Raw genomic sequence first — 131,104 nt, 5'->3', positions numbered from 1 at the left:
CTGCTGAGCTGGGCCCAGAAGCCTATTCTGCTGTGTCCTAATTTTGTTCTTTTCAGAAAATAAACCCATTAGCCCCGTTGGGTGTGATTCTCGCTCTGCCATTCTCTAGCTGTGTGACCTTGGGCAAGTTACTTAACTTGACTGCCTCAGTTTCTCATCTGTGAAAGATGGTCTGTGAGGCATATATAAAATTATATATATGATGATACATGCACATATATAAATTATCCAAATGAAAAGCCCTTAAGACAGTACTTGGCACAGAATGCAATAAATATTGGCCCTTGCTGTTTGATGCAGAGAGCTGTGTAAATGCATTTGCCTAGAAGTATCACATTGGGGAATACAGAAAGCCTAGTAGGATGGAAAGCTGAAATCTCTCTCCCTTCTCCATGGGAATTGAACTGAGACACTCACCAAATGATGATGCTATTGTCGGACACCCTGGGTGTCTAGTTAATGCCACTCTTAATAGTTTCTTCAGATCTGTGCATGTCCTGCACTGGTCTCATCTCATGTTAAGTATGGTTCCTAGCAAATTACAGACTCTCCCAGACCAGGAGGGAGGAGCTGGCGTCTCCCTTAGACACTCAGGCTGTCATCAATTCCTCTCTCTCTCTCTCCTTCCCCATTACCAGAGGCTGTGGCTACTGCTCAGAGAAGTCTCCCAGCTCTGTCCTCTGGCTTAAGGCAAGCCCTGTCCTCCTTGCCTTGCCCTCTCTAAGCATTCTCCTTCCTTGCCAGCTACTTAAAAATGATGAAATTCCAGAAGCCCCTTCTGTTCCAGTCACAGCCTAGCTCTAAAGCGTCTGATGGATCCCTGAACGGGATAATCAAATCCAAATCCTTTCCCTTGGCATTGAAGTTTCTCCATGGTCTTAACCCAGCTCACCCTTCTTGGCTCCACAACCCACTCAGAGCCCTTATTTGTACTGTCAGAACAGCGCAGTGCTGTTCCCCAGCTCAGGACTTGGGAGAACAAGCCTGGAATTTGTTCAGAAGCAGAGAGACGCTGCAGTTCTATTATGATGACGGGGACATAACATTTAAAGAAACATGAACATCTCAGTACCTGGCTTTGAGCTGTTCTCAGAATGGAAACCATATGAAAAAAATATGTTAGGAAACACATTAGAGAGGAGTTTGAGATTTTCTGGGCAGGGCCTTAAAAGACGATGGGAAATCACCTGGCGTGACACACAGGATGACTTTTTACATCCTGAGGAAGGAGTGTGGAGAAGAGAAGAGGGCAGAGAGCTGATAAGATCAAGAGTGGCTTGAATGATGGGGGCTGTCAGCACCTCTGTCTCCTCACCTCCTCCTCACTCACCCATCTTTAGTCTGCTAAACTCTCAAACTTTGGAGGGGGGGTGGTGGTTGTGAGTGAGTATACATGCATGCATGTGTGCAAGGGTGTGTGTGTGTGTGTGTGTGTGTGTAGGGTAGATCTGGAAGAAGGGGTTGAGCATATTATACAGGGACCCTTACTTAGCCTCTGGAAAGCATAAAAATTTTCGGGAGAGCTCTAGAATGCTACAGGCTGTCCAGTTTGGGGGATTTGAACCTATTTTACCTGCTTTAATGATCATTTAGTTTCATTTATAATTGTTATTTTTGTCATTACCAAAAAAATACCCTCTAAAAACGTCCTGGGAGAAACACAGAAGAAAAAACAGAATTTTGCTGCAAAAAAGAGATCCTTTAGAAATGCTTGCTTGTCAGAAATATATTTTTCTTTTCTGGTTAGCTGACAAGTGGTTTGTGGAAGAGGGCCCTAGAAAACATGAGGCTCTGAACAAAAAAACGAAAATGGCCAGTAACCATCCTTCAGAAGTTCAGCCTCACCGCTCATCAAAGAAATGGAAGTTTAACCAGCAGCAAGGCATATTGTTTGCCAGCAAGGGCCAGGAGAGGCTGAATCTCTGCAGAAACCTCTGTTGCTGTGCAGTGGAGAGAGAAAGTGCCATGAGGCCAGGTGACGGGTGTCCCAAACTTGGGTCCACGTCCCACTCGCAGCATTCACAAGAAGCACATCCCGCTGCACACCCAGAGCCAGGGGGCAGAGCTCAGAAAATCCCCCTGTTAACCTGAGAGGGACCACCGTAACCCCCCAAAAGGCCAAAATTTATCATATTAAGAGTTTTGTGTACTTCATTAAAATATACATTATACATAGTAAAATTCACAGTCGACTGATCAGTGACTTTACACGTGTATACCGTGTGACCACCACCCAGATGGAGAGAGAAAATTTTCATCGCCCTAGAAGGTTTCCTCATTACAGTAGTCACGCTTTACCCATGGTTTCACTTTCCACCATTTCAGTTAACCTATGGTCAATTATTTAATGTCCAAAAATTCCAAAAATAACTCAAAAATTTTAAAGTGCATGCCATTTTGAGTAGCATAATGAATTCTCACACCATCCTGTGTATCCCACCAGCTAGTCACTTAGTAACCATGTCTGTTATCAGATCAATTGCCATAGTGTCGCAATGCTTGTGTATAGGTAACCCCTATTTTACTTAATGGCCTCAAAGCCCAAGAGTTCAGTTCAGTCACTCAGTCATGTCTGACTCTGCGACCCCATGAACCGCAGCAAACCAGGCCTCCCTGTCCATCACCAACTCCCAGAGTTTACCCAAACTCATGTCCATCGAGTCGGTGATGCCACCCAACCATCTCATCCTCTGTCGTCCCCTTCTCCTGCCCTCAATCTTACCCAGCATCAGGGTCTTTTCCAATGAGTCAGCTCTTTGGAACAGGTGGCCAAAGTATAGTGATGCTGACAATTAAGATAACACCAAAGAGAAGCCATAAAGTGCCTCCTGAAAGGGAAAAGGTAAAGGTCTCAATCAGGAAAGAAAAAAAAATTGTATGCTGAGGTTGCTAAGATCTAAGGTAAGAATGAATCTTCTGTCAGTGAAATTGTGAAGAAGGAAAAAGAAATTTGAGCTAGATTTGCCATCACCCCTCACACTGCAAGAGTTATGGCTGAGATTTCCCTGGTGGTCCAGTGGTTAAGGCTCTGAGCTCCCACTGCAAGGGGCACAGCTTTGATCCCTCATCTGGGAACTAAGATCCCACATGCATTGCAGCATGGTCAATAAAATAAAATAATGTATTAATAATAATAATATCCTTTTAAAATAATTATAAAAAAAGAAAAAAAAAGACTTAATGGCCACAGTACATGACAAGTCTTGGTGCAGGTGGAAAAGGCATGAAATTTGTACAATAAGGAATTTTGAGAGAGAGAGGACGTTCACAAAAATTTTACTATAGTGTATTGTAGCCATTTCCTTCTCCAGGGGATCTTCCTGACCCAGGGATCAAACCCAGGTCTCGTGCACGGCAGGTGGATTCTTTACCGTCTGAACCACTGAGGAAGCCTTAAACATGTTTCCATCCAGTTTCAAACTGGGGACATTTTGCTTGTGAGACAAACGATAACTACTACACTATGGAAATGCTCACCTTAATTGTATTTTATTATTACTTTTATCAATCTCTTCATGTGCCTAGTTTATAAATTAAAGTATCACAGTTATATATGCATGGGAAAAAATAGTATATGTGTGGCTCAGTATTGTCTATGGTCTCAGGCATCCACTGGGGATCTTAGAACGAACATACCTGCAGGTAAGAGGCAACCACTGGATCCTGAGCTGTCACCGCAGATTGAGTCGGCTTACTGTTGAACTCCACATCCATGGGGCCATATAGTATGTATATTTTTTGGTCTGGTTACTTTTGCTCATTGTATATTTCTTTGAGATTTATCCATGGCTATATATGTATCAGTAGTTCATCTGCATTGATGAGAAGTATTCTGTTGTTCGGATAGAACACAGTTTGTTTATCCATTATTCTGATGATGGACTTTTGCACTGTTTCCTGTTGTAGTCTGTCATGAATACAGCTGCTGTACAAATCTTTGTTTAAACATATGTCTTCATTTCAGGACCTCGCAGGTGGCGCTAGTGTTAAAAGAAGCCAACTGCCACTGCAGGAGACACAGACTCAGGTTCAATCCCTGGGTCGCGAAGATTCCCTGGAGGAGGGAATGGCCACAAAACACTGTAGTAAAATTTATGTGAATGTCGTCTCTCTTAAAATCCCTTACTGTACAAATTGCATGCCTTTTTCACTTTCACTAAGCGCTCCAGTATTCTTGCCTGGAGAATCCTTGTGGACAGAGGAGCGTGGCAGGCTACCATCCATAGCGTCACCAAGAGTCAGACATGACTGAAGTGACTTAGCGCGCACACACGCATGCACATGACTTCATTTCTGATCAGCAAATACCCAGGAGTGGGCTTACTCGATCATAGCATAGGTGTATGTTTAATTGCTAAACAGTTTTTCCTAGTTACTCCTTTGTGGGGCTTCTCTGTTGTCTCAGCAGTAAAGAATTCTGCCAATGCAGGAGACAAGGGTTCAGTTCCTGGGTTGGGAAGATTCCCTTGGAGAAGAAAATGGCAATCCACTCCAATATTCTTGCCTGGGAAATCCTTTGGACAAAGGAGCCTGGTGGGCTATACAGTCCATGGGGTTGCAAAGAGTTGTACACGACTGAGTGAGTAAACAACAGCAACCCCCGTTATATATGCCCACCAGCAAAGTGTATGAGTTCCAGTTGCCTGTGTCTTTGGCAGCACTAAGTTTTGTCAATGTTTTTAACTTTAATCCTTTTTGGTGAATGTGTAGTCATACATCACGGTTTTAATCTTCATTTCCCTGAGAACCAAAAATGCTGAGCAACTTTTTACGTACTTATTGTTTCAAAATTTACTGGGGTGGATCAAGGACCCAGAAAATAATGGAGTGAGATCCCCTGAGGGCAAAACACCTCCAAATTGAGGAGTGGATTTTCTTTTCTATCCCTTTTGTTTCTATGCAGTGATCCCAGGAGCCAAGGGAGGACTGGAGGCAATTCTTGGCAGCCGTGGTAGGGGTGACAGTGGCCAGCCTGCCTGGCTGTGAAGTAGTCAGCAAATCTATTGCTCCCTGCTTCTTTGCTCCCTGGAGCATCTTGAAAAACCTCCTTCTCAAGGCTGGGGCCCTCCATCCTGTCAGTTCTGTAAGTCCGTCTATAGCCTTCCTGTTGAGTGGGGCAACATTACTGATTCCTGGCTAATGGAAAGTGAAGGGAAGGTACAGACACAACTTCAGGCCCACAAAATCCTCCTGTGTAATCCCCTACTCTCTTTCTCTGTCTGCAGGCTGCTTATTGACCGCTGACCTCCTCGGAAGCCACGTGTGGAATGGTGGAGCTACCTTAGGCCTGGACATCTATACTGCTGTATGAAGCAGAGTTCCCCTCCCCGCCGCCCCCCGCCCCTGCCCCCGACACACATACCCATACCTCTCAGGAACAGCCATTTGAGGCTTTATATGTACAATAAGTAAATCTATGCTATGTAAGACGACTGAAATTTGGGGATTTTCCTAATACAGCAGCTAACTATATCCTAACTGATAGAGACCACCAGAGCCAATTTCTGTTGCCTGCCATCAAAAACTCTGACTGATAAAACGTATCTGGCCAGGAACTTCAGAGAGCCCATTGGATTAGCAAAAGTCATGACCCTAGGCTCTAGAGTCTCCCCTGAGCTACGCTGCCCCCACCCCAGCAGTTCCTTTGGCTGTCCCTCATATGTCAAGATCCTTCCCTGCCCCGCAGGACCCTTCCTCAGAGTTCTGTTTGTCAACAGCCACTCAGAGCAGGGCCCAGAGCTGAACACATTGTGAAAGGCTGGACCTCCTGGCACCTGTGGTTAGCACATCTACGAGGCACTGGGAAGTCCACAAACGCAGGCCCCAGGACACTGGCCTGTGCCCCTCCCTCTGCTCTGATCCCTGTCCAAGCCCCAGCCTCCGAAGGCCTCATGGGCAGGTCCCTGGGTAGAAGGACCCCAGGACACAGTCTCTGCACCACCCATAAAGGAGGGCTCATGGCTCCCTGTCCATTTTACATATGCTTTGTTTAGTTTGGATCAGCAAAGTGTCTGAATGGTCAGATAGACATCTTCTTTGGCCTGGTCCCAGCAGGACACCTAGCTAACCCAGGGACTTCATGGGGTACAGGAAAAGCAGATACGCCTACTAAGGGCTGGGTACTTTTTTTTTTGGCTGTACTATAGGGCATATGGAATTTTAGTTCCCCAACCAGGGATTGAACTCGTGTCCCATGCAGTGGAAGCGTGGTCCTAACCACCGGACCACCAGGGAAGTCCCTGGGCACTTTTTACTTAACCTTTGTACCTGCCCAGAAGAGAGGGGACACTCACTTCATTTCACCAGTGAGGAAACTGAGACTCAGAGAGTTTCAGTAGCTTGTCCAAGCTCACACACAACTAAGACAGGAACACTGCCAGAACTCTAACCCAGACTAAATGATCCCAGAGCCCACCATGTTCTTTCCAGGCCACCTCACCCCTGCTTCTGTGGCCAAGGTCAGATAGCTGGGCCGTAAGTAACAGAGCCAAATCTTCACATGACGACTGTAACAAGGGAGCAGAAAAACAGCTCCAGCTCTGACCAAATCTTAGACTCTTTTCTTTCTTTTTTTTAATAAGGAGTCAGGTTAACCATAGTTCAAGCATTTTGCTGAGTTTCTGGAAAAATTATATAATTCACATACATTTCTAATTTTGAAATAAGGAGCTGAGACCTGAAAGGAGGCCATAGCCTGCAGGCTCACACACCATCTTCGTTCAGGAAGGCGAAGTCTAGAACCTGAGCCTTGTAATTCCCAGCCACCAAAATACCCTAATTACTATAGTATGCTCATGAATAATCTAAAAAACAAACTTCTCATTGCAATATAATACATCCCTGCTGCTGCTATTTATTGCTCAGTCGTGTCTGACTCTTTGCAAACCCATGGACTGTAGCCTACCAGGCTCCTCTGTCCATGGGATTTCCCAGGCAAGAATACTGGAGTGGGTTGCCATTTCCTTCTCCAGAAGATCTTCCCAACCCAGGGATTGAACTCCCATCTCCTGCTTGGCAAGCAGATTCTTTACCACTGTGAGCACCTGGGAAACCCCATAATATACCAATAGAAAATACAAAAGTCCCAGGTGTGCAGTCCAGTGAATTATCACAAAGTGAGCACTTGTTTTTTTACCCCTGTCTAGAATTGGAACATTGCCAGCTCTCCAGAAGCACCCTGTGGTGCCTCTCAATCACAATGCACTCCCACTCCCCCAACCCCCAGGGGAACGAACCACTATTTAGACTTCTGAAACAGATCCGTTTTGCCTCTTTGTAAGCCCTGTATCAACAGAGCCAGGTAATAGGTATTCTTCTGTGCCTTGCTTCTTTTGCTCAATTTTAAGTTGGTGAGAATTATCAGTGTTGCTGGTTTAACAGGAGTTTATTCATTCTCACTGCCATCCAGTGTGTGGTCCATTCTACCATAGTAGCCATCTGCTCTACTATTGATGGACATTTGGGGCACCAGAGGTCATTGCCGTACTGCCATGAGCATTCTGGTGTATAAGTTTTGGTGCATGTATGTTCATACTTGTGTTAGGTACACCCCTAGGAGTGAAATTGCTAGTGGGCTGGGGGTGGCTTGCTCCTCTTGCCTTCCCCCTGCACATCGCCCCCACCCCGCTGCCGCCCCCCCCCCGCCACACACACACAATAGAGACTCCTACTTGTTGCTTTGAGAAATCCCCTGTGGGCCTTGCCCACACACGTCCCCCGTTGCCCATGAGACCCTCAGGCTGCACTGTGGAGACTTGGGCACAAATCTGCTGCGATGCAGCCGTACCTTTTCTATCTCTCACACCTTTGTTCCTAGAATTCTCACACCCCCAACCCCCTGGCTGGGTATGGCACATCTGCTGAGAAGTGCTCTCCTCAGAGCTCTTCAGATAACTCCTTTTAAACAAAGGCCCTGCAATTGCCAGTCGGGAACCAGTTCAGCCTGCCAGTTAGTGATAACTGCAGCTCATCTTACACCAGCCTCTACCCTGATATGGAGCAACTGTAGCTCCTCCCAGGGCAGGGACTGCAGAGTTCCTCTTGCCATTATCTCCCTGCGGCTCATCATGGTATGTGGGAGGTGCTCATAAACTTTTGTGGAATTGGATCCAGCTTTCTAAAATGACAGTGGGGTGATGCTGCTGAAAGTCCTGTGACCTGTGCTGTGCTTGGCCTCACTCTGTGTCTGTCTGCTACAGCTGCTGTAACAAATTGCCACAGATTGAGTGGCTTCAAACAACAGGTATTTATTCTCTTCCAGTTATGGAGGTCAGAAACCTCCGGTTTTGCTGAACTAAATCGAGATATTGGCAGGACTGCATCCTCCTAGAGGCTCTAGGGGAAGGATCCATTTCTTCATCTTTTCCAGTTTCTAGAAACCGCCTGCATTGGCTCATGACCCACTCCTCCATCTTCAAAGGCAGCAGCACAGCGTCTTCAAATCTCTCTCCGTCTTCTTCCATCATCACATCCCCTCCTCTCATTCTGGCCTTCCTGTCTCCCTCTTATAAGGACCCTTGTGATTAGAGTGGGCTTTCCTGCATAATCCAGGATAAACTTCCTGTCACAAAACCCTTCACTTACTCACATCTGCAAAGTGCCTTTAACATGTAACATATTTTCAGATTTGGGGTATTAGGACATGGACATCTTCAACAGCCATGATACTGCCAGCCACAAGCCCCAAACCCTTAGCCTGCCAGTCAGGGCCGCAGACCTATGCACTTGCATTTCCTTCTGGTCAGGCCACACCCACACCCTCTTCTCCTGGCCCACACGCCCCTCCTTGGTCACTCTCCACACGTGACACTTTTCTACCCCCCACACTTGTGTTCCTAGAATTCTCACACCCCAAAGCCCAGTGCCTCTCATCCAGTCTCTCCTTCAAGCCCCCACTGAAAATTCAGCTTCCCAGTAAGCCATTCCTGATCCCCCAGATGAGAGTGGCCTCCTCTCCTGGGTCACACACGGGCGATGGCTCTGACAGGTGGCATTGCTCAGGTTCAAAGCCTGGCTCTCTCATTTGCTGCCTGTGTGACCTCAGGCAAGTTAACGTCTGTGTGTTTTAGTGTTTCTTCATCTATAACATCTATAATTTAGAAAAAAATTTAATGAATAATAGTGGTGCTTTTATTAGATTGTATAAGGGTTAAATGAGACAATGTACATAAGATGCTTCAGCACAGAGCCTGGTATGTAGTAAAAACTTGATTTAAAAAATAGTCCTGGGGACTTCCCTGGCTGTCCAGTGGTTAAGACTCTGCACTTGCACTGCAGGGGATGTGGGTTCATTCCCTGGTTGGGGAATGAAGATCCCGCATACTGCACAGTGCAGCCAAAATATAATAAAAATTAATTTTAAAAAAAACTTGCATTATTTAAAAGGAAAAAAGGAAGTCCTATTTCCATTGTTACTGGTGTGCAAGGCTGTAACTCATAAGTAGACCAGTGTTACTCATCCCTGTGACCCCAAGGGGCCCCCTGGCACAGTCACAAATGCTGGCTGATCTGCATGAGAGGGATGGAGGGATGGATGCGTGGCCGCATTTATTTGCCATTATCCAGCTGAGTGTGTGATCAGAGCCTTGGAGCCAGCAGGAGAAAGAAGTAGGCTTCTATGGCCCCAGGCTGAGCAGAAGTGGCAGTTTAGCTGTGAGTGGCAGACGGGTGTCTCTATGAAATGTATCAAAGAAAGCTGGAGAATGTAGGGGTATCTGGAAAGCTTCCCAGAGAAGGTGAGTGTGGGAAGCTTGGAGTGAAGCGAGGCAAGGGGCCAGCTGGCTTCTCTTCCTGGGCCCTCTCCGTCTGTCTGCCGTTTTATATCACCTTCTCTGGCCTCCCAGGCCCTGCAGTGCGAATGTTCTTTCAAACAGTGGCAAAGCCCAAGAGAAGTCGGTTTATAGGTGCTGAGAGGGTCCCTGGGGTTGAGATAGCTTTTTTGTGACTAGGGGTCCACAGAAGGCTGATCAAGGCTGTTTCCGCTCAGCCAGGGTTGGGGGCTGTTTGCTCCAGGCCTACTTGGTGGCAGGGGGGAGAGCCAAGGTTTGTCAGGGCTCTGACTCAGAAAGACCCCCATAAAGAAAAGAGCTCTGAAAATTCTACCAGGGCAAGAGTGGTCTATTGGGGTGACCAGATTCCTATTTGGGAAAAGAAAAAAAAAATCATTTTCTAGACACTTGGGCAACATTACAGAAAAGAGGCCCCATTCACTCACCTGAGACTGGGCCCTGCACTGTGAGTGCCTCTGGGCTTCCAGAGAACAAGCAGGGAAGACCCCGTTCCTGGGTCACCGCACCTGCTCACCATGCTGTGGCCGCAGAGGCCTCCTCTGGGATCCCACCACAGCCCGGCTGGCCCTCAGCACTGGAGACCAAGGCCTGGATTGAAGGCCACACTGCCTGGGTTCTGATCCCACGTCCGTGAGAGCTAGCTGTGGGGCCTCGACATGTTCCACCCCTCAGAGGTTACCCCTCCACCCCTGGAGGACGGGTAATAATGCCTCCGGGCAGGGCTGTCATGAGGCATGCGTAACCCTTGGATGAGGATGCTTGGCATGGCTCTGGGTACACACAGCACCTTGTTTCAGAAGGCTGGAGCTCCCAGCATCATTAGAGAGCCATCACTCACACCTGACTGTGAACTTCTCTGGGCACAGCTCGGGCCCTCTGGACATCAAGGAGCAGGTCCTGGGAGAGAAAAGGGTCACCCTAACCCTGACAGGAGAGGGGACTTCCCTGGCTCAGTCAAAGACTCTTCATCCTCCACAAAGGGCTCTTCACCCCCCACAGCCTGGCCTTGGAGGTTTGTCGTTAAGCAGGACACTGGGTCTGAGCCGGGAGCAGATTCTCCACGCTCGGGTGTTCAGCCCTCCTGGGGAGCAGCGCCGACTGTCCCAGCCTGCCTGGGCCTGACTCCTGGCTGCCCAGGCCGCTCGCCAGGATGCTGAGGCCTTGGCCGCTTGTCTGTTGTTCCCACTCCTGGCCATCCCCTGGGGAGGTCACAGACACAGCCAGCCCAGGCAGACGCTGGCGATGTCCCAAGCTCAGAGGAGACCCCACTGCCAGCTCCCTGATGTTGGGGTGTGTCCCAGAAGAGGGTCTTCCCAGGCCAGCATTCGGGCTCAGAGAGGAGGACCTGTGTGCCCCTCCCCCAAGGGCACCCCTCTGTCCCTGTCCAGCGCCACAGCCCCTCTCCCTTATGTCAGCCAGGTTATTTCTCCTCTCTGGACCTCAATTTCCTCATCTGCAAAATGGAGGCAGAAGGCTGGAAGACGTCGACCCCTGGCCTTTCAGGTCTGAAGTTACGGACCTCACCTGAGTGCTCACTGGGTTTCTGGGTTGAACTTTTGGAGCACCCTTGGCTCCTGCCCAGGGGAGGAGCCTCAGAAACAGCTGTGTATAAGTTATAGTCACTGTCAGGTGAGGAAACGGACGTTCTGAGACGCGACGGCCGTGTCCAGGGTCGCACAGGCTGAAATCAAGTCATGCTAGCTCTCAGCCCCTTGCCCATCGCGGCCCACTCTCCCACCCTCAGGGGCACCAGCCCAGGCAGCAACGAGCACCCTCAGCCCTGAGGTTGTAACTGATGAGAGACCCTGAAGAAAGCTGTCCAAACCTCTGTTTTTCTTATGATGGCCTGCCTCCATCCCAAGTTACAGAGTTTCCCCGGGCTTTAGGGTAACAAAAAAATAAACATTCGTTCTTACTGAAAGCTTCCACTCTGTTGTAGGTGCTTTCTGTGTACTAACTCAGTATGACCCTAAGAGTTAGGAATTATTGTGACTCCATTTTACAGATAAGAACACTGAACCATGGGCTTCCCAGGTGGCACTAGTGGTAAAGAATCTGCCTGCCAATGCTAGGAAACGTAAAATACCTGGATTTGATCCCTGGATAGGGAAGGTCCCCTGGAGGAGGGCGTGGCAACCCACTCCTGTATTCTTGCCTGAAGAATTCCATGGACAGAGAAGCCTGGAGGCTTATGCAGGCTTGGAGGGTCACAAAGAGTCGGACACAACTGAAGTTACTTGGTGTGCATTCACACTGAAGCACAGAGAGGTTAAGTAATGTGCCTGAGTCACACAGCTTGTAAGCATCCCCATGTTCCCTAGAGAACAGAGCCTAAGGCAAAGCTTATGCTCTACGGCTTTGCTGGGAGTGCATCGTAGGGCACAAAAGTAAGGAGAGGGGAAAGAAGGAAGGAAGAAAAGGGAGGAAAGCAAATACAAGATAGTAAGGGCATTTCTGAGCTGGACACCATCCCACAGGAGAACACAGCTCTTTGCTACATTGTGGAGGACATCTGGACAGGCCCTGTGCTCTGCTCCTGGGAACACTTCGTTGAGGGGAGGAAGGGAAGGGACTCACTGCAAACTTTCTCCTGTGTGTCCACAAGAAGGAGCCCATGCAGAGTGAGGAGTGTGGTGCCCAGGAAGGAGAAAGGACGGGAGAGGTGAGGGCCAGCCATCCACGTGACAGACCGGATCCGGGTCCCAGCCGGCACCTGCACCCTCCCGTGTTCAATTGTTAGCCTTGTCTTGGATTGTATGGGTCATTTTGCTGTCCTTTTTGCTTCAGCTGGTTTCATTTAGGGTTTCTGGCCCCTGGCAACCAAGAGTCCCCATTTTACAGATGAGCAGACTGAGACTCTGAGTGGTAAGGTGACTCGGCCTGGGTCACATAGCTAATCCAGAAGCCAGTGTGCTCAAACTCGGCCTGTCCCATCCAGACCCTGAGCGTGAGGGTCACGCGGCCCACCATCCAGGCCTCTCTAGGTGAGGGAAGATCAGGGTAAGGGGAGAAAGTGTGTCCTCTGCAGACGTGGGGCAGGCGTCTAGGTCTGCTCCCTTCCTTCCTTTCTGCCCTAACTTCTTCCAACAAAGGACTTGGTCCTAGGTGGCCCCGTCACCCTTTACAGTCTTCCCCCACTAGTTATCTGTAGAGTCGTCTGTGCTCCCATCTTCCTCTGCCCCTGCTCTCAGCAAACTTCTACCCTGGTGGCCTGAGTCTCTGAGAAGCTGAGTCCCTGGAGAGGAGACTGAACCTCAGAAATCCCTGTCTTCTATCTGCAGCTGGAGAAAACTCAGCTCTGATTCCAGGACCGAACTCTGCACCGCACCCACCACCGCCACCGCCCCCCCCCCACCCCTATTCATCACAGACAGGGACCCCCACAAGAGGACACGGCTGCAGCCCGGGGCCACAGCGCTCTTCGGTGTGCAGGGGTCTCACAGCTGAGGCCTTGGGGCCCGATGTCCAGGGCACACTGCGGCGGCTGACACAGGTATCCCGTGGGGGATGGAGGAAGACAGTTTCTGTGGGTGGGGGTGGGGGTGGGGGTGGGGGTGGCAAGATCCATGTATCTTGAGAAAAGAGGTGGGAGGCACTGTGGCCAGCAGGGGTCAGCAGAGGCCCAAAGTGCTCCTGCCCTTCCAAGCCCTGGGGCCAGGATGCAGCATTTCAAAAAAAAAAAAATTACATATGTAATACATATGCTGCTGCTGCTGCTGCTAAGTAGCTTCAGTCATTTCCGACTCTGTGCGACCCCATAGACGGCAGCCCACCAGGCTCCCCCGTCCCTGGGATTCTCCAGGCAAGAACACTGGAGTGGGTTGCCATTTCCTTCTCCAGTGCATGAAAATGAAAAGTGAAAGGGAAGTTGCTCAGTTGTGTCCGACTCTTAGCGACCCCATGTACTACAGCGTACCAGGCTCCTCCATCCATGGGATTTTCCAGGCAAGAGTACTGGAGTGGGGTGCCATTGCCTTCTCCGATGTGACACATATACATGGTAACAAAAAAGTAGCCCAGAGGAACTGATACAGAAAATATACACCATGCTCCCCCTGCCCAAGCCCAGAGGCACCTGGCAGGTTGGGTGTGGGAGGTGTCTTACCAGGCTCCTCCCGTGAGATTTCCCAGGCAAGAGTACTGGAGTGAGGTGCCATTTCCTTCTCCAGAGGATCATCCCCACCCGATCAAACCCGATTCTCCCACATTGTAGGCAGACACTTTACCATCTGAGCCACCAGGGAATTCATTCATTTATTTTTATTGAAGTATGTTGATTAAGGCAGTGGCACCCCACTCCAGTACTCCTGCCTGGAAAATCCTGTGGATGGAGGAGCCTGGTAGGCTGCAGTCCATGGGGTCGCTGAGGGTCGGGCAGGACTTGAGCGACTTCACTTTCACTTTTCACTTTCATGCACTGGAGAAGGAAATGGCAACCCACTCCAGTGTTCTTGCCTGGAGAATCCCAGGGACGGGGGAGCCTGGTGGGCTGCTGTCTAAGGGGTCGCACAGAGTCAGACACGACTGAAGCGACTTAGCAGCAGCAGCAGATACTGTATGATATCTCTCATATGTGGAATCTAAAAAATAATACAAATGAATGTATACACAAAATGGTAACAGACTCACAAACAAATTTATGTTTGCCAAAGGAGATTGGGAGTGAGGAGAAACAAGTTAGAGGCATGGGATTAGCAGAGACAAACCATTTGGGGTTTTTTAAAACTGTTTTTATTCTTTTTTTTTAGCTGTTTCTTTAAATTTTTTTTAAGCTTTTTAAAAAGTTGAATTGTAGTTGATTTACAATGTTGTGTTAGTTCTTTGAGGTATACAGCATAATGATTCAGTTATATATAATTCTTTTTCAGATTCTTTTCCATTATATGTTATTACAAGTTATTAAATATAGCTATAAATACAAAATAGAGACAGCAGCCCACCAGGCTCTGCCGTCCCTGGGATTCTCCAGGCAAGAACACTGGAGTGGGTTGCCATTTCCTTCTCCAATGCATGAAAGTGAAAAGTGAAAATGAAGTCGCTCAGTCGTGTCCGACTCTTCTCGACCTCATGGACCGCAGCCTACCAGGCTCCTCCGTCCATGGGATTTTCCGGGCAAGAGTACTGGAGTGGGGTGCCATCGCCTTCTCTGAAATAACCCTGTACTATACAGTAAATCCTTGTTGCTTACCTATAAAGATTTCTAGGTTTAGGGCTTCCTGGTGGTTCGGATGGTAAAGAATCAGCTTGCAATGCAGAAGACCTGAGTTTGATCCCTGGGTTGGAAAGATCCCCTGGAGAAGGGAATGGGAACTCACTTCAGTATTCTTGCCTGGAGAATTACATGGACAGAGGAGCCTGGCAGACTACAGTCCATGGTGTCGCAAAAAGTTGAACATGACAGTGACACTCACTCACTCATTTCTATGTTTATCTATAACCTATCTCTTGCGAGGGCTCTACTGGTTTCAAGCATGTGCTTATCTCTCTAGACTGTGATTTGTTACCGCAAAGGACACCTGTGAACAATGATTGCACTCATATACTTAGCTCCCCTCCGCACTTCCTTCCAGTGCTTGATCACTTCAATTTTTGGTTCTACTATTCATTTCTGTAGCTCTAAACAGCATCTTATCTATCTCTTGTTCCATCCACTTGGCACAGTATCTCAAAACCCTCAGTGTAAGATGAAAGTCTGAGAGAACCCTACTCCCATCTATCCTGTGACTTCTGTCAACTGGCCCTTAACTCTGACTTTGTTCAGATGAATAACATTTACATTCTTTAATGAAAACAAAATTCAAATTTCCAAGCTTTTCTATAGCAGTTTCCAAAAGTATCCTATGATCAAATATTATATATGTACATATAATATTATATATATCCTATATATCAAATAGTATAAATAATCGAAACTGTGCTCCCTGCATTGTGAGCACGGTGGTACATGGACAAATACTTTACAAAATGGTTTTGTATTTATTTTAATATGCATTATGTATGCATGTATATAATGAGTCCTTCAGTATGTGTTTTCACAAATCTAATTGCTTAGGATGAAGCTAGAGTCGATTCCTAAATGTTAAAACTGAGTTAAGGCGAAGAAAAATATTAAATGATGGTAAACACCCAAGGCATGCAGATGTAGGAAAAATCATGAAAGGGCTAAGAGATTGATTGGAAAACTGGTTTTGATTCTCAAATTCAAAAACTATTAATAGCAAGCACAGCAATTGCTTTGCTATGACAGTACTTCTCCTCCTCTGCTGAGCCCAGCAGCAAAGTGCAATGATGTTTCCATCTGTAACCAGGTGTTCCAGAGCCTAGGTTTCTCAAGAAGCAGCGTGCCAGCACTGAGAACACTGTATGCTCAGGCCATTCAAGATGGCTGTTCTCTTGCTTTCTGTACATCCCCTGCTAGACTCGTTCCTGCTTCATTCACGTGACTATCCAATCCTCTAATTATAGGCCTTACTTAGTCCCTGGTAACTAATGAGCCCAGCTGATGTCTGTTCCCCCTATAAATGGTAGCCTCTTCTCCCCAGTGTAACAAAGATGGCTGCCACTTCCTGCTTGCCAGGTGCTGCCCACAGAGTGAAGTTGTCCCAGGACTCTTTGAGACATATAGGATCCCTTGCCTAATAGACCATTGATGTCTCTGCCACAATCTTCAGGCTTTCTTCAGTCTCAAGGCTGGGCAACTACCCGTCTTGCAGACCTGCAGGACGCAGCCCAACCCACGTATCAACTCTGTCTTCTTCCACTTAATTGTTTCCAAGTGTTTCACGTTTGTTGTTGCACCACCATTCATTTCTGCAAGTTGTTTCTCTTGGTGTCCCTAATCACCCTTCTTTTTTTTTTTTGTCTCAATCAAACAGCACATCTTCAGGTTTAATCATTGTCTCAGTCATCCCACTGGTTACATGGAGGGGCCCTTTTACCTGGAGAAGAACTGTTAATCACCCAAGAACTGTTGATTATGTTGTAATGGTTAGAGTCCATATCTATACTCACAGGTCAGAAGTCATTCAGTTGATCTGCCACCCCCACACCCCCCGCCACAAGCCTCCTCCAGCTTGTGGAAGCCTGTGCCCCAGCTGGCCTGTGTGGGCATGTGTGCTTCAGGATGGAACACTTGCAGAGGTGGGGCAGACACAGTGGGTCCAGGCACCTACCTCAAGGTCTCGGAGGGCCTCCTAGGGAGGCAGGGGTTAGATGCAGCCCTCCATGGGGATAAGGACACCAATAGCGGAGGCATCAGGGAACTTTCAATTTTCTTATATATACAACATCTTATTTTTTATTTTCTTTTGTTTTCTTGTTTTTTTTTTTTTTGCTGTTGTGTTTTGCTTTGATGTTTCCTTTTTTCTAATATATTTTTATTTTTCTACTTTTATTTTATCTTTTATTCTGTTATTCTGCTCTTTTCTGCATGTTGTCTGTTTTTGTTTTTTGTTGTTATCTGTCCATTTGATATTTTTGTGTTGTTTAATCTTGCTTTTATTTATTTTACTTTTTATTTTTGTTCTTGTCATTTTCATGTCTTTTTTTTTTTTTTTTGTCTTTTGTCCTCTTAGCTTTTCTTTCAGTTTTTTAACTTTTGTTTTCTGTTTAGGTTAGTTACTGGTTTTGATTTGGGAGCTCATGTTTCTTTGGGTTACTTGTTTTTGCTTTCCTTTTTTTTGCTTGTTGGTTTGTTTTTTGGTTGCTTGGATTTGCTTTTGCTATTTGTCTAGGATTGTATCTGTCTGTTTGCTTTCTTTTTTGTTTGTGTGTCTGTTTTTATTTTTTGTTCTGTTTTATTTTTATCATTTGTTTTGGGCTTTGTTTGTTTGGGGAGGTTTTGTTTTTGTTTGTTTTTTGCCACACTGCAAAAACCCATGACTTGGAGGGTCTTGGTTCCCAGGGCAGGGGTCAGGCCCGAGCCCCCATGATAGTGCCAAGTCCAAGCCACTGGACCACCAGAGAACTTCAGACCCCAAGGAATAGTAATCAGTGTGAGCTCTCCTGAAGGTCCTCATCTCAGCACCAAGACCAGGTTCCACCCAGCTGCCTCCAAGATCCAGTGCTGGACGCCTCAGACCTAGCAATCAGCAAGACAGGAAAACAGCCCCATCCATCGACAAAAAATGAAACAACAGAAAAATATGTCACAGATGAAGAAGTAAAGTAAAAACTTACTAGGCCAAGTAAACAAAGAGGAAATAAGCAACCTACCTGAAAAAGAATTCAGAGAAATAAAAGTAAAGATGATCCAAAATCTTAGAAATAGAATGAAGAGTATGGGCTGAGAAAATAGTGTTTCATAGGGACCTAGAAGAAGTAAAGAACAAACAAATAGTGATGAACAACACCATAACTAAAATAAAAAATATATACTAGAAGGAATTAACAGCAGAAAAACTGAGACAGAGTGGGTAAGTGCGCTGGAAGATCGAATGGTAGAAATAACTGCTGTGGAACAGCATAAAGGAAAAAAAATGAAAAAAAAAAAAAAATGAAGACAGTCTCAGAAACCTCTGAGACAACATTAAATGTACCAACATTCAAATGATAGGGGTCCTAGAAGAAGAAAGAGAAAGAATCTGAGAAAATATTTGAAGAGATTATAATTGAAAACTTCCCAAACATGGGAAAGGAAATAGCCACCCAAGTTGATGAAGTGCAGAGTCTCATATAAAATAAACCCAAGAAGAAACATACCAGGCACATATTAAGTAAATTAATAAAAATTAAATATAAAGAAAAAATATTAAAAGCAGCAAGGGAAAGCAACAAATAACATATAATGGAATCCCATAAGGTTATGAGCTGACTTTTCAGCAGAAACTCTGTAGTCCAGAAGGGAGTGGCAGGATATATTTAAAGTGATAAAAGGGAAAATCCTAAAACCAAAATTACTCTACCCAGCAAGGATCTCATTCCAATTCAGTGGAAAAATCAAAAGCTTTATAGACAAGCAAAATTGAACAGAATTCAGCACCACCAATCCAGCTTTACAATAAATAATAAAGGAATTTCTCTAGGCAGGAAACACAAGAGAAGAAAAAAGACCTACAAAAACAAACCCAAAACAATCAGGAAAATGGTAACAGGGACATCAGTTCAGTTCAGTCGTTCAGTCGTGTCTGACTCTTTGCAACCCATGGACTGCAGCACACCAGGCCTCCCTGTCCATCACCACATCCCAGAGTTTACCCAAACTCATATCCATTGAGCTGGTGATGACATCCAACCATCTCATCCTCTGTCATCCCCTTCTCCTCCTGCCTTCAATCTTTCCCAGCATCAGGGTCTTTTCAAATGAGTCAGTTCTTTGCATCAGGTGGCCAAAATATTGGAGTTTCAGCTTCAACATCAGTCCTTCCAATGAACACTCAGGACTGATCTCCCTTACGATGGACTGGTTGGATCTCCTTGAAGTCCAAGTGACTCTCGAGAGTCTTCTCCAACACCACAGTTCAAAAGCATCAATTCTTTGGCACTCAGCTGTCTTTATAGTTCAACTCTCACATCCATACATGACCACTGGAAAAATCATACCCCTGACCAGACGGACCTTTGTTGGCAAAGTAATGTCTCTGCTTTTTAATATACTGTCTAGGTTGGTCATAACTTTGCTTCCAAGGAGTAAGCGTCTTTTAATTTCATGGCTGCAATCACCATTTGCAGTGATTTTGGAGCCCCCCAAAATAAAGTCTGCCATTGTTTCCACTGTTTCCCCATCTGTTTACCATGAAGTGATGGGACTGGATGCCATGATCTTAGTTTTCTGAATGTTGAGGTTTAAGCCAACTTTTTCACTCTCCTCTTTCACTTTCATCAAGAGGCTCTTCAGTTCTTCACTTTCTGCCATAAGGGTGGTGTCGTCTGCATATCTGAGGTTATTGATATTTCTCCTGGCAGTCTTGATTCCAGCTTGTGCTTCATCCAGCCCAGGGTTTCTCATGATGTACTCTGCATATAAGTTAAATAAGCAGGGTGACAATATACAGCCCTGACGTACTCCTTTTCCTATTTGGAACCAGTCTGTTGTTCCATGTCCAGTTCTAACTGTTCCTTCCTGACCTACATACAAATTTCTCAAAAGGCAGATCAGGTGGTCTGGTATTCCCATCTCTTTCAGAATTTTCCACAGTTTATTGTGATCCACACAGTCAAAGGCTTTGGCATAGTCAATAAAGCAGAAATAGATGTTTTCTGGAACTCTCTTGCTTTTTCAATGATCCAGTGGATGTTGGTAATTTGATCTCTGGTTCCTCTGACTTTTCTAAAACCAGCTGGAGCATCTGGTAGTTCACGGTTCACGTAGAAGCCTGGCTTGGAGAATTTGGAGCATTTTGAGCATTACTTTACTAGCGTGTGAGATGAGTGCAATTGTGTGGTAGTTTGAGCATTCTTTGGCATTGTCTTTCTTAGGGATTGGAATGAAAACTGACCTTTTCCAGTCCTGTGGCCACTGCTGAGTTTTCCAAATTTGCTGGCATATTGAGTGAGGCACTTTCACAGCATCATCTTTTAGGATTTGAAATAGCTCAACTGGAAGTCCATCACCTCCACTAGCTTTGTTCATAGTGATGCTTCCTAAGGCCCGCTTGACTTCACATTCCAGGATTTTTCACATCCTGCGTGGCACTGGAGTGGAGAGCAGCAGCTGTGCAGTACTGGAGTGGCCGAGAGGAGATACTCCACATCCAAGGGCAAAGGAGAAGCCCCAGCAAGACAGTAGGAGGGGCGAATTTGTGTTTAGACACAAACCCCATTCCTGCCCGAGACACTAAGAGGGCTCAAACAAACCTTGTGCACACCAGGATCCAGGGACCCCACAGAGACTGAGACAGAACAGTGTCTGAGCATCTTCTATTGAGGTACGGCTCAGCAGTGGACTGCCACAGGGACAGGGGCTCTGGGTGCAGCAGACCTGGGTATGGCATACGTTCTCTTGGAGGAGGTCACCATTAACCCCACCGTAGAGCTGCCAGAACTTACACAGGACTGGGGAATAGACTCTGGGAGGGCACAAACAAACCTTGTGCGCACCAGGACCCAGGAAAAAGGAGCAGTGACCCCACAAGAGACTGACCCAGACTTGCCCATGAGTGTCCAGGAGTCTCTGGTGGAGGCGTGGATTGGTGGTGGCCTGCAGCAGGGTTGGGGGCACTGAGTGTAGCAGTACATGCATGGGATGTTTTGAAGGAGGTCACCATTATCTTCATTACCTCCACCATAGTTTCACCCCAGGTAAATAGCAGGAAGGGAACACAGCTCCACCCATCAACAGAAAATTGGATTAAAGATTTACTGAGCATGGCCCCACCCATCAGAACAAGACCCAGTTTCCCCCTTAGTCAGTCTCTCCCATCAGGAAGCTTCCATAAGCCTCTTATCACTCTCCATCAGAGGGCAGACAGACCGAAAACCACAATCACAGAAAACTAACCAATCTAATCACATAAAACTGTAAGCCATGCTGTGTCACCCAAGACGGGCGGGTCAAGGTGGAGAGGTCTGACAAAACATGGTCCCCTGGAGAAGGGAATGGCAAACCACTTCAGTATTCTTGCCTTGAGAACCCCATGAACAGTATGAAAAGGCAAAAAGTTAGGACACTGAAAGATGAACTCCCCAGGTCGGTAGGTGCCCAATATGCTACTGGAGATCAGTGGAGAAATAACTCCAGAAAGAGTGAAGAGGTGGAGCCGAAAAAACAACACCCAGTTGTGGATGTGACTGGTGATGGAAACAAGGTCCGATACTGTAAAGAGCAATATTGTAGAGGAACCTGGAATGTTAGGTCCATGAATCAGGGCAAATTGGAAGTGGTCAAACAGGAGATGACAAGAGTGAACATCAACATTTTAGGAAACAGCGAAGTAAAATGGACTGGGATGGGTAAATTTAACTCAGATAACCATTATATCTACTACAGTGGTCAAGAATCCCTTAGAAGAAATGGAGTAGCCATCATAGTCAACAAGAGTCCAAAATGCAGTACTTGGATGCAATCTCAAAAATGACAGAATGATCTCTGTTCATTTCCAAGGCAAACCATTCAATATCATGATAATCCAAGTCTATGCCCTGACCAGTAATGCTGAAGAAGCTGAAGTTGAATGGTTCTATGAAGACCTACAAGACCTTTTAGAACTAACACCCCAAAAAGATGACCTTTTCACTATAGGGGACTGGAATGCAAAAGTCAGAAGTCAAGAAACACCTGGGGTAACAGGCAAATTTGGCCTTGGAGTACAAAATGAAGCAGGGCAAAGGCTAATATAGTTTTGCCAAGAAAACGCACTGGTCATAGCAACACCCTCTTCCAACAACACAAGAGAAGACTCTACACATGGACATCACCAGATGGTCAACACTGAAATCAGACTGATTATATTCTTTGCAGCCAAAGATGGAGAAGCTCTATAGAGTCAGCAAAAACAAGACCAGGAGCTGACTGTGGCTCAAATCATGAACTCCTTATTGCCAAATTCAGACTAAAATTGAAGAAAGTGGGGAAAACCACTAGACCATTCAGGTATGGCCTAAATCAAATCCCTTATGATTATACAGTGGAAGTGAGAAATAGATTTAAGGGACTAGATCTGATAGACAGTGCCTGATGAACTATGGACAGAAGTTCATGACATTGTACAGGAGGCAGTGATCAAGACCATCCCCAAGAAAAAGAAATGCAAAAACGCTAAATGGCTGTCTGAGGAGGCCTTACAAATAGCTGTGAATAGAAGAGAAGCGAAAAGCAAAGGAGAAAAGGAAAGATATACCCATTTGAATGCAGAGTTCCAAAGAATAGTAAGGAGAGATAAGAAAGCCTTCCTCAGTGATCAGTGCAAAGAAATAGAGGAAAACAACAGAATGGGAAAGAGTAGAGATCTCTTCAAGAAAACTAGAGATACCAAGGGAATGTTTCATGCAAAGATGGGCTCAATAAAGGACAGAAATGGTATGGACCTAACAGAAGCAGAAGATATTAAGAAGAGGTGGCAAGAATACACAGAAGAACTGTACAAAAAAGATTTTCACGACCCAGATAATCACGATGCTGTGATTACTGACCTAGAGCCAACAGGGTCATACGTATCAATAACTACCTTGAATGTAAATGGATTAAATGCTCCAACCAAAGGACACAGATTGGCTGAATGGATACAAAATAAGACCATATATAAGTTGTCTATAAGAGATCCACTTCAGACCTAGGGACACATATAGACTGAAAGTGAGGAGATGGAAAAAGATATTCCATGCAAATGGAGATCAAAAGGAAGCTGGAGTAGCAATGCTCATATCAGACAGCATAGACTTTAAAATGAAGACTGTCAGAAGAGACAAGGAAGGATACTACATAATGATCAAGGAATCATTCCAAGAAGAAGATATAACAATTGTAAATATTTGTTCACCCAACATAGAAGCATCTCAACCCATAAGGAAAATGTTAATGACCATTAAAGGGGAAATTGACAGTAACACAATAATGGCGAGGAAGTTTAAAACCCCACTCATATCCATAGGCAGATCATCCAGTCAGAAAAGTAATAAGGAAACACGAGCTTTAAATGGCACATTAGACCAGGTATACTTAATGGATATGTATAGGAAATTCCATCTGAAAGCAGCAGAACACACTTTCTTCTCAAGTGCACATAGAATATTCTCCAGGATAGATCACATCTTGGGTCACAAATCAAGCCTCAGTAGATTTAAGAAAACTGAAATCGTATCAAGCATCTTTTTTGACCACAATGCTATGGGGTTAGAAATCAATTATAGGAAGAAAACTGTAAAAAAAAAACAAAAAAACACACAAATGCCTAGAAACTAAACAATAAGGTAGTAAATAATCAAGAGATCACTAAAGAAATTGAAGAGGAAATAATACATCCAAACCAATGACAATGAAAGCACGGTGACCCCAGACTTATGGGGTGCAGCACAAGCAGTTCTAAGAAGTAATTTTACATCAATACAGTTCTACCTCAGGAAAAAAACAGGAAAAATCTCAAATAAACAACCTAACCTTACACCTAAATAAGAGCAAACAAAACTCAAAGTTAGTAGAAGGAAAGAAATCACAAAAAGCAGAGCAGAAGTAAATGAAAGAGGAACAAAGAAAACAACAGCAAAGATTAATAAAACTAGAAGCTGGTTCTTTGAGAAGATGAACAAAATTGATAAAATTTTAGCTAGACTAATCAAGAAAAAAAGGAGAGGATGCAATCAATAAAATTAGAAATAAAAAAGGAGAAATTACAACTGACACTGCAGAAATACAAAAGATCTTAAGAGATTACTACAGGCAACTATATGCCAAGAAAATAGGCAACCTGGAATAAATGGACAAATTCTTAGAGAAGTACAACCTTCCAAGACTGAACGAGGGATAAATAGATAATATGAACAGACCAAACACAAGTAATGTAGTTGAAACATTCTCCAGGATATGTGATTAAAAAGTCTTCCAACAAACAGAAGTCCAGGACCAGATGGCTTCACAGATGAATTCTATCAAACATTTAGAGAAGAACTAACATCCATCCTTCTCAAACTCTTGCAAAAATTATGAAGGAAGGAACATTTCCAAGCTCATTCTACAAGGCCACTATCACCCTAATACCAAAACCAGACAAAGATATCACAAAAAGAGAAAATTATAGACCAATATTACTGATGAACATAGACACAAAATACTAACAAACAGAATCCAACAACATATGAAAATGATCATATACCGTGATCAAGTGGGATTTATCCCAGAGATACAAGGATTCTTTAATATGTGCAAATCAATGTGGTACACCATATTAACAAATTGGAGAATAAAAACTATCTCAATAGATGCAGAAAAAGCTTTTGACAAAATTCTGCACTGATTTATGATTTAAAAAAAAAGACAAAACTCTAGAAAGTGGGCATAGAGAGAACCCACCTCAGGATAATAAAGTCATATATGACGAGCATCATTCTCAATGGTAAAAAATTGAAAGCATTTCTTCTAAGTAACAAAAGAAGAAAGTCCACTGTCACTACTATTATTCAACAGAGTTTCGGCATTCCTGGCCATGGCAATCAGAGAAGAAAGGGGAATAAAAGGAATCCAAATTGGAAAAGAAGTAGAACTGTCACTGTTTGCAGATGACATGATCCTGTATATAGAAAAATCCTAAAAATGCCACCAGAAAGCTACCGATAGTCACAGAATACAAAATTAATACAAATAAATCTCTTGCATTCTTATACACCAACAACAAAAGATCAGAAAGAGAAATTAAGAAGACAATCCCATTTATCATTTAACAAAAAGAATAAATACCCAGGAGTAAATTTACCTAAGAAGGCAAAAGACCTGTACTCAGAAAACCATAAGATGCAGATGAAAGAAATCAAAGACTACACAGATGGAGAGATATACCGTGTTCTTGGATTAGAAGCATCAATATTGTGAAAATAACTATACTTCCCAAAGCAATCTACAGATTTAATGCAATTGCTATCAAATCACCAACAGCACTCTTCATAGAATTAGGATAAAGGATTTTACGGTATGTGTGGAAACCCAAAAGACCCTGAACAGTCAAAGCAATTTTGAGAAAGAAAAACAGAACTGGAGGAATTCGGCTCCCAAACTTCAAACTATACTATAAAGCTTCAGTAATCAAGACAGTATGTTACTGGCACAAAAACAGACATATAGATCAATGGAACAGAGTAGAAAGCCCAAAGATAAACCCATGCATCTACTGTCACCTAATCTATGATAAAGAGGCAGGAATATACAATGGAGAAAAGACAGTCTTCAGTGAATGGTCCTGGGAAAACTGGAGAATTAAAGGTAAAAGAATAAAATTAGAGGGACTTCCTTGGTGGTCCAGTGGTTAAGACTCTGCCCAGAGCAGGGGGCCTGGGTTAGATTCCCTGGTCAGGAAACTAGACCCTGCGTGCTGCAACCAAGACCCAGATGAGCAAAAAAAAGAAGAAGAATGAAATTAGAACACTCCCTAACACCAACACCATACACAAAATAAGCTCAAAATGGATTAAAGAACTAAATAGGCTAAACACTATAAAACTCTCGAAAAGTGAAAGTGAAAGTCATTCAGTCGTGTCTGACTATTTGTGACCCCATGGACTACACATTCCATGGAATTCTCCAGGCCAGAATACTGGAGTGGGTAGCTGTTCCCTTCTGCAGGGGATCTTTCCAACCCAGGTATTGAACCCAGGTCTCCACCAGGGAAGCCCTTAAAGGAAAACATAGGTAGAAGGCTCTTTGACATAAATTGCAGCAAGATCTTTTTTGGCCCACTGATAGAATGGTGAAAATGAAAACAAAAATAAATAAATGGGGCCTAATTAAACTTACAACCTTTTGCATAGCAAAAGAAACCATAAGCAAGACAAAAAGACAACCTTCAGTATGGGAGAAAATATTTGCAAATAAGGCAATTGACTAGGGATTTGACAGAGGCAAATTGACAGAGGACCCTGGCAGGCTACAGTCCATGGGGTTGCAAAGAGTCAGACACGACTGAGCAACTAACACTTTTCACGTTCATATATACATATAGTTGATTCACTTTGCTGTACAGCAGAAACTCACACAACATTGCAAAGCAACTATATTCCAAACTTTTTTTGAAAAGTCATTCACTTGACCAACATTTATTTAGCACTTACCCTCTACCAGGCACTGTTTTGTTTTCTTTTTTTGAAGTGAAAAGGCTACATTTTATTTTCCAAAATGCCATCACAGGCCTTCTTTTTAGAAATGCAGTTTTAAGCAGTTGTATGATTATTTTTTTCAGTTAATTTTTATTGGAGAATAGCTAATTTACAATGCCCCGTTAGCTTCTGTGCATAGCAAAGTGGATCAGGGTACATTTATTCACTCGTTTTTAGATTCTATTCCCATATAGGTGATTAGAGAGTATTGAGTAGAGTTCCCCATGCTATGCAGGAGGTTCTTATTAGTTGTCCATTTTATAGATAGTAATACTAGGCATTGTTTTTAAGAAAGGAACTAAAGAGACGGAATTGCTACCTTGTAGGAGCCTGTGTCCTAGTGGACAGATAGATGTTGACGCACAGAGTATCCTGAAGTGAGGTGATGGTGAAGGCATGGAGAAAAAATAAACAGAAAGAGAGCAGGGTGCTGGGTGGGGGTATGGGTTTAGCTGCAGCGGTTGGGGAAGGCCTCACTGAGAAGGTGATTATCTGAGTGAATGCTGAAGGGATGAAGAGGGAGTTGGATGATACATGGGGACAGTGTGTCCCAGGCTGAGGGAACAACCTGTCCAAAATCTGTGGCAGGAGGTAGAACACGGGCAGCAGGGAAGGGAAGCGAGGCAGGCGGGAGGTGTTGTGGGAGGAGAGCTCAGAGAGGGGGTCAGGGCCAGATCAGAGAGCCCCGTGGCCCAGCGTGAGGACTTTGGCTTCTGTTCTGATAAAAGAAGCCTGAGACAGTTCTGGCAGAGTGCAGTGTGCTTGCAGACTTTGCTTGCAGTATGCTTCTCAGAACAAGGCCTTTGAGGCCTCAGCCCTGGCTGGGGCGGGGGAGGTGTGTGATCTGAGACCCACTGCTCAGGGAGGCTCACAGGGGCCCAGGACCCAAAGGCTGGTCATCCGCATCTGATGGGGTCGGGGCTCCCCCATCAGCACACCCTGTCCTGAATCCTTCTAGCTTCTCCCTTCCCGTGTACCCCCTCAACTCTCACTCCACCTCCTCTCTTTTCTTATCTAATTTCAGGAGGAGGAACAACTGGTTCTGTGCACTCCTTTGCATCAACATGTTCTAGATCAGATGTTTCTGGGAACCTCTGTTTCTGCCTTAGTGTGGACCAGCGGAGGGAATGTGGTGTTCACCGGGCCCCAGGGGAAGGAGGGAGGCAGAGAGGTAGGTACCAGATTATCATCAGAGATACAGCAGTGCCTCAAGAAAGCCCTGACTCACCCTGTCTCCCCAGTCTTCTAGTCCTCCTTACCCACAACTCCAAGAAGCATTGATTACTGACCCCCATCACTATGACAAAGCTCAGGCTCAGAGAGGTTTGATGCCTGGGTTGGGAAGATCCCTTGGAGAAAGGCGTGGCAACCCACTCCAGTATTCTTGCCTGGAGAATCCCTTGGTTAGAGGAGCCTGGCAGGTTGCAGTCCATAGGGTTGCACAGAGTTGGACATGACTGAAGTGACTTAGCACACACGCAGGCTCAGAGAGGTGGGGCCCTAGCCCAAGGTCACGCAGGTCATAAGCAGAAGATGAAGAATTTGAACCCAGATCTGTTTAAATGCAAAGTTTGGGGTTTCCCACGTCCTGTGGTTCCTCACTGTCAGATACAGATTCTGAGGGTCTACAAAGAGCTAGGAGCCTTTTCCCCCCCAAAAAAAGGCAAACACACACACACACACACACACACACCCATTGCCTGTGACTTCAGGGGATTCCCAGAGTCTAGTTAAGAACACCCATACCATCCTTGGGCTGTCTCTCTGAAAGGCACTCAGTGGGCTGGGCCCTCCTTGCAATGCAATGCCCTTGGCCCCCAGAGCATCCTAGAGATCCCTAGAGCTCCTAGCCAACAACCACATCCCCCTGCCCCCCACGCAGCCAGAGCAAGAGGAGAGCCCTCCAACTGATGCAGAAAACATTTTAGCCTCTCTCTCTCTCTCTCTCTCACACACACACACGGAAGGAACAGATATTCCCAGTCAACAAACTCATGTAGGCAAAACTGAAACTTTATTTTTCTGTAACTCCATGAAATTTTAAAATCTCTTCCCCCTTCCTCCTATTACAGAATAATTAATGTATCCATTTCACACAAAAAAACTGTCATTTTCCAGTTTAAACTAAGTCGAGTCCCAATGGTTCCACTTCTAGGGATTTATCTTAGAGCTAGACCAACTCGAGTGCGTATGGTGCAGAAATAAGGTTGTTTGTTTCATCAAAAGACTGAAAACAACCTCGATGTTCATTGCACAGGACAGATTAGATGCATCCCGGCCAGACCATCCATGGAATGCTGTACATCCCAACAAAAGCACTAGGAAGCCCTCAATACAATAGGAAAGAGAACATTGTCAAGTGTGAAAAACAAGATACAAAACTGCATACTGTGTTACCATTTGTATATGTCTAGAAAGACCCTGATGCTGGGAGGGATTGGGGGCAGGAGGAGAAGGGGACGACAGAGGATGAGATGGCTGGATGGCATCACCGACTCGATGGACATGAGTTTGAGTGAACTCCAGGAGTTGGTGATGGACAGGGAGGCCTGGCGTTCTGCGATTCATGGAGTCACAAAGAGTCGGACACGACTGAGCGACTGAACTGAACTGAGAATACTTCTGCATGCGTGTGTGCTCAGTTGCTTCAGTCATGACTCTTTGTGACCCCATGGACTGCAGCCCGCCAGGCTCCTCTGTCTATAGGATTCTCCAGGCAAGGCTACTGGAGTGGGTTGCCATGCCCTTCTCCAAGGGATCTTCCCAACCCAGAGATTGAACCCATGTCTCCTGCATTTCAGACAGATTCTTTACCTCTGAGCCCCAGATGAAGCCCCTAGAATACTTCTAGAATGATGCAAAAGCAAGTTTTAACAGTGGTGGCTCTGGGAGAAGAAATGGGTGAGCAAAGGAGGGAGAAGGATGGAAGGAAACTTGACGCTTTTCACTGTGAAGTTCTCTGTGCCTCTTTTAAGAAAAAAATTTATTGAGAAAAAATTCACGTAATGTTACCATTTTAAAGTGCACAATTCTGTGTCATATTGTGCATTCACCATGGTGTGCATTCACCATTTTGTGGAGCCAACACCTCTATCTACTTCTAAAACATTCCATCACCTCAAAAAGGAAAGTTTGTGCCCGTTAAACAATCAACTCCCTTTGTACATTTTATGTTCCTGCTTTATCAGTGAGGGTCCCCATAAAAAAGAGATGGCCCACTCAGAGGGGAAGTTAGAGAGGGGAGGGCAGGGTAAAGGGGGCCACAAAGGATGGGAAAGCCACAGCAGGGAGTTGGACCACTCCTGAGGTCCCAAGCCGTCTGGGCAGGAGGTCAGACAGGACCTTCAGCTGCCAGGACCAGGAGGAAGCTGCTGCCAAAACTGTGGCCAGCAGGGAGAGAGCACGAGGAATCAAATTCCCAACCTCTTTCTATCGGCCCTCCGTTCCACTGCTGTCTGTATTGGCCTAACTTGACCAGAGGCCAGGGGCCTCGGAGATGCCCATACAGGTCAGCTCCCGGGGGACCGAGCCCATGGAGAGGGAATCCGGTCACAAAGGCCGACTAACCAGCACATGGTTATAGACACTTTTTCAAATGAAGTTAGGTAACTGTTGTTTTTTTTTTGGCATTTTTTTTTTTAATTTAATAATTTTAAAACATGTGTTCCCCATCCTGAACCCTCCTCCCTCCTCCCTCCCCATACCATCCCTCTGGGTCATCCCAGTGCACCAGCCCCAAGCATCCAGCATCGTGCATTGAACCTGGACTGGCATCTCGTTTCATACATGACATTTCACATGTTTCAATGCCATTCTCCCAAATCTTCCCACCCTCTCCCTCTCCCACAGAGTCCAAAGCCTGTTCTATACATCAGTGTCTCTTTTGCTGTCTCGTATACAGGGTTATCGTTACCATCTTTCTAAATTCCATATATATGCGTTAGTATACTGTATTGGTGTTTTTCCTTCTGGCTTACTTCACTCTGTATAATAGGCTCCAGTTTCATCCACCTCATTAGAACTGATTCAAATGTATTCTTTTTAATGGCTGAGTAATACTCCATTGTGTATATGTACCACAGCTTTCTTATCCATTCATCTGCTGATGGACATCTAGGTTGCTTCCATGTCCTGGCTATTATAAACAGTGCTGCGATGAACATTGGGGTACACATGTCTCTTTCAATTCTGGTTTCCTCAGTGTGTATGCCCAGCAGTGGGATTGCTGGATCATAAGGCAGTTCTATTTCCAGTTTTTTAAGGAATCTCCACACTGTTCTCCATAGTGGCTGTACTAGTTTGCATTCCCACCAACAGTGTAAGAGGGTTCCCTTTTCTCCACACCCTCTCCAGCATTTATTATTTGTAGACTTTTGGGTCGCAGCCATTCTGACTGGTGTGAAATGATATCTCATAATGGTTTTGATTTGCATTTCTCTGATAATGAGTGATGTTGAGCATCTTTTCATGTGTTTGTTAGCCATCTGTATGTCTTCTTTGGAGAAACGTCTATTTAGATCTTTGGCCCATTTTTTGATTGGGTCATTTATTTTTCTGGAGTTGAGCTGAAGGAGTTGCTTGTATATTTTTGAGATTAGTTGTTTGTCGGTTGCTTCATTTGCTATTATTTTCTCCCATTCTGAAGGCTGTCTTTTCACTTTGCTAATAGTTTCCTTTGATGTGCAGAAGCTTTTAAGTTTAATTAGGTCCCATTTGTTTATTTTTTTGCTATTTCCAATATTCTGGGAGGTGGGTCATAGAGGATCCTGCTGTGATGTATGTCAGAGAGTGTTTTGCCTATGTTCTCCTCTAGGAGTTTTATAGTTTCTGGTCTTACGTTGAGATCTTTAATCCACTTTGAGTTGAATCCAAATTGGAAAAGAAGAAGTAAAACTCTCACTATTTGCAGATGACATGATCCTCTACATAGAAAACCCTAAAGACTCCACCAGAAAATTACTAGAACTAATCAATGATTATAGTAAAGTTGCAGGATATAAAATCAACACACAGAAATCCCTTGCATTCCTATACACTAATAATGAGAAAACAGAAAGAGAAATTAAGGAAACAATTCCATTCACCATTGCAACGGAAAGAATAAAATACTTAGGAATATATCTACCTAAAGAAACTAAAGACCTATATATAGAAAACTATAAAACACTGGTGAAAGAAATCAAAGAGGACACTAATAGATGGAGAAATATACCATGTTCATGGATTGGAAGAATCAATATAGTGAAAATGAGTATACTACCCAAAGCAATTTATAGATTCAATGCAATCCCTATCAAGCTACCAACAGTATTCTTCACAGAGCTAGAACAAATAATTTCACAATTTGTATGGAAATACAAAAAACCTCGAATAGCCAAAGCGATCTTGAGAAAGAAAAATGGAACTGGAGGAATCAACCTACCTGACTTCAGGCTCTACTACAAAGCCACAGTTATCAAGACAGTATGGTACTGGCACAAAGACAGAAATATAGATCAATGGAACAAAATAGAAAGCCCAGAGATAAATCCACGCACATATGGACACCTTATCTTTGACAAAGGAGGCAAGAATATACAATGGATTAAAGACAATCTCTTTAACAAGTGGTGCTGGGAAATCTGGTCAACCACTTGTAAAAGAATGAAACTAGAACACTTTCTAGGTAACTGTTTTTAAAGCTCAGCAAAATTAGACTTTGCTGCTCCCTGTCCCCCTCCTTCTGTATGAGATCTGTGGTCCTGGGCCTCAGGTGGGGTCAACTCTTCCTGCCGGGCCCACTGAATACCCATTCTCCCATCAGCCTCTGTGGCCAGCACGCTGACCCTGCCCTCTGCTCATGTGGACCCTTGCTCCACTGCTGCATTGAGGGGGGCTGCCCAGGCCCTCTTGGTTCTGGTGCCCTGGACCATCTCCTCCTCTGTGGCCTGTGCCGCATAATCTAGGACCTTGTCACTTTCTTGGGAAGCCTCAGGCCCTACTAACTTCTTCCCTTCTTACTGCTCAGGAAATGTACTCTAGGGAGCTCCTCTCTGAGCCCCACTCAGGGTCTGGCTTCCTTTTGGAAGTTTCTTCCCTTCTCAGCTCTCAAGATCCCTAAGAATCTGAGGGGTGGGGTTGGGGGAGGGAGAATTTGTTCTGCCACATTGCACATCTTTCCAAACCTTTTCAGGCTTTCATCTTAACCAAAGCTTTTGAGCTTAAGAATTAGATGTCTTTTTTCTCTGATTCAGTATCTCCTTGGTGGCAGGCTCACCACTTAGCACTCACAATGATGTCCCTCTCAGCGTACCCAGTCAGCCCGTGAGCATGACTCGGCCCATCACCTTCTCATGTCCAGTTGGAGCTGGCAGCCACCTTGGCCAGCCTCCAAGCCATCACCCTTGTGATCCAAACAGTCAATTTGAGGCCCAGAGAGGGACAGAGGCCTGCCCAAGGTCACAGGGAGAAGAGGTGAGTGGAAGATTCAGGCCTCAAAGCCAGACTTCAGGCCTCCTGTCTAATGTGCCTTCAATGTATTGGGAGACAGCACCCTGGGGTCCATGCCCTGAATTTCCATGAATGCTGACAAACTCTTTCTCAGCCACCTGCGTCCACCAGTTAAGACAGTATTACCTGTGACCCAGCTGAACCTACTAACCACTTTTGGGGACATCTTGCAGGAGTCTCCACCAATGCCTCCTGTAGACAGTTTCAGCAGACTCATGTTCCCCCAGAAGTCATGCCCACCCACAGTCTCGGAATGTGACCTTATTTGAAAATAAGGTCTTTAGAGATATAATTTTTTAAGATGATGTCATATTGGATGAAGATGGGTCCTAGTCTGATGACTATCGTCCTTAAGGGGATATAAGGGCAAAGACACAGAGGGGGAAGACAGTCATGTGAAGACTCAGGCAAAGATTGGACAGATGCTATGACCCAAGGAACTTCAAGGATTGCTGGGAGCCACCAGAAGCCGGAAGAGAAAAAGAAAGATTCTTTCCTGGAGCCTTTAGAGCAAGGCCTTGCCAAGACCTTGATTTCAGACTTCTGGCCTCCAGAACTGTAAGAGAATACATTTCTCTTTTAAGCCACCCAGTTCACGGTACTTTGTTCTGGCGAGAACTGCCCAAGGGAGGAGATTCCTGGTATTCCAAGAAAGCCCTCAGTTTGCCCTGCCTTACGTGAATTTCCCACATCTGTTTACAGATGCCTGCAAACCCACCATCAACACCCTGCTTTCCTTTAACTGAAGGAGCAGATCCATACTTCTACTAGGAGGCCCTGGTAGTCATGCTCCTGGGTCCCTTATGACATCTGCTTCAGTGCAAATGCTTCTGTCAACTATACCGTAGTCCTCAGTGTTGGCAAGGTCTCTCTCCTTCCTTCAGACTGGGGTTCCTGGAGGGCAGGAACCACGGGTCCTGCTCAGAGCTCCAGCCTTCAGCGCAGAACCTGGGGGAGGTGGGTTGAGAGGATAAAACCCCTTCCTGGGTGCTGTGTCAACAGTGAGGCAGGTTTGCAGGGTGAGCTACTGCAAGATCTAAATCCAGACTGGTGCTGAGAACCCCTTGTGCTCTGACATGGCCTCTAAAGCCAGTGAGGTTTTCTGGGGACCCAGAAGCCCTGAGCCCATTGGCCAGACTTCCTGGGAGAACCAGAGCAGATTTGCATGAAAAAGAACACTGGCTTCATTGAAATTCTTCTCATCTTGAGTGAAAACAAAACCACAAAGAAAAGGAAAGTTTTAATCTTGAGCAATTTCACCGTTGAGGAGTGTTTTGAGTTTCTAAAAATGGAGAGGAAATAGGTCTCTTTGGGCCACTCCAGTCGCCGCCTCCCCCGGCCCCAGGCCCGCCCCCCTGCCCCGTCAAGGCCAACCTCCCAGGCTGAGGGAGACCGCTCTCTCTGGCAGATGCCCGAGGCTGGTGCCACACAGTTCTGGAGCTGGACGCAGCTGTCCCCCCTAGAACCCCAGCATGCCGGACAGCAGAGCAGCCCCGCAGGAGAGCCTGCTGGATGCAAGCCTGGGGACCACCCAAGAAAACGTGGGAACCAGGTAAGTTGGAGGTTGGGTCTCTGTCCACTGAGCCCATGGCCAAGTTCTGGACTTGACTCTGCTGTGTGACCCTGAGTAGGCTGCTTCACTCTCTGAGCCTCAGTCTCTTCATCTAGGAAACGAAAGAAAGGGTCTGGATGATCGCTAAATGGGATAAGCCCTGGAGTGGGACATGCGTACTCCCCTGTGTGGCCCAGAGGGGCTCAGCCGAAGAATGAGGGCATGAGTAGGGGGCTGCAGTTGGTTGGAGGAAGAAGAAGACAATAAGAATGTATCCCTGTCTTCTCAAGGGGGAACTTTGGCATGTGGGGTCAATGTCAGACAAGGACAGGGGAAAGCCAAAGAGTCCGGCTCCAACTTGCTGTGTGACCTTGGTGGGTCCCTGCCCCTCTCTGGGCTGCAGCTTCCCTGTCTGGATATGAATGCAGGAGGTGAAGTTCCCCCAAAGCCCTTCTGCTGTATATGTTCTACTAATCTGGGTTTCCCTGGTGGCTCAGTCGGTAAAGAATCCACTTGCAACTCGGGAGACCTGGGTTCAATCCCTGGGTTGGGAAGATCCCCTGGAGGAGGGCATAGCAACCCGCTCCAGTATTCTTGCCTGGAGAATCCCCATGGAGAGAGAAGCCTGGGGGGCACACCCCAGTGGGGTCACAAAGAGTCGGAAAGGACTGAGCGACTGAGCGCAACTGTGATCCAGAGGAAGCAGATTCAATTTGTCAGTCATCACCAGTGCCCACTCTAGCCTAGGCCCTCCCCATTCAAGGATGGGGGATCCTGAGAAGTTGGAACCCAGTCCTGGCCCCAGGATTCCCCAACAAGAGGGCAGGGAGAAGGCAGACACACAGACCTCCAGATGCCTGTGATCTGTGCCAGGAGGGTACAGGCCCAGAGGAGGCGAGAGGGGCTTCTACCGCGGACTATTTTGTTTGTTTTTTGGGCGGGGTACTGCGCTGGGTCTTAGTTGCGGCCCACAGGATCTGTGGTTGCAGCCTGCGAACTCTTAGTTGCAGCATGTGGCATCTAGTCCCTGACCAGGGATTGAACTCAGGCCCCCTGCTTTGGGAACGTGCAGTCTTAGCCACTGGACCATCAGGAAAGTCCCGAACATCACACAGGCCTTGGATGGCCAGGAGGGCACTGACATTCAGAGAGGAAGTGCCGTGCGGCTAGAGGGAACAGCGTTGGGATGGTGAGAAGATGCGAAGAAAGATGGGGAACTCAGGGAGGGGCGAGGTCTCGCTGGCTGCAGTGCGCAGTGCAGAAGGGGAGAAGGACAAGGGAGAAATGCCAGGGGCTGAGCCCTCTGGGGAGAGTTGCCGGTGTTTGAGCTACAGAGTGAATGGCCATTGTTCTCATGGGAGTTATGAGGAAGGAAAGATGGAGCAAATGAAAGAAATGTCAATGTGACGGACAGGCAGAGGACCCCCCTGCCCCCCAAGGCTGAGGGTCTGGGCCCTGCCCTGGGTCTCCAGAAAGCCCAGAGTGGGCTCCTGTCCTCACAGAAGCAGAGGCACCTTACCTGCAAGGCCTCCAAGAGCTTGAGGTCCAGCCCCTTCCCTGGACGTGGGCCACACGCAGAGGGTCGATAGGATTCAAGGGGGCTGGCTGGAGCTCCCTCACCCTGGGGAATGGGCTCACAGAGGCGGGGGCCTCTTTTGCAGACTCTATGAAAGGGAGGCAGAGCCGGGAATGGTAGGTATATGAGGGGGCCTATGAGGGAAGAGAGGGCAGAAAACTCAGAAGGTCAGTCCCCCTCCGCTTTCTTGCTTAGCAACTTTGGGTAAGTTGTTTAGCTTCTCTAAGTCTCGTTATCACTCTCTGTTCAAAGGAAGACAAAAGCCTGTTCTCTGTTGACCTTGCAGAAAATCTGTGCAGAGTCTATCAGCTGGTGTGTATGAAATGCTTCCAAAGGCACAAGGGCCACCCCTCACAGGCACAGTGAACCTCCTAGGCCTTGCAGAATAGCTACGAGGAAAGAGCTTTGAACCCTTGTTTAACATGTTCTAAAGTCAGAAGCCATTACCATGGCCGTAATGCTCCTCGTCCCTCCAGACCGGCCCCAGGAGCACAGGGCTCCATCTCAGGCTTGCCCATCTCTCCTGGCCTTGCGGCCCCTGGCAGGCTGCTGCTCCTGGGGCAGGGTGGGTCTGCACTCCTCCAATAGTCTGGGAGAGGCCTTATCTTTCCCCCCCTCCCCTTCCCAGGGTTTCGGAAGGAAGGCCGGAGATCGGGGAGCTGGAGACTGAGAGCAGAGGAGGGTTTGCATGCCAGGCTCCCCCAGATGAGTTTCCTTTTGTATCACACCACTTGCAGGGCTGGAGGGAAGGAGCCTCTGCGGGGCTGGAGCTGGGGCGGGTCTGATGCTGACCTGGCAGCTTGTGCTCTGCGTCCTTCGAGGCCACAGTTGTAGACTGTGCCGTCCATCAGGGGTACCCATTGGATATGTCGAGTCCTGTTAAATTCTTGGTCCAGTAGAGGCACCAGCCTCCCTGAGCTGGAAGAAGCCCAAGTTGGAGGAAGGGCTTTAAAAGAACCAGAGGAGGGGACAGTTCATCCTGGGTTTGAAGGGCCGTGGATGCCCTGGTGGCAGGCAGGGTCATTCTGTGGACAGAAGGTGTGGTTGTGGAAGAGTTAAGGTAGCCATCGGACCAGTTAGATTGGGCCAGATTAACTGCTAGGTCTGGATAGGCCGGTGTGGCCAGACTAGGGGCCACCAGAGTCAGAGGAGGCAAAGAGGAGACTTGGGAGGCATGGATGCAGCAGAAGCAGAAGAGGAGCCTAGTTTGTGGAGGTGGCTCTGGCAGCGGTGAAGACAGGCTGGAGTTGGGTGGGCTGGAGGCAGACGCCAGAGGAAGGGAACCTGCAGAGTTGAGTGTGGCCCAGAGGAGGACAGTGAACTCTGAACTGACCGTACTCCTGGACTCCCAGCTGCCTTTCCCAGCTCTGCCTGCTCTGCACTGGGGGCAGAGAGGAGACCCCTTGGAGTCAGGGGCGTGGGGCAGGCACAGGAGGCTGCTGCAAGCCTGGTGAAGAAGGCTGCTCTCACTGCCAAAGCTTCCTGTGGATGATAGGGAGTGAGCTCCCCATCTCTGGGGTATGCAAGTCTGGGAGGAACAAACAATCACAATGCAAATACTATGGAAATTATACAGGCATCCTTAAGAATATGGAATATCCAGGGCCTTCCAGTTTTCCCAACTTCCTTCCCCTCACTTCCCCGTGATACAAAAAATGGTTATTGTAGTAGAATTACTTTCTTTCTCATATTTGGATTCTTTGCTATTTATCGGTTTCTGTAAGTATACATTTGTCTATTGAAGATTGTTTCCTGTTGGGACGTCCCTGGTGGTCCAGTGGTTAAGACTCTGTGCTTCCAATGCAGCGTGGGCAGGTTCAATCACTGACTGAGGAACTAAGATGCCACATGCTTCCTGGTACGGCTAAAACTTTTTTAAAAATAAATAAATAACAGCAGTGTAGTCTTCAAACTCAAAAATATATAATATTTATTGTTGAATAAATATTGTCCCAGAGGACATGGGAGTATATTATAAGTGTCACTGGAAGGCGAGGTCAAGAGTCCTAGGATAAAGGGCAGAGCACATCCCAGAAATCAGAGTCCCTAGGGCAAAATAACCCTGTCCCAGACATCTGAATACAGATCTGGATGCCTTCAGGATGCAGGTCAACCCAGGCCAGAGCTAAGTTTTTGCAGGGGCTACAGAGTCATTAACTGGGAACAGCAGAACCCAGGCTGGCCTGGAGTCAGAACACTGAACCAGAAGCTGACTCACTCTGTCCCCAGGCAAGTTCCCCATTGACAGCCTCTCAGGCCAGTGAAGTTTTTCTTTAGGTCATTGAGTCTAACCCAACATTCACATATTATTAACCTACCCTGACTTGAAGACCTCCAGGGACGAGGAACTTACTCACTTAACTCTTTGTCCCTGCAGAAGACAGGGGCAGTGGCGGGAGAAAGTCCTGTATCACATTGGGTTCCGTGTGTGCTCCCTGGGTCCTGGCTCTATAGCCCTCCTCCACAGGCAGCCCTGGTTCCTTGCAAAGGAGCCTGTGAGGAACAATGAAGTCAGGGCTAGGAAGGTACTTTGGAAACTGCAAAGGTTGTGACCATGTGAAGGACATCTAGGACCTAGCATGGACTCTAGCCCCAAGAAGCTGTAGCATAAGCATTTACATCTGCAAAATGTAATGCGTTGTGTTTTTTATTAATGGAAACAAATTTTTCACTAGATGGCTTTTGACAAAAAGCATATACCCATGTAATCAACAACTCAATAGAAAGATAGAATATTTTCATCACTCCAGAATGTTCTCTGTGCTTCCTTCTAGTCGACTTTCACCCCCACTCATCCTTAAATAACTAGATTTGAAAAGCCACTCTTCGGTCTGCTCTTGAACATCATACTAATGGAACCCCCTGTATGTGCTTTTCTATGCCTGGTTCCTTTCACTAATCACAGTGTCTACAAGATTCCTCCACACTGTGAAGTGTTTCAGTAGTAGTGTTGTTTTCTGCTGTTGGCTAGAATGCCGTCATGTGGCTATACCACAATTTGTTTATCCTTTCTCTTGTTGAGAGGATTTGGGTTGTTTCTGGTTTGGAGATTTTATGAATAAAGCTACTGCAAACACTCTTGTATAAGGTTTTTTTTTGTGGACATATATACTGATTTCCTTGGAGAAGTCTCTAGGTTGTTGTATCAAAAGGTCAGTTCAGTTCTGTCGCTCAGTCATGTCCAACTCTTTGCAACCCCATGGACTGCAGCACGCCAGGTTTCCCTGTCCATCACCAACTCCCAAAGCTTGCTTAAACTCAAGTCCATTGCGTCGGTGATGCCATCCAACCATCTCATCCTCTGTCATCCCCTTCTCCTCCTGCCCTCAATCCCTCCCAGCATCAGAGTCTTTTCAAATGAGTCAGTTCTTCGCATCAGGTGGCCAAAGTACTGGAGTTTCGGCTTCAGCATCAGTCCTCCCAATGAATATTCAGGACTGATTTCCTTTAGGAATGACTAGTCAGATCTCCTTGCTGTCCAAGGGACTCTCAGGAGTCTTCTTCAACACCACAGTTCAAAGCATCAATTCTTTGGCGCTCAGCTGTCTTTATAGTCCAGCTTTCACATCCATACATGACTACTGGAAAAACCATAGCTTTGACTAGATGGACCTTTGTTGGCAAAGTAACATCTCTGCTTTTTAATATACTGTCTAGGTTGGTCATAGCTTTTCTTCCAAGGAGCAAGCATCTTTTAATTTCTTGGCTGCAGTCACCATCTGCAGTGATTCTGGAGCCCCCCAAAATAAAGTCTGCCACTGTTTCCATTGTTTCTCCATCTATTTGCCATGAAATGATGGGACCGGATGCCATGAACTTAGTTTTCTGAATGTTGGATTTTAAGCCAATTTTTTCACTCTCCTCTTTCACTTTCATCAAGAGGCTCTTTAGTTCTTCACTTTCTGCCATAAGGGTGGTGTCATCTGCGTATCTGAGGTTATTGGTATTTCTCCCAGCAATCTTGATTCCAGCTTGTGCTTCATCTAGCCCAGCATTTCGCATGATATACTCTGCATATAAGTTAAATAAGCAGGGTGACAATACACAATCTTGACGTACTTCTTTACCTATTTGGAACCAGGCTGTTGTTCCATGTCAGTCAAAAGATAGGTATACATATAAGGGGATTAAATGAGTCAATCCTAAAGGAAATCAATCCTGAATATTCATTATAAGAACTGATGCTGAAGCTGAAGCTCCACTACCTTGGTCATCTGATGTGAAAAGCCAAGTCATTGGAAAAGACCCTGATTCTGGGAAAAATTGAAGGCAAAAGGAGAAGGGGGCAGCAGAGGATGAGATGGTTAGATAGCATCACCGACTCAATGGACACGAATTTGAGCAAATTCCAGGAGATAGGGAAGGACAGGGAAGCCTGGCATGCTGCAGTCCTTGGGGTCGCAAAGAGCTGGACATGACTTAGCGACTGAACAACAAATTACATGTATAAGGAAGCCACCAGAGGTTTCCAAAGTGGTCCTAGCATTCCCACAAGAAGTTTCTGTTGCTCCACATCTTTGTCATCATTATCTATTGTTACTCTTTTTCAATGATAGCTTTTCTGGTGAGTGAATGGTGCTATTTCATTGTAATTTTAATTTCCCTGATAATGATGTTGAGCATATTTTCACGTGCCTGATGGCCATCTCTGCATCTTCTTTTGTGAAGTATCTATCCAAAACTTTAGCCCATTTTGTAATTGGGCTTTTATTATTAAACCTTTTATTATCGATTTGTAGAGATTTCTCCATAAATTCTTGATATCAGTCCCTGTATGAACACGTAGAACTCTTTCTCTATATGTTCTATGAGAAGCTTTATGGTTTTTGTTTTTATAGTTAGGCCCATGATCCATCTCAGATTAATATTTTCCTTTTTCTCACATATTTATCCAGTTCTTCAAATGCCCTTTGTTGAAAATGATTTTTTTTTCTGTATTAAATTGTTATGGCCCCTTTGTTTAAAAAAAAACACGTCAACTGGCTGCATGTCTGAGTCTACTTCTGGGTTTACTTCCACTGAACTATTTTTCTATCTTTATGTCAATACCACACTGTCAGCTTTGCTATAGCTTTATACTAGGTCTTCATCAGGTAGTGTTTGTCTTTCAACTTTGTTCCTTTGTTTTATAAACACGATTGTTTTGGCTGTCCTGGGCATGGCAGAAAGCCTCTAAGATGTGCCTCAGTGACTCTTGCCTTTTGCATTCTTGTGTCATTCCATATCCGTGAATGGGGACCAACCTACTAACTTATTTCTAAGAAGCAGAATATGGCAAAAGTGATGGGATTTCACTTCAGAGATATGGTTATAAAAAGACCATGATTTCATTTTTACTGCTCTCTCTCATTTTCTTACTTACTTTCTCTGAGGGAGAGGCCCACGTGGCAAAGACCTGAGGGAGACCTCTGGCCATCAGCCAGCGAGGGATTGAGATCCTTAGCCCAACAACCTGCAAGGAACTGAGTTCTGCCCACAACCCCATGAGTTAAACCTTCAGCTGAGACTGACGGTTTAATGACAACGTCATGAGAGATTTTGAGCCAGAGGCACTCAGCTAAACCTAGATTCTTAACCCATAGAAACTGCAAGATAATAAATGCCTATTTTTAAAAAGTCACTACACTTGGGGATGCTTGTTATAATATAATCGGTTAATAACACAATAGCTCCTTTGGGTTTTTTTGTTTGTTCATTTGCTTGTTTAATCTTTATCTTTATCTATTTATTTGGCTGAACTTAGTTGTGGCAGGCAGGATCTTTGGTTGTGTCATTTGAACTCTTAGTTTTGAAACAGAGCAGGACTGTATGGTCCTTGTCTCCCCCCCACCCCCCCAACCCCCCCATCATGTCCTCTGCCTTCCTTTTGTCTGTGGAAAACTTTAGTCAAAGAATAAGTTTAATCAGAGAAATGAGAAATACTGAAACAAAGGACAACAGTCTAAGGAGACCAAATAATAATAACGTAGTTATTAAACATAGTTAGGGACCTTCCGTTCTCAAGGGCTGTAGATAATATTCTTAGCCATATCGTGTGAGCTGTCTTAAAGATACCAAAACACCAGGTGGAAAAGTTAACTACATGATGACCAGACTGTACCCAGGACTTGAGCTTCCACAATTCTGAAAACTGACCACAAAAAAAAAATGAGAACAAGTGCACCTGAATTGAAGACTAACTGTACCTAAAACAACCAAGATGATGCTAGTCAGACCGCTGATGACTGATTGAAGATGACTGTTAGAGATGACTATGTTGTTTCTGCAGGTAACAGCATCCCCTACTCTGTCTATAAATGCTCGCACCCCATGCTTGTCAGGGGAAGGAGTCAGCCTTTGGAAAGATATCCACCACCTTCCCCTCGCAGTTGCCAGCACCTGAAATAAAGCAAACTTTCCTTTCCACCTGATCTGCCCTGCTTATTGGCTTCCCTTCCCTGCCCCCACTCATTTCTATAATAGTTTCAGCATGTGGGGTCTAGTTCACTGATCAGGAATCAAATCTGGGACCCCTTCATTGGGAGTGCAGAGTCAGCCACTGGGGCACCAGGGAAGGCCACACAATAGCTCCTTTGTATTCTCATGCAGAATTTAGAATTATCTAGTCACGGGACTTCCCTGGTGGTTCAGAGGTGATGAATCTGCCTGCCAATGCAGGAGACTCAGGTTCAATCCTTTGTTCAAGAAGATCCCCTGGAGAAGCAAATGGCAACCTACTCCAGTATTCTTGCCTAGGAAATCCCATGTACAGAGGAGCCTAGCCAGTTATAGTCCATAGGGTCACAAAAAGTCAGACAAGAATTAGCAACTAAACAAGTCAGTCTCAACAAAAAAGACTGTTGGAATTTTGGCTAAGAACAAATTGAATCTATGTTTCAAACTGGGGAGAATTTCCTGATCAATGAACATGGTATGTATTTCCATTTATTTAGATCTTTGATTTCTCTCAGCTATGAACTGTAGTTTTCAGTGTAGATGCCTTACACACTTTTTTCCTAAACCTGTTCTTTAGAATTGCATGGGTTTTGATACTATGTAAATTGTATTTTATAATTAATTTTCTAATCATTTGTTGTTTGTATAGAAATACAATTGATTTAAAAAAAATATTGACCTTGAATCTTGTGATCTTACTTAATTACATTTGTTAGTTCTAGTGCTTTTTTTTTTGGTAGATTCCTTTGGATTTTTTAGGCATACAAATTTGTTATTTAACAGATAGCTTTATTTCTTCTACCTGCTTCCAATCATTTCACTTTTTAATTTGTCTTGCCTTGTTACACTGACTAGGACCTCCAATATAATGCTGAATAGAGACAGTAAGAGCGGGTATCCTTGCCTTGTTTCTAATATATTTAGTATTTCCAGTGATCTTTATTCCCTTTTGTAGATCTGTTGCAGGAAGGGGGACCCCTTCCAGGGCCTGAAACTGGGCTCTTGTCTAACACTAGGAAATGTGTCTGAGGAGACACATGTGCTGACAAAGCAAGAGATTTTATTGGGAAAGGGCACCGGGAGGAGAGTAGCAGGGTAAGGGAACCCAGGAGAGCAGCTCTGTCACATGGCTTGCGGTCTTGGGCTTTATGGTGATGGGATTAGTTTCTGGGTTGTCTTTAGCCAATTATTCTGACTCAAAGTCCTTCCTGGTGGTGCACACCTTGTTCAGCCAAGGTGGATGCCAGAAAAAAGGATTCTGGGAGGTGATCAGACATATGGTGTCTCCTCTTGACCTTTCCCGAACTCTTCTGGTTGGTGGAGGCTTATTAGTTCCGTGTTCCTTACCAGGACATCTTGTCCTAAAACAACTCATGCAAATAGTTGCTATGGTGCCTGGCCAGGGTGGGCGGTTTCAATCAGTGTGCTTCCCCTAGCAGATCCATATTTTCATCTGGGGTAATTCCTACTATAAACCTGAATAAACATTATTCCCTGAATACACTCTTGTAGCATTTCTTGTAGTGAAAATGTTGTGGTTATTTCTTGCTGCTTAACAAGTCACTCAAAACTGTGGTGCCTCAAGCCAACAACAATTCCTTATTATCTCTCATGGTTTCTATGGGTCAGTAATTCAGGTGCAACTTAGTTAAGTGATTCTAGCTCAGGGTCTCTCATGAGGTTACACTCAAGATGTTAGCCAGGGTAACACTCATCTGGATGGAAGATCCTCTTTCAAGCTTATCTATAAGGTTGTTGGCAGACCTCTGTTCTTCATTGGCTGTGTTAGCTTCCTGTTGGCACTGTAACAAATCACCATAAGCTTAGTGGTTTAAAACAGAATAAATTTATTCTTTCATAATTCTAGAGGGCAGAAGTCTGAAATCAGTTTCATGGGGCTAAAATCAAGGTGTCATCAGGGTTGTGCTCCCTTCAGAGGCTGCAGGGGAGAATCTCCTCTTCTTTGCCTCTTTCCTTTTTCCTCTTCTTTCCTCTACCAACATCTACCCTTGGCTTGTGGTTATACCTCTCCAGTCTCTGCTCTCTGCTCACATTGCCTTCTTCTCCTTTGTGTGTGTGTCAAATCTCCCCCTATCTCCCTCTTCCTCCCTCTTGTGATACATGGGATTGCAATCCAGTTCAGTTCAGTTCAGTTGCTCAGTCATGTCTGACTCGTTGAGACCCCATGGACTGCAGCACGCTAGGCCTCCCTGTCCATCACCAACTCCCGGAGACTACTCAAACCCATGTCCGTCGTGTCGGTGATGCTATCCAACCATCTCATCCTCTGTTGTCCCCTTCTCCTGCCCCCAATCCCTCCCAGCATCAGGGTCTTTTCCAATGAGTTGGTTCTTCACAGCAGGTGGCCAAAGTATTGGAGTTTCAGCTTCAGCATCAGTCCTTCCAATGAATATTCAGGACTGATTTCCTTTAGGATGGACTGGTTGGATCTCCTTGCTGTCCAAGGGGCTATCAAGAGTCTTCTCCAACACCACAGTTCAAAGCATCAATTCTTTGGCACTCAGCTTTCTTTATACTCCAACTCTCACATCCATACGTGACTACTAGAAAAACCATAGCTTTGACTAGATGGACCTTTGTTGGCAAAACAATGTCTCTGCTTTTTAATATGCTATCTAGGTTGGTTATAGCTTTTCTTCCAAGAGGCAAGCATCTTTTAATTTCATGGCTGCAGTCACCATCTGTAGTAATTTTGGAGCCTAGAAAAATAAAGGCTGTCACTGTTTCCATTGTTTCCCCATCTATTTGCCATGAAGTGATGGGACCAGATGCCATGAACTTAGTTTTCTGAATGTTGAGTTTTAAGCCAACTTTTTCACTCTCCTCTTTTACTTTCAACAAGAGGCTGTTTAGTTCCTCTTTGCTTTCTGTCAAAAGGGTGGTATCATCTGCATATCTGAGGTTATTGATATTTCTCCCAGCAATCTTGATTCTAGCTTGTGCTTCATCCAGCCTGGCATTTCACATAATGTACTCTGCATGGAAGTTAAATAAATGGGGTGGCAATATACAGCCTTGACATGCTCCTTTCCTGATTTGGAACCAGTATATTATTCCATGTCCAGTTCTAATTGTTGCTTCTTGATCTGCATACATTTCTCAGGAGGCAGGTCAAGTGGTCTGGTATTATCATTTCTTTCAGAATTTTCCACAGTTTATTGTGATCCATACAGTCAAAGGCTTTGGCATAGTCAATAAAGCACAAATAGATGCTTCTCTGGGACTCTGGCTTTCTTGATGATCCAACAGACGCTGTCAATTTGAACTCTGGTTCCTTTGACTTTTCTAAAACCAGCTCAAACACCTGGAAGTTCATGGTTCATGTACTGTTTAAGCCTGGCTTGGAGAATTTTGAGCATTACTTTACTAGCGTGTGAGATGAGCGCAATTGTGTGGTAGTTTGAGCATTCTTTGGCATTGCCTTTCTTTGGCATTGGAATGAAAACTGACCTTTTCCAGTTCTGTGGCCCCTGCTGAGTTTTCCAAATTTGCTGGCATATTGGGTACAGCACTTTCACAGCATCATCTTTTCGGATTTGAAATAGCTCAACTGGAATTCCATCACCTCCACTAGTTTTGTTCGTAGTGATGCTTCCTAAGGCCTGCTTGACTTCGCATTCCAGAATGTCTGGCTCTAGGTAAGTGATCACACCATCGTAATTATCTGGGTCATGAAGATCTTTTTTGTCTAATTCTTCCGTATATTCTTGCCACCTCTTCTTAATATCTTCGGCTTCTGTTAGGTCCATACTGTTTCTGTCCTTCATTGTGCCCATCTTTGCATGAAATGTTCCCTTGGTGTCTCTAATTTTCTTGAAGAGATATCTACTCTTTCCCATTCTGTTGTTTTTCTCTATTTCTTTGCACTGATCACTGAGGAAAACTTTGTTATCTCTCCTTGCTATTTTTTAGAACTCTGCATTCAGATGCATATGTCTTTTCTTTTCTCCTTTGACTTTAGCTTCTCTTTTCTCAGCTATTTGTAAGGCCTCCTCAGACAACCATTTTACCTTTTGGTATTTCTTTTTCTTGGGGATGGTCTTGATCACTGCCCCTTGTATAATGTCACGAACCTCCATTCATAGTTCTTCAGGCACTCTGTCTATCAGATCTAATCCCTTGAATCTACTTGTCACTTCTACTGTATAATTGTACGGGATATGATTTAGGTCATACCTGAATGGTCTAGTGGTTTTCCCTACTTTCTTCAGTTTAAGTCTGAATTTTGCAATAAGGAGTTCATGGGACTGAGTTCAGTGCCCGCCAAGATAATCCATGATCAACTCCTTGTCTCAAGATCCTCAATTTAATCACATCTGCAACACCCCCCTTTTATTGGATGGGGGAGCATACAAGGTAATATTCAGTTTTGAGAGATTAGGAGATGAATATTTAGGTAGGGGGCATTTTCAACTTACCACACTTGCTGTTCACCAAAGACCTTTAGTTTTGCCAGTGGACTTCTCTAGTATAGTCTGCTTGAGTGTTTTCTTGACATGACAACTGGTGGCTGGGTCTGGGGTTGTCTCCAGTGTTCTTTACTCATATGTCTGATGCCTGAGGTGGTGAGACGCAATAGGCTGGGGTTTGGATCAACCAGGAAGGCTCAGTATCTCCTCTATTTAATTTCACATGGTCTCCTTCATAGTGGCTTCAAGGTAGCCTGACTCCTGACATGGTAGGTCAGGGACACAAAAAGTGTGTATTGTGAGAGAATCAGGTGAAAACCGTATTACCTTTTATGAGCTAGCCTTGGAAATCACATAGTGTCACTTCTGCTACATGGTATTTGTTAGAAGCTGGTCATTAAGGCCATCTCATACTTAAGAAGAGGAGAATAAGACGATTGATGGGAAGAGTGTAAAGAATTTGCAGACATGATTTCAAGTCATCACATAAGCGTGGTGATGAAAAAACTCTCATATTTCATTTAGATATCATTTCACTTTAAAAAATATTGAAATATGGTTGATTGACAATGTTGTGTGAGTTTCAGGTGTACAGAAAAGTGAAAGTGATTCAGTTATACATAAATATGTGTGTATACATATGAAAATATATATATATACACACATTCTGTTTTTGACTATTTTCCATTATAGGTTATTAAAAGGTATTGAATATAGTCCTCTGTACCAACAATAGGTCCTTGTTTGTCTCATATTTACATTCATTTTTAAAGATATTTGATGTTTTACAGGTAGCTGAGGCTCCATTTATTTTTTTTACTATAACAGCTTTATTGAGATATAAATCACATACCATAAATTTTACCCATTTAAAGTATAAAATCCAATGATTTTTAGTATATTTCTAGATTTGTGCAAACATCACCACAGTCTATTTTAAAGTATTTTCATTACCCAAAATGAACCCCTAACCCATTAGCATTTCCATTTTCCCTCAAGCCCCCAGTCCTAGACAACCACTAATCTACTTTTTGTCTATATAGATTTGCTTAGTCTGGATGTTTCACTTAAATGATCTGATATGATATATCATCTATTGTGAATGGCTTCTTTTATTCAGCATGTTTTCATGATTCATATTCATGTTCTATCATGTATCAGTCCTTCATTCTTTTTATGGCCAAATAAATTCCAATGTATTGACATGCCACATTTAGTTTACCCATTTATTAGCTGATGAACATTTGAGTTTTTATTTTCCGGCTATTATGAATAATGCTCCAATAAATATTTACGTATAAGTTTTTGTATGGACATATGTTTTATTTCAGATATAAACCTAAAAGTGGAATTGTTCGATCATATAACTCCATGCATAGTCTTTTGAGGAACTAGCAGACTGGTTTTCAAAGCAGCTGCATTACCTACCATCAGAAGTGTACAAGAGTTCCAATTTCTGCACATCCTCACTTGTGGGATCTTAGTTCTCTGACCAGGGACTGAACCCATGCCCTGGGAAGTGATAGCACAGAGTTCTAATCATTGTGCCATGAGGGAATTCCCAGTATCCATCTTTTTTATAAGGCCATTCTAGTGGGTATGAAGTGTTACCTCATTCTGGTTTTGATTTGCATTTTCTGATAGCTGATAATGCTGGACATCACACATTTCTTCTCCATTTGTTTATCTTTGGAAAAATGTATATTCAAATCCTTTGCCCAGTTTCCATTGGGTTATTTTTCTATTTTGTTGAATTATTAGAGTTCTCATATCAGGATAAATGATTTGCTAATTCTCTTACCAGATGAATGATTTGCTAATATTTTCTTCCATTCTGTGGGTTATCTTTCCACTCTCTTGATGATGTCCTTTGAAGCCCAAAGAGATTTAATTTTGATGTAGTCCAATTTGTCTATTTTTCTTTTGTTTCTTGTGCTTTTGGTGTCATAGCTAAGAAGGCTTTACCTAATTCAAGTCTATATAGATTTATTCTTATATTTTCTTCTAGCATTTTTACAGTTTAAGCTCTTGCATTTGGGTCTTTGATACATTTCAAATTAATTTTTTGTGTATGGTGTGAGGAAAGTGTCCAACTTTATACTTTTGTACATGGATATTGAGTCACCCCAGTACCACTTGTTGAAAAGACTACTTCCCACACTGAATTGTCATGGCACCCTTGTTGAGAATCAGTTCAGTCGCTCAGTCGTGTCTGACTCTTTGCGACCCCATGGACTGCAGCACGCCAGGGCTCCCTGTCCATCACCAACTCCCGGAGTTTACTCAAACCCATGTCCATTGTGTTGGTGATGCCATCCAACCATCTCATCCTCTGTCGTCCCCTTCTCCTCCTGCCCTCAATCTTTCCCAGCATCAGGGTCTCTTCAAATGGGTCAGCTTTTCATATCGGGTGGCCAAGTATTTGACTTTCAGCTTCAACATCAGTCCTTCCAATGAATATTCTGGACTGATTTCCTTTATTTAAAAAAAAAATTTATTTTATTTTATTTTATTTTTAAACTTTACATAATTAGGAATGACTGGTTGGATCTCCTTGCTGCCCAAGGGACTCTCAAGAGTCTTCTCCAATGCCACAGTTCAAAAGCATCAATTCTTCGTCACTCAGCTTTCTTTATAGTCCAACTCTCACATCCATACATGAGTCCTGGAAAAACTATAGCCTTGACTAGACAGATCTTTGTTGGCAAAGTAATGTCTCTGCTTTTTAATATGCTTTCTAGGTTGGTCATAACTTTCCTTCCAAGGAGTAAGCGTCTTTTAATTTCATGGCTGCAATCACCATTTGCAGTGATTTTGGAGCCCCCCAAAATAAAGTCTGCCACTGTTTCCACTGTTTCCCCATCTATTTGCCATGAAGTAATGGGATCGGATGCCATGACCTTAGTTTTCTGAATGTTGAGTTTTAAGCCAACTATTTCACTCTCCTCTTTCACTTTCATCAAGAGGCTCTTTAGTTCTTCTTCATTTTCTGCCATAAGGGCGGTGTCATCTGCATACCTGAGGTTATTGATATTTCTCCCAGCAATCTTGATTCCAGCTTGTTGAGAATCAATTGACTATAAATACAAAGACTGATTTCTGGATTCTAGATTCTACTGCATTTATCTGTACGTCTGTTTTACGCCAGTACCACTTTATCCTGATTACTGAAGGACACACTGGGCGTGCGTGCTCAGTCGCTTCAGTCGCGTCTGACTCTTTGTGAACCTATGGACTGTAGCCTGCCAGTCTTCTCTGTCCATAGGGTTTTCCTGGCAAGAATCCTGGAGTGGGTTGCCATTCCCTCCCCCAGGGGATCTTCCCCACTCAGGGACTGAAACTGCATCTCCTGCATTGCAAGCAGATTCTTTACTGCTGAGCCACCATGGAAGCAGGACACTGTAGCATTATAGTATGTTTGGAAATCAAGAAGTGTGGATCCTCCAACTTGTTCTTTTTCAAGATTATTTTGTCTATCTGGGTCTTTTGAAATCTCATAGTAATTTTATACCAGTTTGTTAATTTCTGCAGAAAAACCAGCTAGGATTTTGATAGGGATTATGTTGACCTGAAGATCCATTTGGGATCTACAATATCAAGTCTCTTGATCTTGAGATGCCTTTGCATTTACTTAGCTTTTTGTCTTCTTCTTTCAGCAACGTTTTGTTCTGTTCAATTAAAAAACCTTTTTCTCTCTGCTCTTTGGATTGAATAATTTCTATTATCCTGTCTTAAGGGGAATGAACTTTCAGGTATACGAACTTTTCAATCTGCTGTCAAACTCATCTGGTAAATTTCTCATTTCAGAGATTGTATTTTTCTTATACTTTCTATTTTTATGTTGTGATTTTCCATCTGTTCATCAGTTCTATCATTTTTTCTTTAAATTACTGAACTATTAGTAACCATTTTAAAGTCTTTGTATGCTTATTCCAGGGCTTCCCAGGTGGCTCAGTAGTAAAGAATCTGCGTGCCAATGCAAGAGACACAGGAGACTTAGGTTCAATCCCTGGGTTGGGAAGATTCCCTCGGGTAAGAAATGGAAACCCACTCCAGTATTCTTGCCTGAGGAATTCCATGGACAGAGAAGCCTGGTGGGCTACAGTCCAAAGGGTCGCAAAGGGTCAGACAGGACTGAGCAATTGAGCAAGCACTCATGCTTATTTCAACATTTATGTCATGCCCGAGTATGTTTCTATTGGCTATTTTCTCCTCCTGATTTTGGCCCACATTTCCTGATTTTTCAGATGTCTGATCATTTTTTATTACATGTTGGATACTGTAATGACATGTCAGGAGTATATTGACTTGAAGAATTTAAAATTACCTGCGCATTAAACTTGTGTCTCAACCACAGTGCTCTGCCTTTCTGAGTCAGTTTCTCCTACCAAATCCCATGTTGCTGAAGCGTGTGGAGAGGAATAAGGAGCCTCAGAGAGCCTCACTCAATTTTAAGCAGTGCCCATTATGGTTCATAACATAAAATCTGGAGCCAGATTGCCTAGATTTGAATCCCAACCATTCTAGTTACAAGCTCTGTAGACTTTAGCAAGTTACTTCATTTCTCTGTGCTTCATTTGCCTCTTAAATGGGGATTATAATTTAGTACCTGCTTTATAAGATTGTTGAGATAAGTAAATGTGTTGACACGTATGACATTATTGGAACAGTGCCTGGCACCTACTAATTGTTCAGTAAGTATTAGTTCTCATTGTTAATAAAGTGAAATGATGTTCTCCTAGGAGATCAGTCTCCCGAGGCTCTGTGTCCACACTGCACAACACCCTTGCCTGCCAGGCTCACAGATGTCTCTCGTGTGTGTAGGCCATATATGTGCCTGTCTCCTTCATGCCTATCTTTAGACTATGGGCTCCTCCAGGACAGGGACCAAGTCTGGGAGCCAACATCCATATGCTGCAGGGGCATAACACCCCTGTTGGCAGAAGTCTAAACCCCAACCTTGCCCCCATCCTGACACCATGAAGTTTCTCTGGCTAAGAACTGGTCCAGAACCTGAAAAATGGCAGTGTTCTTCCTTCCTCTCATCTCCTTAGTAGAAACATGGAAAACCACCTATCATCAGAGCTGGAATTTAGAGACCATCCCTTCCACCCCTTCATTTTATAGACGGACTAACTGAAGCCATAACAGGAGAAAAAGTGTAACCCAAAGTCAGACTTGTGGGTCTTCAAATAAAAACGGCGAGTGACGGGAGATGGCAAGCTTCTTTGCTGTCTGCCAGAACTGCGTCAACTCCAAGTTTCATGCTGCCTCCCAATTACGATGCAAAACACCAGTTGACAGTTCTCTCTGTCAGTCATCAATACAATAGAAGAAAATGGTTTGAGGATTTAAACCTTGTTTCTACCCCAAATTTTTCAAAATTTTGGAGGAAGGGCGTAATAAACACATCTAATCATGAATGCTCGGGAGTGGGAGTTCCGAGGACCGTGGGACACCCACCTTCTGCACCTCACTCGCTTTGGCCCCTGCCCCACCCACTCAAATCACCCAGCAGGCCGGAGACTATCAGGTACAGCCTGCCCAAGGTACACACTGAACCTGCCCAAGTTTGCATCCTACTCTGCTAACCAAAAGACCTTTGGCAAATTACATAATCTCCTTGTACCTCAGTTTCCTCATCTGTAAAGTGAGGATAGTGATAGGCACTGTTGAGCTGTTGATAGTGATTGGGCTGTTGAGTGGACTGAATGTGTCAATATATGTATAAGGTGCACAGAACCCTGCCTGGCACACGTCACTAGTGCAAACGTGGTGATTGTTAGCCATTCAGTTCACTTCAGTTCAGTTCAGTTGCTCAGTCGTGTCCGACTCTTTGCAACCCCATGAATCGCAGCATGCCAGGCTTCCCTGTCCATCACCAACTCCTGGAGTTCACTCAAACTCATGACCATCAAGTCAGTGATGCCATCCAGCCATCTCATCCTCAGTCATCCCCTTCTCCTCCTGCCCCCAATCCCTCCCAGAATCAGGGTCTCTTCCAATGAGTCAACTCAGCCATTACTATCATTATTCTTGCCTTGCTCCGCCCAGCTTCTCAGGCCTTGGAGTCCAGAAACACCCAGTCCTGTAGCCTTGTCCTTGCCTGGCACAGCAGAATTCCAGCCCAGACATCCAAATCACCAGTCATAAACAGAAAACTGGAAAGCCCTCTGCCTGTGACTTGCCTGGGGAAATTGAGTCCCAGAGAGGACCAGGGACTTTCCCAAGGTTATCCAACTGAGGTGGAATTTGAACTAGAATCCACATGTCCCAGTGTCCAGGGACCTGTCTAGGGCATGACCAGACTCCTCCTAGGCCATGCAGAGGACCTTGGTGTGACCCTGTAGGCTGTGTGATGGCTTGAGAAGGTTAAGCATTTGGTGCTGCAGATAGGGTTAGAAGTCAGCTGGCTGGTGGGACACCCACATCCACCATGGCAGGAGCCAAGATGAAGCTGAGACAAGCCTTTGGCCTCTCAGCAAGCACTCCTGTTAGGCAAAGATGGAGGAGAAACACTGATCCTCCTTGCACTGGGGATCAGTCACAGTCAAGGGCCCCAGGTGCCTGCCCCGAATATGTTCCTTCTGATGAACCTGGCAAGATATGTCTTGGGCTACCCCTGCCCTGCCCTCACCCTTTCTGAGAGACCGTGTGTTCCCAGAAGATCTCTGCCTTGGACAAGCTCCATCTGTGGGCTGGGTCCCAGGCCTGGGGGCGGTCCGCAGCCTGAGTCTGTGGCACTTGGACACTCTCCTGTCCGCACCAGCTTCCTCTGCTCCACCACTGCCTGGGGCACTTGTCCTCTGCCTCATGTTAAGTAAACCTTCACCCCTATCCATCTTTCCTCCTTCAATTTCCTTGTACCCTTTCCCCAGCCTGGTCTGGTGACCCCACAGTGACCTTGAAAGCATCTTTACTTATTAACTGTCAATTCCATCATCTCTAAGACTTTGAGGCAGGGACCAGGCTCTGCCTTTGAGACAAGGGCTTGCCTCCACCCCAAAGGCCCCGAGCAATGTCTGCAGAGGAGGTACTCAGTAATCATAGTAGGAAGGAGGAGACTCCTGGAGCTGGCAGTCATGGGGCAGGCAGAGGTCATTTCCAACTCTGAGAATATGGGCTTAAGATTTCTATTTCATAGTAGACAGTTCGGTTTTAAAAAGTAACACCCAGCCTCTAAACGTTAAGCGCTCTGGGATGGACACAGCTAGCACGGCTCCAGCAAGAAGCATGAGAGCTGGGGGTCCTTCCCAAAGGGCTTCCTGGAGGAGGAGGGGTCTGAAGAACAGTGGGAAATGTGTGCCAGGGAAGGCAAGCTTGCAGTTTTTGAGAGGGGATAGAAAGGGAAGATGACACATCTCCCAAGTCCTCCTGCCTAGAATAAGCCCATTTGCCCAGCCTCCTATCAGTTTGGAAACTCTACATTTAGAGGAGTTGTCGAGCTGCCTGGGAGGAGCTGAGGGATCTGGGCATGCATTCCTGCTAGCCCCCCAAAGTGAGGACATTTCTCCCACCATCCCCACCAACTTCGACCCCCAGTGCCAACTCCAACATCAATGCTCTATCCTCGCCAGGAGAGTGGGAGGAAGAGGAAAAAAGTGGGGCAACCCACACTCTCTTTAGGACAGAGGAAGGATCTGCATTTCTATCTGGGGTTCACTGGGGTTGGGGTGTATGGATTTCCAAAGCACCCTGGGTGCCCTGAAACTGCAAGAGCATTTGGGCACATTGATAGGGGTGAGCGGAGGGCTTCCAGCAGGTTCTCAAAGGGGCTCCTGACCCATGAGAGGCTCAGGGGCAGCACCCCAGGCCTGAATTGTCAGGTGCCCCAAAGTGGTAGTGGGCGAGGATCACTGCTAAGAAAAAAGCTGTTAAGAAATTGGAATTGAAAGGGGAGAATTCTCTTGAAGTTGGTGTGCTGGTAGTGACACACCAGCTTAGTGTAGCAATCTGGGAGTCATATGCCATGAATGGGTGGAGAGCCTTGGAATAACCCTTGCCCCATCCTGCTGCTGTGCCCTGCATCTGAGCCTTCAGTTTAGGGCTTGCTTAAATTTTCCCCTAACACCCAGTGGCCTCTGTTTTTTCACCTCTTCCAACACCTGCTCACCCGAGAGGCAGTTGGCAGGTGACAACTCAGGTGGGAAGGGGTTTGGGGTTGGAAGGTGAAATAGCACAGTGATTGGCAGGGGTGTTTCCAGAGAGCAGGGCCCAGGTTTTAGAAGATGCAGATATAATGCCACAAACCCAAGAGTCTCTGGAATGAGGTGGAAGTGGTGAGGGCATTAGAGGACAAAGGGCAACGTGCAGAGATACTGTTTCCATGGAAGAGGGGCTCTCTAGAGGCAACGTGAGATGGAGCTGTCAGCCGAGTTTTATGATGCAAATAATGGTCAAATCCAGCTTACATGGTGTCCTGGTTTCAAAGTCAGTTATGGAAAGCTGGATTTCAAATGACATCTCTGCCTCTTGCTGGGCATGACATCGAACATGTCTAAAGCTCTCAAGTAGCACTGACATATACACCATCATTTGTGAAATATATGGTTGGTGGGAAGTTGCTGTATAACAAAGGAGCCCAGCCTGGTGCTCTGTGATGACTTAGAGGGGTAGGATGGGAGGTAGGAGGGAGGTTTAAGAGGAAGGGGATATATGTAACCCTTCCCTTCTCCAAGGGATCTTCCTAACCCAGGGATCGAACCCAGGTCTCCCACATTACAGGTGGATTCTTTACCAGCTGAGCCACAAGAGAAGCCCATGTATATATACAATTATGTGTGTGTATATATATATAATTATGACTGATTCATGTTGCTGTGCAGCAGAAACCAACACAACACTGGAAAGCAATTATCCTCCAATTTAAAAAAGGGGGGGATAAAAGAGGAAGGAGAAAAAAATAAAATAAAGTTCTCTGGGCCTCTGTCACCTCACCTGGGAAATGGCACCATTAATCCACCTTGGGCTGTTGGAAGACGTGAAGAGTCAACACACATAAAACACTAGGCACAATATGTGTATTTAGTAAAGCAAAGTTTGAAAAAGCAAAGGAAAAAATGTTCAGGTTGCCTGCCTAACCCCTGGGGACCAGCACCAGCTCCAGGCAGAAAGCCCTGCAGCAGGAACAGTGTCTTCCTGCGTCTCTGCCAAGGATGACAGACAACACACCCACTGGCATCGGCAGGCCCTCCCTTGCCTCCCACCCCTCTTTATGTAAGCCTCAGAGGTGGGCAGCAAGGACCTGTGCCAGGTAGGTCAGAGGTATCTGTGGCCACACCTCACCGACAGTGTCAGGGCAGACTGGGGCGGGTCCCCACTCCCGCCCAGCCCCACTGCCTCGTCACCTGGCACCAGGGACCCTGCAGCACTGGCTCCCACACCTACGATGCCTTAGCTGAAGGAGCACAGCGAATGCTGTGCCCTGTGCCTACCAGCCCCAAGGAGGAAGGTGAACACCCTGTGGCAGCCAGATCCTCCCTGGAGGTGCACAGTCCATCACTGTAAGTCCTCGGTGGGGGTCTTCCGGCTGGGAATCAGGGGTCGCAAGAGAGATGCCAGGGGAGCCTTATCTTTGAGATGAGACAGGCAGGTCAGGCCAACTAACGAGCGGTATGGAGTGTGGGGTCTGCTGTGCGGGGCAGCAGGGAAGCCAGTAGGAAGCCACTGCCGTCAAGAGCTCCAGCTGTGTGGCTGTGTCTGTGTGCCCAGGACCGTGGGATCAGAAGGAGGCACAGCTCCCCTCCCTACTCAGGAGGTTTTAGGATTTGGGGAAGTATTTGGACAATGCCCTCGATTGAAAATATCCTGCAGCACGTAGAAGACAGGTTCTCCCTTTGCCCCCAGGACAGAGAGAGGTGAGAACCAGAACAAGAAAGGGATGGGAAAGAGTGGTGGTGGTGTTGGTGGTGGTGGTGGTAGGGGTTTACTAATAGTGGACAGGAGTGAGGAGGCTGGGAATCTGATGTATTTGCTCATCCTGGTAATTGATTGGCCCTGGGGCCCAAGGCAGCCACCTGCTGTGAGGCTGTGTTGTTCCCAATGTGATCAGAGCATGTGGGCTTAAGTGATGGTGAATTACAGACAGGTACCGAGGCCGGGAACCAGTGAGGTATGCCCTGGAAGGAGGGCAGTCGCCCCAGACCTGGCCAGGCCACAGGGTGACTCACTCTGTATCTCTATTGCAGGGCGCTTTGGTGGTGCTGGGCCTCTCTGGGGCTGATGCGGCTCTCCCAGGGGACACCTGAACAGGCTCTCTGAGGTTCTCGTTCTCTCCGGGGTGAGCTTGCAGGGTGTGGCCACTTCTCGGGGACAATGCCAGAGGCACTCCTGCTCAGGTCTGCCAGCTCCATCCTGAGGACCGTGTAAGGAACAAGGATCCTACCCCCTCCCACCTCCTGGCTCCCACACTGCCTTCCAGGAAGGAGAGTTCTTGGGCTTGGCAGGGTACCTGGACACCCAGACTTGGATTGGGACTTTTCACCTCATTTAGTAACCCTCCTAATCTCACCAAAGAATTTCCTCCTACTTATTCACCAAAAGATTCGTGAGAGCCTAAGCACTACATGTATCCTGTTATCCTCACAATAGCCATGGGATTTAGGCAGAAAACTTGAGGCTCAGAGAGGTGCATGACTTTCCAAAGGTTGTACAGGAAGTAAAGTGACTTAAACACAGGCAGGCCAACTCTGGGTAAATCTGAGTACTCTATTGTTTCAAGAAAGCATTTATGGAGTACTTAATGCATACAGACCAGAGTGCTGAATGGGAAGAAAGGGCAACAGAAATAAATAGGAGCTAGATCTCCATCCATGAGGGGTTCACATGAAAAATGAAGGCTCCCCTTGACTTAAATGTCACACACATAGTGACGACTTGAGAAGGATTAGATCCAACCAACATTTACTGAGCTCCATCTGCCTGCCAGAGAGCACTTAGGGCCAGAGGACAGGGTTGAATCAGGCATGACCCCTACTCTCAAGAAGCTTCCCAAGCTACGGGTGGCCTTCAAAGCCCAAACCTGCGTGTTTGAGGGCTACAAGGGTGACAGGGTGTTGGGAATCATCCAGAAGGGCTTCCTGAAGGAGGAGCTGAAGGAAGCTATTGGCAGGCTCTGTTTTTAAATGATTCCCATCAGATCTTCTGGAAAGTTAGGAGGAGAAAGGAGAGCCAGTTCAGGGAAAGGAGAGTGCAAGCCCTCCCAGGCGCCTCTGCTTACCCCCCACACCGCACAATATACCTGCTCGTACGTGCCCTCGAAGTGCTTCTTGCTCCCCATGCTACTACAGGGCAGATGCTGAAGGAGTTCTTGCTTCTGTGAAAGTAAGTAAGGCAGGATGCTCACAGTCCGTGTGTGTGAACTGGGGCTGAGAACAGTTTGCATCCTTGTGCTAAGTTGCTTCAGTCACGTCCGACTTTGCAACCACATGGCCCATAGCCCACCAGGCTCCTCTGTCCATGGAATTCTCCAGGCAAGAATATTGGAGTGGGTTGCTGTGCCCCTCCTCCAGGGGATCTTTCCGAATCAGGGATTGAACCCACATCTCTTATGTTTCCTGCATTGGTAGGTGAGTTCTTTACTACCAACACCACCTTAGCGTCCTCATCAGGGATCTTTTTCGGATTTTCCTCTTTCTCCAAGGAATGGAAAAGCAGAGGCAAGTCAGTCCCCTTGGGCCGTTCTCTCGTCGTCACTGTCATTCTGCTACTTAGGAACTTTCTCCTGTGACACTGAGCTAAGTTCTGGAGTGCCATGTTCCAGGCGTAGTGGAGGGAATACTGTGTTCCTCACCTTCGACAGGCTGCATGGGTTGACTATATAATATTCACACTTCCCCTGTCACAATGATTTGCCAGCCACTTGTGATTTCTGGAACAGCAGCAAGAATCAGTAGGGGCCCAGATTGCTCTTGAGGAGTCAAAACAGAAGGGATTTCTCCCCATATCTCTTTTCTTTGAGGAAAACATAAATTCCACTTTGGAAGCCATCTCCTCTGACTTAACAATTCTAACAAGCTTGGCTATTTTATTTACTAGTCTGCTACCGGAAAAACCTCACAGAGTAGGAGGGAGGTGAGTCACTGGAGGCCAGCACAGTGACAGTGGCACGAAGTGGCCACTGGTGATGCAGGCAAGGATTAAAGACTAAAGACAAGCATGGCCAGCAGCGACACGTGAGGCAGCAGCCACCTCAGGAAAGGACAGGTGGCCCTCCATGCCCTGCAGTTTGACTCACTTCTGTGTCACGACCAAACCGGTAGATTTTGTTACTAGCATGACCCTGGGTGAGCAGGAAAAAGTCATAGGAAGGTTCAGCACATTCTGTTTCAGTCGATGGAAAAGGGTGCCCTCCCCTTAAGGGGACTAAATCTTGAAGGTTTGAGCCAAGGGGCAGAGTACTCTTTACTCATTTGGATAATTAGATCTTGGCCTTGTCTTGCTGCTGCTAAGTCGCTTTAGTCGTGTCCGACTCTGTGCGACCCCATAGATGGAAGCCCACCAGGCTCCCCCGTCCCTGGGATTCTCCAGGCAAGAACACTGGAGTGGGTTGCCATTGCCTTCTCCAGTGCAGGAAAGTGAAAAGTGAAAGTGAAGTTGCTCAGTCGTGTCTGACTCTTAGCGACCCCATGGACTGCAGCCCACCAGGCTCCTCCAGTCATGGGATTTTCCAGGCAAGAGGACTGGAGTGGGGTGCCATTGCCTTCTCCTGGCCTTGTCTTAAGCATGCAATATTCTTCAGGCCCATAGAGGGCTGAGTAAGACCCTCCATGGGCCATCCTCAAGGGGTTCTCGTCTCGCCAAGTACAGGCAGGGGGACAGGATCCACCCTCTTCTTGAGGGAGGGTCGGCTCAGGACACGGGAGAGGAGAGGACAGCAAAGGCGACTGAGTCACAAGAGGTTTGCTGCTGCAGTGGCGGGGGTGGGGGGCAGACGCTTCCCGAAAGGCCCCACAGGAAGTTGCTTCCTACCGTCTCTCCTCCCCATAGACTGAAGGAGGTTCTAATCTGATGGTTAGGCTGGGCCCTTGGCTTCCTGAGGTGTTCCTTCATTTACTGTTTGTTTAGCTATTTTAAAACCAGAACCGGTTTATGCAAATTTGATTAGGTGGCAGAAATGCCGCCTGTACCTTTTGATGGTGGGGATTTAAAAACAAGCTTGTTTGTGAGGCAGCAGTTAAGATGGTGGGAGATTATAGCCAACGATGGCCTTGGCCAGTGTGGGGGTGGCTACCCAGCGGGTGATTTCAAAAGTTGATCACTTTAAGCAGGCAGCCCTATCTTTTGAGGGCAGGGACCAAGATAGAGCATGGATGTTATACCGAGTTCACGGGATACCATCCTCCACCCCCAGACTCTCAGTGTGGGACCCTCAGCCTAGTTGGGTGTGTGTGCCCCAGCTTGCCCAGTAATTGCCTGAGCCCAGAGCTCAGGGGTCATTTGGTGACATCACAGTCTTCTTTGCCCCAAAGTGGAAGCAGCTTTTACTCAATGACCCAAGAGAGTAGTGGCAGTGACCAATGATCCAAAGTCACAGGACACGTCCTACGGTTTTCAGAAGCCTCTGTTTCCCTCTGCTGGCACAACAGGCCTCATCCCAGAAGCACGCTTTTCAGTCCTTCTGGCAGCCTCCTGGAGCAGGTTACCATAGCAACAGAAGGGCTGCTCCAGCCTTGTGGCCCAGCCTTGCTCACAAAGTTCCCAAGAAGGGGACCAGCCTGGCACCCCACTCCTTATCTCCCTCCTCCTCACCCTCCCCCTTTCAAAACCTCATGATGTCTTTTGCTTTCAAATCTATCTCAGGTTCTTAAACAGACTACCGCCAGGTGGGCCTGAGTGTGTTCGCAAACTCAGTTTGAACCTGCGGTACCAGCAAGAAGTAAGAGCGAATGTGAAAAGCAGGTAACTGAGCCAGGTGCCTGGGAACTGGGCAGGGATGGGACCAGCTCCACTCTGACAGACAGGTGGGACTCTGAAGCCAGGGTCCTGCCTCAGGGCTGCCAAGACCAGCTGCACAGGTTACACACTGCACAACTCCAGGCTCTGTTTATATAGCCTATCACTGTGACACGAGTCCCCAGAGTTGAGTAACACCATAGCCTTGTTTGACCCTGAGGTGAATACTGAACCCCATCTGCTCATCCACCCAGAAGGTTGAGGTCTGGCCAGATTCCTTCGAGGAGGAATCATGCGAAAGAGCATTGAGGCTGAGTATATAGCAGAGGCCCAATAACCCCGTGGGCTGTGTTGACCAGAAGATGATTCATTGTGCAGGGCCACCAAGCCTTGAAGGCAAGGGGATCTAGACCAGGAGTGAAGACAGATGGCAAGAGCCCCAGGTTTCCCTGGTCCCATGCCTCTCCTCTCCATCAGGGAATGGACACAGGGCACCTTCACAGACACCACTGGGAAGAGGGCCTCATTTGGGGGCCAGCTTAGGAGCCATGAGAGCTGTAGGAATGTCCTCAGCTCTGCATGAGCGTCTAAGAATGGCTGCTCTCAGTGCCTGAGGGCTGGTGGGTATGGGAGTGAGGGACTTGGAGGCACCTCCCAATCCTCAAACCTTGCAAGCTGGACTCCAAGCATGTCCTTGTCCAGATGGGGACACTGAGCCCAGAGAGAGTCATGTGCGTTCCCAGGGTCACACAGCAAATTAGAGTAGAGCAGGGCTTGATTTTGCTTTCTACTGAGCCCTTAGAAACTGAAGGGAGAGCGTGGCATGGGGGTGAGGTTGCTGCTGCTGCTAAGTCGCTTCAGTCGTGTCCGACTCTGTGCGACCCCATAGACGGCAGCCCACCAGGCTCCCCCGTCCCTGGGATTCTCCAGGCAAGAACACTGGAGTGGGTTGCCATTTCCTTCTCCAATGCATGAAAGTGAAAAGTGAAAGTGAAGTCGCTCAGTCGTGTCTGACTCTTAGCGACCCCATGGACTACAGCCTCCCAGGCTCCTCCATCCATGGGATTTTCCAGGCAAGAACACTGGAGTGGGGTGCCATTGCCTTCTCCGGGGGGTGAGGTTAACTCCTGCAAATAATAAGGTCTTGTCCCCTGAGCCCCCTAGGATACAGCGATGCCAGTGTCACCCCCGGGGGTGCTCGACGCATTCTGGGCTGGCATCGAGAGCCCAGGCCAGCCTGTTATTTTCTAACAATTGTTTCCCCCTTACCCCTCCAGCTCCCTGACTGATGGGCAGATGCTCTCCAAAGAGCCCCTAAGCCATGCTCTCAAACTCTCGACCCCAGAGAAGGTGAAAGATGCCCAATTGAATCCTCCAGGTGAGCTGGCTGGGAGGCTGCCGGGCAGGACTGGGTGGGCGGGACAGGGATGTAGCTGTACTGGGAGTGCTGGAGGGGGTTAACAGAACACTACGAAGCAACCCAGGTGACCCACAGGACAAAACTTGGGGGGACAGGCCAGGTAGATATACTGATCTCCACGTCCCCAGGGACCCCACTACATCCCTTCTCCTTTCACGGCCATCAGGGCCAAGCTTGATGGAAGATGGTGGGAGGAAGGTTTTTCTCTTCAGGAAGCTTGGGAAGAAGAGAGGTCAGCGATGGAAAGACACCTGGGGCCTCACGTGTTGGGTACCTGGGATCTCGGCTTGGGGTTGGTAAAGGAGGAGAGGAGGCCCAGATAAACAAGGCCTTGGAGTTTCCAAGTGGGTTGAGGCAGTTTCTTGCTGGGCCAAGGGGCAGGCTAGCCGGCAGTCACTGGCAGAGTTGTTTTTGAAACCTTGGGAGGCCGCGTGCTCTTCTAATGACGTTTACTTCCAGATAATTGCACCTTGAGGGAGGCATTTACCCTGGCGAGTCATCAAAATGATAGTAACAACACGGCTTTTGTTCACTTTTATTGGCTGTACAACGATATTGTAGCAACCGTGGAAGTTTAAAAAAAGTGGAAGTGACCAGTGCCCAGGGGAGCGGGTCACTGCCTCCCCGGTTCCGAGATGTCCTTGGGACGGCCCATTGTTGCCATCATGTCTCTGGTCTGTGTCAGCTGCCCGGGGATGAGGTCCCTCAGAGGTGCTGGTTTTCTCAGAGCTTTCCCAGCTTCCCCCAGAGAAGCCAGGCTTAGGGGTAGGTCCCTGAGGGGGGTTTGGGTGGGAGCTGGTCAGGGAGATAGCAAGTTGACTTTTAGGTGGTAGAGTCTGGACTGGTTGAGTATTTTGTAGGATGATCTCCAACGTGGGTACGCCTGGTGTCTTCAGACAGGGATTGTGGGTTTAGGGGTAGCAGGTGGTAGCATTTGAAGTGTGACTGGCTGGGGAGGCCAGTTCTAAGGGTCCCCGAATGGGGCAGTAAAAGAGGCCAGAATTGGGGACAGGAGGAAGGAGAAGGACTGGGGCCTTTATTCCAAGGTCTCTTCCCTCAGCTTTTCTTCTGACCTGGGTTTCCTGGGGAGAGGACAGGCCTGGTGTGAGGGCAGGGAGAGAATCAGGACCTCTCTGCTCTGCCACAAACTCTGTCATGGACTCGAGGCAGAAACTGGGCCCGGATCACCATGCTCCTCATTGGTGAGGAAGCTGAGACTGAAGAGGTGGTAACGCCAGCCCAGGGCTCTGGATCCCCAACTCCCTTGCTGCCTGGTGTCCTGGAGACCAAATGCCACTCCCCTCACCCTGGTGGGGCTCGCAGCTGCCCCCCCGCCCAGGCTGGGTGTCTCGGAATGGCTTTGGCAGGGATCTGGCCTGTAATGTGTACTTTCCTGGACTCTGCCTCTCTGCTCTTCCTCAGAGATGAAGAAAGACTAGGAACAAGGAAAGGATTGACTGATTTCTTCTTCTTTTTTTTTCTTTCTTTTATTTGACTGCTCTGGGTCTTAGTGGTGGCATGTGGGATCTAATTCCCCAACCAGGGATTGAACCCAGGCCCCCTGCAGTGGGAGTGCGGAGTCTTAGTCACTGGACCATCAGGAAGGCCCCAGGTTGACCGATTTTTGAGGGGAAGCATTCGAAAGGCACCAAGAGAGCCCAGGAGAGGGGCCAGCTGGGCCCAGGCAACTCCAGCATCTCGTCCTGGGATTCAGGGCAGCTAGCTGACTTGCTCTGTTGCTGTGTCTCACCTCTGGTAGGTCCCATTGCCTTGCTCAGGCTTACTTTCCTGACTAGAGAATTCTGTCTCTGCAGTGCTCACGCAGCAGCTGTCAGCACCTGCGGAATGTGCACAGCAAAGCCCTGGAGCTCAGAAGTCTTGGCTGTGGGTGATGGCTTTGGTGTTTTGCAACTTGAAGGGCAGGAAGGGAGCTAAAGTGGTGCAAGCTGGGTGTCCTCAGAGCATTCGGTGTCTGGAATGTTTCCAAGAAGAAAGGAGTAATCTCCAACCCCGTTGGGTGTAATTGCTTAACCTGAGTTAGTACCTGGCAGCCCTGCAGCAGTAGGGCAGAAACTAAGCAGATTTCAAACAGGTGGGTAGGGAATCCCAGAGAGGGTCCCGTCAGCGAGGGCTGGCAGCCAGGGGCCAGGCCAGAGTGAGGTGGGGGCAAGTTACCAGCTTGAATGGAGGGGTGGGGAAGGAGGAGGCAACTGTAGGGGAGGCAGCGAAGCCATTCAGATTTGCCAGGACTTCCAAAAACTGTGGGGACAGCCAGGCTGGGGGTGCATCTGGACTCCCCATCCTTCGTGCAGGGCTAGGCTGCTGGGGATACTGAGGTGGACAAGTTTCTTTCCTGCCCGCCAGGAACTCCTAGGCTGAGGGCAGACAGGCTCTGGGTGAAGGACACACTGAGGCTGAAGAAGGAAGGCGTGCTATCTAGGAATTGGGTGATCAGGGTGGACTTCCTGGATGAGGACAATTTCCAACTGGTCTCAGATTTTTAAACTCCCCTTAGGCCTAGGCCTGAACTGAGTGGTCTGCCCTTGGGAGTTTAGCATCTAGAGCTGGGGATTAGGAGACAGGGACAATCTGGGAGGGACTGAGGCGGTTTCTCAGCACAGTTGCCCAAGGGACCCCAGGCACAGGGTCCGAGGTCAGTGCCAAGCCGACCTCATTGACTCCCACAAGCCTGGCCCGTGGGTCATGCTCTGTCCATTTCCATCTTGTGCAGCCTCCAGGGTTTTGAAGTGTGGAGGGGGAGGCTCTGGAATGCAGCTGCACTAAGATCCAGATTCACCACGGCTTGAGTGCCCACTGGGTGCCAGTCTGGCCCTGGGTCTTAGTTTCACAATTCCCCAGAGGCTCCAAGAGCCCCCGCCTTGTGTGGAAGAGGATATTGGAGCAGCCACACATGGGGAGGGGCCTCAAAACTGCCATTTCCATAAAACTGAGAGAGAGCAACCATCTGCACCAAAGACTGTTAGGGAGAAGGTTTCAGGGGATTATGAGATGGGTTAAATCCCCACACATCTGCCCCCGTAATACGAGCAGCTTTTGCTAGGCTCGGTGCTGGGCTTCCTGGGCGGCGCTAATGGTAAAGAACTCACCTATCAATGCAGGAGACTAAGAGATGCAGGTTCAAGCCCTGGGTTGGGAAGCTCCCCTGGAGACCAGAATGGCAACTCACTCCAGTATTCTTGCCTGGAGAATCCCATGGACAGAGGAGCCTGACGGGCTACAGTGCACAGACTCACAGAGTCGGACACGACTGAAGCCACTTAGCACAGGCTCTGTGCTAAGGGACTGACTTGCATTCTTTTATCTTCTCTTCATGGCAGCAGTAGAGTAGGCACGTCTATCAATCTCATTTGGTAGAGGAAACTGAGCTCAGAGAGGTTCCGTGATTCTTCTCAGAGTCACACAGCTAGTAAGATGTGAAAATCGGAACTGGCACACTCCTCTTTGGAACTGTTTAGGTGGGGTCCCCTCCTCTCCTGCACACCCTGGCCAGCCCCTGTCTCCTAACTGCGGAGCTGCAGCCTCTCTGGGGAGCTCTTGGAACCTTGCCTGCAGGATTCAGTGTTCACCTGAGTCTCCTGAAGTTCCCAAGGAGCTGGCGGGTCCTTGAACTGTGCTCCCCAGGCTGGGCTCTGAGCAGCCCAGATGGCTGTTCTCCCGGGAACAGCCCCACTGTGTCAGGCTGCAGAGCTGCGGGGATCTGACCTCCATACAAAGGCAGCCTTGTGCCGAAGCTAGACATACATTTTTTCCTAGCCCTTTCTAAATTGAGCAGGAACCCCAGCTGGAGCAATGCAATGTCAAGACCACAGGGAGGGGAGGGTGTTCAGGGGGAGCAGCTGCTGGGGATGGGGCTGGTAGAAGTGCTGGTCAGCCCTATTCCCCACACCCACTCTCCCTAGGCGATTCTCACATCCACAGGGGAGCTTTGAGCTGGAGGTCAGGAGGCTGGGAACTCAGCCCGGCTTGGTTTCCAGGCCTCTCTGTGTCCCACGCTCCTACCCTCCCACACGTTTCAAGGGCAGACATGGTGTTTCTGCTGGAAAGAGCTCAGGGAGCTCAGAGCCTGTGGTTGGGGCAGGGAGGGCTCCTGGAGACAGTGTGAGGTAGAAGATCTGCTATCATTTCAGCCTGAAGCGAGTGTAGGGAAAGGTAAGAAGGACTTCGCAGAGGTCAGAGGAAATGGGAACACGTGGTAATCTTAACCTTTACAGTCGAAAAAAGCAGAGCCTCTGGGGATACTTGCAGAAAACTTACCTTAATGAAAATGTCCAGTTCTGCCAATTATAGGTGAGCCTGGGGCTGGATACACTGCTGTGGCCTGGGCAGGCCTTGACTTTAATCTCTTGCCAGGTCCTGAAGCCACCATGGCCTCTTTGCCTTATATATCCCCAGAGTGTCTGGCAGGGGTAAATGGGTTCCAAAGACTCTTAGCAGAGGATCCCTGTGTGAAGGGGCATCCTCCTGGTGCTTGTCACCAGACGGGCCTTTGCAGCAGAGGCTGTGGGATCCGGTACCCTGAAGGGAGGTCTGTCCTGGCTGGGGAACAACATGGGTTGATCCAGGATCAGAGTCTCCCTCCTCCTGCTTAATCTGCTTCATTCTAAGGCCTTTCCCACAGGTTGCAGAAAACACTCCGGGTTTCTTCTCTTCACTCTTGCTCTCCTGTTTCGACCTTTCCCAGTGAGTTAGGAGTGGCTTCCTCTGCTGTTTAGAAGCCTTTGTTCCAGAGCCCCAGAGAACACAGCTCCCCGCCTGCTCAGTCACCCTCAGCATAAAGGGCGATTGATAAGATACAGGACTGGTCAGGCCAAGAGGAGTTGGAGAAACATGAGAGGGAGGGAGGGAGGGAGGGGGAGAGAGGGGAGGGGGAAGGCAGTACAAAGTGCAATCTAGGCCTTGGGAAAGCCCACCCCAAGACTCAGCGGACACTCTCTGGATGTGTGCTTAAGGCTATTGGTCTAACTGTTGGTTGCCTTCTAGAATTAGGTCTGATTTGGCTCTTGGGTGCCTAACTGGGTGACAGGGACCTTGATTGGATCCTGGCCATGTTTTGGCTATGATGACAGCAGTGAGCTTGGCCGGGCACAGGGCAGACCTATGCCCCTGTTGAGTGTCAAGACAAGGAGATGGGGACAACTATAAGGGCCTGGCAGCCCATTCTGATTTCTTACATCTCTGCTATCCTCCAAGGACTCACTCCCGGGAGGCAGGCTGAGAGGTAATACAGCAGCCCTGAGCCCCTTCACGACCCCTCCCTCCTGCTCACTTCTGAGCAGGTCACTTTGTGGCAGAGGGTCAGGGACCCAGGCACCACTTTTCTCTTCCCCAAGGGAACAGACCATGGACCCACAGAGCCTAAACCTCATTCACTAACCAGCCCCCTGGCTCCTGAACTGGTGCCTTGTCCCAGTTCTGCCCCTAACCTGCTGTGACGTTGGCCATTCTTGCCCACTCTGAGACTCCGTTCCTTCTCCTTCTGTGTGCTGTGTGTAGGAATGCCCTGCCTCCACTTCTCAAGGATGCCCTCCCCTCCCCCCAACCCTGAGGTCTCAGTCGATATCCCTGCTGGGCAGTGTGTGTGTAGTTTTATTCATTCTTTTGGCAAACATTTATTGCAAGTCCAACACTTGCATCAGAAGTTCAGAGTCTAGTCAAGAAGGCCAGAGAGCTATTTCTTGAGCAGCCAAAATGTGCTAAGCTTTTTAACAACATTACTTTGATGCAAATCTTTTCAGTTTTACTTATGTATTTTTATATGCACTTTTATTTGCTCCTTTTTTTCACTTGAAATTATATTGTGAATATCTCCTTGCGTTATTAAATATGTTGTAAATACTTTGTTTTGATGACTGCCTATGAATCCATGATATGGCTATACTCTATCGAATTTAGCCAGTCCCCTATTATATCGATTGACACTTTTACATGACACAGTGCTCTTGCCACAGTACAAAGGCCAACTCTTGTCTGTTTATTTATTACAAATCTTTGCTACTTCATGTTCTTTGATTTCAGGAGAAACCCAGGTACATAGGAAGGTAGGTGAGTTCAGATGGTTTTAGTGGATGGAGGTGACCGTGAGGACAGGCAGGGAAGAGAGGAAGCTTAGAAAGTGGCTATGTGGGGGTGGGGTGGGGGTGGGAAGAAATGGACTCCATGGTTCCCTACTCCAGTGGCAACCACCACTGTTCAAACCCAGCCTCTCTGTGCCTGGCTGAAACCACCTGCTTCTCTCTGCTCCCTAGACCTGCTAGGACTCCCACCACCCCATGATCTCTGCAGGAGGGGCCACGAGGAGCATTCCTACGGGGCCCTGCACGGTGACCTCATGGTCCCTGTGCAGGTGTGGGCTTCTGGTCTCATCGCTGTGGCCAGGGGAGTGGGGCTTCATAGGCAAGGGACCCTTCTGACTGCTCTGCCCACCTCACTGATAGCTAAGACTGGATCTTCCAACATGCTGTCCAGAGACTTCTCCTCTGACAGAGATGAGATTGGGAGAGGAAATGGTGTGAGCAAAGGCCCAGAGATGGGGATGCATGAGAAGGGAGGACGGATGAGGCACCTCAGGCAGCGGCACTCATCTGCCTTCCTTCCCATCCATTCCTAAGCCCAAGGCCACAGAGCTATGGTGGACTCAGGAGGACACTGGGCAAGGCTGGGTCTTGCCAGCCCTACCTAGGGGCGCTTAGGACAGAGGTTCAGCCTGGCATGGGCTGCTGGAGCAGGCACCTGCTCTGGAGGCCCACCTCTCTCTATGCCTGGGCACCAATGTGTCCTGCACCACCCTCAGGCCACCTGGGGAGAAGGGAGGCAGGGAGCGAGGGGCAGGCCTGGGTGCCCTGGACACAGTCATTTGGTCCAGCCCTCTGGGATCGGGATGGGACAGAGGCTGACTCTTGCTTCCCTGAAGGCCCCCTGACCTCTGCTCAGAGCCAGGCGTCTGTGATCAGGACCCAGGGAGGAGTCAGACCTGCCTTGGAGAGCCACTAGCCTGATGGGAGAGGCACATTCGACCAGGACTCGGCCTGCAGTGAGGCTTGGGCACTGAAGTCCTCAGTGAGGGGGTTGCACTTGGGGCCTGAAGGGCAGGAGAGGGCGATGTGATGGAAGAAAGGTGTTCAAGGCAGAGTCACAGCCTGGGCAAAGGCATAGGGTGGCCAGGAATGCAGGGCACTGGGAGCAGTTCAGGCTGGCCATGTCAAGGTGGCAAAGGCTGGCGAGCCCTTCTGGGGAGGGCCTTCCTTAGAAACCACTGTGAGGGCATCACCCTGTGGTCAAGGGGAGATGTGGGAGGCTTTGAACAGGTCAGATATGGGTTAAGAAGGGTGGTTCTGGGAAACTCTGGAACGTAGGAAGAGGAAGTGGCCAGAGATTATGACTGCCTAAGGTCACTGAGCCTGAGCTTGAGCACAGGACTTGGGTAGGAGACAGGACGGTCCTTTTGCAGGGGAGGTGTGGGTGCTGAGGTCAGCCTGGAACCCTACTGCAACCCCAGCGTGGGTTTGGGAGTCAGACCGTGGGTGGGGATCCCAGCTCTGCCAGCTGTGGCTTAGCCTTTCTGAGAGTCATAGAGTGAGCTACAGCACAATATGGAAGGTTGTTCAGTGTGAGGTCACACAACCAGATGGCACGCAGCCCACTTGGCACAGGAGGGTGCTCGGTAAACGGGAGCTGTGATCATTTTAACTCCTTCATGGGAAGGACAATGATGGGGCCTCTCTCTGGGAGGCCAGGGGCAGGGTAGACCCCTTCACACCAGAGTCTCCTCTTCTGGTGGTCTGGGGGTTCCGACAGCTGAGCCTGTGCAGTAAACGTGGAGAGAAAGGGCCAGGCCAGAGCCAAGCTGCCTGGTCACACTTCCTGAAGGGCGTGGTTCCACCAGAGGCCAGGGCTCTCATCCCTGTCACAAAGCAACCAGGCTAAGAGGAGACTGAACTCACAGACCAACTGCCTTTCCTTCCCTTGTCTGTTCCTTCTTTTCTTCTTCTAAGAAGGAGGTGAGACAACTTATCCCTGAATCATAGGCACCATGGATAAAAAGAAAGGTGTGTGTGTGTGTTAGTTGCTCAGTCGTGTCTGACTCTTTGTGACCCCATGGACTGCAGCTCGCCAAGCTCCTCTGTCCATGGGATTCTCTGGAGTGGGTTGCCATTTCCTCCTCCAGGGGATCTTTCCAACCCAGGGATCCAACCAAGGTCTCCTGCATTTCAGGCAGATTCTCTACCACCTGAGCTAAAAAAAAAAAAAAAAAAAATACAAAAACCCAATGCAGCAAAAAGACAGAACCATGTATTCTGTGGGAGAAAAGGAACCAAATAAAGGAACTTTATCCAAAATAGCCATCAAAATTTAAGTGCTTTTTTCTTCAGATGCAGTAAACCCACTTCTAGAAATCCATCCTTAGGACAGCCTAGAACAGGGCTGAAAGCTGGAAATCACTTGAGTATCTTTCAGTGGGGAGGCTGTTATGATATGTACATTATGTTATGAAATTGATATGGCCAATGGAGTGTTATGTAGCCACACACAACGAGGGAGAGAAAGATTTTTTTTAAGTTAAAATCTTTTGTTTTACTAGATTTTTTTAATTTAATATTAATTTATTTGGCTGCACCGGGTCTTAGTTGCAGCCCTTGGGATATTTCACTGTGATAGGTGGACTCTCTTGCTGCAGCTCGCCAGATTAGTTGCTCTGCAGTACATGGGAATCTTCGTTCCCTGACCAAGGATTGACCCCATATCCCCTGCATTGCAAGGCAGATTCTTAACCACTGGACCACCAGGGAAGTCCAGAGAGATAGATACTAATGTCGCAAAAGCTAAAGATGGGTGATTTGGATAATGTTTGATTGGGTCCATATAACATTTTTTAAAATGTGAGCAACATTAAAAAATCAAGTGATTGTACTTTAACACCCAGATTTCAGGTAGCTCTTGGTTTCCATTCCTCCTGGGCACCAAATCCTAGAGCCAAGGAGCAGCTGCCCTCTTTAGAGGCTTGTATCCCCCTGCCAGTCTCCGCTACTCCCTGTTACCTCCCTGGCCCTGAGTCTGGGGTCGGGACAATGGTCACTGCCCTTGTATTACAGCTTCCCTTAGCGAAATATTGCACAATTCTCTGTTTTTGTCAAAAACAGAGAAACAAAAGGCAGACTACAGGAGCCATGTGTCTCAAAGAAAATGAGAGGGAGCCTATTTCTTTGTGAAAAGCAAGACTGTGCCTCTGAGTTTCACTTGCAAATCCTGGGGCAATTCATTTATTAATTGTTTAGTATTATACATTATTTATTATTGATGTTGATACATTACCCACCTGCCCCCTGTTGGCATTTTGGGTTTGCTACCCTTGATTACTTTACCCTGAGTAAAGTTGCTCAGTAATGTCCGACTCTTTGAGACCCCATGGACTGTAACCTACCAGGCTCCTCTGTCCATGGAATTTTCCAGACAAGAGTCCTGGAGTGGGTTGCCATTTCCTTCTCCATGGGATTTTCCTGACCTAGGGATGGAACCCGGATCTCCAGCATTGCAGACAGACGCTTTACCGTCTGAGCCACCAGGGAAGACCCTTTACCCTTGATTAATACAATAGTAACATGATTCTTTTTTTTTCCCCTTTGGTTAAAAAGATAACAGCCACAAAATTAAAATGAATTCCTTGTACATATATTTGTATACACAGTGCGTGTGTGTGTGCTCAGTCGCTTCAGTCGTGTCTGACTCTGTGCGATCCCATGGACTGCAGCTGCCAGGCTCCTCTATCCATGGGATTCTCCAGGCAAGAATACTGGAGTGGGTTGCCATTCTCTTCTCCAGGGGATCTTCCCAACCCTGGGATTGAACCCACGTCTCTTAGGTCTCCTGCATTGGGAGCCAGGTTCTTTACCACTAGCGTCACCTAGGAAGCCCCTGTATACGCAGGACACACACCAAATGACAACAGTGATTACCTAGACTTAAGGAAGACCTATCCATTTTTATATTATGTACTTCTAAGGTTTCCTGTTTCTTAGAACAAACATATAGTTTTGTAATTTTTTAAAAAAAAGGTTCACTTAAAAATTGATAAGTGAAAACTCTTGGCTGAGGGAAACTTTCACAAGAGGTTGTAAGACTTATCTCTCATTATCTTGGCAAGCCTGGGGGAACAGGTAAATGTAGTGGAACCTGAGCAACTAGAACGCGCACAGGAAAATATACCTTTTCTGTCCTAAGCACCAAGAAGAACCTGTACTAGGGAAGGGAAGACAGCTACCAGCTACTGGAAAGTGATTGCCAGACTCTGGGCACTCTGGTTGGGCTACCTTACAGAATTCTCGTGCCAATTTGGGGGGTGGTGTTAGCATTCTTCCTCCTTTTTTTTTTTTCTGGCTGTATCTCATGTCTTGTGGGATTCCCAACCAGGGATCGAACCAGGGCCCTTGGCAATGAAAGTGCAGAGTCCTAACCAGTAGACCACCAGGGAATTTCATTTCCTCCCATCCTTCCATTTTTAAAAGCAGTTTTGTTCAGGTGTACATTTGCCCTTTGTAAATGCAATGATTTTTCACTTTTTCATTGAAAAAAGTCACCTTTTCAATGATTTTTTAGCAAATTTGCAAATGTACCAGCCTCATTGCAATTCAGTTTTAGAACATTTCCATCACCCCAAAAAGACCCTTGATGCAAATTTGTGGTCACTCCCCATTCCCAAGTCCCAGGCTACCACTCATCTGCTTTCTATCATTTCCACCTTTTCTGGACGTATCATAGAAATGAAATCAGACAATATGTGGTCCTTTTGGCTTCTTTCACCAGATATGTTTTGAGTTTCATTCATGGTGTTGCCTGTATCAGCACTTTGTTCCTTTGTAGAGCCAAATAGTGTCCAGTTGATGGACATTTGTTGTTTCCACCTCTTGACTGCTGTAACTCACGCTGCTATGAATGTTCCTGTACAAGTCTTTGTGGGGTACGTACTTTCATTTCTTGCTGGGTTGTATAGTAGATTTACGTTTAACTTTTTAAGAAACTGCCTAACTGTCTACCATCATGGCTGCACCATTTTATATTCCTCCCACCTGTATGAGGCTCTGGTCTCTCTTGCCAGCCCTTTGCGCTTGAAGACTATTCGAATGGAGCTGGGAGGAGAAAGACTTGCCAAAGTCACGCAACAGGGAATGGCAGAACAGAATTTGAACCCAGGTTGACCTGATTCTACAGGCTGTGTCTTTACCCTGGTCTGCTCATGTGAGCAGACTTGCACAAAGTGCAGGGGTTGGAGACTGTAAAGAGGTTGATCTCTGGGGTCTGCCAGGCTGGGGTTCCAGGAAGAAGAACCTGGAAGAAGGGGCTTGGAGAAGTCTAAGGAGCAATTGGAGAGGGCTCCTCAGCAGGCGCTGACTCAAACCTCCACTAGGGGGCGTGGGGGTCCAGCAGCGGCTGCTGATGGGCCTCTGCAGAGAAGGCAGCCATGGATGCCAGCCAGCCTGGTCTTGGCCTTCAACAGTACACACTGCCTGGCACTGGGTGACCTTCTCTCTGCCCTAGCCTGCATTTCCAAGCAGCCATGCCCCTGCCCCAGACATTCTGTTTTCCTATTTGGGCCTGGATATGTCCCCTTTTTGGAGAAGGCAATGGAACCCCACTCCAGTACTCTTGCCTGGAAAATTCCATGGATGGAGGAGCCTGGTAGGCTGCAGTCCATGGGGTCGCTAAAAGTCGGACACGACTGAGGGACTTCACTTTCACTTTTCACTTCGCTGCATTGGAGAAGGAAATGGCAACCCACTCCAGTGTTCTTGCCTGGAGAATCCCAGGGACGGGGGAGCCTGGTGGGCTGCAGTCCATGGGGTCGCACAGAGTCGGACACGATTGATGTGACTTAGCAGCATGTCCCCTTTTAATGGCTTCTCTGATGGCTCAGTGGGTAAAGAATCCATCTGCAATGCAGGAGACACAGGAGACGTGGGTTCAATCCCTGGGTCGGGAAGGTTGCCTGGAGGAGGAAATGGCAACCCACTCCAGTATTCTTTCCTGGAGAATTCCATGGACAAAGGAGCCTGGCGGGCTACAGCCCAAAGGGTCCCCAAGATTCAGACGCGATGGAGCAACTAAGCACGCATGTATGTCCCCTGTTCCCCGTCCCTGGCCTCCATGGGAGGAAGGGTGGGCTCTTCTGTCCCAGCCCCAGGGCCTCCACCTCTTTCTGCCAACTCCAGGGTTCACATGAAACCCTAGAGTATTGAAGGAAGAGACAAGGTCCATCTGCTGGCTGCCTCAGAACCGTCTGTCATACAGCTCACTGTTGGTCTTGGCTCCAGATGGATGTCCAAGGAAGTGGGACCTCTCCGTCTCAGAGCGGGTTGGCCAGCAGGTGGCGCAGTAGCCCCTGTGGTCCCCACTCCCTCACCCGTGACTCACCGTAGAATGACTGCTCTGGCCCCAGAAGGCAGCCCCATGGACAAGTGTCTAGACCACCCAACCCCTTTGCAAATGATCCGGAAAAAGGGAGGAAGAACAAGGTGTGCATTTATTGGGCACCAACTACATGCTGAAGCTCTTTCATTCTTTTGACCCTCATAACATCCCTGAGAACTAAACCCTCAGCTTTCCCCTGAGAAAACAGACTCAGAGGTCAAATAGCTCACCCCACATCTCACGGACGAGATGGTAAAGCTCTGTTTCATCTATCACACTCAGTAAACTTAATGGGTAGGTGGTGCCCGGGACAGTGTCAGGCATGCCTTTCCCACTGTGTGACATGGGGGAAATGACTGAGCCTCGCTGAGCTGCAGCTGCCCCATCTGTAAAAGGGGGCTACCAGACCCATGCTGTGCAGATGAGATGAGATCCCCACGTGAGGGTTTCACATGGGGCCTGGCCCTGGCAGGGATGAGCAAAGAGATGGTTAGATTATCTCGTGGGACTGGGAAATTTTGCAGGCTAGTGATCAGAGCCGGCTAGTTTCCAGTCTCCTCTAGGCCCCTGGAAGTGTTGCTATTTTTGATGTTTTGATCTTCTGCCATTTGGGTCTGTCCCCAACCACTTCTCAGGAGACAGAGGAAGGGTAGAAACCCCAGAGGATCCGAGAGTCCTGCTCTTCTGGGCAACCCCCACATCCACTGCTGACTACCCAGCCTCCAGGGGCAAATTCCAGCTGGCATGATGGACCCTAGCAGAAAAATGTCTAGGGTCCCCAAGGCCTCCTTCTGCCCTCCCTCTTCATTGCTGCCTCCCTAGAGCCTTGCCCATCCTTCAGGGCCGTCAGGCATCCCCCTCCAGGCAGCCTCCTCACGAGTCTGCCAGCCCTTGTGGCTCAGTGCTCAAGGCATTGTGGGAACCAGAGGCCTGGGAGCTCTGCCCAGGGAAGGAGCAAGAGTCCCCTGGGGACAAGCCCTGGCTGGCACAATGCAAGCTGTGGTCTCCCTGACCCTGCAGAGGAGGCGCTATGGACGACTCGGGCCGACGGGCGCGTCCGCCTACGCATAGACCCCATCTGCTCGCAGACTCCCCGCACTGTTCATCAGATGTTCTCCACGACTCTGGACAAGTATGGGGACCTCAGTGCTATGGGCTTCAAGAGGCAGGGCTCGTGGGAACACATCTCCTACACCCAGTACTACCTGCTGGCCCGCAAAGCTGCCAAGGGCTTCCTGAAGGTGAGGAAGCCGCCCAAGGCCTGACCTCAGTTCTGGCCTTCACAGACCTCCTTCCGATACCCCACTGGACAAGCCCTTAGACAAGATCACTGTAAAACCGTCCTGTTCATTGAGCTAATGGTCCATTCTGGCCTGGGGCTGAGGGTTTACGTTCATTGGACCCTTACTACGTGCCAGGATGTGTCACAAGCTTCTCATTTGTTGGCCCGCTCGAGGGGGCTGGGAAGCCTGGTGCACTGGGCTGAGGGGTGGGCTCCCCGGGAAGGCCTGGGAGGGGCAGCAAGGGCTGTTGAGTGGCTGGTCCCCCAGGGCACACTCTGACCCTGGGAGGTGGTCCCTGAGGTGGGCCGGCAGAGTCCCCTGCTGTCTGGAAGGGGGGTTTGGTGAGAATGAGAGGCCCCTTTCCTGCTGGTTGACCCGGACTGTCTACCTTTGATCTGGAGCTCGGCCTGGAGCGGGCCCACAGCGTGGCCATCCTCGCCTTCAACTCCCCGGAGTGGTTCTTCTCAGCAGTGGGCGCAGTCTTCGGAGGGTGAGTGGCTGAGGGAGGGGCAGAGTTCCCAGTGGGTTGGAGGGGGGCAAAGAGTGAAGAGAGGGTCATTACTCTTTTTAGGGGCCCCCCACCCCCTCCCCAACATCTCATCTCTTCCCTGGGGCCCTCTCCAGACCCGCTTTTGTCCCCTTCTGCCCAGGGCAGCTGTGCTGAGCTGCCTGGCCGGCCATGGGAGCTCTCTGGGGCCAGGGGCTGTGGGTGTGTTGGGCAGGGGTCAGGGCTGAGGGGGTGGGCTGCTCTACCCGCCCAGACACACATCTTCCCGGGTCTCTGACAGTGGCATCATCACCGGCATCTACACGACCAGCTCCCCTGAGGCCTGTCAGTATATCGCCTATGACTGCCGCGCCAACATCATCGTGGTCGACACACAGAAACAGCTGGAAAAGATCCTGAAGGTTTGGGGGAAAGGGGGCAGCAGCCACGGGGGTCAGGCTAGGCACCCTCACAGACCTCCACCTTCCCTGCCAAAGTCACCCATCATCCTCAGCAGCAACCCTCCTCAGGACAAGCACACATCAGCACAGCAGGGCGATGGCCGCTGACCCATTTGTCAGGTCTGAAAACTGAGACCCAGGAAGCTCAAGGAACATACCCTTCATCCCCCACAGCCAGCCCATGGCCTTCCATGGTTTTCCCTTCAGGGAAGTGTTGAGTGCCCTTGGGTGGTTCAGGGCACTGACACATGAGCACCCAAGTCTGAGTCTTGGTGGGGAACGGGCGTACGGGCTGCCACAGGGTGGGGCTTGGGCCAAGCCAGAGCAAGTGCTGCAGTGTCTTCTAGAGACTGTAGGGCACAGTAGGAGCCCAAAAGTGCCTCTTGGGGCAGCTGGCACCTTTCTGGCACACTGATGCCTCCTGATCCATTTAAGGCCCCTTCTTGATTGACCCTGTTATGTACACCACACTGGCATTCAGTGGCCTGAGGACACCTCTGTGCCCCAGCTGTACCCAACAGCCTGCAAGGCCCTCCGTGGCTCCTGGCATCTCAGAGAGGCTTCCTCCGGGTTGTCTTGGCTCTGGTTCTGGAGCTGTTACCTGGACCTCGGTGCCCCCCTGCTCCTGAGGGCAGGAGAAGTGGTCTCCAGCCTCCTGGGATGGTGGGACCTGGAGCCCTGGACTGGCCAGACTAAAATCTGTGTTCTGAAACTCTCCAGACAAACATAAATAGAGAGAAAAGTATAGTGGACCCTCATAGAGTGATCATCCAGATTTAATAATCATCAATGTTTTTTCATCACACCCATCAGTATGAAGTATTTGAAGGCAAATGTCTGACATCACAGCATTTCACCCCCTAAATAGCTCAATATTTATAAAATATAAGACAGTTTCTTCATCACAGCAACTTTATCGCCTTTATTTACACTAGTCAAAGAATTCTTTCCTATCATCTAATACTGACAATGTGTTTTTCCAGGCAATTCGTTTGAATTGAGATCTAAACCAGGCCCATGTGTTGCATTTGGTGGTGTCTCTTAGGAGTCTTTTAATTCAAAACAGAGCCCCCACCTTTTGTCCGGTACCATAGACCAGTGTGGTCCAGGACCAGTCACATCACCTGGGAACTTAGTTTCAGAACCCACCCAGACCTACGGATTCTAAAAAACAGGGTGTGGGGCCCACACCTCCCGGTGATTCTGACACAGGCTCAAGTGTGAGAGCCTCTGTCATAGACATGCTGCAGAAACCAGGTCAGGGGTCCTGAGCTGTTGTGTAGCTTATCCCTGTAACCTCCACGCTTCCTTTAGACCGCAAGCCTCGATGCCCTTCAGATTAGATGCTAATTGGCAAAAACACTCCGTGGGTGGTGCTGTGTGCTTCCCATCGCACAGCTTCAGGAGGCATGTGATGTCAGGTGGTACCGCTTAGACTGGCGCTGAGCTTCATTCCCTGGATTCGGGTGGCCACCTGCTCATCCACTGCAGCATTCCCCATCACTCTCCACTGATGAACTTTGCCTGAATTAATTATTATTGAATACATGAGCCATGGGAAAACACTGGTTTTCTAATTGATCAGCTAGGATTCTTTTCCAAAGAAAGAACTTTCTCTCATCACCTGGGGCTCTTTGCTACTTGAAACATCCTGTTTGTACAAAGTAGATGTGGTAGATAAAAAACTGGCCTATGTCGGTGACTGTTCCATGCATATTTGAATGAATGTGCATTCTTCAGTTTGTTGGGTAGAATGTCCTATAAATATTAATAATGTCAATTGATTGATATGTTAACTCATCTATATCCCTGTTAATTTTCTATCTGTTTGTTCTACTGGTAACAAATACTGAGGGTTGAAATCTCAATTATTGTGGATTATTTATTTATCCTTTTAAATCTGGTTTTGCTTTGTGTACTTTGAAACTCTGTCATGTATGCACATAGTTATGTTGTTATGTCATCTGGATGACTTAACCCCTTTATCATTAAGAAATGTCCCTCTGAGAACCATTCTTCCAAAGCTACTTTGTCTTATATTAATATAGCCACTGCAGATCTCTTCTGATCAATGTTTGCATGGTATATATTTTTGCATTGTTTCTCTTTTAACCCACGTATGTCCTTATATTTAAAGCAAGTCTCTTTAGACAGCGTATAGTTGAGTCATACTTTTTATCTAGTCTGACAAAATTGTCTATAAAACTACCACTTGGTTCTTTCCTATTTGTTCTTTGATCCCATCCATCCCTTGATCCTTTTCTCCTCTCTCGTGATTTCTTTTGAATGCAATTTTTTGTTTTGTTTTATTTTTGAGTATTCCATTCTATGGGTTTCCCTGGTGGCTCAAAATTCTCCAAGCCAGGCTTCAACAGTACGTGAACCATGAACTTCCAGATGTTTAAGTTGGATTTAGAAAAGGCAGAGGAACCAGAGATCAAGTTGCTAACATCCACTGGATCATCAAAAAAGCAAGAGAGTTCCAGAAAAACATCTACTTCTGCTTTATTGACTATGCCAAAGCCTTTGACTGTGTGGATCACAACAAAATGTGGAAAATTCTGAAAGAGATGGGAATACCAGACCACTGACCTGCCTCCTGAGAAATCTGTATGCAGGTCAAGAAACAACAGTTAGAACTGGACATGGAACAACAGACTGGTTCCAGATTGGGAAAGGAGTACATCAAGGCTGTATATTGTCACCCTGCTTATTTAACTTACATGCAGAGTACATCATGAGAAATGCTGGGCTGGATGAAGCACAAGCTGGAATCAAGACTGCCAGGAGAAATACCAATAACCTCAGATATGCAGATGACACCACTTTATGGCAGAAAGTGAAGAACTGAAGAGCCTCTTGATGAAAGTGAAAGAGGAGAGTGAAAAAGTTGGCTTAAAATTCAGCATTCAGAAAACTAACATCATGGCATCTGGTCACATCACTTCATGGCAAAAAATGGGGAAACAGTGGACACAGTGAGAGACTTTATTTTGGGGGCTCCAAAATCACTGCAGATGGTGACTGCAGCCATGAAGTCAAAAGACACTTGCTCCTTGAAAGAAAAGTTATGACCAACCTAGACAGCATACTAAAAAGCAGAGACATTACTTTGCCAGCAAAGGTCCATCTAGTCACGTATGGATGTGAGAGCTGGACTATGAAGAAAACTGAGCACCGAAGAACTGATGCTTTTGAACTGTGGTGTTGGAGAAGACTCTTGAGAGCTCCTTGGACAGCAAGGAGAGCCAACCAGTCCATCCTAAAGGAAATCAATCCTGAATATTTGCTGGAAGGACTGATGTTGAAGCTGAAACTCAAATACTTTGGCCACCTGATGCGAAGAGCTGACTCATTTGAAGAGACCCTGATGCTGGGAAAAATTGAGGGCAGGAGGAGAAGGGGATGACAGAGGATGAGATGGTTAGATGGCATCACCAACTCAATGGACATGAGTTTGAGTAAACTCTGGGAGTTGGTGATGGACAGGGAGGCCTGGCATGCTGCAGTCCATGGGGTCACAAAGAGTCTGACACGACTGAATGGTGGCTCAGATGAATTTGCCTGCAATGCAACAGATGTGGGTTCCATCCCTGGGTCGGGAAGATCCCCTGGAGAAGGGAATGGCAACCCACTCCAGCATTCTTTTCAGAAAAATTCCATGGACAGAGGAATTCCATGGACTGGTGGGCTACAGTCTATGGGGTCATAAAAAGTGGGACATGACTGAGCGACTGACACTTTCACTTTCATTCCATTCTATCTACTGGCTTCTTAGCTCTCCCTCTAGTGTTTGCTCTAGGGCTGACAATATGCATCTTTAACTCATCACAGTCTACTTTCAAATACGATCAGCATGTAATATTGTACTACTTTGCATGTAACATATGAATCTTACAACTGTGTACTTGCATCCCCTTTCCATACTTTGTGCGATTGTCATTCCTGCTTAAGTTCTACGTAAGTTATAAGCCCTGCAATGTAGTATTTTATTTACTTGCTTAGTTATTTATTTGGCTGTGTCAGATCTTGTCAGATCACACGGACCACAGCCTTGTCTAACTCAATGAAACTAAGCCATGCCGTGTGGGGCCACCCAAGACGGGCGGGTCATGGTGGAGAGGTCTGAAAGAATGTGGTCCACTGGAGAAGGGAATGGCAAACCACTTCAGTATTCTTGCCTTGAGAACCCCATGGACAGTATGAAAAGGCAAAATGATAGGATACTGAAAGGGAACTCCCTGGATCGGTAGGGGCCCAATATGCTACTGGAGATCAGTGGAGAAATAACTCCAGAAAGAATGCAGGGATGGAGCCAAAGCAAAAAGAATGCCCAGTTGTGGATGTGACTGGTGATAGACACAAGGTCTGATGATGTAAAGAGCAATATTGCATAGGAACCTAGAATGTCAGGTCCATGAATCAAGGCAAATTGGAAGTGGTCAAACAAGAGATGGCAAGAGTGAATGTCGACATTCTAGGAATCAGCGAACTGAAAGGGACTGGAATGGGTGAATTTAACTCAGATGACCATTATATCTACTACTGTGGGCAGGAATCCCTTAGAAGAAATGGAGTAGCCATCATGGTCAATAAAAAAGTCTGAAATGCAGTACTTGGATGCAATCTCAAAAATGACAGAATGATCTCTGTTCATTTCCAAGGCAAACCATTCAATATCACAGTGATCCAAGGCTATGCCCCAACCAGTAACACTGAAAAAGCTGAAGTTGAACTGTTCTATGAAGACCTACAAGACCTTTTAGAACTAACACCCAAAAAAGATGTCCTTTTCATTATAGGGGACTGGAACGCAAAAGTAGGAAGTCAAGAAACACCTGGAGTAACAGGCAAATTTGGCCTTGGAATATGGAATGAAGCAGGGAAAAGGCTAATAGAGTTTTGCCAAGAGAACGCACTGGTCATAGCAACACCCTCTTCCAACAACACAAGAGAAGACTCTACACATGGACATCACCAGATGGTCAACACTGAAATCAGATTGATTATATTCTTTGCAGCCAAAGATGGAGAAGCTCTATACAGTCAGCAAAAACAAGACCAGGAGCTGACTGTGCCTCAGCTCATGAACTCCTTATTGCCAAATTCAGACTTAAATTGAAGAAAGTAGGGAAAACCACTATGTCATTCATGTATGACCTAAATCAAATCCCTTATGATTATACAGTGGAAGTGAGAAATACATTTAAGGGACTAGATCTGATAGACAGAGTGCCTGATGAACTATGGACAGAGGTTCGTGACATTGTACAGGAGACAGGGATCAAGACCATCCTCAAGAAAAAGAAATGTAAAAAGGCAAAATAGTTGTCTGAGGAGGCCTTACAAATAGCTGTGAAAGGAAGAGAAGTGAAAAGCAAAGGAGAAAAGGAGCGATATAAGCATCTGAATGCAGAGTTCCAAAGAATAGCAAGGAGAGATAAGAAAGCCTTCCTCAGTGATCAATGCAAAGAAATAGAGGAAAACAACAGAATGGGAAAGACTAGAGATCTCTTCAAGAAAATTAGAGATACCAAGGGAATATTTCATGCAAAGATGGGCTCGATAAAGGACCTTCTGTTAGGTATGGACCTAACAGAAGCCAAAGATACTAAGAAGAGATGGCAAGAATACACAGAAGAACTGTACAAAAAAGATCTTCACAACCCAGATAATCACGATGCTGTGATCACTCACCTAGAGCCAGACATCCTGGAATGTGAAGTCAAGTGGGCCTTAGAAAGCATCACTATGAACTAAGCTAGTGGAGGTGATGGCATTCCAGTTGAGCTATTTCAAATCCTGAAAGATGATGCTGTGAAAGTGCTGCACCTCAATATGTCAGCAAATTTGGAAAACTCACCAGTGGCCACAGGACTGGAAAAGGTCAGTTTTCATTCCAATGCCAAAGAAAGGCAATGCCAAAGAATGCTCAAACTACCGCACAATTGCACTCATCTCACATGCTAGTAAAGTAATGCTCAAAATTCTCCAAGCCAGGCTTCCGCGATACATGAACCATGAACTTCCAGATGTTCAAACTGGTTTTAGAAAAGGCAGAGGAACCAGAGATCAAATTGCCAACATCCACTGGATCATGGAAAAAGCCAAGAGAGTTCCAGAAAAATATCTATTTCTGCTTTATTGACTATGCAAAGCCTTTGACTGTGTGGATCACAATAAACTGTGGGAAATCCTGAAAGAGATGGGAATACCAGACCACCTGACCTGCCTCTTGAGAAACCTATATGCAGGTCAGGAAGCAACAGTTAGAACTGGACATGGAACAACAGACTGGTTCCAAATAGGAAAAGGAGTATGTCAAGGGTGTATATTGTCACCCTGCTTATTGAACTTGTATGCAGAGTACATCATGAGAAACGCTGGGCTGGAAGAAACACAAGCTGGAATCAAGATTGCCGGGAGAAATATCAATAACCTCAAATATGCAGATGACACCACCCTTATGGCAGAAAGTGAAGAGGAACTAAAAAGCCCCTTGATGAAAGTGAAAGTGAAGAGTGAAAAAGTTGGCTTAAAGCTCAACATTCAGAAAACGAAGATCATGGCATCTGGTCCCATCATTTCATGGGAAATAGATGGGGAAACAGTGGAAACAGTGTCAGACTTTATTTTTCTGGGCTCCAAAATCACTGCAGATGGTGATTGCAGCCATGAAATTAAAAGATGCTTGCTCCTTAGAAGGAAAGTTATGACCAACCTAGATAGCATATTCAAAAGCAGAGATATTACTTGCCAACAAAGGTCCGTCTAGTCAAGGCTATGGTTTTTCCAGTGGTCACGTATGGATGTGAGAGTTGGACTGTGAAGAAAGCTGAGCGCTGAAGAATTGATGCTTTTGAACTGTGGTGTTGGAGAAGACTCTTGAGAGTTCCTTGGACTGCAAGGAGATCCAACCAGTCCATTCTAAAGCAGATCAGTCCTGGGTGTTCATTGGAAGGACTGATGCTAAAGCCGAAACTCCAATACTTTGGCCACCTCATGAGAAGATTTGACTCATTGGAATAGACCCTGATGCTGGAAGGGATTGGGGGCAGGAGAAGAAGGGGACGACAGAGGATGAGATGGCTGGATGGCATCACCGACTCAATGGACATGAGTTTGAGTGAACTCCGGGAGTTGGTGATGGACAGGGAGGCCTGGCGTGCTGCAATTCATGGGGTCGCAAAAAGTTGGACACGACTGAGCGACTGAACTGAACTGATGTCAGATCTTAGTTGCCTCACTTGGGATCTTCACTCTCCAATGTGGCATGGGAGCTCAACTCTTAGTTTTAGCATGTAGGATCTAGTTCCCTGACCAGGGATTAAACCTGGGCCCCTGCACTGGGAGAGCAGAGTCTTAGCCACTGGACCCACCAGAGAAGTCACTACAATGTAGTATTTAAATAGTCATGTATCATTCAAAATTTTTTTAAAGAAAGGGAAGATGTTCTTTTTGGTTTGCCCACATATATGCTGTTTCTGGCTCTCTTCATCCCTTCATGTCCTCCCCTTCATCTGGTTCGTCTTCCTTCCTCCTAAAGAGTTTTCTTCAACATTTCTTGGAATACAAGTCCAAGGGCAATTGCCTTCTGTCAGCTTCTCATTTTTGCCTTCATTTTTCAAAAGATATTTTCATTTGGTTTAGAATTCAGGGTTAATGGGGTTTCTTTTTTTTTTTTTTCCTTTTAGCTCTTTAAAGACTCCATCCCAATGTTTTCTACTTTGCATAACTTCTGATAAATAGTCTGTACTTTCTTATCTTTGTTCCTTTCCACATGGTATATCTTATTTCTCTGACCTCTTTTAAGATTTTTTCTTTTATCACTGGTTTTCAGCAATGGGATCATGCTGTGTCTTGGAATGGTTTTCCTTTGTGATTACCCTGCTTGGAATTCACTGGGAGTCTTGAGTTGATGGATTTACAGTTTTAATCAAATTTAGATATTTCTCAGGCTTTTTTCAATTAAAAAATGTTTCCTGGGACTCCAATTACATGTATGTTAGGTTTCTTAGTTTTCTCACCCATGTTAATTTATTCAAGTTTTTTTCTCTTTCTCAACTTCGTTTTGAAACTTGTGTTTAATGAAGCCTTTCAGGGCAGGTTTACATAGCCTTTCCTCTAAGGCTGATTTAGCCCCATAGCTAACACTTGTCGCTTCTGAAGTCTGTATTTCATACCTCCTAAGTGCCCTTCAGTCTGGCTGATGGAAACACAAATATCTCTGGCCCCATACAAGCTCTTGTTTGTCTTCTAGCCCCAGCCATTGATCTTCCTCCAGCTTCTATTCTTCCAGTTTCTTGAAGTTTCACCTATGCCTGTGCGGATTGGTATTCCGCCAAAGACTCAAGAAGACACCTAAAGAGATTCATCGAACTCTTTCTCTGCCAGTTCTCTCTTGTCTGGTATTCTATCTCACAAATTCTAGGCACCCCAGCTTTCCTGAACTCTGACCTCTGACACCTCAACTCAGTGAGATAACTGAGTTCTGATTTCCCTACCCCTTCCTCTCTGCTTCTCTCTTCCATAGTTACACAGTCTTCTGTTCCATTCAGCCAGGCCCCAGCTTGTCTGGCTTTCCTTTAAGAGAAGTCATTCCCTGCTGCCTGTTTATTCCACCTCTGATGCTCCAAAGTTCTCATGATGGGAAATCAGGCATTAAGGGTGGCACGTGTCCTGCTGAGTCAAAGGTCAGAGCTGGGGACCAACAACCTTTGCCACAAGACGCCTGCCAGGCTGGCTAACACCTGGGGATGGGGCTCTTCTTAAGAAGTGACTTTTATTTTTAATGAAACCCCACTTATTTTCTCTGTCCACACAGATCAGGAAACACCTACCACATCTGAAGGCAGTAGTGATATATAGAGAAGCGCCTCCCATGCGGATGCCCAGCGTGTACACGGTACGGGTAGGGGGCCTGGGGGGCAGCGGGGGCCTGTGCGAGCCCACCCAGCTCACTGGGACTGCCCCCACTCTCCCACCTGGTACAGATGGAGGAGCTCATGGAGCTGGGGAATGAGGTGCCTGAGGAGGCCCTGGACGTCATCATCAAGGCCCAGAAGCCTAACCAGTGCTGTGCATTGGTCTACACGTCGGGCACCACCGGGAACCCCAAGGGTGTGATGCTGAGTCAGGACAATGTAGGACGGATGCCCAGATGTGTGGGGGTGGGCTGAGGGTGGATTTGGGCAATGGCCTTGCCCCAGCAGCCCTCGAGGGGGCTCCTTCAGCCCCTCCGTTCCGAGATCTGAGATAAGTACGACAGCGCTTAAGTCTGTGGTCCAGACTGAGCCCAGCAAAGTGGAGCGGGATGGAAGGGCAAGGCCTGGCCCAGAGGGGTGCCTGCAGAGATGCCCAGGAAGGTGTTCAAAGAACACTCCAAAGAAGTACCCCAAGCCCCTAGGGTGGCTCCAGGTGTGGGCACTTCCAGAGCTGACTTGAAGATACTGCCCGGCGCCCATCTGCCCATCCTCCAGATCACGTGGACAGCACGGTACGGCAGTCAGGCCGGTGACATCCAACCTGCGGAAATCCAACAGGAGGTGGTGGTCAGCTACCTGCCTCTCAGCCACATTGCCGCCCAGATCTATGACCTGTGGACAGGCATCCAGTGGGGGGCCCAGGTCTGCTTTGCCGAGCCTGATGCTCTGAAGGTCAGTCTGCCTCTCTGCCTGTACGTGTGGCCATGTGTATGCTTGCGTCTGTGGGCCCTGTGCGAGCATTTGTGAGCCTGCCGGTCCCCTGTGTGTTCACAGCCTAACTCAGATGACCAAACAAGAAGGGAACTCAATGATATTACGTAAAGCGAAGTTGAGTCAGAGTGGTTCTGTGGGTCCACAACACCAGCAAGGTCAGGCCACCCTCAGTGTAAGATCACAGGATGGTCCCAGATGGCCACAGCCCTGCCCTGCATCACGGTCTCATACACTACACCTGTGCTTGGGCTCCTTCTTTTTACCTTGAGGAGAACATCCCCAGATGCCCTCTAACAGGCTTCTTCCTCCCCCTACATGGGTCCAAATCATGTCCCATGTCCATTCCTCGGCTAGTCACTGCTTGTGTGTGTGTGTGCTAAGTTGCTTTAGTCATGTCTGACTCTTTGCGACCCTATGGACTGTAGCCCACCAAGCTCCTCTGTCCATGGAATTCTCCAGGCAAGAACACTGGAGTGGGTTGCCATGCCCTCCTCCAGGGGATCTTCCCAACTCAGGGATTGAACAGATTTAGCAGATGGTTTCTTTACCACTAGCGCCACCTGGGAAGCCCAGTCACTGCTTAGAGGAATGGGGTGACCATGTCTGAGTTAGACTGATAGAAAAGTGGCTGCTACCAGGACTGGCCACCCTGGCACCTGAGCAACATCGGGGTTCTGTTAACAAAGGGGAGTGGGGAAGGGATGGCTGTTGCGTCCTAGCCAATGGTATGGGACGTGAGTTGCATGGTGTGCACCTGTGCGAGTGCCTGTGTGCAGGGGGCCTGCACGGGTGCACACTGACTCTGGGGACAGGCCTCCTGGCTCCCAGCTGGCTCTCCACCACAAGCCTGTCTCTCGCTGGTGGCAAACAGGGGAGTCTGGTGAACACGCTGCGGGAGGTGGAGCCCACGTCCCACATGGGGGTGCCTCGGGTGTGGGAGAAGATCATGGAGCGGATCCAGGAGGTGGCGGCTCAGTCTGGCTTCATCCGGCGCAAGATGCTGCTCTGGGCCATGTCGGTGACCTTGGAGCAGAACCTCACCTGCCCGAGCAGGTACAGGGGACCAGGGAAGAAGAGGCCTGGGGAGGCAGCAGGGCTGGCTCGTAACCCCGGGACACAACGTAGGATCTGAGAGGCCAGGCTTATCCCGACCCCTTCTCAGAGGCCCCATCAGTGGCTGGGCTTGAACCCCTGTTCTCCTCCCAGATCCCACAGGAGACAGTAACCCCATCTTTGGGTTCTGACTGCAAGAACTGACTTGCTCCCTCTGGAGTAGCATTCACCTCCCTGGGAGCAGCTTCTGGCAGTCTCCTGAGGGGACTCCTGACTTCAGAAGGTGGCTCAAGTAGAGGCCACAGTGATGGGGGTTTTTCCAGCCTTCCCAACATCCCAATCTTCCACCCACAGCCTTTTGATTGCTTTTAAATTCTCACCCAGTGCTGTAGGAGGGTCGACAGCATAAATCTGGCCTGTTCCAGTTTGGAAATGCTTTCCACCACTAGTGTGTCTGTGAAACTGTATCGTGTCACACGCAATGTGTACACGTGTCTGTGCCGTTTCATTTGCAAGGATGTGAAAAGTAAATATGTATAAACGACTCTATTCCGGGGTTTCAAATGGGATCAGACATGTGTGTTCACGTGTCTGTGCATACATACTTCAAGTGTCTACATGTGCATGTTATTGTATGTTCGCTTTTGTGCATCTGTGTTGTCATACACAGCTGAATCTGTTTTTCTGACTTCCTGCTCAAGATGTATTTGCCCAAAACTACATGTATACACCCATGTGTGCATGCATGTTCATAGGAAGGGCCAATATTGAAAATATTTAGTGATGGATTCAGCATCACCACATCATCAATCAGAGTAGATAACTGAAATTGCCATTCAGGGTACCCACTGACCACCCCCTCCCTTTTAATGCATGTGTGTGGATGTGTTGTCTTCTGCAAGCCATTCTCTCTCTCCTACCAGCGATCTGAAGCCCTTCACAACCCGACTGGCAGATTACCTGGTGCTAGCCAAGGTCCGCCAGGCGCTAGGCTTTGCCAAGTGTCAGAAGAACTTCTACGGGGCAGCCCCCATGACTGCGGAGACACAGCACTTCTTCCTGGGCCTCAACATCCGCTTGTATGCAGGCTACGGCCTCAGCGAGACCTCAGGCCCCCACTTCATGTCCAGCCCCTACAACTACCGACTCTATAGGTATGTCCCAGGTTTTGGCACATACGCTGGCCTGAACATCTTTGCTGATACCTGTCGGTGCCTATCTGCTGATTAGGACCTTGGGCCCAGACCACTGGACCATGGATCCCTAAGTGCCAACAGCTCTATCTTGGGCCAAGTCCCTTTGCCAGGCCTGAGTCTTGTGGGGGTGTTCCCTGTGACAGTGTCACATGGGTCTGTGGATATAAACAGCCTTGCAGCTCAGGGGCTCCCTAAGCAGGGTTCTGAGGGAGGAACATCCCTTTGTTCCCTCCCTCCAGTAGCATGGGGTGTGTTAGAGGGTATCCCAGCATTGTTGATGGCCCAGGCTCCAACTGTGATGGGAGCTGGTGGGGACTGGGCCAGTCCTCTGGTGCACTGGGAAGGCAGTCAGCTCTGGGGAGTGAGTTGAAGGATTCTCTGTTGTACTTAAATATCTCCCCTCCCTGCCTGCCCATCACAGCACGTGAAGTTATCCCATTAAGATTTTGCCCATTCATTCATTCATTCATTCACCTGTAAACATTTAACTGGCCCTACCTCTTAGCTATGAGGACCCTATTAAAATATAAAAATCTCAGGAGGGGACTTTCTAGCTGTTGATGAACACTGAGAGGTTGGGGGCCCCAGGGCTCCCTGTAGGGGCTGATCTAGGGCTTGGAGGAAACTGCTCCCTCTGACCATCCCTCCTGGCCTCTCTACACCCAGTTCCGGCAAGGTGGTGCCAGGCTGCCAGGTGAAGCTGGTGAATGAGGACGCAGAGGGCATCGGGGAGATCTGCCTGTGGGGCCGCACCATCTTCATGGGCTACCTGAACATGGAGGACAAGACGTGTGAGGCTATCGATGCTGAGGGCTGGCTGCACACCGGAGACACGGGCCGCCTGGATGCCGACGGCTTCCTCTATATCACGGGGCGTCTCAAAGGTGAGTGCCGCCAGCTGGGTTCGAGGCTGTGGCGGGACGTGGGAGCAATTATACTGCAACCACTATTTGTACCCACTGTAAGTATTGAGGTCTTAGTTAGTGCCCCATGCCTTGCCATCGATGAACACTTGAGAAGTTGGGGACCTCAGGACTCCCTGTGGGGTTGATCCAGGGCTTGGAGGAACCTGCTCCCTCTGACCACGCCTCCGGGCCCCTCCACCCCCAGCTGCAGCAAGGTAGTGGGTGCCAGGCTGCTGCAGAGCTGAGAGGTAGGGCCAGTTAAAGGTTTTTAGGTGAATGAATGAATGGCCAATGAAAAACAATGAATGAATGACATTGTTTTACTTATTATTGTCTCCCGTGGGAAAGATACTGCTATTACTCCAACCTAACTAATGAGGACAACCAGAGAGGTTAAGTAATTTGCCCAAGGTCACACAGCTAATAAATGACAAAGCTGGAATTCAAACTCCCTCTGTAAACAAGGCAAGCCTTTCCAGAAAATTGGAGGATGTAATTTTTGGAGGGAAGGGTGGGGTATGCTGCTCGACTTGCAGGATCTTAGTTCCCCTACCAGGGATTGAACCTGGGCCCCAACAGTGAAAGCACTGAGTCCTAACTACTGAGACCTGAGGGGTAATATTTTGTATTTCTATATGCAAACATGGACCCAAACATGGATATGATGCCAAGTAGAAAACAAATTGGACATAAAATTTAAAATAAAGCATGAAACTTCAAATTTCCCATGAGCAACTTGGCTCCCCCAGGGAAGAAAGCTGGGGACACCTGCAAGGAAGAGGTGCTTTATTTATGTTGCCCAATGCCCTCAGCATCCCTGTGGGAACCCCACACCTCAATTTCCCAGGGGAAACTGAAGCTCAGTGAGTGGTGAATACCTTTCTGGAAATCATGCAGGCAGGTGTGTGATTGAACCTGTGTCCTTCTGGCCATAGAGGGTCAGCTCTCCAGGCAGAATCTGGGTGTACTTGTCCTGAGCCCCTGGACTAAAGCCTATGCTGGGGGCCTGGCCTTGCCTCCTCAGAGTTAATCATCACGGCTGGTGGGGAGAACGTGCCCCCTGTGCCCATTGAGGAGGCCGTGAAGACGGAGCTGCCAATCATCAGCAATGCCATGCTGATTGGAGACCAGAGGAAGTTCCTGTCCATGCTGCTAACCTTGAAGGTGTGTCTGGGGGGTGGGGGAAGGAGCAGCTGGTGGGTGGTCTGTGGGTCTTGCCCCAGGCAGAAGCAACGTTTGGCCAAGACAGTGTGGATGGCACAACCGTATTCTGGAATAAGTTGTCAGTTCTTCCTGTACTACGGGGCAGCCGTGGCATACAGGAATCCCTCTGCCCCGTTTTAGAGTTAGTAATGTGCTGTCTTGGTGATCCTGTGTTTTCTAGTACAGTCCAGTGTACAAAGTGCTGTCTGGTATCTGATTCTGGGGTAGTAGACAGGCCCAGAGTTGTGGCCCCTGTTTTAAAAGATGATCTCATTGGCCGAGGTCATCTAAATCTCAGTCCTCTCTTCCTTCTACCTGCCCTAAGGGGCTCAAGCAGTCTGAGTAGCATATCCTATTCGTTCTAGAACCATCTCTCTGAAACAGCTCACAGTGATCCACATCCATGATGATCAGCAGTGAGACCTCCTCCAAGGCCCGGGCATGCGACCTGTGGAGCGAGGCTTGGTTCTGATCTGTCTCTGGCTTTTCAGTGCACTCTGGACCCTGACACCTTTGAGCCCACGGATAATCTGATGGAACAAGCTGTAGAGTTCTGCCAGAGGGTTGGCAGCAAAGCCACCACGGTATCTGAGGTTGTGGGGAAGAAGGATGAGGCCGTGTATCAGGCCATCGAAGAAGGGATCCAGAGAGTCAACATGAATGCAGCTGCACGACCCTACCACATCCAGAAGTGGGCCATTCTTGAGAAGGACTTCTCCATTTCAGGTGGAGAGTTGGGTAGGTGTTTTCTTTACACAATTTCAGGGGCTGTGCAGGTGGGCAGAGGCCATGGCAGAGCCTGGGAGGTGCCCACTAGGAAGCAGCCTTGGCAAACCGAAGGTCCCTGATGGCACTTCAGGTGACACCTACCTCCTTCCTGTGGGAGGACCTTGACTGCTCAGTGCCTGGGCTTGTGTTTGGGTAGAGCCTGTTCAATGTACATGTGCTGGAACTCATTCATTTGAACATACGACATTTAACTTTGCTTTGACTGAGAAATCGTTTTCCTCTGAAAGCACAATGGGACCACCAAGCAGACACCAAGGCCCTGTTAGAGTTTGGGCTAGAGTTTCACTTGGCTCCAGGGAGTGAGAACACCATAATCTTTTGTAAAGGCAGCTCATGCAACAGGTAAAGGGATGAAACCCTTCTGGACCAATGGTCCACAGAATCAGAAAAGACCTCTGGGGTGGCCTCAGCCAGATGGATGAAGTCGCTCTTGGCTGTAGCATCTTGGGGTGTTCATGACAGAGGGCAAGGTGGAAATGGCTTTTTCAGTGAGACTCCCTCCAACCCGTCAGGCTGAACCCAGAGGCAAATATCTACAGTAATGCTGAGCTGCTATCAGAGACCCTGAGTTTATCTGGCTGTCTGGTGCTAACAAATTGAATGTAAGGTCAACCAGACAGATGTCCTCTCTAAGCAGTTTCTATAAATGGCTTTGATCTTGAAGTCTCCAGTTACACAGCCAAGTATGAGTTGGCACAAAATGAAATCTAAGCTACCCAAAGCAGAGCCCTTTCAGCCTTGCCTGAAAGGAGAGAACCAAGGCCAAGAAAAGTGAAATGAGGAAGACCTCTCATAAAGACCATGGCAGAGGCCCTCCCTGGCCAGGGCTTTCCCCTGCCCTCATCACAAGCAATCAAAGCATAATGTCCAACATTGTATTAGTGATCACTGAAATGCAGGGATGATCTGCCTATTAGTTACATCATGTAAACTACCCAACTTCCTCTGTATTCTACTGGCCACTTAGACCAACCCTGGCACAGTGTGGGAAGGAGCCACACAAGGGGTATGACTGCCAGGTGCAGGGATCACCATGGGCCGTTTTGGAGGCTGGCTACTCGTTGGTCTGGCTTAGTTCCAGGGTTACGGAACTTAGTGAGTCTAGAGCTTTACCACATAACCTTCACAAACATCTCAGAGCCCAGGCCTCACTCATCTCTTCCAATTTCTCTTAGGTCCCACAATGAAACTGAAACGGCTCGCAGTCCTGGAGAAGTACAAAGATGTCATCGATTCTTTTTACCAAGAGCAAAAAAAGTAAGCAGGGGTCATCCCTCCCTGGTTTTTTCTTAAGATGGCAGACTGGAGCGTCTTCCTGACCCTCAGGTCCTCTTTGGTCTGGGCACGCGGACTTCTGGCAAGTCTCTTAGGTTCTCCAGGTTAGGCACAGTCCTGGTATCTGCCAGGCCTTACATCAATAATAGCCGACAATCCAGAGAAGCTTCATGCGTGCTTTTTGTTCAGGTGACAACGGATTAGCTCTCCTTCCCAGAACTAAAGGGCTGACAGTTTGGGACCTTAGTTTTCAGGTAGATTTAACACTCTGCTAGCTCACTTCACCGGCCAGCTGGAGGCAGACTGGGTGCTGAGGGGAGGGAGGAGAGGGATGACAGCTTGGATGAAGTGTGCAACTGGGAAAGCCCTCAGCTGTGACTCCCCTCTCTGGCTGGCCTACTGTGGACTCTCATTGGCTGCTGCCGCTCCCATCATCCCGTTACCAGGCGTTCCATCAATGCACACGCCCACTGACTCTGATGCTTAATAAAACTGCTGCTGCCTATTTGATTGTATTTAATGTGTAACTTGAAATTAAACTTCTTAACAGAACTGTCAACAAGCACCTGATTTTGTCAACTGAGCAACAGATGAGTCCAGAGTGGTGGGTATTCAGCCCACAGGACAGTGTGCGATAGGTATACGAGTGACCTTTAGTGCCCTGGAATAAGCAAAGGTGAGGGAGGGGGTCAAGGGAAATGTTCTCATGAAAGCATGCCAGTCTGTGACCACCATGCCCCTCTGCCCACTCTGAATACTTGGAGCAGCCATCCTTGGTAGCAAGCTGAGCCAAGATGAAACAAGGCATCTAAATGGGTAGAGGAAAGCATACAGCTCAATTCGTTTGGGAATTCTTTATTTGTGTAAACCGAAGGGTCACCGATGATTAGCACAATTCAATAAAACAGAAGCAGCAGCAGTTTAAACAGAATAAAATACATATAAGATATTTGTCTGGTTTCGAGCTTCAAAAAAGGACCCAGACAGGAGTATTGGTTGTGGTTAAAACTCCCCCCCGTGACAAGGTAAAGCCACAGGTTGGAGATGTTACACGAGGGCCAAGGAGGACATGAGCTGCCTTTGGTTTGGACCAAAGAGTTCATGAAAACAGTGACTCAGTTTCTGAAGATTAAAGACAAATCATGCTAAAGGTGAGGACTGGAGGAAGGATGGGGAGGTGCCTGAAGGTCAAAAGCTGAGCCAAGCCCCAGGGTGGCACGATTTTGTGAATCAATTCAGGCTGAGTTTGCAGCTCCTCTTTCCCTGGTGGTGCTGAGGCAGAGGGTGGTGATTTGGTGCTTTGGGGAAGGAGAAGCCAGTGAAATGTAAAATTAATAGCCAGTACTCCAGGTTCCTCAATTGCAGTCAAAATTTATATGGTGAGGCCTGTTAGCCCTATCAGCGGGAGCATGGTCCACTTCTGGACAGCGCCATACAGGCTGCGGAAGAGGGACTGCTCCCAGGTCCGAGTCAGGGTCCCCCAAGGGACCAAGGGACAGGAGATCGAGGGCTGTGTTAGGCACCATGCTTGATATATGTCCAGTGAAAAGGAAGGACCACCCCTTCACTTCATTAAAAGCTCTTACCAAGAACAGTAAATCTCAAGATAACAAAAATAACTGAACACACAATCCACTTGTGTCTTTATACCCAATATATTACCCGTATCCTCTGAACAAAAATTACATCTCTCATTATATATTCTCCGATCCAAAGTCTTTATTTATACTCAGTAATTCATGTAAAGTACAAATTAGTCTTTACTTTCCATATCACTAAGAAATATACCATATTCACTGTTTTTGATGTAAACTTTCCCAGGAAATTTCTCTTGTGCCCATTTAGTTTTATAAGAATATCCTCTCATGCTATTATGCCAACATTCTACTTTATCTCCATTATATTTTTCGTAAACCAAGAATATCAGTGTTTTTCTTTAAAAAGTTAGATGTTTTCTCTTAGTATTTCTGTATCATGATATTTACAGTGAAAGAAAAACTATTTTAACTGAAGCATAAAATGGTTAACAACAGCAAATGATAACGGTTCACTTGAGAGTTTACAAAAAAATGTATACCAGATAGACGTTTAATAAATAAAACAAGCACTTGGAAGAAGTCCTTTGAAAGCAGGCCTGGGGACATTACCTGCATCCTCTGCACAGATTTTTAAGAAAAAAGGCCAGGTCTAAAAATGTACTCTGTCAAGAAACAAGCAAGAAATGCATAAATGCATACACAATGGGAAGTATTCTAACACAGGCTGACGTGGCGTCCACTAGGAGTGACTGATGCAGATACCATCCGTAGAAGCCTTAATCTAAATCTTTTACTCGGCGACAGATTTCTTCTGTGAAGTCCGAGCACTTTGAATTGCCTCCCAAATCTTTGGTTAAGCTCTGAGAAAAGGAAAAAGCAAAGACAGAAAATGTACCCACATGTTAAACTGAAGTAAAAAACGTTTTTATTTAAAGTCCTCAGTGAGACACCAGCTGAGTGAGTTACCTGGCTACTCTCTCATTTAGTTCCTCATTTCAAAGTGAGACAGGTTCTACCACCATCCACCTACCCTAGGCGGACTTGGAAAAGCTAACTGGATAGTGTATGCAGAAACACGGCGAGAACAAGATCAAGTCTCTTGGGACTTCCCTGGTGGCCCAGTGGTGAAGAATCTGCCTTCCAGTGCAGGGGACATGGGCTCAATCTCTGGTCAGGGAACTAAGATTCCAGGAGCTGCAGAGCAACTAAGCCTGCGCACCACAAGAACCCCACTAGCATGCCTCAACAAAGACCCAGCACAGCCAAAATTGAAAAACAAAAGAAGATGCTCTCACCCCAAAGGGAAGGAGGGATGCTTTCCAAAAATTTTCCCTTGATCTGTACAATAGATTCTAAGGAAGCATTTGATCATGGACATTTCATTGACAGCAAATCTAAACAAGAGGTTGCAAAAATCTCTGGGGGAATTTAAGTTTGTTTTTTAAAAAACACATTTTGACCTATTTGGGGAGGCCGAGAAACCAATACTAGGGAAGTATTTAAATTACTAACTCAACTCCCCTCTTCAGGATTGAAATCCTCCCATTTCCCCTGTTTTCTACCAGCTTATGCTCTTTACTCCCAAACAGAACTCAATATATTTAATTCTCTCATCTCATCACATCCTATGCAATTTAAAGAGCCTACTGTGTAATTTAGGCATCTCTCTGCTGGGTTCTGTGAGTAGCTTCTCTAATACAGCGTCAGAACAAAAAATATATATAAGCACATGCCCTTCAATATGACTATATCAGGCTGTTAAAAACAAGCTTGGGTTTCTTATATTTTGGCCACAGAAATTTCAAAGTACAGAATTTTTTTAAAAGTAAGCAGCAAACCTTGTGCTAAGTGAAGTAAGGCAGTCTGAACAGTACAAGTGTGTGACTCAGCTGACGTGAGGTACCTAGAGCAATCAGATTTCTAGAGACAGAAAGTAGAATGGTGCTCGCCAGAGGCTGAGGCAACAGCAGAAAATAGGGAAATCATTGTTTAATGGGGACAGTTTCAGTTCAGGAAAATGAAAAAGTCTGGAGATGGATGGTGGTGAAGGTCACACAACAATGTGAAAATACTGGGTATTTAATACCCAATAGACTGTGCACCTCAGAAATTATTAAAGTGGTCAATGTTGTATTATGTGTACTTTATCCTTTTTTAAAATGATAACTTGAAAAAAATGAAGAGATCTCAGGCTAAGGATCAGCCTTTCGGGCCCAGCCTTGTAAAGCCATGATCTCCTCCATTCTCCCACTTTCAGAATAATCGATCACAACCCTCCCACGGGCCACAACCGCTTATGGAAACAGTGAAACTTGTTGGGTAAGAGCCAGACTAGGTGTGAACCCCAACTCTGCCAGTTAGGAGCTGTGAGACCTTGGACAAACTTCCTCATCTATGTGCTCAGTCACTTTAGTCATGTCTGACTCTCTGAGACCCCATGGACTGCAGCCCGCCAGGCTTCTCTGTCCATCGGATTTTCCAGGCAAGAATACTGGAGTGGGTTGCCATGCCCTCCTCCAGGGGTTCTTCCCAACCCAGGGATTGAACCTGTGTCTCCTGCATTGGCAGGTGGGTTCTTTACCACTAGCGCCACATAGGAAGCCCTCATCTCTCAAATGGGCTTAACTACAGTATCTATGCCACAGAGTAGTAGAAATTTGCTCAGATTTTATATATATATTTATATACACACACACACATATATATAGAGTATAAGATCATGTAAGTATTCAAGTATTAGCCATTAATACATCTATTAAACTTCTATATTACTTTTATATCACAGATGCATTTAAAGTAACACAGAGCACCACTGTATTACAGACACGTCTATATCTGTATCTACTGCTAGATTTCCAGCTCCTTGAGGTCTGAGACCTTATCTTATTCCTTATTTTATTATATCCTCCATACCTCATAATGTATGCAACAGATGTTTGCTGGAAAGAGGAAAAAGCTACTGAGAAAAATTACTGGACTTAGCCAAGACCCCATGGGTAGCAACAGGATAAGCAGGTCTGCCCTGCTCTGACCCCCACATCACTGTCCTTCCCACTGCACACTGGTGCCCTTGCCTCGGTGCTTCTCAGCCCTCCCCTGATGAAACGCATGGGTCCTCCCTTCAGAAGAGGCAACATGTGCACCCATCCTGAGTTCACCCAGGGAGCCTGCGTTAGGAATGCCTGCTTGATGTCCAATCCTTTGGCCTTCTTGAGAAGAACCATCATCTGTCCTTCACATACAAAACCCAAGGAGGAAATGAATTTCACCCAGCCCAAGTACGGCAAGATCACCAATACCTTTCCATCCTTAATTGTAGCAAAACACGCCGTCTCAATCTTCGCAGCGTGGTCAAAAAGCCCCATGTGGCGCAGCATCATCACGGCGCTGAGCAGGAGGGCTGTGGGATTGGCCATGTCCTTGCCCGCAATGTCCGGGGCGGTCCCGTGAACCTGCAGGGGTCGGGGTGGGGCAGTCAGAAGGGGGACAAAAGCAAACGGCTCTCCTCCGGGGAAGCTGGGCTCTTAATCAGCTTTCCTCTCTGATGGAAAATAGCTACGGAACAGCTATCCAGACACAGGTTTTAGAAATAAAGCCTCAGAAAAATGAAGAGCTAAAGTAATTTTTTTTAAGTGTAAAAAGATGAACAAACAATCTTATCCAGTGAACTTCTGGTAAAATATTTTAACTGAGGAAGGAAACACAATAAATAATAAGGATTACAAAAGAAATCAGTGGGAAATGAATGAATCAACTGAGCTTATACAAAAAGCTAAACAAAGCTTCACTTTCTTTTGACAACTGGAAAAACTCAAGAGTTAACAGATATTTATGCAGATAATCCCTCTTGGATTCTCACGTCACTCTGACTTGAATTCAGCTTCAGGTGTCACCAGGGTCCTTACCGACTCGAAGATTGCAACTCCATTGGCTCCAATGTTGCCGCTTGGTGTCACACCAAGACCTCCAATCAATCCCGCACACAGGTCACTGTGGGCAGAAAAGCATTTCAAAGGACATTTTGAAAAACAAAACAGCTCACCTAGTGGTCAGACTTCTATCTTTACATACCATTCTCCACTAGGAGAACCTTGGGCTCCTTGAAGAAACAGCTGATTTCAGGACTAGTCAGGAACATATAGTATGAGCCTGAAGCACCTTACTGTGCCAGAGAGCAAATAAGGGGCTTTGTCAAGAGGGCACAGACACGGCTCTGAGGGACTGACACTGGCCAAGTCTGTGCAATCTAAGCACCAATATCAGTGACGATAGTGAGGGACAGAACCCCTGAGTAAAACAGAAGCCGAGAGTCCAAACTGACATAGGTAAGTCAGTAAACAAATCAGACAGAAGGAAAAGCTTATCCTTACAATAGAATGCCAACTAATAGATGTAAAAGGAATGATGGGTTTACAAAAGCACCATTTGGCCACCAGCATGTATGTGTGTGGAGACAGAGAAATGAGGAGGAGGAAGGAGGGAGTAATAAAGTCAGTCTGATAAAAATGTTAACATTTGGTGAATGTGGTGCTGAGTACACAGGATTTCTTTGTGCTGTTCTTGCAACTTTCCTGTAAGTCTGAAATTATGCCAAAAGTTACCCCCAAAAAAACCTTGTAAAAATGAACACCCACCTTCCTAGCTATACATGATAAAACACTGAAATCAACCAACCAACCAATAAAATATCTGTAAAGTGGGAAGAGGGAACTAATGGTCAGGGAACTACAGTCCAGAGCTAATTTGGCAAATGAACAAAGGAATAACCTACCCAACATGTAACCATTATCACCACCTGCACTATCAGAATTCAACTCATATCTTCTAACAAACGCTATTTTTTATAACCCTTGATTAAAATTCTTAAGCCACAATTTATTTTAGAACATTTATAAATAAACTGTAGGCTAAAAGGGTGCAGCCAGACTTACCTAAGGATGTCTCCATACAAATTTGGCATAACAAGAACATCAAACTGGGACGGGTCTTGGACCATCTACAAAAAATGCATTTGTGCATTCAGTAATCAAAAACTGCACCACATGTACACACTATACACCACAAAACATAGCAGGTAAGTGTGAATATATACTTACATTCAAACATACTGTATCAAGGTACATCTCATTAAATTTAATATCTTTACAGTTTTCTGCAACTTCCCTGCATTTTTGCAGAAAAAGCCCATCTGACATTCGCCTGTATTTAATCAAATAAAAATTGTTGAAAGCAAAGACTTGCAGAGAGAGAAAGATCAAATCAGAGAAGTAAAGTTCAAGAAACTCAAGTTCCAGAAGCCAAGATGTCTGATTTCAATTAGAGTAAAAAAATTTTGGGGGGCAATCAGTAAAATGCAAATTTAAATGTTGGGATACTTCTGGAAGCACAGAAGGGTATAAAATGTAAAGTAGTTTGATCATAATGAAGAAGACTATATTTTTGTAGTGTTACCTAGCAAGAATTAAGAAATATCTATTAATAAGGAAATGCTAAAATTGCCTTAACAAGGTTAACTTACTCAATTATTTAAATAGTTTTACTATTTTACATGCTCAACACTTTTCTTAGGTTAGGAAACCTGCTTCATAACACACCAAGTTAACCTTTACTGCACTAGAGATGAGGAGAATTCAAATTGCTAGAATGATACATTGGATCAGATTAGCACTATGAGCACTATTTTAAGCTCCTGAACAGGTGGCCATTTCAGAAACATTCCTGCTAGTCCCCTCCTAACACAGGAACAACTGCCCTTTTATTCACGTGACTAGCTAACTGGCCACCTCATCTGGGGATCTGGTCTCTCTGGCTTCCTTCTCTTCCCCTCCCTTAAACTGCCGAGACCGGAATTCCTGCTCCTTCCAAACTTGTTCATCACCCACCCGAGGAAACACATTAAATAGGAGACTCTGACACAAGAGCAATGCCCGACCCTCTGACTGGCTGCAAGGCCATCTTCCAGAACTATCAGGAAGCAGTGAGCAAGCTGCAGAGAGGAAAAGCAAGCCCTGCCACTGCTTGGCACCCACACAGCTGGAGGGAGCACCGCCCACTGGGACTCACATGATGTTGGCTTTGTGCACGGCTGTGACGTTGCTCCGGTGGTTGTTCCGTGCGTATTCAAATGCAAACTCCGCGATGCGCTTGCTCGCTGCCTCAGTGATGAGCTTGATACTCTGCACAACTCCATCCACGATCTGAAAGAGAGGAAGCCCTGTCTTGTTGAAAGGGTGTGGCTCTAGACTGCCGGTGTGTGCAGACAACACCATCTGTGCCAAGCCTGCACGGCGCCAGCTGCCAAGGCGAGCATCATGCATATGGCATGTCGGCAGGGTTAGTCATGTTCACCCCAGCCCAGTGAGCCACGTATTATAAGCTCCACTGCACAGATGAGGAAAACCGAGGTACAGAGATGGTCACCCATGAAGCTGAGGATTCAAACTTCAAACAGAGGACAAGTTCCCAAGCCTGTGCCCTGAAGCACCACGCTCCCTCCCCCAGGCATCCTTTTGAGGCCACAAGACAAATACCCACAACTCCTCAATGAGTGAAAGGGAACTGTCTTTGGGAAATATTTTCACCTGGGAATTTGAACAACAGTCCCAAGTACACAGAAAGCAACCTAACTAAAAATGAAAAAGTATCCAAATGAACATACCACATGCTCGATTCCACTGTATTCTCCTTCCGTGTTCTCTCGAATGGTGACAATATTTACATCATGGTAAGGGGTTTTATAGCCTTCGATTGAGACACATGGTCGGACATTTGCATAAAGGTCAAATGTTTTACGCAGCAATAAATTCATAGATGGGTGACCAGCAGCTATTGGTGTTTTTAAAGGGCCTATAATAAAGAAGAATATGCAGATGACAACAAAATACATTCTGGTCTTTTCTTTTTCTTTATAAACCCAAGCTCATAATGTTGACACTTGTCCCTCAGCATCAAGTAGGGGAAGGGACCTAGCAGATACCAAAATCCATGGATGCTCAAGTCCCTTATAAAATAACACAGTATTTGCATATAACCTACACACATCCTCCTTTAACAACCCACTCCAGTGTTCTTGCCTGGAGAATCCCAGGGACGGCGGAGCCTAGTGGGCTGCCGTCTATGGGGTCGCACAGAGTCAGACACGACTGAAACGACTTAGCAGCAGCAGCAGCAGCAGACTACTTATAGTACCTAACACGATGTAAACGACTATGTTAATAGTTGCCAGTGGAAATATTCAAGTTTTGCTTTTTGGAACTTTCTGGAATTCTTAATATTTTCAATACGTGGTTGGTTCATGTTATTCATGAATGCACAATGCATGGATATGGAGGGCCAACTGTATTTGAAATTCTGATTTTCATTTTTTCCACTATTCCATCAGAGCTGTATTTAGGATCCTTTCTTTGGACATGAAGTAGCTGTGTGACACGTCTAACATGCATGCTTCATGAAACGAGGGACACTTTTACCAGCATCATTTGAAAGGACAGACAGGGGCTCTGTTTCTAAGTCTGATGCCCTCTTCATCATAAATGAGCCCACGCATAGCTGGTCACTCTCAGGCAGCAGTGAGCACACGCTACACACCCTGTAAAAATGTCTTCTGCCTCTAACTTGACCCTCTGCTTCAGATTCAGATATGGAAGAAATTTCCTCAGTGAAGCTTTCTGGAATATCAACTGCACTGAACACCGACTGCCTGAGGACCAGGCACTGTATCATGTCCCTGACATTAGCTAATCCTATGACACCACCTCCCCAGTGCTTGATTCCAATCTGTCACATGCCAGTGTTTTGAATCATGGCCTGGAGCATGTATAAGCCAAAATTAAAAATCATGCAAAAGATAAACCCAGGTAGAGATAAATACAACGCCTGTCACAGAAATCAATAATAACGATCATATCACATCAGCACTACCTTTCAAGCCCATCTTGTTCTTATCCATGGACTCTTTGGCTTCTGGAGGGATCATCCACTTGCCTCCCGGACCTTGAATGGCGGTGACGCTTCGCTCCTCCCACTGAATAGGTGCCTAGATGCCACACCACAGAGCACAGTGAACTGGAAAGAACTATATGTGACTCACATTCACACTGCAGCTATAAACAGACTTCTTCAACTTTGGATGCAACTGGTGAAAACACATACAGTAAAGGTCCAGAAGGTTCCTGGCATGCAAGAAGAGATGTCATTCTCCAGCATGCCCAGAGAGATTCTCCACATTACCCTTGTCCAGTCATCACTCCTAGCTGCCACCTGCCCATCTTTTTTTCACAATGACTCTTAGCGTGGCTATAATTAGAATATCGTAACGAGCAGAGAAATAGGATTCATGGAAGTATCACATAGTACTGATACGTGGATGAACTTTGAAAACATTATGCTAAGTGCAAAGAGCCAATCATAAAAACCATGTAATTTTAACATTCTATTTATATGAAGAGTCCAGAATAGGCAAATCTACAGAGAGAGAAAGTAGATTAGTGGTTGCCTAGGGCTGGTGATGGGAGTGGGTAGGGTGGGAGAGATAAGGGTCATGGGGAATGACTGCTGATGAGTATGGGGTTTCTTTTTGAGTGATGAAAATGTTCTAACATTAGATTGTGGTAATAATTACACAAATCCATGAATGAAATGAACTGCATACTTTACATGATGAACTGAACAGTATATGAATTAAATCTCAATAAAGCTGTTAAGAAAAAAAAAAGAAATATTATATAACCTATAAAGGCAGGAATTTTAAGGTATAAACCAGTGCTATCCTTTCTTTTCACCCACACTTTTCATTGTGTACACACACATCTGACAGCCAACAGGCAATGCACTAGTAAGAGGAACCATAGGAAGAGGAACCAGAGCAAGACGGTCCTGGCTCACTGGGAGCTCACAGCAGACAGTGAGCAGAGTTCAGCTCCCTCAGAGAACGCTTTTGCATAAGCATCATTTCCTCTGTAGGAGTTTTAATTAGAAATGCATATAGAAAAACAATGTATATTCAGCATAAATAAATCAAATTCCTTGACTTTTATCTGTTGGTATCAAAATTAACCACTTATTTAATTTTATATATTATTTCACCTAGCAGCTATAAATAGCAATAATAAAGCATCAGGTCAAACAAAATCCAACTTTCCTAAATTCCCACTTTTAAATATCTACCTGCATTGAAGGATAGACTATTTGATAATAATATCTCATATTTGGTATTACCACACCAGAAAAAAAACTTTCAGAATCGCCTACATATCAATAGTTTTTTGAAATATCTATTCTGTTTTCTAAGAAGGTAGAATGAGGGAGACAGGTGCCTTGGCAGGACTTAAAGACCTTAAACCAAGGCAGAGTTCAAAAATCTATAAAAATTACAGTACTACTTGGATTCCTTTACACATAACTGATGCCAATGCAGTAGCTTAAACCGTTCACAATGATGGCAGCAACAACACTCTTCAAGTCAGAATCTGTGAAGTTTTAATGAGAGACCTCGCCAACTTCACACAAATGTGAACAATTCATCCTAAGAGTTCATAGACTCCAAATGGCTAAGAAAACTTTTGTACAATTTATTATCAAAAGTATGTAAGCCCACTTACTTTGGCAGCATCAAAAATCTTCATAACTGCAGCAGAAATTTCTGGGCCAATTCCATCTCCTGGAATTAAAGTTACTGTCTTAACCTGAATATAAGAAATCATCAGAGGAGACAGTCAGAACTGATTTTTGAAGGTTTAAAAAAAGAACATCGTTCAAAAAGAAATCCAGTTTAGGGGTTCTTAACTCATAAGAAATGCCTTTAAGAAAACAGACCTACCTCCCAATAGCTCATCAAAGTGGAGGCAAGAATCAAGAGATGGCCACAACTCTACTTCCTAGCTGAGTCCAGAGGTTTCAAAAAGAACTTAAGCAATGCTCTCCAGAGAAAACAAAAATAAACTACCAAGTAAACTTCCCAAGTGAAATTTCTTTTCAGACAAACTACGAAGAGACCACTTTGTTCAAGTCTGTAAAACCAAGGAGAGCAAAACATTTCAACAGTGTTCTCTCACTAAAATTTAGAGGGTTTCCTATGAAGGCAGGCATATTCCTCTCCAACAGGAGGCTAGAAATTTCCATTTCTCATGCAACTCATTCAGTCTTATAAAACACTCTCAGACACCTCCAGAGTAGCACTGTGGTCTATTTTGACACGCAGAAAATCAGACTTCACATCAAGAGAGGGTCTGTTTTCCTGAGTTCCTTTATAAAACTGGCCCCTAATGACAGCAGTAATCCAAATAAGCCCAGTGAAGTTAATTTGGAACCATTAAGAATATGGTATGTGATCATGCCTGCAATGTCTGAATCACACATTGAATGACAAAGTGATCTATAATGTAACATCAATGATTTAGTGCAAAGGCTTCAAATAGAATAAAGCCAGCATTTCAAACACAGGAAAAAAAAAATATGTAAAGGGAAATGATGAGAGGATTTAAGTGAGGGCTTCCATGTGGAAACTAAATATGTCATTATTTGTGGACTTTCCCCTACCTAGAAGTTTGGCCCAGACAATGGTCCCTGGCATTTCTCAGTTCTGGCATTTCTCAGTTCTAGTTGCCTATGCTGGTTTGGCTAAGCTAGACAAAATAATCTAGGATGGAAACAATTTTCTCTAAGAATTAAAAAAATAAAAGCTTAGATTAAAAAAAAAAAATCACCGATTCATTTCCCTGGTCTTTTAGCTTCCAGTGATCCTGCCCAAGGGGCTTCCCAGGTGATTCAGTGGTAAACAATCTGCCTGCCAGTGCAGGAGACTGGGGTTTGATCCCTGGCTTGGGACTATCCCTGGAGAAGGAAATGGCAACCCACTCCAGTATTCTTGCCTGGAAAAATCCCATGGACAGAGCAGCCTGGTGGGCCACAGCCCATGGGGTCACAAAGAGTTGGACAGGACTCAGCAAGCACACATGATGTTCCCTAAGCAGGTGGACTAATTATTTCTGAATTTAGCTATACAATGGAAGGATGCTTTTTTAAAAATTAGTTTCTCTTATTTCTCTCAAATATAACCGCCTTCCCACCAGGATAACATAAATTTTAATGGAAAACCTGAAAATTAAGTAATAGCAGAGAGCAATGATCATCTCATTAGCTTTCAGAATGCATCTGAAATGCTAACAAGCCTCTTTCTGCATCTTTTGTAGCAAAAGCAGAGCCAAAAGAACCCCTTTGGCTTCTTCTTCCTGTTCTCCCAACATGTAATACAAAATGTCATCAGGCCACCAGAAAAATCTACTTTACTTCCAGAGTTCAGAAAGTAAATGGAAAAAAAAAAAAAAATGTACTATGCTCTTATAAATACCTCATGGGGTAAGATGTTATATGGGAGTATAGGAATTATGAATCCAAATCAGATTCTGTAAAAAGGAGGTAAAATAAAAACATACGGGAAGTCACTGACCCACAGTCTTAGAATGCTCTAAAAATGTGGTATCAGTTTTTAAAGCACACAACTCTAATGCAGGGAATTCTAAAAGCAGCAGATTTAATGAGAAACAGATGATCCGTTAACAGGAAAGTCTATGAAGACTATGTAAGGAACATATCAATACATATAAGCCTATAGGGCTTACAGATATTTGAGGCATTCTTAATTGGTGATCAATCTACTGTTTTCAGGGAAGCTTACAAAATAAAAATGCGAAGCAGGTTTTGAAGCTTCTCAACAATTTTCTTTCAACTTGTGCTAGTTTGGAAAAAAACTGTCTTATCCAAATGAGATTGTGAAATAAAGTAACAGGCTCAAGGGTAATTTCTATCTATTTTTAAACAAGCCTCCTTCAAGATATTAATGTGACAGGCTTATATAGCCAGCTATAATACAATCTTTTTTAAAATGTACAAGTGACCTAATAGATTTACACATGTTCATCAGTAACTTAAATGTGTAAGTATGGCCACTTTTCCCCAATTTTAAATAAATGGAGATTAAATGCCATATAATAAATGCATTAGAGCACTTTTCTTGAGAAACTTCTAAAAGGGAAAAAATAAAAGACATAATTATACTCACACCACCAGCAAAACCTCTGGTCACCTGTTTTTGGTTGTGGAATGCCCCCAGCAGCCGAGAGACCTACATTTAATATCAACAAAGAAATGTCATGCACAGAATTAACCACATAGTGTTAAAAGGCAGACATGGCACCGTCTCTGACAGCTGACAATGCTGCAGCTCACATAGATAAATTCAGGAACTTCCGAGGAATATTTTTCTCATGTATTAGCTCAACGTAGCAAGCTCTCTTGGATTTGAAAACCAAAATTTTCAGTTTACCTTTGCTCTGAGAATTTAAGTACTATATATGTACTTTTAAAGTCGATTTTATCAATATAAGTCGTCAAAAGATGTTGAAAATAGAATGAAACTCTACTTTTTTTAAACTCAAACACTGAATTTTCCTCAGATGGTCTGGACAGTTTTATGTCCACATTCTTAACCACTGGATCAATTTGGGGGTCACACACACCGTAGGAAAACTATCACTAATTTTAAGAGCCAGCAGGGTCCTTATGAATCCCAGAGCCCAACTCACTCATTATACAGTAGAAACAGTGGGTCCAAAGAGTAGGGATTTGTCTAAAGCCACAGAGAGACCACAAACAGACCAGAATCTGGGTCTCCTAACTCCTATTCCAGGGCTCCTCCAGTTACACACTCTGCCTATTCTTCTCCCATGAAGATTAAGAAATTATACTTTGTAATAAAAATCTAACGAAGTTTATTCAATACCATCTTGACATGCATCATACAGAATGAAGATTTTACATAAATTATCTACTTTGGACAATATAGGTAATGCCATCATTATTGTTAATTGCTGGGATGGGGAAAGATATAAAAAAATAAATAAATGTGACCTACTAACCCCATTTGGAGAAGGAAATGGCAACCCACTTCAGTACTCTTGCCTGGAGAATCCCATGGACAGAGAAGCCTGGCAGGCTACAGTCCATGGGATCACAAGAGTCGAACACGACTTAGTGACTAAACCACCACCGACTCCACTACCCAAAGATGTTGCCATTGGTACATCTTTTTCCACTTAACACTATGACATACCAGAAATATAAATTCTAAAAGGTTATTTTGAACTTCAATAATTCAGTTCTTGAAAATTGGTACAAAGTCACATTACATTATAATACACAGAATATAATAAAAGAAATTGGCTACATAGACCAAAGGTATTAAAACTAAAATTCATTAAAAGTTTTAAAGGTTAACTTTTTTTCATGCTAGATACATGAGCAAAGATACATTTGTTATATCCTTAGTCTTCCTTTTGGGGGACAGTTCTTATAAGTCCTGAACCTTTGGCTGTAATATCAGCATGTAGTAAAGCGACACTAACGGCCAAGGAGCTGAGAACAGGTTGTATCCTCTAACCCAGCAACTAGTTATCTCTCTGGACTGAAAATAAAATAAAAGATAGGGCATGACCCCAAAGAATACGCTATGCCAAAACTACTGGCCAAAAACTCAGCCCTAGAGCGTGGTTCATCCACCAGCAAATGGGCTATTGGAAGGAAGGGAGACCACTTTAAGGCTATGTTATAAAATCTGCGTGGGTCCTTCTCCCCACCCTTCAAAAAGAGACAAAAAACATTCACTCAAAACAGGCCCATGTCTTTGTGGCAAAAGACCCAACCAAACTAACTGATTTAAAATGTAAATCCACAAGGCAAAGATTTTCATGTTTTGTTCACTGCTTTTCCATCTCCAGTACCTAGAAAGTGCCTGGTTCATAGTAGGTGCTCAGAATACTTTTGGAAAAACTGAATCCAGTCTCAAGTATCGCCCTATCTGATGAGTTCCCAGCCACTCCAGCAAACAGCTTCAATACTTGCAATAGCTTTCTCTTAACAATCTGTCTTTTCCATTTTTGTCATCTCTCCTTTGTGACCTTAAAAGTAAGGCAGTACTGCATCTAAATCACCCAGAACTTAAAGTAAAACAAGATTTTTTAAAGCACAGACTGTCTTCTACTTTATATTGTACTTGTATAATATACATACATAGTTGTATGTATTATATACATATATTACATCATTTTATTTTTTATAAAACCTGGGGAGATTGTATTAGTAGCCCTTTTCAGGTAAGGAGACCAAGACCAGGCTCACAGAATATGGACTGAACCTGTGACTTCACACACAGCACCTCATTTCCTTTTTTACCTTCATCCTCCAACTTAAAAACATATAAATACACTCTTGAAAGTATGACAGGTACTCAATAAAAGCCTGCTAATGGGAAACTGCCTCATTATAATTATAGAATTTTAGAGCCAGAAAGGTCTTTAGAAACCCTTTAATTTTCTCTAAATAAACCTTCTTTAGAAAAAAAAAAAAATATATATATATATATGTATATAAGCTTATACAGATCTTTTTCAAATAGAACCTGAAATGGAACTCTTAATAGAGGACTTATTTTGACTGAAACTCACAACCCAGCTCAGCATCCTGGGACGTCAACTTCAGAGGCACTGCCTACTCCAGTCCCTAAAGGGAGCATCCAAGGCACCACCTACTCCAGTCCCTAAAGGGAGAAACTGGACCACAAAGGTCAAATGACTGCCAGAGGTCAAATGACTGCCAAAGGTCACACTGGGAGTCCATGTCAGAGAACCTCATCATCTGATTCCACAACCCAACACTTTCTGAATACCTACTGCATAGTTTTTTCCTTAGAGACCACACTAAGGGAAAAACAAATTTACTAGCACTTTACTAGCTGTTTTAGTCTCTCATTCTGAACTCTTATGTATCGATCAAAGATAATTAGGTGTTAGGTGTAAGGTCAGTGATTGAAGGATTGACTTCTTTTTAGACAATGACACAGAAGTTGCTTTACCTTCAGGAGTGAATGTGAAATAAGTTACCATTACACACAAGCCCAGGTCTGAAGAGGGTAACAAAGCAGAACCCAGTTAGTAAATAAAATGCGGCTACTGATGCCCAACTGTCTGCTTGAAGGCTGTAAGTATGTTGACAGGTAGGAGAGCTTCAGACTTTTGTGTTGCTTCTATATGTATTAGGTGCTCTCACATTATTTTATTCAATCCTCAACAACTCTGTGAAGCAAGTATAGATATTTTACAGATAGCTTATTAAGACTCACAAATGTTAAGTAATTTGCTCAGGGTCACATAGCCAGTCGGTGGCATTGCCAAGATTTAAACCTAAGTCTCCTAAATTTCGGTGTAGAGCACTTTTCACTAAATTAAATGTATGCAAACCTCACTTTAAACTCAAAGCAAGGGAGAAATACAGTATCAACTTTTCTAAAGAAAAAATTAAACTGCTTATGGTAGGTTTTTAGGGGATCATTCTCTAAAAGCAACAGGAGACCTGAGGGCCCATTTTTCCCTCTGCCTATAATTTGTTGTCTGACCTTGACCACAGACAGAGCAGGCAAAATGGGACTTGGAACTGGTAATCCTGAGACACCTGAGTTCCTCTTCCAGTTCTGGCAGGGATTTCCTGTGTGACCTTGAGCAATTACGTTTTCAGGCAAAGTTAGTTCCACTGAGGAACCAAGGAACTGCAGACGGTCTGCAACCCTTTCCAGCTCTGGCAGGCATCCCAGCTGTCAAGGTGAGATCACAGGACTCTCACCAACATAAGGTAAAGGAAAGGCGTTGCTGGTCTCCCTCTCCCAGTCTCTGGGTGCTCAGGTTCCAAGGTGCAACGTGTCCCGTGTCCTTTGAAGGGGAAATAGCTACAACAGCAGACTGGGAAGCGCTCCAAGGGAGAAAAAAATCTGGCAGGAAAATGACCCCGGGATTCCCTCACCTGAGAAAACCTCTCAAGCCCAACGCACGTGCCGGTGGCTAGGGAGGTTACCCGGCCGGGGCCGGAGTAGAGACCGGGGGAAGGCCCGGGTCGTGCTGAGGCGGACTCTGCGCGATCAGCAGGCTGCAGGGCCGCAGCTTCGGAAATAGCCGGGATGGTGGAGCCTGGTCGGCGACTCCGGTGACCTTCCCCGGCTCCGCGCGAGGCCTGGGCTCCGGCCGGGACAGATGCCGGCGGTAGCACTGGGGTCTCATCGGGAACAGGACCGGCGCTCCCCGCCTTGACCTTGATGCTGTCCCCGCTCCAGGCGCGACCTTCCGGGAGCGGGGCTGCCTACACACCGCCTGCGGGCCACCGAGCCAGGCGCACGGGCGGCCGGGACCGGCTCCTTGTCTGTTCCCAGCCAGTCGCGCGCCGCCGTCTTCCCATCGGGGCCCGCGCGCCAGCCCCCGCCCAGCACCCAGCACGCCAGCCAGCCACATGCGGGCCTGCCCGGAGCTCACCTTGGAGATCCACGCGGGCCCTGCCATCGCGTCCACTCCTCTCACCCCGGCGACAGCGGCGGCAGTAGTGCGCAGCCGCCCAGCCAGCGTCTGGAGCCCGCCCCCTCTTGGCCCCGCCCCCTGGAAGCCCCACCCCGCGAGTTCGCGTAGGGGATTTTCCGAGCACGCTCCTGGTCCGGGCCCTGGACAACCGGCTCCGCTGGCCAATCGCCGTGCTCGTCTCGCGGCGGCGGGCAGAGCAGCGACCCGGAAGCTGCTGGCGGGGATCTCTGGCCAGAGTCCTTCCTCTGCCGCTTCATTCATAGATTTCAGTGTTTAGGTGGGCTGTTTGTTCCGCGTCTACTGGATGCCAGTCACTCTTATGGATTTAGAGGATAGAGCTTCTCTTACGGAGTTTACAACCTCAGGGAGGGAGATAGATCATTTACTCGTTTCACAAATGTTTTATTATTTTAACAGCTTTATTGAGGTATAACGTATACGTATAACATATACAATAAAATTCACTCGCTGTAATTTCGCAGTAATTTTCAATAAATGTAAGCACTTGCACAAGCATCACCACAATCCAGTTTTCCAACCTGTGAAAATGCTCCTTGTGCCTATTAGCTGTCAGCCCAGCTTCCCATCCCACGTCCCAGCAACTACCGATCTACTTTCTGTCTTCAAAGCTCTAAACATATTTCTGAGTGCCGCCTAGTTACCAGGCACTGTTCTCAATGGTAATTTTACAGTCCAGTAGAAAAGACAGACGCCAATCAAGTATGACAGAAATATGTAAATGAAAACTGTGATAAGTATCAGAAAGGGAAGGCGCAAGGAGCAATGAGAAGGTAAAATCAGGGGACTTGATTCAAATCTAAGAAAGAGGGAAGAGGAAATAACGTCATATTCCCCGCCCTCCTCATCTTCTCAGCAACCAGAGTCCTGAAGCTCTGCTGATCACAGGTCCCATAGTTGGGTGTCAGGGTGATTTAGACCAAGTCTTCCCACACCACACCCTGAAAAAGGTTCTTTCCAGAGAAGAGCTACTCATCTACCTAGGGAAGTGGTGAATTAGATGCACAAGTGATGCCAGCGGCTTTGATGAGGTAACAAAGTACTGCTAAGTCTGTGGCTTCATCAGGATACAGGGACCTCATCACTCTCTTCTTGGCCTTTGCTCTCATCAGGCCCTGGCAGTTCCCCCCTAAGGTGTTCTCCACAGTGCCCCTCCACTCCACCCCCACTGCCATCATTGCCCTCCTTCAGGACTGACCATCTCATGTCCGGACAACCGAAGCAGCCTCCTCCCCCGACAACCTGCCCCTTCCAATCTTTTCTCCACACAGTCCTCTCCTTCTCTCACAGCTCTGACCACAGCCCATGCCGCCCTAACACCTCTTGGCTCTCCCATTCATCTCTCACCACCGTCTTTTATTCAGCTGTATTTCCTGTCACTCCGTCCAGCCCCAAAGTCCTGGACTGCCCGCCAAGTAGGGCTCCTGGCCAGCCCACAAATGCTTCCCATATTTTACCCGCACTATGCTCATGCCGTTCCCTCTGCTTGAATGCTCTTTTGTGCCATTTCCACCTGTTGACATTCCAGTCACTCGTCAAGACTCAGTTCGGATGTTGATTCCTTTGGGAAGCCCCTCAGACTCACGCATGTGTTCCTTCTCCGTACCTAGAGCCAGTAGAACTTGGTTCCCACCTCTTCCAGGAACTTTATCGCTTTCTCCCCTGCTGTGTACCACTGAAGAGCCTCCTCAAGCTCAGAGACAGTCTGTTATGTCTTTGTTTCTGGAATATAGACTGAAACTACTTGCTGCTCATTGATGGAAAAACAAAATGTGAAATGATTTTCTCCAAGGTCTATTTAATCCTCACAACAGTCCCGTAGGAAAACTGAGGTATAGCTAGTAAGTGATGATGCTGACATTGTACTAGGATGCTTCCTAATTACCAAGGCAGTTCTCCTTACGGTTAAACTACCCCTGGGAAGGAGGGTCATTCACCTCACCAGATCCTTCCTAAGTGGAGTCCCTCTCAGGTGCACTGTGAAGACAAGGGAATGAATCAGCCCCAGCCGTGCCCTTGGAGTCTAGTGAGGGAGAAACACAGAAGAGATTCAGCCAGGTGCTCTAACAGTTTGGGGAGGGGGTGCAGTGGAGGGCAAGAGGGGGTGTTGATTAGGGAAGATTCCACTGCAGAGATGGCATTTGAATCGTCCTTGAAGAGACTGACGGCTTCCCTGGTAGCTCAGATGGGATCTCAAAGAGCCGGACAGGACTGAGCAACTAACACTTTCACTTTCACTTTGAAGAGATTGAAAAGGTCAGCAGCCTGAGATGGGGCCCTGAGGAAAGACCAGGGCCAGCCAAGACTTTGAGGCAGAAAAGTGACAAATCCTTGGAAGCTCAGGCTCTGGGGATTGACAAGACCTCAGAGGTTTCCTAGTCTAACTCGCGTATCAAGGTGCTTCCTGACTCTGGAGCAGCTGGAAGGACAGCAGGGAGAGAGAAAGCTACCTCCCCCGCAGCCAGGACCTGTTCCCTGAGTCCAGAACTGCCAGGCACTATTCTTCATACGCGTTCCAGAGTTTCTCCAACATGCAGGTCACTCTCCTCTGGAAAAGCCGCCTTGTCCTGTCTCTTGTGCTCTGTAGTGTCCAGAGATCCCATCAGCGAGCCGTGTTTGGACCAGACAGTGGGAAAACTGCCTCTCAGGAGAAGGATCTGGGAAGTGAAAGTCAAGTCGCTCAGTCATGTCCAACTCTTTGCAATCCCATGGACTGTAGCCTACCAGGTTCCTCTGTCCGTGGGATTTTCCAGGAAGATTACTGGAGTGGGTTGCCATTTCCTTCTCCAGGAGGATCTGGAAGGTGTGCCCTTATTTGTGACAACAACACTACCCGATCCAGGTGTGCTTTACTTTAAGTAAAATTTTTGTAGCCAAAATGGCAATTTTTAAATTAGTCGGTAAAACTGGAATATGATTATTCACATACCAAAAGCTTTTCAAAAAATTTTTACCAAAGGGACACAAATCTATTTCAACAGAATATCCCTAGTTTATTTTCCTATTAGGGCTTTAGTAAATAAATGGAAAAAGGTTCTGAATAACCAGTTCACAGTCAAAGAAATGCAAACATTTTATTTTTAAAATATTTACTTACTTAATATATTTATCTTTGACTGCATCGAGTCTTGGAGAAGGCAATGGCAACCCACTCCAGTATTCTTGCCTGGAAAATCCCATGAACAGAGGAGCCTGGTAGGCTCCAGTCCATGGGGTCGCTAAGAGTCAGACACGACGGAGTGACTTCACTTTCACTTTTCACTTTCATGCATTGGAGAAGGAAATGGCAACCCACCCCAGTGTTCTTGCCTGGAGAATCCCAGGGATGGGGGAGCCTGGTGGGCTGCCGTCTATGGGGTCGCACAGAGTCGGACATGACTAAAGCGACTTAGCAGCAGCAGCAGCAGCCGCAGGATCGGGTCTTACTTGTAGCACACAGGATCTTCATCGCGGTGCTCAGGCTTCTCTCTAGTTGTGGCAAGGGCTTCAGAGCACACCGGCTCAGTATTTGCAGCACAGGAGTTCTCTAGTTGTGGTGCATGGGTTCTCTAGTTGAGGTTCATGGGTTGAGTAACTGGCAGGGCCTTACCTCCCCCACTGCATGTGGAATCTTAGTTCCCCAATCAGCGACTGAACCCGAATTTCCTGCATTGGAGGGTGGATTCTTAACCACTGGACACTGGGAAATCTCACAAATAAACTTTAAAAAAATTTTTCTTTTCTTCTTTAAAAAAATTTTTTTTTTTATTGAAGGATAATTGCTTTACAGAGTTTTGTTGTTTTCTGTCAAACCTCAACATGAATCAGCCATGGGTATACATATATCCCATCCCTTTTGAACCTCCCTGCCATCTCCCACCCCATTCCATCTCTCTAGATTGATACAGAGCTTCTGTTTGAGTTTCCTGAGCCATACAGCAAATTCCCACTGGCTATCTGTTTTACATATGGTAATGTAAGTTTCCATGTTACTCTTTCCATATATCTCACCCTCTCCTCCCCTCTCCCCATGTCCATAAGTGTATTCTCTATGTCTGTTTCTCCACTGCTGCCCTGAAAATAAATTCTTCAGTACCATTTTTCTAGATTCCGTATATTTGCTTTAGAATATGATATTTATCTTTCTCTTTCTGACTCACTTCACTCTGTATAATAGGTTCTAGGTTCATCCACTTCATCATAACTGACTTAAATGTGTTCCTTTTTATGGCTGAGTAATATTCCATTGTATATATGTACCACAACTTCTTTATCCATTCATCTGTCTATGGACATCTAGATTGCTTCCATGTTCTAGCTGTTGTAAATAGTGCTTCAACGAACAACGGGATACATGTCTTTTTCAATTTTGGTTTCCTCAGGGTGTATGCCTAGGAGTCGGATTGCTGGGTCATATGGTGGTTTTATTCCTAGTTTTTTAAGGAATTTCCATACCATCTTCCATAGTGGCTGTATCAATTTACATTCCCACCAACAGTGCAAGAATGTTCCCTTTTCTCCACACCCTCTCCAGCATTTATTGTTTGTAGACTTTTTGGTGATGGCAATTCTCACTGGTGTGAGGTGATAGCTCATTGTAGTTTTGATTTGCATTTCTCTAATAATGAGCAAAGTTGAGCATCTTTTCATGTGTTTGTTAGCCACCTGTATGTCTTCTTTGGAGAAATGTCTGTTTAAGTCTTTTTCCCACTTTTTGATTGGGTCGTTTGTTTCTCTGGCATTGAGTTGTATGAGTGGCTTGTATATTTTGAAAATTAATCCTTTGTCAGTTTTCATTTGCTATTATTTTCTCCCATTCTGAGGGTTGTCTTTTCACCTTGCTTATAGTTTTCTTTGCTGTGCAAAAGCTTTTAAGTTTAATCAGGTCCCACTTGTTTACTTTCGTTTTTATTTCCATTACCTTAGGAGGTGGATCATAGAGGATCTTGCTTTGATTTATGTCATCGAGTGTTCTGCCTATGTTTTCCTCTAAGAGTTTTATAGTTTCTGGTCTTACATTTAGGTCTTTAATCCATTTTGAGTTTATCTTTGTGTATGGTTTAGGAAGTGTTCTAATTTCATTCTTTTACATGTAGCTGTCCAGTTTTCCCAGCACCATTTATTGAAGAGACTGACTTTTCCCCATTGTATATTCTTGCCTCCTTTGTCAAAAATAATGTACCCATAGGTGCATGGGTTTATTTCTGGGCTTTCTATCTTGTTCCATTGGGATATATTTCTGCTTTTGTGCCAGTACCATACTGTCTTGATGACTATAGCTTTGTAATATAATCTGAAGTCAGGAAGGCTAATTCCTCCAGCTCCGTTCTTCTTCTCAAGACTGCCTTGGCTATTCGGGGTCTTTTGTGTTTCCATATGAATTGTGAAATTTTTTGTTCTAATTCTTTGAAAAATGCCATTGGTAATTTGATAGAGGTCACATTGAATCTGTAGATTGTATTTGGTAATATAGTCATTTTCACAATATTGATTCTTCCTACCCAGGAACATGGAATATCTCTCCATCTGTTTATGTCATCTTTGATTTCTTTCATTAATGTCTTATAATTTTCTGTATACCATTCTTTTGTCTCCTTAGGTAAGTTTATTCCTAGATATTTAATTCTTTTTGTTGCAGTGGTGAATGGGATTGATTCCTTAATTTCTCTTTCTGATTTTTATTTGTTAGTATACAGAAATGAAAGTGATTTCTGTGTATTGATTTTGTATCCTGCAACTTCGCTAAATTCACTGTTCTAGTAATTTTCTGATACTATCTTTAGGGCTTTCTATGTATAGTATCATGTCATCTGCAAACGGTGAGAGCTTTACTTCTTTTCTGATCTGGATTCCTTTTATTTCTTTTTCTTCTCTGATTGCTGTAGCTAGGACTTCCAGAACTATGTTGAATAACAGTGGCAAAAGCAGACACTCTTGTCTTGTTCCTGATCTTAGGGGGAATTCTTTCAGTTTTTCATGATTGAGAATAATGTTTGCTGTAGGCTTATCATATATGGCCTTTACTATGTTGAGGTAGGTTCCTTCTATGCCCATTTTCTGAAGAGTTTTAATCATAAATGGGAGCTGAATTTTGTCAAAGGCTTTTTCTGCATCTATTGAGATGATCATATGGTTTTTATCTTTCAGTTTGTTAATATATTGACAATTATATATGATAATGTGACAATTAAGTCACATTGATTGATTTGCATATATTCAAGAATCCTTGCATTCCTAGAATAAACCCAACTTGATCATGGTGTATGAGCTTTTTGATGTGTTGCTGAATTCTGTTTGCTAAAATTTTGTTGAGGATTTTTGTATCTATGTACATCAGTGATATTGGCCTATAGTTTTCTTTTTTTTGTGTTGTCTTTGGAGAATTCCATGGACTGTATAGTCCATGGGGTTGCAAACAGTCGGACATGACTGAGTAACTTTCACTTTCACTTTTGTCTGGTTTCGATATTAGGGTGATGGTGGCCTCATAGAATGAGTTTGGAAGTGTTCCTTCCTCAGCAATTTTTTGAAAGGGTTTTAGAACGATAGGCATTAGCTCTTCTCTAAATGTTTGATAGAATTCTCCTGTGAAGCCATCTGGTCCTGGGCTTTCGTTTTTTGGGAGATTTTTTATCACAGCTTCAATTTCAGTGTTTCTAATTGGGTTGTTCATAATTTCTATTTCTTCCTGGTTCAGTCTTAGAAGATTGAACTCTGTCCATTTCTTCCAGGTTATCCATTTTATTGGCATATCAGTCAGTTCAGTTCAGTTCAGTCGCTCAGTCGTGTCCGACTCTTTGCAACCCCATGAGTCACAGCACGCCAGGCCTCCCTGTCCATTACAAACTCCCGGAGTTCACTCAGACTCACTTCCATTGAGTCAGTGATGCCATCCAGCCATCTCATCCTCTGTCGTCCCCTTCTTCTCCTGCCCCCAATCCCTCCCAGCATCAGAGTCTTTTCCAATGAGTCAGCTCTTCGCATGAGGCGGCCAAAGTACTGGAGTTTCAGCTTTAGCATCATTCCTTCCAAAGAAATCCCAGGGCTGATCTCCTTCAGAATGGACTGGTTGGATCTCCTTGCAGTCCAAGGGACTCTCAAGAGTCTTCTCCAACACCACAGTTCAAAAGCATCAATTCTTTGGTGCTCAGCTTTCTTCACAGTCCAACTCTCACATCCATACATGACCACAGGAAAAACCATAGCCTTGACTAGACGAACCTTTGTTGGCAAAGTAATGTCTCTGCTTTTGAATATGCTATCTAGGTTGGTCATAACTTTCCTTTCAAGGAGTAAGCGTCTTTTAATTTCATGGCTGCAGTCACCATCTGCAGTGATTTTGGAGCCCCAAAAAATAAAGTCTGACACTGTTTCCACTGTTTCCCCATCTATTTGCCATGAAGTGATGGGACCGGATGCCATGATCTTCTTTTTCTGAATGTTGAGCTTTAAGCCAACTTTTTCACTCTCCACTTTCACTTTCATCAAGAGGCCTTTTTAGTTCCTCTTCACTTTCTGCCATAAGGGTGGTGTCATCTGCATATCTGAAGTTATTGATATTTATTGGCATATAGTTGTTCATAATCGGAGAAGGCAATGGCACCCCACTCCAGTACTCTTGCCTGGAAAATCCCATGGATGGAGGAGCCTGGTGGGCTGCAGTCCATGGGGTCGCTAAGAGTCAGACACGACTGAGCAACTTCACTTTCACTTTTCACTTACATGCATTGGAGAAGGAAGTGGCAACCCACTCCAGTGTTCTTGCCTGGAGAATCCCAGGGACGGGGGAGCCTAGTGGGCTCCCGTCTGTGGGGCCACACAGAGTCGGACATGACTGAAGCGACTTAGCAGCAGCAGTTGTTCGTAATAGTCTCTTATAATCCTTTTTATTTCTGCATTGTCTACTGTAACCTCTCCTTTTTAATCTCTAATTTTGTTGATCTGATTCTTCTCTCTTTTTTCCTTGAGTCTGTCTAAAGGCTTGTCAATTTTGTTTATCTTCTCAAGGAAACAGCTTTTAGTTTTATTAATCTTTACCATTGTTTCTTTCGTTCCTTTTTCATTTATTTCTGCTTGGATCTTTATGATTTCTTTTCTTCTACTAATTTTGTGTGTGTGTGTGGGGGTTGTTGTTGATCTTCTGTTTCCAGTTGTTTTAGGTATAAAGTTAGGCTGTCTATTTGATGTTTTTCTTGTTTCTTGAGGTAGGATTGTATTGCTATAAACCTCCCTCTTAAAACTGCTTTAGCTGCATCCCATAGGTTTTGAGTTGTCATGTTTTCATTGTCACTTGTTTCTAGAAATTTTTTGATTTCCCTTTTGATTTCTTCAGTAACTTGTTGGTTATTTAGAAATGTTGTTAATCTCCATGTGTTTGTGTTTCTTACAGCTTTTTCTTGTAATTAATACCTAGTCTCATAGCATTGTGGTCAGAGAAGACACTTAATACGATTTCAGTTTTCTTAAATTTACTGAGGTTTGATTTGTGACCCAAGATGTGGTCTACCCTGGAGAATGTTCCATGTGCACTTGAGAAGGTGTATTCTTCTGAATTTGGATGGAATGTCCTGAAGATATCAATGAGATCCATCTCATCTAATGTATCATTTAAGACTTGTATTTCCTCATTAATTTTCTCTTCTGATGGTCTGTCCATTGGTGTGAGTGGGGTGTTAAAGTCTCCTACTGTTATTGTGTTACTGTCAGTTTCTCCTTTTATGTCTGTTAGTGTTTGTCTTATGTATTGAGGCAGTCCTATGCTGGGTGCACAGATATTTATAATTGTTATGTCTTCCTCTTGGATTGATTCCTTGATCATTATGTAGTGTCCTTCCTTATCTCTTGTAATATTCTTTATTTTAGGGTCTATTTTGTTTGATATGAGGATTGCTACTCCAGCTTTCTTTTTTTTTTTTTTTCCCAGCTTTCTTTTGCTTCCCATTTGCAAGGAATATATTTTTCCATCCTCTCACTTTCAGTCTATATGTGTCTTTAGGTCTGAAGTGGGTTTCTTGTAGACAGTATATATATGGGTCTTGTTTTTGTATCCATTCACCCAGTCTGTGTCTTTTAGTTTGAGCACTTAACCCATTTACATTTAAAGTTCAGTTCAGTTCAGTTGCTCAGTCGTGTCTGACTCTTTGCAACCCCATGAACCATAGCACTCCAGGCCTCCCTGTCCATCACCAACTCCCAGAGTCCACCCAAACCCATGTCCATTATGTTGGTGATGCCATCCAACCATCTTATCCTCTGTCGTCCCCTTCTCCTCCTGCCCTCAATTTTTTCCAGCATCAGGGTCTTTTCAAATGAGTCAGCTCTCCGCATCAGGTGGCCAAAGTATTGGAGTTTCAGCTTCAACATCAGTCCGTCCAATGAACACTCAGGACTGATCTCCTTTAGGATGGACTGGTTGGATCTCCTTGCTGTCCAAGGGACTCTCGAGAGTCTTCTCCAACACCACAGTTCAAAAGCATCAATTCTTTGGTGCTCAGCCTTCTTCACAGTCCAACTCTCACATCCATACATGACTACTGGAAAAACCATAGCCTTGACTAGATGGACCTTTCTTGGCAAAGTAATGTCTCTGCTTTTTAATATGCTGTCTAGGTTAGTCATAACTTTCCTTTCTAGGAGCAAGCATCTTTTAATTTCATGGCTGCAATCACCATCTGCAGTGATTACATTTAAAGTAATTATTGATATATATGTTCCTATTGCCATTTTCTTAATTGTTTGGGTTGATTTTGTAGATCTTTTTTTTTCTCTTGTATTTCTTGACTACATAAATCCCTTTAACGTTTGTTGTAAAGATGGTTTCGTGATATTGAATTCTCTTAACTTTTGCTTGTCTGAAAAGCTTTTTATTTCTCCATCAATTTTGAATGAGGCCCTTGTCAGGTACTGTAATCTTGGTTGTAGATTTTTCCCTTTCAATACTTTAAATATATCCTGCCATTCCCTTCTGGCCTGCAGAGTTTCTGCTGAAAGATCAGCTGTTAAGTGAATGGTGTTTCCCTTGTATGTTACTTGTTGCTTCTCCCCTGCTGGTTTTATCTTAATTTATTTATTTTAATTGGAGGTTAATTACTTTACAATATTGTAGTGGTTTTTTCCTGTACTTTGACATGAATCAGCCATGGGTGTACATGTGTTCCCCATCCCCTTTTAATATTCTTTCTTTGTGTTTAGTCTTTATTAGTTTGATTGGTATGTGTCTTGACATGTTTCTCCTTGGGTTTATCCTGTATGGGACTCTTTGTGCCTCTTGGACTTGATTGATCATTTCCTTTTTCATGTTAGGGAAATTTTCATTTTCAACTATAATCTCTTCAAAAATTTTCTCATAGCCTTTCTTTTTCTCTTCTTCTTCTGGGACCCCTATAATTTGAATGTTGGTGCATTTAATATTGTCCGAGAGGTCTCTGAGACTATCCTCAGTTCCTTTTAGTCTTTTTACTTTATTCTGCTCTCCAGAAGTTATTTCCACCATTTTATCTTCCAGCTCACTGATTTGTTCTTCTGCTTCAGATATTATACTATTGATTGCTTCTAGAGTAGTTTTAATTTCAGTAATTGTGTTGTTTGTCTCTGTATGTTTATTCTTTAATTCTTCTCGGTCTTTGTTAATTGATTCTTGCATTTTCTCCATTTTGTTTTCAAGGGTTTTGATCATCTTTACTGTCATTATTCTGATTCTTTTTCAGGTAGTTTGCTTATTTCCTCTTCATTTATTTGGACTTCTGTGTTTCTAGTTTGTTCCTTCATTTGTGCAGTATTTCTCTGCCTTTTCATTATTTTTTTAACTTATTGTGTCTGAGATCTCCTTTTCCCAGGCTTCAAAGTTGAATTCTTTCTTCCTTTTGGTTTCTGCCCTCCTAAGATTGGTCCAGTTGTTTGTGTAAGCTTCACATAAGGTGAGATTTGTGCTGAGTTTTTGTTTGTTTGTTTGCTTTTCCTGTGATGGGAAAGGCTGAGTGAGGTGGTAATCCTGTCTGCTGATGACTCGGTTTGTATTTTTGTTTTGTTTGTTGTTTACATGAGGGGTCCTGCACAGGTGCTACTGGTGGTTGGGTGATGCCAGGTCTTGTATTCAAGTGGTTTCCTTTGTGTGAGTTCTCACTATTTGATACTCCCTGGGGTTAGTTCTTTGGTAGTCTAGGGTCTTGGAGTCAGTGCTCCCACTCCAAAGGCTCAGGGCTTAACCTCTCTCCAAAGACCAGCATAGGTCCACTCTACCAAGAGGAATTTCACCTGAAATGAAAGGGCCTTTACTTGAGTTCCAAACGCCAGTGCACAAGAACACAACAGAGATCTCTGACTCAGCAGAAACTCGATATTGCCTGCCACGTGGACAGGCCTCCTTGGATTGCAACAGATGACTAGAGGGTCTGTCCTTGGCAGTGGTCAGCAGAACTTTAAAATTTTTAATTAAAAATTTTTTTATTTTTGGCTGTGTTGGGTCTTCATTTCCACATGCAGGCTTTCCCTAGTTGCTATGAGTGGGGGTTTCTCATTGCAGTGGCTTCTCTTGTTGCAGAGCACCAGCTCTAGCTGCGCTCGTAGTTGTGGTTCATGAGTTTAGTTGCTCTCTGGCACGTGGAATCTTTCCTGATCAAGGACTGAACTCGAGGTTTGACCCACGTTGGCAGGAGGGTTCTTAACCCCTGGACCGCCAGGAAAGTCCCATAAATAAACTTTTTAAAAGTCCAACCTAACCATAATCAAGTACATGCAAAAAATTTTTTAAATTTGAAGCTTTTACTCTTTTTATTAGAAAGTGTAAATAAAATACTAATATCCTTTACTATAAAATTTATGGTGAAACTGTCACACTCTTAAGTTTTGGCTGGCCTTATTAACTGCCACAATCTTTGTAAAAACAGTTTAGCAATGTGTCTTTAAGAGCTATTAAGTGTTCTTACTCTTTCATCTAGTAAATCTACTTCTGAGAATTAATCCCTTGAGAAATCTAAGAAAAATCCACAAAGACAAAGCACAGAGATATTCATTATAGGATTATCTATCATTTTAAAAGTAAACTGAAACAGTCCAGAGAATTACAAGGAAATGGTTTTGTAATTTAGGGTAAATGAATTGAATGGAACAGCACACAGCCCTCAAAAGTGGTCATTATGAGGACTCTTTTTAGTATCTCAGTGTTTATGGTTTAGCGTTCAGGAAAAATATCAAATTGAAAATGTTTGTTCTGTTCTGTATAATGTCTTTTTATGAGGGAGCAAAGACTAGCAGGCAACTACTTCCTCCCACAGTCTTCCCTCTCTTAATAAAATCCAGCAGCAGTCTCCCAGTTGCTCAGACCACAGGACTTGACGGGGAGCTCTATTTTCAAGATAGATTCAGAATCATACAATTTTCCCACCTCCACTGCTCCCACCCTAAGAAAGTGAAGTCGCTCAGTCGTGTCCGACTCTTTGCGACCCCATGGACTGTAGCCCACTGGGCTCCTCCATCCATGGAATTTTCTAGGCAAGCGTACTGGAGTGGGTTGCCATTTCTTTCTCCAGGGGATCTTCCCAACCTAGGGATCGAACCCAAGTCTACCATGTTGTGGGCAGACGCTTTACCGTCTGAGCCACCAGGGAATCCCTGGTCCATATCAAAGTCACCTCTTACCCAAGTCAATACAGTAGCCTCCAAACTGGTCTCCTTGCTTCCACTCTTGCCTTCTTACAGTCCATCTCCTGCCTTATGGATTCTGTTAAAACATAAGACAAATACATCCTCCACTGCTCAAAAAAAGGCCAGTGACATTAAGTGGTCCATAAGGCCTTACACAATCTAGTCTTACTGCGGATGCCAAAAACTTGGCCTCTTTGCACCAATGCTAAATCGAATCTTGTATATGAGTTTGGGGTGAAGTAGAATAAAGAATAGCTTTATTGCTTTGCCAGGCAAAAGCAGACACTGCAGGCTCCTGCCCTTGAAAACTGTGTGTCCCAAACCAGAAAGATTGGGTGAGGAGTTTCATAGCAGTGATTCAAGGGTGATTTGCTGATAAGATGAGGGAGTGTGCATGGATTGCACTCCTTCAATCTGGTCTCAGGTAATTTATGTTTTTAAACTGGCTCTGCAGCATGTGGGAACTTCCTTCCTCAATCAGGGATCAAACTCGAGCCCTCCTGCAGTGGAAGCATGGGGTCTTAACCACTGGACCACCAGGAAGTCCCTCAGGTAATCTCTTGATGAGCTTCTCTGGTTAACTTAATTTGGCCTCAGGTGGTCTTCTGGGGTGTGAAGAATGCTGACATCTTCCATTTCTTGCATTTTTAGTTCTATGTTGTTCTTCAGTTGCTAAGTTGTGTCTGACTCTTTGCAACCCCATGGACTGCAACATGCCAGGCTTCCCGGTCCTTCACTATCTCCCAGAGTTTGCTCAAACTCATGTCCATTGAATCAATGATGCCATCCAACCATTTCATCCTCTGTCACTCTTTCTTCTCCTGCCCTCAGTCTTTTCCAGCATCAGGGTCTTTTCCAATGAGTCATCTCTTCCTATCAGGTGGCCAAAGTATTGGAGCTTCAGCTTCAGCATCAGTCCTTGCAGTGAATATTCAGGGTTGATTTCTTTTAGGATGAACTGGTTTGATCTCCTTGCTGCCCAAGGGACTCTCAAGAGTATTCTCCAGCATCACAGTTTTTTGTTTTGTTTTTTTTTAATAGAAAATAAATATCTGCAGGGCCTCGCCCGCGGCCACGGACTGGGCCTGGGCTGGGGGCGCGCCGCGGACGCCTCGGCCGGGGGGGCGCCTGGGGGTCCCTCTGGCGCCTCGGCGTCCCCTCCGTCCGCGGCGGCCGCTTCTTCGCTGGACATTTGGTCCTCCTCCAGGAGCTGCGGGCGGCGCGGGAGCTGCGGGAGGCTGGGGCGCGCAGGGTCCTCAGGGACCGCGGGGCCGCCGCCCCCTTTCGCGTCCGCTCCTGCGTTCATGGCGCGACCAGCCAGGCTGCACGCCTCCCGCCGCCGCCGTCGGGCCCGGCTCCGCTCTCGCGGACAGCTCGGGTTTCCTCAGCATCACAGTTTTGAAAGCATCAGTTCTTTAGCCCTCAGCCTTCCTTACGGTCCAGCTATCACCATAGCTTTGACTATATAGACCTTTGTCGGCAAAGTGATGTCTCTGCTTTTTAATACTGTGTCTAGGCTTGTCATAGCTTTTCTTCCAAGGAGCAAGCATCTTTTAATTCCATGGCTGCAGTCACCATCTTCAGTGATTTTGGAGCCCAAGAAAATAATATCTGCTACTGTTTCTATTTTTTCCCCATCTATTTTCCATGAAGTGATAGGACCAGATGCCATGATCTTAGTTTTTTGAATGTTGAGTTTTAAGCCAGCTTTTTCACTCTTCTATTTAACCTTCATCAAGACGCTCTTTAGTTCCTCTTCACTTTCTGCCATTAGGGTGGTATCATCTGCATATCTGAGGTTGTTGATATTTCTCCCGGCACTCTTGATTCCAACTTGAGCTTCATTCAGCCCAGCATTTTGCATGATGTATGCTGCATAGAAGTTAAATAAGCAAGGTGACAATATACAGCCTTGCCGTACTCCTTTCCCAATTTTGAAGCAGTCCATTGTTCCATGTCCAGTTCTGTTGCTTCTTGACCTGGATACAGTTTTCTCAGGAGGCAGGTCAGGTGGTCTGGTATTCCCATCTCTTTAAGAATTTTCCACAAAGAGCTTAAAGATATTGTTATGTGTATCACTTGAGGATTCTGTTAGGTCCATACCATTTCTGTCCTTTATTGTGCCTGTTTTTGCATGAAATGGTCCCTTGGTATCTCTAATTTTCTTGAAGAGATCTCTAGTCTTTCCCATTCTATTGTTTTCCTCTATTTCTTTGCATTGTTCACTTAAGAAGGCTTTCTTATCTCTTCTTGTTATTCTTTGGAACTCTGCATTCAGATGGGTATATCTTTCCTTTTCTCCTTTGCCTTTCACTTCTTTTCTTAGTAAGGCCTCCTCAGACAAACATTTTGCCTTGTTGTGTTTCTTTTTCTTGGGGATGGTTTTGGTCACTGCCTCCTGTACAAGGTTACAAACCTCTGTCCGTAGTTCTTCAGGCACTCTATCAGGTCTAATCCCTTGAATGTATTTCTCACTTCCACTGTATAATTGTAAGAGATTTGATTTAGGTCATACCTGAATGGCCTAGTGGTTTTCCCTACTTTCTTCAATTTAACTCTGAATTTTGCAATAAGGAGCTAATGATCTGAGCCACAGTCAGTTCCCAGTCTTGTTTTTGCTGACTATATAGAGCTTCTCCATTTTTGGCTGCAAAGAATATAACCAATCTGATTTTGGTGTTGACCATCTGGTGATGTTCATGTGTAGAGTCATCTCTTATGTTGTTGGAAGAGGGTATTTGCCATGGCCAATGCATTCTCTTTGCAAAACTCTGTTAGCCTTTGCCCTGCTTCATTTTGTACTCCAAGGCCAAACTTGCCTGTTACTTCAGGTGTCTCTTGACTTCCTACTTTTGCATTCCAGTCCCTTGTGATGAAAAGGACATCTTTTTTTGGTGTTCATTCTAGAAGTTTTTGTAGGTCTTCATAGAACTGTTCAACTTCATCTTCTTTGGCCTCAGGGGTTGGGGCACAGACTTGGATTACTGTGATGTTGAATGGTTTGCCTTGGAAAGGGACAGAGATCATTCTGTTGTATTTGAGGTTGCACCCACACACTGCATTTCAGACTATCTTGTTGACTATGAGGGCTGCTCCACTTCTTGTAAGGAATTCTTGCCCACAGTAGGAATTCTTGCCCACAGTAGTAGATACAATGGTCATATAAATTAAATCCACCCACTCCTGTCCATTTTAGTTCACTGATTCCTAAAATGTTGATATTCACTCTTGCCATCTCCTGTTTGAGTGAAAAAGCTGGCTTAAAACTCAACATTCAAAAAACTAAGATTATGGCATCCAGTCCCATCACTTCATGGCAAATAAATGGGAAAAAAATGGAAATAGTGACAGACTTTATATTCTTGGGCTTCAAAATCACTGCAGATGGTGACTGCAGCCATGGAATTAAAAGACGCTTGCTCCTTGGGGGAAAAAAAGCTATGACAAACCTAGACAGTGTATTAAAAAGCAGAGACATCACTTTGCTGACAAAACTATGATTTTTCCAGTAATCATGTACAGATGTGAGAGTTGGACCATAAAGAAGACTGTGCACTGAAGAATTGATGCTGTTGCACTGTGGTGTTGGAGAAGACTCTTGAGAGTCCCTTGGGCAGAAAGGAGATCAAACTAGTTAATCCTAAAGGAAATCAACCCTGAATATTCATTGCAAGGACTGATGCTGAAGCTGAAGCTCCAATACTTTGGCCACCTGATGGGAAGAGCTGACTCGTTAGAAAAGATAGTGATGATGGGGAAGATCGAGGACAGGAGAAGAAGAGTATGGCAGAGGATGAAATGGTTGGATGGCATCACTGACTCAATGGACATGAGTTTGAGCAAACTCTGGGAGATAGTGAAGGACCAGGAAGTCTGGCACGTTGCTGTCCATGGGGTTGCAAAGAGTCGGCCATGACTTAGCAACTGAACGACAACAACACCAAATCATTTGAGGCAGTCCCAGTACCCTGCCCCAATCTGCACTACTGTTTCTAGATCGCTCCTCCCTTGTCTCTGCAGCCCCTTCCTTCCCTGATTAGTAACTGTTCGAATCTGCCCTTTGGAACTCAGGGAAAGTCATGGAGGCTATAGGCCAGTCCCCACACACAAGGAACAGGAGGCATAGAAAGGCTTCTGTGCCCAGGAGCTCCACAGGGTCCTGCTGGGTTTCACTACCCAATCTCTTTTCTCATCTCCCACCATTGTCCCTGTCATCACTCTCTTCTAGGGACACCTTCCTCCTTGCTGTTTTTTGATCAGACCACACTTCCTCCCACCTCAGGGCCTTTGCACTTGATGTTCCCAGGGCCTGGGATGCTCTTCCACATGACTTGCTCCCTCAGTTACGCCTCATCCCACTACCATTCCAGTCCCTAGCAGCTTTCTGTCTCTATGTCTTCGCCTACACTGTGCATTTCATATAAATGGAATCATTCAGTTTGTGTGCCTTTTGTGACTGGCGTCTTTCACTTAGAAATTGAGTATAATGTGTTTAAGATTTATCCATGTCTATTGGAAATATCTCAGTCCTTTCCCTCCTGTGCCTCTCCTAACTCTTACACTACTGCCATACCCACAACACTTCTAACACTTCCGGTCACAAAATGTAGGGGGAAGTTTCCCCACCAAGCAATTCTCTGAGACCCCAGCTGGTGTTCTGCAATCTAACTCAATTCTAATGCTACCTACCTGCAGGTGGCATCAGTCCCACAGAACTGCTCCCATCCCACTTCAGATGCTGGTCGCCAGTCCAGGTTTTCACCTGTGCTTCCAACCAATGGGCTTTAAATCTGAAGTTCCCAAGATCTCCCCCTCAGTTTCAGTTAATCTGCTGGTGCAGCTTCACAGAACTCCAGGAAACACTTACTACCAGTTTATTAAATTAACCAGTTTAGGAACCAGTTTATTAAAGGATCTGATAAAGGATACAGTTGAACAGCCAGGTGAAGAGACATATAGGGTGAGGTCTGGGAGGGTCCCGAGCACAAGAGATTTGGGGTGTGTCACCCTTCTGGTACATGGATGCGTTCACCAACCTGGAAACTCTGTGATCCCCACACCTCTGGGATTTGTTTGGAGGTGTCATCATGTAGGCATGATGGGTCATTTACTCCATTTCCAGCCTTTCTCCCTTCCCAAGAGAATGGGGAGCAGGGCTGAAAATTCCAAGCACTAACCATAGTACCCAAATATAAAATTCACCAGAGGAAATTTGAAGATGTAATTGACTCTATTCAGTGATGAATGAACTGAGCGGCATCCCATCTAGGAAATAGAAAGGAGCGCCATTGCTGATTGCTCTAACTGATGGGGACTAGAGATGAGTCCCATCCCCTACCTCGAGGGAGCCCCCACCCTCTGAGGGTCTGGGCAGGTACACAGATCGCCACAGAGGGGACACACACCCACACTGTGAGCCTCTCAGTGCCTGTGGATCTGTCCATCCCTCACGGAGCCACTCGAAATGTTTACTCATCAAAGGGATGAACTCACACGCTAACTGTACTTCCTACTCTTCAGTGGCAGCAGTCTAGGCCTGAAGAGCCACTGCCCCTCAAATTCCAGGGCTCTCCAAACTTCTACATTGAAAACTGAACTCATCACTCACTCCCCTAAACTGCCCTCCCCGCTGTGTGCCCCATTGCAGCCAAGGTGTTACCCTCAACCCCTTCATCATTCAAAAGAGATTCTCTATGCAGTTACTATATTCCAGGTCCCTGCCAGGCACAGGGGAGGAAGCAGTGACACAGGGGAGGTGAAGTCCCTGCCCTCTAGGGCTTTAGTGTGGTTCTCAACACTGTCAGATAGGACCACCCCCTTTTAATTAATATTTTAATATTCTCCTCTTTAAATTCATAGATAATATAACCCACTTTTACATATGTTGAAAAGTCAATATAAGATAATGAATATAAAAGGGGAATAAAAGGAGCAAGAGAATAAAATGGGCTTCAATCTGTAAATGCTCAGGAGGTGGCACAATGGTAAAGATGGAAGAGATGCAAGAGACGCGAGTTTGATCTCTGGGTTGGGAAGATCCCTTGGAGTAAACGGCAACTCACTCCAGTATTCTTGCCTGGGAAATCCCATGGACAGAGCCTGGTGAGCTACAGTCTATGGAGTCACAAAAGAGTTGGACTTGACTTAGCAACTAAACAATGACAACAATAAATATACCAGAAAACATAAGGAAACAGTCACGTGCTTACACCTACAGAGAACAAAGAAGTCTGAACTTAAGAGAGGGAAGACAGGGACTTCCCTGGTGGCCCAGTGATTAAGAACCCACCTTCTAATGGAGGGGACATGGCTCCACCCCTGGTTGGGAAACTAAAATCCCACATGCTGTGGTGCAACTAGGCCCCACGTCACAACTAGAGAGTCCCACAACAAACAGACAGATCCAGACAGCCCCTGGTCAAGCAAAATCCTCAAGCAGTTAGATTTGTCAGCAGGCATCTGGGTGAATTTCTTCTTTCTCAATCGTAAGTAATGTTGCCATCACGGATGTGATTTTCCAAAGTGGTGATAAGTCCTTACTATCATAAGTAAGAGCAAAGCAAAGTCTGAAAGAGCAAAGATAAGTCTGAACAAAGCAAGTCTTGGTCTCCCCTTGATTTATACAGTGGTTGCATTCCTGGAAAAGTCAGCATATGTTAAAACTAAGCCAAAGAAAATACTGAGTTTATTTGTGAAAGAGTTCATTTCCAAGCTCAGTTAACTACGAGAGACGTGTTACCTACAGGAACAGCTGGTTGGACTTCTCAAAGTCCTGTGGGAACATTCTCTGCTGGGCAGGAATGTCCCAGTATTGCTGGACAGCCAGCATCCCCAGCCAGTGACCCCTGTCACTGCATCTACTGAAATGCCCCATGCAGTTTAAAGCATTCCCTGGGGAAAGTATCCCTTCCATGAGGAACACTGGTCTAGAGGGCCAATATGCAAACAGTTGATCCCAACCCAGTATAACACGTGCTCTGATATAGATGGCAGGGTCTATGAGAGTGCCAAACCTGGGATATCTCAGCAACTGCGGGTTTAAAGCAGACAGATTGTTACAAGCAGATAAGACTTCAGTTCAGTTCAGTACCTCAGTCGTGTCCGACTCTTTGGGACCCAATGAATCACAGCACACCAGGCCTCCCTGTCCATCACCAACACCCAGAGTTCACTCAAAGTCACGTCCATCGAGTCGGTGATGCCATCCAGCCATCTTACCCTCTGTCATCCCCTTCTCCTCCTGCCCCCATGCCTCCCAGCATCAGGGTCTTTTCCAATGAGTCAACTCTTTGCCTGAGGTGGCCAAAGTATTGGAGTTTCAGCATCAGTCCTTCCAATGAACACCCAGGACTGATCTCCTTCAGGATGGACTGGTTGGATCTCCTTGCAGTCCACGGGACTCTCAAGAGTCTTCTCCAACACCACAGTTCAAAAAACTTAAGGGAGGCC

The 131,104-nt window shown here is 46.0% G+C and overlaps 2 protein-coding genes across 4 annotated transcripts; one reads left to right on the top strand and one right to left on the bottom strand.

The window, feature by feature from the left end:
* Window positions 1-34,407: 34,407 nt before the first annotated feature.
* ACSBG1 (acyl-CoA synthetase bubblegum family member 1) lies at window positions 34,408-93,701 on the top strand. 2 transcript variants are annotated; one of them, XM_070358187.1, is made up of 15 exons: window positions 34,408-34,563; window positions 60,805-60,903; window positions 62,175-62,275; window positions 75,758-75,978; window positions 76,422-76,510; window positions 76,809-76,929; window positions 85,793-85,873; window positions 85,962-86,111; window positions 86,448-86,624; window positions 87,538-87,719; window positions 88,643-88,873; window positions 89,582-89,799; window positions 90,845-90,984; window positions 91,515-91,761; window positions 92,988-93,701. In XM_070358187.1, the coding sequence occupies exons 1-15, from the start codon at window positions 34,484-34,486 to the stop codon at window positions 93,071-93,073; spliced, it is 2,223 nt and encodes a 740-aa protein (XP_070214288.1). In that variant the 5' UTR covers window positions 34,408-34,483; the 3' UTR covers window positions 93,074-93,701. The 2 variants fall into 2 exon arrangements, with proteins under 2 accessions (XP_070214288.1, XP_005906664.2); XM_005906602.3 differs by lacking the exon at window positions 60,805-60,903 and having other exon boundaries at window positions 34,469-34,563; window positions 92,988-93,696.
* A 225-nt stretch (window positions 93,702-93,926) lies between these two features.
* On the bottom strand, window positions 93,927-111,067 carry IDH3A (isocitrate dehydrogenase (NAD(+)) 3 catalytic subunit alpha). 2 transcript variants are annotated; one of them, XM_070358510.1, is made up of 11 exons: window positions 110,975-111,067; window positions 106,684-106,746; window positions 104,225-104,308; window positions 102,546-102,660; window positions 101,284-101,471; window positions 100,689-100,822; window positions 99,722-99,824; window positions 99,557-99,621; window positions 98,531-98,615; window positions 97,925-98,077; window positions 93,927-95,485 (listed from the first exon to the last, which is right to left on the bottom strand). In XM_070358510.1, the coding sequence occupies exons 1-11, from the start codon at window positions 110,999-111,001 to the stop codon at window positions 95,402-95,404; spliced, it is 1,101 nt and encodes a 366-aa protein (XP_070214611.1). In that variant the 5' UTR covers window positions 111,002-111,067; the 3' UTR covers window positions 93,927-95,401. The 2 variants fall into 2 exon arrangements, with proteins under 2 accessions (XP_070214611.1, XP_005906665.2); XM_005906603.3 differs by lacking the exon at window positions 110,975-111,067 and adding an exon at window positions 110,472-110,872.
* Between the last annotated feature and the right edge of the window lie 20,037 nt (window positions 111,068-131,104).

Source organism: Bos mutus, chromosome 21 (genome assembly GCF_027580195.1).
Source record: "Bos mutus isolate GX-2022 chromosome 21, NWIPB_WYAK_1.1, whole genome shotgun sequence".
Classification (NCBI taxonomy): domain Eukaryota; kingdom Metazoa; phylum Chordata; class Mammalia; order Artiodactyla; family Bovidae; genus Bos; species Bos mutus.
Note: the sequence above shows the minus strand (reverse complement) of the source record. Positions and strands in the feature narration are given on the sequence as shown.

Excerpts from the sequence above, each read along its gene's own strand:
- IDH3A (XM_070358510.1), bottom strand. The coding sequence starts at position 111,001 with ATGGCAGGGCCCGCGTGGATCTCCAAG. Across the intron at positions 106,747-110,974 it reads GGCCCGCGTGGATCTCCAAG|GTCTCTCGGCTGCTGGGGGC; the intron begins GTGAGCTCCGGG and ends TATTAAATGTAG. Across the intron at positions 98,078-98,530 it reads GAGTTGCAATCTTCGAGTCG|GTTCACGGGACCGCCCCGGA; the intron begins GTAAGGACCCTG and ends CGACCCCTGCAG.
- ACSBG1 (XM_070358187.1), top strand. The coding sequence starts at position 34,484 with ATGCCGGACAGCAGAGCAGCCCCGCAGGAGAGCCTGCTGGATGCAAGC. Across the intron at positions 86,625-87,537 it reads CCGAGCCTGATGCTCTGAAG|GGGAGTCTGGTGAACACGCT; the intron begins GTCAGTCTGCCT and ends GGTGGCAAACAG. Across the intron at positions 87,720-88,642 it reads AACCTCACCTGCCCGAGCAG|CGATCTGAAGCCCTTCACAA; the intron begins GTACAGGGGACC and ends CTCTCCTACCAG.